Raw genomic sequence first — 142,259 nt, forward strand, 5'->3', positions numbered from 1 at the left:
TATTTATTATGATTAAATCTCATGATTTTTGGGCGCTGGCCTGATTTAAGGTTTTTAAATGCCTGGGGTTGGCAGTGCTGTGCCAGTGAGAATTCACACCATAAATCTCTCTCAGTTACCCAAGGGAATCCGCTAAATGAGTGTCATCGTTGATCTAACACAGCACAGTGAACAGAAAGGGGAAACGGACACAGAGCTGGGCTGTGGGTCCCAAGCAGGACATGAGCACAGTCCCCCCAGGCCCAATAACAGCAATTCTGGGCCCCAGGGCAGAACAGTGAATGGGCCCCCACTGGTGCCCGCATGCACAAGCTGCGCCCACGTGGACTCCGTCTGCCTGACATTTGGGTGGTGCTGCGCCTGCGCTAGACTGCACTCAGGGCTCCCACTCAACTGCGCTGCTGGGGGCTCTTCCGGCATGGCCAGGGCTTCCACATGCCCACCCGCCTGCCTTCGCTCCTGCCACTAGTACCACCCCACTCGCCATAGGTGCTGACTTTTGGTTGTGCCGGTGGGTGCCCCATCCCGGCTCCTCCTCCTTCCCTGAGGCCAAACCCCCACTTCACCCCACTCCACCGCTTCCTGCCACTGCTCTGCCCCTCCCCCAACTCCCTTCCCCTGACAGCCTCCTCCTACCCACTGCTCACTCCTTTCTGCCCCCTCCTGCCTTAAGGGTGAGAGGTGTGTGTCTGGGGGGGCTCAGTCTGTCCCCAGAACTGACAGTTTTCAGCATATTTATACACTTCTTTCATACTCTGGTTATTGAATGTGTGTCTATCACTGGTATCACTGCAATGTCATTATTAAAATAGCAGTGAACTACAGCATTACATTACCATGAATTACAATGTATTAAAATCATTGCACTCAGCTACAAGCTGTCTTCAGTAACACCCCAGTCTCTGTGCTTCACTCCTGCTTAGGGCCTGTTTGGGAGCTGAGGGCCACTGATGGCTGTGGGAAGAAGGTGGATGGGAGACGCAAGCAGGGGGGAGTTTTCCTCTCTCCCTTCCTATCACTCTCCCTGCCCCTTTCCCTCGCTCTTGTTTCTTCTCTAAGGCCTGGTCCACACTAGGACTTTAATTCGGATTTAGCAGCGTTAATTCGAATTAACCGTGCACCCGTCCACACCAGGAAGCCATTTAATTCGACATAGAGGGCTCTTTAGTTCGACTTCTGTACTCCTCCCCGACGAGGGGAGTAGCGCTAAATTCGACATGGCCATGTCGAATTAGGCTAGGTGTGGATGCAAATCGACCTTAGTAGCTCTGGGAGCTATCCCACAGTGCACCACTCTGTTGACGCTCTGGACAGCAGTCCGAGCTTGGATGCTCTGACCAGCCACGCAGGAAAAGCCCCGGAAAAATCTGAATTCCTTTTCCTGTCTGGCCAGTTTGAATCTCATTTCCTGGTTGGACATCGGGGCGAGCTCAGCAGCACCGGCAACGATGCAGAGCTCTCCAGCAGAGGAGTTCATGTAATCTCTGAATAGAAAGAGGGCCCTAGCATAGACTGACCGGGAAGTCTTGGATCTGATCGGTGTGTGGGGCGATGAGTCTGTGCTTTGGGAGCTGCGCTCCAAAAAACGGAATGCAAAGACCTACGAGAAGGTCTCCTGAGCCATGACAGACAGAGGATACAGGCGGGATGCAACGCAGCGCCGCGTGAAAATCAAGGACCTGAGACAAGGCTACCAGAAGACCAAAGCGGCAAACGGACGCTCCGGAGCCTGCCACCACTGCCCCACCAGTGACCGTGGACTCTGACGATGGGATAGTGTCAATGGCCAGTTCCTCGGCGATGTTCGCGGACGGGGAAGATGACGAAGGGTTTGTGGAGGACGAGGCAGGCGACAGCGCTTACAACGCTGGTTTCCCCGATAGCCAGGATCTCTTCATCACCCTCACGGAGATCCCCTGCCAACCCTCCCTGGCCGTTAACCCGGACCCTGAGTCAGGGGAAGGATCAGTCGGTAAGTGCTTTAAACATGTAAACTTTTATTATTAATGGAACAGGAATCTGAACTATGTGAAAAGGAGGTCTATATATATGGGGATAGAACAGAAATCCTCCTGGGAGATCTCCACGAAGCTCTCCTGGAGGTAATCGAAAAGCCTCCGCAGGAGGTTCCTGGGGAGAGCTGCCTTATTGGGTGCTCCGTGGTAGCACACTTTTCCGCGCCAGGCTTTTATGAGTTACTCAGGGTGTATTGCCTCCCCAAGCATGGCTGCATAGGCCTCTGGTTTGTGCTGGCTTTCACGCAGCATGCGCTCTCTATCTCCTTCAGTGACCGTCCTCAGGGTGATCTCACTTGGAGACTCCTGCATCTAATTAGGGGAATTACTGTAATGTTATGCCTGGTCCAAAGTATTTTTAAAAAATTTCCAGACAGACGGCGTAGCAGAGACTCAGCACGCTGCTCCGTAACAAGCGTAATGGAAAGCCAAAGAATCAAATGGACGCTCATGGAGGGAGAGGGGACTGAGGACGCAAGGTATCCCACAGTTCCTGCAGTCTCTGAAAAGCATTTGCATGCTTGGCTGAGCTCCCAATACCTGTACGGTCAAACACATTGTCCGCGGTGGTTCAGGGCATAGCTCGTCAATGTACCCCCCACCCCCAGAAGGACAAGGAAAAAAAATCGTCTCTCGACTCTTTTAAATGTCACCCTATGTGTACTGAATGCTGCTGGTAGACGCGATGCTGTGGCCCTGTGCTGTAGCATCCTCCCCCTCCCCCGCCTCATGGGTGGCTGATGATGCAATAAGACTGGTACCCGTCCTCATCATCAGCCTTGCAGTAGGACTGCTATCCGTCGTCGTCATCAGCCCATAAGTAGATGGCCTGCTAACCGTCTGCATCATAGCAACAGGGGGCTGAGCTCCATCATGAGCTCCCTTCATGTGTAAAGAAAAGATTCTGTATTGCCTGGACTACTATAGTAACAGGATGCTGCCTTCCCCTCATATCATTTCACTAACAAGTCACTGTTTCTTATTCCTGCATTTTTTATTACTTCAGCATACAAATGGGGGGACAACTAAAACGGTAGCCCAGGAAGGCTGGGGGAGGAGGGAAGCAACAGGTGGGGTTGTTGCAGGGGCACCCCCTATGAATGGCATGCAGCTTGTCATTCCTGCGGGATCTGACACTGAGCGGCTGTGCTCTCTAGTTCTCTGATACACTGCAACCCTAGTACAGTTGCCCCATATTCTAGGCAGGAGTGATTCTATTTTTAGATACCATAGAGAAAGGATTGACTCGGGGAGTCATTCCCAGTTTTGTCTTTTGCACCCCCGGCTGATCTCGGCCAGTGGCACCTATGACAGCAGTAGAAGGTATAGTGCAGTAGGACTGTTAACCGTCCTCACCTTGCCAATTTACAACGGCATGGTAGATAGTACAATATGGCTGATAACCATCTCTGCTGTCATGCAAAAACAAATGAATGCTGTTGTGTAGCGCCGCTTAACCGCCTCTGTCTGCGGCATCTAGTACAGATACGGTGACAGTGACAAAAGGCAAAACAGGCTCCATGGTTGCCATGCTATGGCGTCTGCCAGGGCAATCCAGGGAAAACGGGCTCGAAATGATTGTCTGCCATTGCTTTCCCGGAGGAAGGAATGACTGACGACATTTACCCAGAACCACCCGCGAAAATGATTTTTGCACCATCAGGCACTGGGATCTCAACCCAGAATTCCCAGAGACAGGCTAGACTGTGTTCATTGTTCGCAAAAATGTATCTTTGCAAGGAATTCACTCCCTGTTTCCCATCTCACAGCTTCGACTGTCTCCAGACCTGCCACAGCATCCCCCTCACAGAGGCTGGCAAAGATTAGGCGGCGAAAGAAAAAGACAAGGGACAAGATGTTCGCTGAACGTATGGGCTGCTCCCGAGCCGAGGCGGACCAGGAGAGCCAGTGGAGGGAGACCCTCTCTCTGTACCAGCGCTCACACAGCGAACGGGAGGAGAGGTGGCGTGCGGAAGACAAGCAGGCGACTCAAACAATGCTTGGACTAATGAGGGAGCAAACAGACATGCTCAGGCGCCTTGTGGATGTTCTGCAGGAGCGCAGGAGGACAGAGCCCCCCCTGCAGTGTATCTGCAACCGCCCTCCCCCGCCACAAAGTCCCATACCTCCCTCACCCAAAATAACCAGAAGGAGGGGCGCCAGGGGCCGTGAAAACTGTCACTGCACCCCAGCAGAGTGCTCAAGTACCCAAAAGCTCTCATACCCTAAATTTGGAGAAGTCCTTCCCTTCCGGACTCACACAAGTCCCAATCCCAGTTTCATCCCCTAACTGTCTAGTTAATTATTAAAAATACTTTGCTGTTAATTACTGTTTCCATCATGTTTTTTCACAGAAGACTGTGTTTGAAGGGGGGGTGGGGGAAGGGGGTTGTTAATTGCATAGGACAGTCACCTTTACCAGAGTACAGACACGGGGGCAGGATCAGCAGCAGGTCACACACACAGTGCAGTCAGTAGGCACCCTGGTCGGTATGGGAGGTGGTTTCCAGGTTCTGTGTGGGTGGGGGGGACGTGACTTTGTAGCGGGGGAGGGCGGTTACAGATCTTATGCAGCGGTCCTTATCCTGGACTGCTGAGTCACGCAGCAGAGGAATCTGTATCCGTCCTTCTCCGCCACAAGGTCACATAGCCCCCGCACACAGAATCCCAAAAAGGAGGGATGGCAGGCTCTGTTGAAACAAGCAGTCCAGCACTGCAGACCACTCTAGGAGCAGGAGCCTGTCATTCCTCGAGTTTAGAGGCGGTCTTTACATCACTGCACACCCTACCCAGCACAGTCTGCGTCCCAGTTTCAACCCTTTAACGCAAAGTCATTAATAAAGAAACCTTTGTTAAGTAACAATGAAACCTTTGTTAAGTAACAGCTGACTGTGCAATTGGGCCGCGGGCCAGGAGTCCCGCGGCGGCTCCAGCAGCGGCGGCGGGAGCATGCCGCAGGGCTCCCCGGGCCACTCAGGCGACGGCAGCCGGGGCGCGGGGTTGGGATCTCCCGGCGGCTCAGGCGGCGGCCACCGGGGCGCGGGGCAGGAGTCCCCCGGAAGAGGTGGACGATAAGGTGCAAGGAGGTGAAAACAGCCATAACTGCAGCGGGCTCCATGCTCGCAGTGCTGTGGCGTCCACGCTGTAACTGACCAGAAAAGTGCACGAACAGATTGCCCGCAGGCGATTTCAGGGAGGGAGGGAGGGCGTGATTGATGGTTCAATGATGACAGTTACCCAAAACCACCCTCGACACATTTTTTCCCCCAGCAGGCATTTGGGGCTCTACCCAGCATTCCAATGGGCAGCGGGGACTGCGGGAACTGTGGGATAGCTTCCCACAGTGCACCGCTTCCAAAGTCGACGCTGGCCCCATTACTGTGGACTCACACAGTCGAATTAGTGTATTTAGTGTGGATACACAAATTCGACTTCAAAAGGTCGATTCCACAACTTCGACTTAAGTTGATTCGAAATAGTCTTGTAGTGTAGACATACCCTAAGTCCTTGCTCCCCTTTCTGATGTTTCCCCCTTCTTGCTTCCCACCCATGTCCATTTTCTCATGTCTCTCTGCTCCCCATCTCCTGGTGGCTCTGTCTAGTGCCCGCTCCCACCCACCCACTCAAAGCAGCAGAGGAGGTTCCCCCTTCTCAAGTAGGAAGGGTAGCCCAGTGGTTAAGACACAGGCCTGAGGCTCAGGTGTGCTGGGTTTGGTTCTCTGTTCTGCCACTGACTCCCTGCTTAGCCTTGGGAAAGTCACTTCATCTCTGGGTGCCCTAGATCCCACCTGCCAAATGCGGCAAATGCTGATTCTGCCTCCTAGGCTGAATCCCTTCATGGCTGTGTGGTGATGGGGAAATGGAGTTACCAAGGTGAGTAGATTTGGCTGAATTTCTCCACAGCCGGAGAGTGAGAGCCAGCTCTGCACAGGGAGCACAGGAGATAGAGGGTCTCAGCTGTCAGGGCTTCAACCCCACATCTTCTTGCCCCCCACCCCACCCTACGTGGTTCTCCTACCCACCCTGCCCAATCCCCCACGAAGCTACCATGGTCCGGGGCTTCTTCTCCCCACCCCTGGCCAGTGCGGTTCCTGCCAAGGTCCAGTGCTTTTCCTTCCCGTAATGTGCCACTGCACCCAGGGGCGGCTCTAGCTTTTTGGCTGCCCCAAGCAGTCATGAGCGGGAGGCGCCCCGGAGCCGCGGGAGCAGCTCCGCTTGAACTGCCGCAGTCATGCCTGCGGGAGGTCCAGCTGCGGGACAAGCGCCCCCTCCGCAGTCATGCCTGCGGCAAGTCCAGTCGTCCTGGGGCTCCGGTGGACCTCCCGCAGGCATGACTGCGGCAGGTCCGCCAGCCCAGCCTGCCGCCCCGGCAGTAGGGGACGCCCCCTACATTTTGCCGCCCTAGGCACCACCTTGTTTTGCTGGTGCCTAGAGCCGCCCCTGACTGCATCCATCCAGCATGTGCGCCTAGGAGCACTGCTGGCTGCTGGGGCGATTTCAAAGAGCCTGGGGCTCCCAGCCACTGCCACCACTACCAGGCACAGGCTGCTGCTGTGACTGGAGGCCCCGGAGGTCAGACGGTGGGTTCCTGTTTGTGGGTTGCTAAGCAGAGACAAACACCCCAGTGCAGCCCAGATTTAGGCACCTATCCGTGAGAGGGGTGTGACTTAGAACACCCCTTCCCCCCTTGTCGGCATCTCCCATTGGCTAACTTACATGGCTCCCCACCTACTGAGGTGGCTTTTGTGAATCACATTGTAAGGTGCCTGTGTCGCCCTGGCATTGTCTAGGGAGTTTAGGCCCCTGACTCAGTTCTGAGGGTCACAGTGCTGCTGTCCCTGGGATTTTCTCATTGCCTAAAAATTACTCACTGTGATTCTCAGCATTGCAACACCTGAGTCCCTGCATGGATTGCACCCTGTGCAAACAGTCACCTCTCTGCAGAGCACAGCTGAGCAATTCCTGATTGACATTGGTGTGCACAGGACAGAGGCAGAGCACAGGCTGGAGAGTGACACATCACACAGTAAAATCCAAACTCTCTTCCCAGAGGCACAATATTCCTTGCAGCTGGAACATTAAAGTGGAACAAACAAGAATTATTGTTTGTAATGTTTTATTTACAGTAAGTTGCTGGAAAGTAGCAAAGTAAAAGGAGCTAAGAAGGAGCTTTAATAACCGCAGCAGGGAAAGGAGATCCCCAGCTACTGAGAACAGTTTTCTTTATGGCACTAAAATTGCACCAATGGCCAGGAATTAATATAGGGAATTAATGAGTTACAGTCTCACTTTCAGTAACATGTAATAAATCTCCCCGTCCCGCTCACGTTCCCTTTCCTTCCATACTGTCCTTTTCTATTCATTATTGTTCTAGCCTCACTTTCCATCACTCTTTATTTCCCTGTCTCTCGCCTCCCTGTCACAGATCATCCCCCTCGGCTGCTCTCTTCTTTCCCTGATCTTATCCCTTCCCCTCGTGCTGATCCCAGGCTGGGAGCCCCCAGTGAGATCTAAGGACACAGATCTGTACAAAACGCTCCTGGCTGCTGCTGCTTCTCCCCAACCCCCAAACCCTGATTGATTCATGCTCATAGGCGCCGACTTATATGGGGCTCTGGGGCTTTAGCCCCATGAATAAATCCCAAGCAGGGGCTCTGCCCCACCAATGTTTTTTCTCCCCTGCTTGGAGCGCCCCCCGCCGCTGCCGCCGCCGCCGCCAGGGCTGCCCAGAGCCCTTTAAATCCCAGCCGCAGCCGGGAATCAGAGGGCTCTGGGCTGCCTGCTGCAGCGGGAAGCCCAGAGCCCTCTGAGTCCCGGCGGCGGCTGGGATATAACAGGCTCCGGGCTCCCCGCGGGTGCAGGCAGCCCAGAGCCCTTTAAATCCCAGCAGCGGCTGAGATTTAAAAGGCTCTGGGCTCCCCGCGGTTGCAGGCAGCCCAGAGCCCTCTGATTCCCGGCGGCGGCTGGGATTTAAAAGGCTCTGGGCTGCCTGCTGCAGCTGGAAGCCCAGAGCCCTCTGATTCCCGGCTGCGGCTGGGATTTAAAGGCTCTGGGCTCCCGCGGTTGCAGGCAGCCCAGAGCCCTTTAAATCCCAGCCGCGACGGAATCAGAGGGCTCTGGGTTGCCTGCTGCAGCGGTTGCAGGCAGCCCAGAGCCCTCTGATTCCCGGCCGCGGCTGGGATTTAAAAGGCTCTGGGCTGCCCGCCGCAGCAGGCAGCCCAGAGCCCTCTGATTCCCGGCGGCGGCTGGGATTTAAAAGTCTCTGGGCTGCCCGCCGCAGCAGACAGCCCAGAGCCCTCTGATTCCCGGCCCGGCTGGGATTTAAAGGCTCTGGGCTCGCCGCAGCGGGAAGCCCAGAGCCCTCTGATTCCCGGCTGCGGCTGGGATTTAAAAGGCTCTGGGCTCCCCGCGGTTGCAGGCAGCCCAGAGCCCTTTAAATCCCAGCCGCGGCCGGGAATCAGAGGGCTCTGGGCTGCCGGCTGCGGCGGGGAGCCCAGAGCCCTCGGATTCCCGGCCCGGCTGGGATTTTAAAAGCTCTGTGCTCCCCGCGGGTGCAGGCAGCCCAGAGCCCTTTAAATCCCAGCCGCGGCTGAGATTTAAAGGGTTGTGGGCTCCCCGCCGCAGCGGGCAGCCCAGAGTCCTCTGACTCCCAGCCGGGGCTGGGATTTAAAGGGCTCTGGGATCCCCGCGGCTGCCAGCAGCCCAGAGCCCTTTGAATCCCAGCCTCTGTCCGCTGATTGCCCCCTCCCCAGACCCCTGCCCCAACTGCCCCCCAGAACCTCCACCCCCTATCTAAGCCCCACTGGGCCTTGTTCCCCCCTTACCCCCTCCCGAGACCCCGGCCCCTCACTGCCCCTTGGGACCTCAGCCCCTATCTAAGCCGCCCGTCTCCTTGTCCCCAACTGCCCCCTCCGGAGACCCCACCCAACTCCCCAGGACCGCACCCCTACCTGTCCCCTGATAAACCTCTTAGACTCCCATGCCTATCCAATTGCTGCCTGTCCCCTGACTGCCCCTTCGAACCTCTGCCCCATCCAACTCCCCCTGCTCCTTGTCCCTTGACTGCCCCCCGGAACTCCCGACCTCTTCGCCAACCCCCACACTGCTTACTGTGCCACTCAGACCAGCGTATCTGGCTCCATGCAGCTCCAGACAGTTGCTGCCATGCTCCCCCATGGAGCCCACAGCCCTCTCCCACCCCCAGCACCTGCCTTCCAGATTTGAACACCTCAAAATTCAGGAGTGCTCAAGCTTGGTTTGGGCAGCTTTTACTTCATTTCTCCCAAATCAGTTTCCCCTGCAAGGTGCCAACTGAAGGTGTTGGAGAACAGAGAGATCAGGTGGCCTCCTAATGCCTGGAAAAGAGACAAAGGCCAGAGGAGGGAGTGCCAGTGCCTGTGCGGACTTCTGGGAAGTGCACGGTGTGGAAGGGGATGCTGTGATGCTTTGGAACATCTCCATACAAAGCCAGTCAGGACTCTGGGGGAGCCTCCTCTCTCGGAGCATACTGTCTCCAGGGCAAGAAGCTTACACCTTCCTGGGTCTGACCTCGGAGCATTCAGCATGCCCTTCCACGTCATGCACTTTCCAAAGTGAGTCTGCCCAGGCTGGTCCTGGGGCAACCAGAGGTCGCTGCACCCCAACTCTGCAGTCAGATGTGACTCTCAGCCAGACAGTAAAACAGAAGGTTTATTAGATGACGGGAACACAGTTTAAACAGAGCTTGTTGGTACAGAAAACAGAACCCCTCTGTCAGGTCCATCTTGGGGGGTGGGGAGCCCAGAACCAAGTTCTGGGTCTCTCCCAATTTCCCCAGCCAGCTCCAAACTGACACTCCCTCCTCTGGCCTCTGTGTCTCTTCTGGACAAGGAGGCCACCTGATCTCTTTGTCCCCAACACCTTCAGTTGGCATCTTGCAGGGGAAACTGAGGCACCCACACAGCATTCAGAGAAAATATTAAGAACATTCCCACTTCATCACAACAGATGCAACAAAATATAATACTCTATATTGAAGTAGGCAAGTGCTGCTTCTGACTTTCCACTTTTAATTGACCCTTGTAATCTTGTGGCACTGACGCGTTGTAGCTTCATTTTATATCGGCTTACAGGGCGGGAGCGGGGGGGCACCACCATTTTGGGCCCCACCAAAAATTATACAAACCTGCCGCCTATGTTCATGCTGTGTCCCTGCCACCCCCACCTCCGTATGTGCCCAGCCCGGCTGTTAGTGCTGCCCCCTGCCCAGCCCCCACCTCTGCCCCTCAGGGCCCCTCCTGTAGCCCCAGGGGTTCTGCCCCCTCCTCCCCCCATCCCTGAGGCTGCAGAGAGGGAGGGGGAGGTGCATCCAGGGGCCATAGAGATGATGGGGCCAGGGGCTGGGTAGATGGGAGTTCCCCAAGATCATAGAGACTTGGGTCCATAAGGCTAGAGAGGCTGATTTCCAGTTACCCCCTATGCTGCCTGTCTCAGAGACACAGTCGGAGCCAGGGGTCTGTGTCACAAACCCAGAACCAGGGTCGGATTCTCTCCCCAGGGACGGAGCCCGGTGGGAAAGTGAAGATCGGGGCCTCGTCAGCAGCATCGATAAATGTCACCTGCGCCCGGTCACAGTCCAGACAAACCCGGATCCTGCTGGGGGCCCGGCTCAGGGGCAGGGGGGTCACAGGGGAGGTGAGAGCCCGGAACTGACCCCACCACTGCTCCACAGCCCAGATCCCCCCTTCAGGGCCAGGGCTGATCCCTCCCTTCCTCCTCACAGACTCTCTGGCCACCCCCACAGCCCAGCATTGCCCATCCCCCACCTCCACCTCCCAGCAATGTCTCCCCGAGGTGAATCCCTCACAGCCCAGCACACAGGGCCAATAGTCAAATCTCTCAGGGTTGTTGGGCAGTCGCTGCCGTGTGTCTCCCCGTCTCACACTTTTCCGATCCTCAGACAGGATGAGTTTGGGATGAGCCGTGTCTGGATCCAGAGTCACATTCACTGGAGAGAGAATCAGAGCGTTAGGGGCAGAGCTCAGTCCTGGGGGAGGCTGGGACAATTTCTCACACTCCCCAGCAGCCCCGTCCTGGCTGGGACAGTCCCAGATCCTAGGGAACTGCCTCTGTCCTGGACAGCTGAGGGTACATCTAGACTACCCGCTGTATCGGCGCGTAGTGATTGATTGAGACACGATATATCGATCCCCGAATGCGCTCCTATTGACTCCGGAACTCCACCAGCACGAACGGCGGTAGCGCAGTCGACAGGGGGAACCACGGACGTCAATCCTGCACCATGAGGACGAGAGGTAAAGATACTTCGACTTCAGCTACGCTATTCACGTAGCTGAAGTTGCGTATCTCAGATCGACGCACCCCTCCACAGTGTAGACCAGCCCTGAGACTGAGCAGAGATGTCACTGCAGCTCCTCAGTCTTTGTAACAAGTCCCACTTCATTAGTTTCTCATTTATCACAGAGGCTTCAGCTCCCACATCCCGCTGCTGGTGTTGCCCCATTCCCAGCAGCACAGACACAGCCAGGAAGGCATCAGAAGTTTTTATTGAGAGACCAGAAGTGGCAGAAGCTCCCTGCCCTAATGCAGCCTCCACTCCCAGGCCAGGGAACAGAGAGGAAGGTGCAGCAATGGGGAACAGCCACTTAAGAGCAGAGAGTAGGAGGTGGCACTGGGTGTGGTAGCACCATCTCCAGCCTAGAGAGAAAGGAGGAGCTGACAGTCTCACAGGAAGAGCATCTCCCAAATCCAGGAAGAAGTGAGCAGCTCCAATGAGAGAGCCCAGCCCTGCCTAGAGGAAAGGCAGGATGTTGGAGAAGAGCGATGGGGGACCCCCTGCACCGGGGTGAAGCTGAGGGATGTGGCAGGGAGCTCTGTTCGCGTGTGACTCAGTTAAGAGTGTTTCTGTTCATCAGAATGGGCATGAACTCAGCACTAAGGGTGGTGTCAGGACTGTTTTTGTGTCCCCGCCCCCTCCGTGGCCCTGACTGAGGCCCTGCCCCCTGGCCAGGCTGGGAGATTTGCCCGCTATGGAGAGCCCCTGACACTCCACCTGCCCTGGACATGGGTCCATGGGCCTTTGGCAGCAGTCCCCAGCCCATGTCCCCATTCCCCGGGGTGCACCACCCTGGGCAGGTGGAGGATCCAGGGCTCCCCAGTGCAGTCCCTGGATGGCGGCTTAGTTCTGGCTTCTGGCCTGGCCAGGGCCTCAGGGAAAGAGGAGCAGGGGTGGGGCCATTGAGAGGCCAGCACCAGGGCGAGATTGATGCTGCGGGCAGGGGCTGCACTACACAGAGAGGAGCTGATCAGTTGCCCTTCCCAAAGCATAGATACTGCCTGCAATGCTCCATGCCTGCCCAAGGCTTGCAGTGTGGGGGGCAACGTGGCCCTCTTCCTGCAAACTATGCCCATGCTGAAAAGTGTCCTGGTCATCCCACCTTTAAAAGTGTGTGGGGGGGGGGGAGGGGAAAGGGGGCGCTGGATCTCCTTACTGTTTAATGTGTTATTTTTAGGGCTGTGTGGTCGCTGTCAGTTTGGTTGGTAACTTTAGCTACAATCTCATGAAGACGTTTTCTCTGGAATTTTCTCATAATTTAAAGGCAATCTTCACCTGCAGACTCACCCTGTCTGTGTGCGCCAAATGATCCTCCCCTTTTTCTCTCCAGTTCAGACGGCAGAGTGTCTTGGGGGAGAAAGGAGAAGAGAGGTGAGATTTCAGACTTTCTTATTCATAAGTGCATCCCCACTCTGAAACTGTTTTATAATTATGACAGAGAAACAGACAGAGAGGCCCAGAGACACACTCAGGTATTTAATATAAAAAGGTCTGAAATCTATTTTCCCCTCTCAATCAGGCATCTCTCAGCCATGGAGCCAGCAGCCCTACAGCCTCACAACTATCCCAGGACACACAATCTGTAAGAGATTTACTTTTCCCTCCTCATCCCCTCCCCCCCTTCAGAATCCAGTTGGTTTGTCTCATTCACTTACTGCCTTTTGTCCTAACCTAGACCCAGATCAAACAAAGACTTTGGCATAAAGGTAACTTTACCCACTTGGGTCCCTTTGATACTAATGGGATGTTCAGAGTTTATGAAATTCTGGCTCTAACTGTGAGCTGTTGGGTCTGTTTACTCAGCACCTCTACAGAGAGCAGCACGACGGGGCCTCATCCTCCATAGGCAGAAATGGAAATAATAGTAAAATTATTTTATCAAGACGGAAATTGAGGTGAGGGAGGATTGGCTCAAAGGGTCCAATTCCCCCCTATACTGGCAAAAGGAGAGGGGAGGGGCCATTTGTGACTCTGCTGTTCAGTGGCTGCAGGGGCCGGTGCAGACCTTGGCACAGGCTGAGGAAGTTCTGAAGCCAGCCAGAGCTACATCCCTGTGACAATGGCCCCCGTGTCTCTTGCCCAGCATGCAGAGTGTCAGAGGCCCAGCTTTACACTGCCCACGTCCCTCTATCCCTCGTCCACCCCCTCCCTCTTCCACCCGCCCTCACCACCCCCACCATTCCCAGCCCTCTCAGGAACACGCCTTGTGCCTGCAGCTGCTGGGGAGGAGGCAGCAGACGCCCCTGGGCTGGAGGGATCCCTCACCATAGGGGAGGGGCTTTCTCCTTCTGTACAGCCCATTTGGCCCAAACAAGCTGCAAATGGGACCAGAGCTCAGTGATGGGCTGGATCCGCCTTTGAGAAATGTGCCCCATGGCTGGTGATGGGGCAGTAGACGGGGAGGGCTCTGAGCTATAGAGAGTTCTTTGCCACGTGTCTGGCTGTTGGGTCTTGCCAAAATGCTCGGTATTCAACTGACCATCATATCTGGGGTGGGGAAGGGATTTCCCCCCAAGTCAGATTGACAGAGAGCCGGGGGATTTTTTTCCTTCCTTCCTCTGCAGCCTGGGGCACAGGTCAGTTGCAGTTTTAAACTAGGGTCAGTGGTGGATTCTCTGTAACTTGTGTATCTATTGGGCCCAATGCTAAAGGATCCCCCCCCCAGCCTAAGGGGAGGATCTACAGCAGCTCAGAAACCCACTAATTGCGGGGAACAACTAATAAAAGAACAGGGACAGGAATGTGGTCAAAGGGTCATAAGAAGGGAGCCTGACGGGGACACCGAGCAGAGAACCCTGGACAGCGCCCACTGCTCCTCGAAGGCATCAAAGGAGCCAGTGGATGCCGCCCAGAGGAACTCCCTCCAGAGATGTGAACGGACTTAGGATCGGAAACAAGCCCCACAGTCGCAGGGGTCTCCATTGGCCAACCGCCTCTCCCTGGTCACGTAGATGGCCATTTTTGCCAGGGCGAGGAGGAGGTTGACCAGGAGGTCCCGTGACTTCGTGGGGCCACGGATAGGGAGTGCATGGAGAAGGAGGTGGGGGGAAAAGTGCAGCCAGAAACGAAGCAGGATATTGGTGAGGAGCCGATATAGGGGCTGCAGCCTGGCGCACTCTACGTAAACGTGCGCCAGGGTCTCCCTCACGCCACAGAAGGGGCAGGTGTCTGGGGCAGGGGTAAACCGCACCAAGTACACGCCTGTGCTCATGGCCCCATGGAGGAGCTGCCAACTGATGTCCCCGACGGGCCTCGGGACCAGGGTGGAGTAGAGGCTGGCCCACCGGGGCTCCTCACCCTCCAGAGGTGGCAGGAGGTCCCGCCACTTGGTGTCGGGGCGGGACATGAGGGTGAGGAAGTGAACGGTATGGAGCACGAGCACGTAGAGTTGTTTCCTTGGTGCGGTTTGAAAACGGACCGGCTGCAGATCGTGCAGCCGGCTTGTGGAGAAGGGGCGGGGGGGCCAGTCGGGTCTACGGGGCAGGAGCCCGATGAAAAGGTCCGGAGGGCCCGGGGAGGGGGGTGGGCGGGGCGTGCCCTCACGCAGGACCCGATCGAGGTAGGCCCGAGCAGCGGGCGGCAAAGCGGCCCTCACCTCCTGAAGTACGCGCCGGGGAGTACACGGTCTGGAGAGCCCCATCCGCCGAGCGAGCGTCAGGGGATCCAGCCAGTCTCCCCGGTCGTAGTCCAGGAGGTCTCCGACCCTGGTAGCTTCCGCCAGGACCAACTTCTGGCGCACCGCGGGGGACTCCGCCACCTGCACACGGAGCTGGGGGTTGTGTAGCGGGGGCTCCGCGAGGAGATCCGCCCCCTCGGTGGCCGCCACGGACCTGGTCGCAGAGAACAGCTTCCAGGTCCGGAGGAGGTCCTGGTAGAAGACCGGTAGCCCAGAGAGGTCTCGCGGAAGGCCCCTCGGGTCGAGATAAAGGAGCTGCCGGTCGTATCGGAGCCCTCGGAAGCGGCGCAGGAAGGTGTGCGCTAGGGCTCTCCATGCCAGACTACCCGCACCATAAAGGAGCCTCTGGAGTGCCTGGAGGCGGAAGACGTGGACCTGAGTGCGGAGGCACTTCAGGCCCTGCCCTCCCTCCTCCAGCGGCAGGTGGACTGTAACTTGTGTAGCGGGGCAGTTACTCTGTTCCTGGGATAAAAGGAGGTAAAAGGTGAATAGCAGCTGAGGTCAGCTGACTGGGGAGGCAGCCACAGCTGGGGCCACACCCAATTAGGTCACAGCTGGTCCTGGGAGCACAGGGTACCTCAGACAGAGCAGTGCTGGGGAGCTCTGGCCTGGCAAGTTCCCAGGCTGAGGCCTTGCTAAGGGCCAGGGATGGTACTATGGCTAGAAAGGCAGTAGGTCCAACCCCTTTGCTAATGATGAGTGGACATTGTGGACTGCAGGCTGCCCCAGAGAAAGGGGGCTAGATCACTGGCAGTAACCACTGAGGCAAGGTGGGTATAGAGGGTTGGGATGCCCCTGGGAGAGGAGACCCAGAGTGTGGGGGTACTGCTGTGGGCAGAACCCCACGGTAAGGGGCACTGGGGTCCAGGAGGGACATGGGGGGGCCTGAGGCAGGAGAGACACTGGCCAGCAGTGGGCGCTCTGGATCTGGAAAGTTAATTCCCGCACTGACTAACAGGAGGTGCTGCACTGCTGAGTGCTCAACCTGTTACACCTGAAGTTTTAAAAGCATGTTTTGAGGACTTCAGTAACTTGGCCAGAAGTTAGGGGTCAATTGCAGGAGTGGGTGGGTGAGGTTCTGTGGCCTGCAGTGTGCAGTTGGTCAGACTGGATGATCATGATGGTCCCTTCTGGCCTTAAAGTCTTTGAGTCATTTCTTAATTTAACAGCATCATCTAAGTGTGAACCAATTGATCAGCACCATTCTCTTCTCAGAGGCTTATCCCAATTTCCATTCCTAAATCCCTTCTAGGTACCTTTGAACTTCCCCAGAATCTCCATTAGCACAATTGTTTTCTGGGAGAAACCACTGACTCGCTCTTCCAGTTCAGGAGAAATCTCCTCTGGCTGCTGGAACTTCCCCTTCTCACACCTGGAGGGAAACAATTTCACGTGATTATATTTTACTGTGTGACTCATTATAAGTTCTGGCTAGTGAGTCGCTGCTCTAACGGGCCTGGAGTTAGAATTCCTCGAGCTCCCCCAGCCTCAGAGCAGGTGCAACACAACCCAGGCCCAAGCAACCCTCTCTTCAAAGGTCATTAATATTCTTCAACTCTGGTCTGGAGAGATCAGCTCTGGGGACAAAAGGGGAATTGAGTCTCCATGGCCAATTCGCTCCTTGGCCTCCATGCTCTGAGGGACAGGAGGTTCCCAGGTGAAGTGCTGTAGAAATCTGCCTCTAGGAACTAGACTCAGACACCAACTACCCCTTCCCCAGCTCATTTCTCACAGGTCTCCAAACAGCCCTCAGATGGGGAAAGGCTCTTGAAAACTACTGCCCTGGGCTGAATAGTGACAAGGACCCAGCAGTGACAGGCCCATATTCCATCTCTACAATCCTGAGGCAGCCAGTCCCCCAGGAACGTGACATCTCTACGGAATATTTGAGGTCAGTCTTTCCCACTGACTGGAGAATTCCAGAGTCTTCTGTACAAGAGTGAGCACCCCAGGATGGAGCTGATCAGCGAGATTTGTATCCAACATGTGATCTGCCCACACATTTTGCTATAGAGCCCTGGGGAGATGTGGTGCTACCCTCATCATCAAGCTCTTTCCCAGCATTGTGGAGTACGAGGGAGCCACATACCTTCTCAACGTGGTTCTGACATCCTAGAGGAGAGAGAGACAAAAGAATTTCAGTCCTCTCTGACACACACACACACACAGGGGATTCCAGGGAAGGGATTTAGGAAGTATGGGGGAAGAGACCCTGCCCTGGGCCCAGGGCCATTGATTCCCTGAGCTAATGGGGCTTTTCCATCTTTCATATCTTTGTGACTCTGCTAAGAATAATACTCACTCAGATGTCAGTAGTGCACATGCCGAGTTACACTGAGATCTCCGACTTCTGGACTCCAGTGTTTATGATTCAGCAGCCCGCTCCTCCCTCTGTGGGGGTCTGGCATGTTTCTAATGATGAGTGCTGGTTTCCAATTGTCCCTGGGGGTGCTCAACCCCATGCCCCACCTCCACTCCAAACCTTTTCCCAATGCCACACCCCAACCCAACTCTTCCTCCTCCCACTCAACCTCCACCCTGTCTCTTCCTCGCCTCCTCTTGTGAGCTGCCATAAATATAAAGGAAAGAGTAACATAAAATACCTCCCTGCAGCTGTACTGAATCGCTTTACCTCTAAGGAGTTAAGAAGCTCAGACAACCTGGTTGGCTCCTGACCAGAAGGACTGATAAGGAAAGAAGATACTTTCAAATCTGGTGGGTTGGGGGAGGTTTTGTTTGGGCTCTGTTTGTTTGTTCCCTCTCCTGATAGAGAGATAGACCAAGCAGGGACAACATCTCCTGAAAAGCTACCTGAAATGATCCATCTAAGATTACAAAAATTCTAACTAAGGCAAGGACATGCGTTAGGTTATTTTTTTGTTTTAGCTTGTGAATTTTCCCTATGCGAAGAGGTAGTTTTATTCCTGTTTTTGGAACTGTGAAGCTGAGTCCAGAGGGGATTCCTCTGTATATTAAATCTTTTTATTACCCTGTAAAGTTACCTTCCATCCTGATTTTGCAGGTGTGAATCTTGTACTTTTTTCTTTATAATGAAGTTCTTCTTTAAAGAACCTGATTGATTTTAGTGTCCTAAAGATAAGGGTCTGGTATGTACTTACATTAAAGGCAATTGGTTGGTATATTATTCTCAAGCCTTCCCAGGAAAGGGGGTGAACGGGCCTGGGGGGATATTTTGGGGGAAAAGGGATTCCAAGTGACCCATCTCTGAATTTTTGTTTAAATCACTTGGTGGTGGTAGCAATACCATCCAAGGACAAGGAAAGGAATTTGTGCCTTGGGGAAGTTTTTAACCTAAGCTAATGGAATATAAGATTAGGGGGTCTTTCATGTGGGTCCCCACATCTGTCCCCCAGAGTTCAAAGTGGGGAGGGAATCCTAACATGAGCACAATCCCTCCCCGCTCCACCCCCTCCCTCCCAGCATCTCCTGCACACAGTGGAACAGCTGATTGCAGCAGGCAGATGGTGCTGGAAGAAGGGGGAGGAATTGATCGACAGGGCTGACGGTGTGTAGCACTGAGGGGGAGAGCTGGCTGTCCTGGAGCACCCACCTATGTTTCTCATTCAGGGTACGTCTACACTACGGGACTATTCCGAATTTGCATAAACCGGTTTTGTAAAACAGATTTTATAAAATCGAGTGTGCGTGGCCACACTAAACACATTAAATCGGTGGTGTGCGTCCACGGTCCGAGGCTAGCGTCGATTTCTGGAGCATTGCACTGTGGGTAGCTACTCCGTAGCTATCCCATAGTTCCCGCAGCCTCCCCCGCCCCTTGGCATTTCCGGGTTGAGATCCCAGTGCCTGATGGGGCAAAAATCATTTTCGCGGGTGGTTCTGGGTACAGCCTCACCCCTCCCTCCCTCCCTGACAGCGGCAGACAACCGTTTCGCGCCCTTTTTGCTTGGTGAACCGTGCAGACGCCATAGCACAGCAAGCATGGACCCTGCTCAGCTCCATACCGCAATCGTGGATGTTTTAAACACCTCGCGCACTCTCGTGCAGTATATGCTGAACCAGGACCTTGAACCGAGGCGAGTAAGAGGCGGATACGGCAGCGGCGATGACAGTGATGAGGACGTGGACACAGAATTATCTCAAACCGCGGGCCCGGCGCTTTGGAGATCCTGATGGTAATGGGGCAGATTCTATCCATTGAACGCCGAATTTGGGAACGGGAAACAAGCACTGACTGGTGGGACCGCATTGTGTTGCAGGTGTGGGACGATTCCCAGTGGCTGCGAAACTTTCGCATGCGTAAGGGCACTTTCATGGAACTTTGTGACTTGCTTGCCCCTGCCCTGAAACGCCATAATACCAAGATGAGAGCAGCCCTCACAGTAGAGAAGCGAGTGGCGATAGCCCTGTGGAAGCTTGCAACACCAGACAGCTACCGGTCAGTCGGGAATCAATTTGGAGTTGGAAAATCTACTGTGGGGGCTGCTGTGATGCAAGTAGCCAAAGCAATCACTAAGCTGCTGCTACGAAAGGTTGTGACTCTGGGAAACGTGCAGGCCATAGTGGATGGCTTTGCTGCAATGGGATTCCCTAACTGTGGGGGGGCGATAGATGGAACCCATATCCCTATCTTGGCACCGCAGCACCAGGGCACCCAGTACGTAAACCGGAAGGGGTACTTTTCAATGGTGCTGCAAGCACTGGTGGATCACAAGGGCCGTTTCACAAACATCCACGTGGGATGGCCAGGGAGGGTTCATGATGCTCGCGTATTCAGAAGCACTACTCTGTTTAAACGGCTGCAGCAAGGGACTTACTTCCCAGACCAGAAAATAACAGTTGGGGATGTTGAAATGCCTGTCGTTATCCTGGGGGACCCAGCCTACCCCTTGATGCCATGGCTCATGAAGCCATACACAGGCAGCCTGGACAGTGGTCAGGATCTGTTCAATTACAGGCTGAGCAAGTGCAGAATGGTGGTGGAATGTGCATTTGGCCGTTTAAAGGCTCGCTGGCGCACATTACTGACTCGCTCAGACCTCAGCCAAACCAATGTCCCCTATGTTATTGCTGCTTGCTGTATTCTCCACAATCTCTGTGAGAGTAAGGGGGAGACCTTTATGGCGGGGTGGGAGGCTGAGGCAAATCACCTGGCCGCTGATTACGCGCAGCCAGACACCAGGGAGATTAGAAGAGCACACCAGGAAGCGGTGCGCATCAGAGAAGCTTTGAAAACGAGCTTCATCAATGGCCAGGGTACAGTGTGACTGCTGTGTTTGTTGATGAACACCCAACCCCCTTGATTGACTCAGTCCCTGTAAGCAACTCCCCCTCCCCCTTCGAGTACAGCTTACTTATGCAAATAAAGTCACTCTCATTTAAAAAGCATTAATTCTTTATTTTTTCATTATAACAAGAGGAGAGAAGTAAGGGTGTGCTTTGGGAGGAGGAAAGGAGGGATGGAGAAGGCCATTAAAAAAATTCAGAGTAACGGCATCCTTCGGGTTGGGCTGTCCACGGGGGTGGAGTGGGCGGGTGCACGGAGCCTCCCCCCACGCGTTCTTACACGTCTGGGTGAGGAGGCTAAGGAACATGGTGAGGGGGGAGGGTGGTTATACAGGGGCTGCAGCGGCACTCTGTGATCCTGCTGCCGTTCCTGAAGCTCCACAAGACGCTGGAGCATGTCAGTTTGATCACGCAGCAGCCCCAGAGTTGCATCCCGCCACCGCTGATCTTCCTGCCGCCACCGCTGATTTTCCTGCCGGTCTTCCTGCCGCCACCTCTCATCTCGGTTGTCCCTCCTGTCCTCACGTTCATCCCTCCTGTCCTCACGTTCACTGGCCTCTTTCCTGTAATTTGAAACCACGTCCTTCCACTCATTCAGATGAGCTCTTTCATTGCGTGTAACTTCCATAATATCTGAGAACATCTCATCTCGCGTCTTCTTTTTCCTCCGCCTTATCTGTGCTAGCCTTTGGGATGGAGGAGGGACGCTTGAAAAATTTGCAGCTGCATGAGGGAGATAAATATTTAGAAAGATACATTTTACAGAACAATGGTTATACTCTTTCACAGTGAAAAGCACTATTCACCTTACATAGCACATGTGATTTCCCTACAAGGTCGCATTTTTCATCTTAATAGTGACTGCTTGCATCTCTGGGGTTACAGATCTCACAGACACAGGTCCAGGCATCAGGATTCAGCTTGCATGCGGCCATGGTAAGCCACTGTCTCAGTGATTTACCCTCCCCAACGCATGGCTAATACCACGCTAGCTCCTGCTAATCAACAACCTTCCCCCTCCCCACCCACTGCTTGTCCGGTAGCTTGGGAAGCTCGCCTCGCCGGTGACCAAACAGAAAAGATCATCGGCATTTCACCCTCCCCTCCCCCGCCGCTACGTGCAGGAAAGTGTTTTTAAGCTGCTGCATTCCACGAACCCAGTAGAAAAATGGCCACCCCCCTTACTTAAATTCCTGATTTTTAACCAGGTTATCCTGAACGATATCACTTTGCTGAGGATAACAGAACAAGATAAAGAGCGGATGCTTCTTGAATGCCAGCAGTCCCGGGACCATACGCTGCGATGCTTTGCCACGCAATGATACCTGATTACTTGCTACATGCATGGCATGGTAAAGTGTCCTACCACGGTGGGCAGAACAAGGATGCCTTGCCCAGAAACCTTCTGCAAAGGCTTCTGGAGTACCTACAGGAGCGCTTCATCGAGATGTCCCTGGAGGATTTCCTCTCAATCCCGGACATGTTAACAAACTTTTCTAAGTAACTATACTGTCTGCGAATGCATCCCAAGTCCTCAGGGCAAATCAATCATTAAAAAAGGCTTGCTTAAAAAACACTGTTTGCTATTTGCAAAGGTACACTCACCAGAGCTCCCTTCCAGGGCGTCATTCTCTGCAATAGTTGCTTGCGAGGGCTGGGAGCAGGGTAATTCCGTCAGGGTGATAAAAAGCTCCTGGCTGCTGGGGGTCACGGAGTGCTGTGTGCTCTCTGCGAGGTCTTCCTCTTCTTCTTCCTCTTCATCTTCCCCGTCTGCATAATCCTCAGACATGGCAGAGATTACAACCCCCACCTCGGAATCCACAGTCAGGGGTGGGGTACTTGTGGCGCAGCCCCCTAAAATTGCATGCAGCTCAGCATAGAAGCGGCATGTTTTTCGACCTGCACCGGACCTTCCGTTTGCTTCTTTGGTTTTCTGGTAGGCTTGTCTGAGCTCCTTAACTTTCACTCTGCACTGCACGGAGTCCCTGCTGTGGCCTTTAGCAGTCATAGCCTTAGAAATTCTTTCAAATACTTTTTCATTTCGTCTTTTGGAACGCAGTTCTGTTAGCACTGAATCATCTCCCCATATAGCGATCAGATCCATTACCTCCCGAGCGGTCCATGCTGGGGCTCTTTTTCGATTCTCAGGAGACTGCATTGTTAACTGTGCTGATGAGCTGTGCGTGGTCACCTGTGATGATGAGCTCTCCACGCTGTCGAAGCAGGAAATGAATTTCAAAAGTTCCCGGGGCTTTTCCTGTCTACCTGGCCAGTGCATCCGAGTTGAGAATGCTGTCCAGAGCGGTCAGTGGTGCACTGTGGGATAGCTCCCGGAGGCCAATACCGTCGATTGCGGCCACACTAACCCTATTCCGATATGTTAATACCGATATTAGCGCTACTCCTCTCGTCGGGCAGGAGTACAGAAACCGATTTAAAGAGCCATTAAAATCGATATAAGGTGCCTCCTAGTGTGGACGGTTGTGGCGTTAAATCGGTTTTACACTCGTAAAACCGATTTAAACGCCTAGTGTAGACCAGGCCTCAGTCTCACCTGTAGGAATTCACTCGCTGGCTTCTGACACTTCCCCTCCAGCTCACGGATCAGCTCACTGAGATGGGAAATCTGCTCAGAGAGTTTACTGACATTTTCATTCTGGATCCTCACAATCTCCTCATCCAGCTTCTCCAGCTGGGCCAGCAGGAGTCGCTCTTGTTCCTCCAGGAACTGCTGCAATTGCTGAAATTCAGACACAATCTTCTGCCTCTCGGTTTGTGTTTGTTTCTGTATGAAAATAGGGCAAGGGATGGTCAGGGACATGGATGGAGCCCAGGGTCTTTTTATGGAGAGCTGAGTGTGCAGGAGGGCGATTTTCTTTGAAAATCCTAAGATTTCTGACATTTGACTCTACCCTGTGGGTACTAGGCAGGGGATTCTCTCACACCTTCCCCTTTGGCCCCTGTATCCCTGTGAAAGGGATGTTTCTCTATCAGTCATGGTCAGCATCTTCTGTTATTTATGGTCTGTGGAAATTCAGACCCAGAGCAGCAGGAGGCAGGACTCAGCACTACACTAACAGAGACGTCAGGGCAGTTAAAAGAAACAAATGTTTTTAAAATGCACAAAATGTCTAGGCCCAGTGGACAAGCACTTCACAGGGACATTCAGTTCACTTGGGGAGATTTCTGAGTAAGCCACAAAGGCTAGACATTAACTCATTAACTGAAATGAAAGCTTAGGGCTTGTCTATGCATGAATCAAACCAGAAATCCATGATCATGGAGAAACACACACATAAGCCCCTGTTCACCAAGGCCACACAGGAGCCTGCCTCCAAACAGACCTCCCACTATCAGTCTCTGCTGTTCATAACAACAGGCACCTACCAGATATTCCCGGCAATTCCTCTCTCCAGTCGCTTTCAATCCCAGCAGCTTTTCTCTCTCTTCCCTCAGAGTCTTCAAATGGGCCTGGATTCTTTCCTGAAGAAACAGAAATGATTTGGGAGGTTTCATCTGGATAGTTGAGAGGTGCTTGGAAGTAAGTGTTTTTCCACCGAAAACCCAAGATGACTGTGGTTCTAATCACATTGTGACATCAGGACCACCAAGGAGATGAAACCTCTTTAATGGAAACTAGGAGCGTGTCACATTCAGACTCGTTACCAATTCTGGTTCAGTGTTTAGTAATTAGCAAGAGATCTCAGTTATACCCAAGCTTTACTGGTATTTGTGAATTGATTAGTGGTACAGAGCATAACAGGGCACTGCAGTCACATGGGGGTGAATCAATAAACCTGTTTTTTGAAGGTTTAACAAAGTGATACAAATCTCAGAAGCCACCAGGGTTTAAATATGGGCTGGGATTTCAGCCCTGAAGCCCTGGGGCTGCACTGGTTGGGCAGAGCTGGTCTAAGCACCAGGGCAAAACTCGTGAGATGTCGGGAGGCCATTCGTCTGGTTTGAAGCTGCACAGTCCAGTTTTGTGGAGCACTGTCCCTGTCCGGTTGGGACCCAGCACTGGATTTGGCTTTGTCTGGTGCAAAAGGGAGAGGAGGAGACTCAGGCTGCAGGAGGACACCCGTGAGGGTGGGGGCAGGGCTGGGGTGGCACCTTCATGCAGAATGATGCAGGCGGGTGGCACGCTGGAAAAAACTGGTGGTGGGGTCCACGCAGGGTGACTGATACTGGTGAGGACGGGCCCATGAAGGCAGGCGTGGGTATAGCCGATGTTCTGGGGATGCCTCAGTGACCACCCTAATTAGACATGATGCAGATTTGTATAAAGAACGGGTTGGGGGTTGCCCCAGTGCTGTCCTAACCCCTCTCCATGGCAATGCCCCCTGGGCAGGTACCCCACGGTCCCATTCCCTGGTAAAGATCCCGAAAGCAGTGCATTCTGGGAGATTTATAAAGGCTGCCTGGTGGGACTAATGGAACGGCTCTGGCTGGTCCTTGCCCACGTACACAACAGAGCAGGTCAGACTGGCACCGGTCAGCTCCAGCCTGGGGTTGGTTTTGCTACATTCCAGTGAAATCCCAGTGGTACTTGGCATGGACCAGCGCTGTCTGGAGCCCTTTTGTGTGCGGACTGAAGGTGCTCGGAGTCCCACACAGCATTTAACCCAGTGATCTCCTCTAGTGCAGGCCGGCAGCATCTGAGTTAAATCCCTCGTGGAGCAGCACAGGAGTTCAGAATCCCAGTGAGAAACCTCCTCTCCCTGGTGGGCCTGGGACCTTTATCAAGGCGTCTCTCCCTCCTAATGGAGACTCTTCATCACTGGGTGGGGCTGATGCTAAGATGGCAGCATGGCAAAGTGGTTTGGGTCTTGGACTGGGTCTGGGGAGATCTGGGTTCTATGCTAAGCTCTGTTACTGACATGCTCGGTGACAATGTGCAACTCGCTGTCCTGCTTTGTGCCTCAGTTTCCCTTCCCACCTTTTGTCTAGCTAGACCAGTGGTAACCTACCAGTCGATTGTGATCAACTAGTTGATCCTGGAGATTCTCCCAGTCGATCGCAATCTCTGGCAGCTGTGCAGCACTCCCAGAACGGGCCAGCCTGCCCCTGCAGCCTGGGGTGAGGGCAGGGTTCTCTTCACATAGTTCCTGCCTGCAAGCAGCACCCCCCACAGCTCCCATTGGCCGGAAATGGGGAACTGTGGCAAATGGGAGCTGCGGGAGTGGTTCCTGCAGAGAGGGGCAGCGTGCGTAGCCACATGCTCCCCTCCAGGGGCCACAGGGGCACATTGGCCCCTTCCAGGAGTGGCGCAGGGTTGGGAACTCTGCAAAGAACAGAGGGCCGCCCTTAGCCCCGCTCCTCTACTGACCAGGAGCTGCTTGAGGTAAGTCAGTGCTGCCCAGCTGGAGCCAGCTTCCCATACTCCCTCCTGCACCCTAACACCCTGCCCTAGCCCTGACCCTCCTCCCAGAGCCAGCACTCTGTGCCCACACCTGCACCCCTACCCCCTGCCCCAGCCTGGAGCCCCCTCCTGCACCCCAACCGCCTGCCCCAGGCTCAGCCCAGAGCCCCCTCCCCGACTGTAAACCCCTCAGCCCCAGCCCAGAGCCCGCACCCCCACCTGAATCCCAACCTCCTGCCACAGACCGGTGAACGTGAGTGAGGGTGGGGGAGAGCAAGTAATGGAGAGATGGGGGGTATGGAGTTAGCGGTGCTTCGGGCTGGGGGTGTAGATCCTGCTTTCAAGATTTGATATTTTGCCTCTCTTGCCACATTGCCAGGCCATTAATTTTGTTATAGCATCTCCTCACACAATGAAGACTTTACAGGCTGAATGATGAGTAACATATGTGCCAGGTAACTTTCAGTGAAATTAGCCTGTAATTAAAACCCCAAAGTTAACCCATTAAATCTGACAGCAATTCCCTACCTTGTACTCCTGGGCAGCCTCCTGGATGGGGACCACTGTGTGAGCAGGGTGAGCCCGGGACTCTCTGCAGATCACACAGATGGGGGTTTGATCTTCCTCACAGAACAGTTTCAGAGCCTCCTGGTGTTCCCCACACACCCCATCCCCTCCTGCTCTCTTTGCTGCCTGTAAGCTCAGTCGCTTGGCGATTTCTACGACATTTGCCAGCTGCCTGTTGGGCCTGAGGTTTCCCTGTTGCACAGTTTCTCTGCACTGAGGGCAGGAGGCGGCTGTATCGGATCCCTCCCAGCACTGGCTGATGCAGGCTCGGCAGAAATTGTGCCCACAATCCAGACTGACAGGTTCTGTGAAATACTCCAGACAGACGGGACATGTCGCTTCCTCCTGGAGACTTTCCACGGGGTTCTCTGCAGCCATGGCTCCCTCTGGGCAGTTTGTAACAGTCTTTGTTTCAATTTCCTGAATTCACACTCTGCCCCGCCTGCAGCAGCAAGGGGGTGTTTCCTCGCCTGAAAATGACTCAGGCTGTTTGCAGAGCAGGAAGGACCCAGCCAATTTCACCCCTGGAGGCTTTACTGAAAAAAGGTATCACTAGGGCTTCGGTCCTGCAATCAGCCCCTGTGCGGGTGTAGAAGGTCACTGAGGCATCCCCCTGTGAGGATGAGCCTGCAGGAGCAGGAGCTGTGTGTCAGGAGTGATAGTCAGGCTGGGCAGAATTTTTTTCTATACTATATAATTTTGACAGATGATGTTTATTTTAAGCAATTTTTTTATTTATTGATTTAAACTTTCACAGCTGCACAACAATCTGGGTTTTAAGCATTTCATTCCAATTAAAATTTTCACAGTTGTGGGAAATTATGGGGGGATCAGACAATACTTTGGTCAAACCAGAACTATTTAATGACACTGGACACTGAGATTCAAAAAGTTGAAGCTTTAGAACTGTTAAAATTGTCTGTGAGCAGGTAAATCTCCTCCCTCCCCCAGCAGCTCCCCCAGGGCAGTAACCCAGAGCCTCCCCCACCACCACAGGGACGGAGGCTGAAAGTCCATCTGATGGCGGCTCAGGGGCCTGTGGAATGTGCTGGGAGCTCAGCCTAGGCCCTAGTGGGGCAGGTGACCCTGTAACACAACCACTCCCAGCAAGGCCCTGCCCCCATTTTCTCCCTGTTTGTCAGTCCCGGCAGAGAGACCAGGGACTGCAGGGAGACCAAGCTCCTGTCCCCCAGGTGAGGGCTGGGGCTCAAAGGCCGAGGGCAGCGGGTGTGCGGGGAGCTCGCACTAGGGGCTGCAGGGTACCTGGTGTGGGATAAACAGAGACCTCTCAGGCCACTTGCCCGTTGCGGCTGCAGGAGGGAATGTGGGGACAGACTGAGGAGGCCTGGGGCAGTCTGGGAAGCCGCCATCAGGGACAAGGAGAGGGAATTCAGCTGTGGTGGGGGAGCCGTGCTGGGCAGAGATGCTGCTGCGGATGCAGCTAGTTACCCGGGTCCAGCATTGCAGCAGTTTAACAACGTGGTTAATAGACGTTGCAGCTCAGCGGAGGGAAGTGCTGATCTTTTGCTGGTCTCCTTAGGGCTTGAAATTTGCAGGCATCATTCAAACACCTTTCCCCTGCTGCTTCCTCAGGTACCTGGGTCTTCACTCAGCATTGCAGAGCAGAGCAGATTCAGTGCTTTGGTACAGGGTTACAGGAAGGAAAAAGACTGGAATGGTGCATATCGTACCTGTCATTTCTCTCCCCTGGCTGTCAGATGTACTGTGTGCAGCTGGTTACTGAGAGACATTCAGTCAGACAGCTGGGGTGGCATTTTTGTGCTTTGCCCCTTTCTCACTAAATTGAGACTTTTCAGGATCAGGACACTGACTCATTCGCTTTCTGGGTCTACTTGCTCAGTGTCTGCTCAGAGCTCAGCACCATGAGGCCCTCGTCCTCCATAGACTGTAATGCGAAGAGACACACAGGCATTTTATAGATGGGGAAACTGAGGCAGAGAGAGGGGTGGTTCAGTAGGCCCCTATTCAGTGGCTGCAAGGGCCAGTGCAGACCTTAGCAGCAGCCAGGCAAGTCCTGAGCTCCAACCAGAGCCACATTGCTGCTTTAATGGTCCTAAGGGGCTTTGCCAAGGTGCAGAATATAAGAGATGCAGCTTCATCCTGGCCACACCCCTCTAGTCCTTTCCACCCCTCCCTCCTCCAGCCTGTCCCTGCCCCAACCCCACTCCCTCCCGCCCCTCCCAGGGGCGCTCCCTGTGCCTGCAGCTGCTGGGGAGGAGGCACAAACAGCCGTGCTGGCCGGCATAGGAGCCAGAGCACACTGAGGAGCTGGATCCAAATGTCAAGAATCTCTTTTGATTTAGGGTCCTAATTTGGGTACTGACCTAAGTGCTGAGGGGCTGGTTCTCCAAGGGGCTGGGCACCCGCAGCGCCCACTGACTCCAGTTCCTGCTGTGGATGCAGCTGGAACACGTGCCCTGGAGTCCTGTATTTTGAAGAGGTATTTCAAGACATACAGAATTAGGCCATTGTTTAAAATTTAGGCCTTACCGATTTGCCTATTGTGATGTTATTGAAATGAACTGTGACCGTATAGATCATTGTTGCAACCAAGGTCCTAGAGCTGCACCAAATATTATACAAAGAAGGTCAAGTAAGGTGTCTATGAAAAGGCTGTAATTTGCTGGTTATGGTTATGCTGTCTGTATGTGTGTATCGTTTTTGTATTTGAAGTTATGAATAGTGGCTATCTGCTTGTTTCTCAATGTGTTTGATTTTAAGTAGCATCAGTGAAACATTTGGTCAGCTTCTTGAGAAAGGACTATTCTGAGTAAGTCCCAGATCAAGAAACACTTAACTGACAGTGGACCTTGGGAGACTCCAATCCACTTCTGAGGAGCCTTTCTGGGAACGTTCAAGATAGCATGTGAGCAATGGCTGCTCTACCAGCAACCTGAGTCATGCATGGACCTGTGACTCCCCCATGTGACTCCAAACTCCATTTTGCTGCTGTGATTTTCCACAGTAAGAACAAAGGGGTTTCTGTCCACATGGCAGAGGATATGAAAGGCCCTGGAAACCCCTATATTTTGATCTTCAGTCCTGCTTCTGACATCTGGAGGAACTTTGCTAGAAACTGAAGCTCTGAAGAAAGGACTGAACGACCCATCCAAAAGCTGTTTTGATTGTACTCCAGAGACTTGATTTGAGCTTGCAGTTTATTCCACCACTGCTATAAGCCTGAACCAAGAGCTTTGCAATTGTTGTATGTATTTGATTCCAGTTAACCAATTTTAACTCTCATCTATATTTCTTTCTTTTTATGAATAAATCTTTAGGTTTTAGATTCTAAAGGATTGGCAACAGTGTGATTTGTGGGTAAGATTTGACTTGTATATTGACCTGGGTATGGAGCTTGTAATCTTTTTTTTTTTTTTTTTTTACTGGGGTATTGGTTTTCATAGCTGTTCATCCCCATATAGAGTGTGGCTGGTGGTGATACTAGGAATCTGGAGGGAATTGCTTCTTTTACTTCTGGTTAGCCACTGGCAGGGCCGGCTCTAACATTTCTGCCGCCCCAAGCAAAAAAAAATAGCGCCGCCCGACCCCTCCCCAAGCGTTGCAGCGCCCAAGTCCCCGCCCCCCCCAACCGGCGCGTCCCACTGCCCAAGTCTCCGCCTCCTGGAGCGTCGCATCGTGCCGCCCAAGTCCCCGCCCCCGCCCGCAGCGCCACCAGGCCAAACCAAAAACAACAATACCAAACCCCGATCACCGCCCCCTCACAAGGTGCCGCCCCAAGCACGTGCTTGGTAGGCTGGTCCCTGGAGCCGGCCCTGGGCCACTGGGATAAAAGTGAAGTCCTCTCTGTTGGCTGGTTGGGTGTAGCCTTGGGCTGTGAATGCCCTGCTCTTTCCTGAATTGATCCTCTCAGTAGTGTCCCCCAAGAGCATGCCTTGTTATACCCATTAACAGCAGTACGTGGGCTAAGACACATTGTATATCCCTGTTTATACTTGGTCTGTGCTCAATCCCGTTATTCTAAGCAGAAGAGGAACCAACTCCAGGGGAGCTCTGGAGCTCAACCCCCCACAGAAAAAAATAGCAGGTGCTCAGAACCCACCTGCTACAGCTGTTCGATGGAGCTGTTGATCAGCTGTTTGGCAGCTGGGGAAAGTGCTTGGGTGAGGGCAGAGAGCAGCAAGCCGCAGGTGGGGTGGGGGGAGGGGGCTTCTGGGGAAGGGTTGGATCAGGGGTAAGAAGCGGTGGAGAGAGGGCGGGGCTCAGGACTGGAGCACTCGGAGGAAAAATAAAAGTCTGCACCTATGGTAAGCAGAGAGCTGGCAGTGAAAGGCCCATGTTACATCCCCAGTGTCTACAGGCAGCCAGTCCCCCCCCCTGGATGAAATAAGTTCATAATTGACGATGACCTGTTCTGTTCATTTGATCGTTGCCTGTTGTGTTCGTTGCCTCTGGGGCACCTGGCACTGGCCACTGTCAGCAGACAGGACACTGGGCTACATGGACCTTTGGTCTGACCCAGTGTGGCCATTCTTATGTTCTCATAATCTTTCCCACGGGATGGGTGAATTCACTGTTTTGTTCATGGGCTGAGAACCTCAAGGTTAATTTGAACAAAGTGAAAGTAGCGGAAATGGGACCCCTGCGCCGCACACTGTGCTGAGGTGCCCTGGGGAGACGTGGCTTTCACCTGGTGTCCAAGCCCCTGCCCAGGCTCAAGAAGTGTGAGGGGGGCTGAGAAGGAGCCACGTGCCTGTTTGAGGTGCCTCTGATGTCCTAGAGGGGGAAAGGACAGAAAAGAGCTCTCAGTCTAATACCTCACACAGTGGGGCAGGGCCGGCTCCAGACCCCAGTGCGCCAAGCGTGCGCGTGGGGCGGCATTTTCCCTGGAGGGCGGCAGGCGGGTCCGGCGGACCGTCCGCAGTCATGCCTGCGGGAGGTCCCCCGGAGCCCGTGGGACAGTGGACCTCCCGCAGGGATGACTGCAGAGGGTGCGCTCGTCCCGCGGCTCGGGTGGACCTCCCGCAGGCATGACTGCGGATACTCCACCGGAGCTGCCGGACCAGCGAACCCTCCGCAGCTGTGGGAGGTTCACTGGAGCCGCAGAACCAGCAGACCCTTCGCAGTCATGCCTGCGGGAGATCTACCCAAGCCGCGGGACCAGCACCTGCTTGGGGCGGCCAAATTCCTAGAGCCGCCCCTGCAGTGGGGAGCCTTCCATTATGCCGGGGGGGGGGCGGGTGCTTGACTTCCATCTCTGCCCTTGGCCCCACTCCCACTCCACCCCTTCCATCAGGGCTACAATCCATCCCATTTCTGTCCCCTCCCCTGAGTGTGCCGTGTCCTCACTCCTCCCTTCTCCCCTCAGCCTCCTTCCTGCATGCCACAAAACAGCTGGTTGCGGCAGGTGGGAGGCACAGGAAGGGGAGGGGGAAGCACTAATTGGACCCGTCTGTGGGTAGGAGGCACTGGGAGGATGGGAGGTGCTGATAGGGGGCTGCCGGTGGGTGCTCAGCATCCACCAGTTTTTCCCTGTGGGGGCTCCAGCCCCAGAGCACCCAGGGAGGGAGTCGCTGCCTGTGGGTGGGGCTGTCACACTCTGGGATCCAGGGTGATTGCCCTGTGCATGGTAAGTTTAGACCCTCTTTACAGAAGGAGGGAAGGGATCAGAGTTTGCAGCAGCACCAGGGGATGAGATTTCAGCAAACCACGTGCTGGCAGCTGCAGAATCCAATCTGTGAAAGGCCCCAGCCCAGCAGAGCCCCTGGATACAGGTGTTATCAATGCAGCTCTCAGCACACTGGGGAGTTCTGCATAAAAATGGCTGGCTGGGTCCCACCTATTGAACTCCAGCCCAGCACCAGCCTGTGACTGCCCTGACAACGCTGAGCTGAGAGCAGGACTGAGAATCAGGCAGTGGCTCCCTACGGGGCTGCCCCGAGGTCTGAGGATAAACCAGCCTGTCCTGGGAATGGAAAGGGGGAGGCAGCCTAAGAAACAAGACTATTCAGGGACAGTAAAGGCTGCAGGGAAAGAATTAGGGGAAACAAGCAAAGCAGTGACACGGTAACCGCCAGGCGTCAATGAGGATCAGAAGGGATTTTACAAACACCGAAAATAGAGACCCTGCCCTGGCCCCAAAGCCATGGATTGTCTGACCGAATGGGGCTTTTCATCTCTATCATCTGCACGTCTGTAACTCCGCAAAGAACAGAGGGCCGCCCCTAGCTATTCTGGGGCCCTATGCAGCCCCCCTTCTGGTGGGGGACCCCAGGCCTTTGTGGGGGGGCTGGTCTGAAGTCTCTGCAGCCTGGCTTGGGGGGAACCACCCTCACAGGCAGGCACCAAAAATTTGGTCGTGAGAACCACTGGGCTAGATGCTCATGATGGGCTCTTCTGACCTTAGAGCCTGTGAGTGGAACCGGAGCCGGACCCAGAGATGAGGGCCCCGCTCAGAGGGAAGGTGGGAGAGACCCGCCCACCCCCTGGCACCCCCGGGCTGCAGGGGGAGGTTTGGCCCCAGGCTGCTCCCAGCGGAGCTGGCTGCGATTCCCGCCCAGGGCCCGGGAAAGCTGCCGCCAGCTCCCGGTGGGGGCGGGAAAGGGGCGGGATCATGTTCCCCCCCCATCCGCTGCTTTGTTTCTCTGCCCCTGGCCACGCTGGTGCGGACGGAGGCTGCAGCTCAGGGAGATCTGGGGGAGGGGGTCAGAAGGTGGGCAGGGACCAAACTGAATACGGGGGGGGGCAGCTGGGGGCCGGGGAAGGAGCGGGGCCCAGGGGCACAGTCGAGGCTGGGAGCAGGCTGCACAGGCGCTGGCTCTAGGCCGGTGGGGCCCTGCCGCCCCCCTGGCTTGAAGGGGTTTCCATCCTATTCAGGGTTCAGAGTTTGGTTCAGTGGCTCTCAGCGCCCCCCACTGTACAGATTGTTTCAGCCCCCCTGCCTGGGACTAGGAGCCAGGGATCAGAATGGGGAACAGCCGTGGGGGGGGGTGAACCTAGAGCTGGGTGGGGGCAAGCTGGGAACAGCCTAGAACCGAGCTTGTTAGCACAGAAATCAGGAACATTCAGCAAAGTCCATCTGGGGGAGGATCCAGAGACCAGATCTGGCCCTGGGCTCTCCCAGCTGAGAGGTAGATAAAATCAGGACCATGTGCTGTGGCTGGGAGTTGGAAGCTGTGAGCTTCAAAGAAAGGTTTGAAACCTAGTAGCCTCTGTTAATTGGCTGAGCCTCAGTCAGTGGGCGGGGCTATCAAGCAGGACAGGGCTTTATAAAGCAATGAACAAGTGACCAGGGGCTGCTAACAGAGAGTAGGGAGTTTTGGAAGGGGAGTGGGATGGGGGCAAGGCCCCCCTGCTGTTTTACTGAAAACTAAAATCTAAACTACAGTCAAAACGTCTTGATTTAAACAAAACCCCTTCATTAACTAGGAGACCATGCAGGCAGAAAACCAGCAGCAGAGTGGGGGCTGGCCAGTTTATTGCGCTGAGTGCAGCATGATTACCTGCGGGCAGGTGGCGTTCATGTGCATTCGGTGCAAGTAGCTCCTGGCCCTCAGAGACTGCGTATGGGCTTTGGAGGCCAGGGTGGTGGAACTGGAGGAGCTAAGGGAGGCAGAGAGGTATGTTGAGGAGGCTTTCCGGGACCCTGTAGAATTGTCCCACCTCTGGTCAGACAGCCCCTGCGCTGTTGAGGAGAATGAAAGGCCCAGGGAAGCAGAGCAGTCAATGGGAGCAGAGGGAAACCTTTCTGTAGTTGGAACCCTCCTTCCAGATGATGTTAGGGTACCCTCTCGCACTGAGGTTACCTCTCTGGGGGAGGGAACACCAGTCACTAGGAAGAGGCAGTAATGGGAGATTCGATCATTAGAAACATAGATAGCTGGGTTTGTGATGACCAGGAGAACTGTATGGTGACTTGCCTGCCTGGTGCGAAGGTTGCGGATCTCTCGAGGCATCTGGATAGACTTATGTGTAGTGTTGGGGAGGAGCCAGTGGTCATGGTACATATAGGTACTAATGACATAGGGTAGGAGAGATGTCCTGGAGGGCAAATTTAGGCTACTAGGGAATAGACTGAAATCCAGGACCTCTATGGTGGCATTCTCAGAAATGCTCCCAGTTCCACGCGCAGGGCCATGTAGGCAGGCAGAGTTTCAGAGTCTCAATGCGAGGATGAGACGATGGTGTAGAGAGGAGGGGTTTAGATTCATTAAGAACTGGGGAAACTTTTGGGATAGGGGGAGCCTATACAGGAAGGATGGGCTCCAGCTAAACCAAAGTGGAAAAAAATAACCCCAACACTGGGAAAAAAATAACCCCAACTATACATACAATATGATGGATTAATTTAGCTACAACGAATCAGGAAAAAGATCTTGGAGTCATTGTGGATAGATCTCTGAAGATGTCCCCGCAGTGTGCAGAGGCGCTCAAAAAACCGAACAGGATGTTAGGAATCATTAAAAATGGGCTAGAGAATAAGAAGGAGAATATATTGTTGCCCTTTTATACATTGATTGTATGCCCACATCTTGAATACTGTGTACAGATGTGGTCTCCTCATCTCAAAAAAGATATACTGGCACTAGAAAAGGTTCAGAGAAGGGCAACTAAAATGATTAGGGGTTGGGAATGGGTCCCATATTAGGCGAGATTAAAGAGGCTAGGACTTTTCAGCCTGGAAAAGAGGAGACTAAGGGAGGATATAATAGAGGTATATAAAATCATGAGTGATGTGGAGAAAGTAGATAAGGAAAAGTTGCTTACTTATTCCTATAATTCAAGAACTAGGTGTCACCAAATGAAATTAATAGGCAGCAGGTTTAAAACAAATAAAAGGAAGTTCTTCACACAGTGCACAGTAAACCTGTGGAACTCCTTCCCTGAGGAGGTTGTGAAGGCTAGGACTATAACAACGTTTAAAAGAGAACTGGATAAATTCATGGAGGTTAAGTCCATTAAGGGCTATTAGCCAGGATGGGTAAGGAATGGTGTCCCTAGCCTCTGTTTGTCAGAGGATGGAGATGGATGGCAGGAGAGAGATCACTTGAGCATTGCCTGTTAGGTTCACTCCCTCCGGGGCACCTGGCATTGGCCACTGTCAGTAGACAGATACTGGGCTAGATGGACCTTTGGTCTGACCCAGTACGGCCGTTCTTATGTTCTTAGTCCCAAAACAAGAGACTTATCCATTTCCAGCTCCCATCCTCAGTGACGCCCAGCTGCTCCTTTCTCTCTTTCTCAGGAAAACAGGTCACCTGGCCTCCCCCTCTCTCACTGTTCTCCAACACTTTCAGCTGGCTCCTTGCAGAGGACCTGCTTCTGTCATCGCTTGCCAGGATACAGAATTTTGGCCGTTCTCTATGCCCAGCCAACCAGTCTGCAGTCACACCTGCCCTCTAGAGGGCTCTGCAGTGATCACACACCTGTATCCCACCAGCTTGATACTTGAGTAACACATGGGGAAACCGAGGCGCACACACAGTATTCAGAGAAAACATTTAAGAACATTCCCATTTCATCACACCCCTCTGAGACCAGCCCAGGGACATTTTTTCCAGTGGCTGGAGCCACTCTAACCATACCAGCCCCTTAGCCTGAGCCTGAGCCTGAGCCTGCAGGTGATGGAGGGACCTGGGGAAAGCGCTGGAGCTGCGCAAGGAAATGACTCTGACAAAGGGCCCCTTTTAGGGACCTATTGGTGTCTTAGGGCATTCAGTGCTGGGGGAGGGACCGAATCCGTGTTGTGGTAAACTGACTGAGGGTTTTCCCAGTGCAGTAGAGCGCAGAGCATCTGTCTGCAGGGAGGGAGCCGAGGCAGGGGGGAATCGGGGTATGACATGGATTCAAGCCCCTTCTGTAACCTCCCCTCTCGCCCCGACAGGCTGAGGAATCACGTCCACATTTTGCTCCAGATCGTCCCGTCTTCCAGGGGACAGGGAAGGGAAATGGCTGTGATGGAGACAGCTCAGGTAGGGGATTTGCAGGGAGCTGCAAGGGGAGGGTCTATTGGGGGTGGGGGGTGGGCAGGAAACACCCAGGGTGAGGCAGGGAGGGAACAGGGTGTGATAAACCTGCTGGAACATGATCAACCTGGGTCTGATTTTGTGAACAGGCCCATGGAGGTGGGGAAATTCCCCCATATCTCTCTCAGGGAACATCCCACTGGCCAGAGGCTGCTGTGAAATATGCAGGGAAGCTGTTGGGATTCCTGTCCCTGTCCCCGGCTCAGAGCTCTGCTTCCTGTATCAGCCTGTGGCTGGCAGGCGTGTGGGAAATGAGAAGACCCTGCCCTGCTCCGTGTGCTGGGGGACAAGGAGCTCTCACCTTCTCCCACCCCCTGAAGCCTCCTGGCTGCTCTGAGCAGGGTGGGGGTGGGATTCTGCTTTTCTGGGCCTCTTCCCCCGTGACTAGTGGGATAGGGGCTGGGGCTGCAGGTGCTGAGTGGGGGACTCTTGTTGTTTCAGATGCCGGTGACCTTCGATGAGGTGGCTGTGTATTTCACCCAGGGGCAGGGGGCTCTGCTGGACCCCGCTCAGAGAGCCCTCTACAGGGACGTCATGCAGGAGAACTACGAGACGGTGACCTCACTGGGTAAGGGATTCCCGTCCCCTCAGTTATTAGAAGCCGTGGCGTCTGCGTGTCTGTCACTAGTCAGGTTCTTCCCTGCTCAGTTAGATTGGAGGGGACTGGGCTCTGTAATGCACAGCTGCCGTGTGAGAGAGACTTGCATCTCTGTACCCTCTCCAGTGAGACTAGGGTGTCAAGACCTAAGGCACATACTAAATCATCCCCACCTGACCCCCCTAGCTTGCAAGGTGGAGAAGCAGTGTATTGTCCTGTCTGTGTTGTTTCTCATTTACACACAGAATCCCTTTTCACTTCCCTCCTTAGTAACAGCTCCAGTCATTTGGAAGTCTCTGGGCTCCGCAAGCTTAGAAATAGGTAGGAGTTTAACTCTGGAGCGGGGTGTGTGTCAGCAAGGCCCCCAGAGAGCACAGATCCTAGCAACTCCTAGTTAGGGCGTCACGATTCCACCCATCTCCCCAGACGTCTGCCTCCCCCAAAGGGGCTCAGTGACCATGTTCCTGTCCTCTTGGATTCCATGTTCCCCCAGCACAGCACAGAGACAGGTGCCACCCACGGAATGTCCTTTATGACAGAGGCTCTCTCAATCCTCCACACACCCTGATCTGCTCTGATTTCACTCTCTGAACAGGATTCCTGCTTCCCAAACCTGATCTGATCACCCAGCTGGAATGAGGGGAAGAGCCGTGGGTGCCCGATCTACAGGCCTGCGAGGAAAAAGAGATCTCAAGAGGTGCCCGCACAGGTGAGGACTGACACACAAACCATGTGGGGAATGAAGGAAAAAATTGAGAATCCCAGAAATGTAAAATCAGTAAGTGCCCTCGGTTCTTCCTCATCTCACCCAGGGCAGGGCTGCAGGCAGCAGATATCACTGATGTTGCTTCCCATGTGTCCTGTTCCCTGAAGGAGTTTCCTTTCCAACATTCCTTTTGTGTGAATTTTTAGGTGGGATGTGGAGGCAGAATCCAATTGCTCCGTCTGTGCAGGTTTAGTATGTTGGGTTTTCCCTCGGTGCTATTCCTCTTTCTTTCTCCCAGGCATAATGACTCCTGTCTGGATTGTCTCTCTCTCAGCAGGGGAAGTGGAACTAGAGTGGTCCTTTATGAGAAGAGCTGAAGGGAATTTTTCCCATTGCTGTGAACAGGGAGAAGCCTGGGGAAATTGGCAGAGTTCAGAGAAGCTTCTGGGAAACCATGCAAGGGAGCAAATGGATGAATCTGTTATATATGGAGAAGGACACAGGAATCCTACAGCCCAGCAGACAGCTCCCAAGGAAGACAAACGCTATCAATGCCTTGGTTTTGGGAAAGGATTCGTTCTGAGACCACAACTTGTTATGCTTCAGGCAATAAATACTGGAGAGAAATCACTATGATGCTTGGCCTGTGGGGAAAGCTTCAATGACCACTCAGATCTTTATAACAATGAGAGACGTCACACGGGAAAGAAACCCTATCAATGCCTTGAGGGCAGGAGCTGGTTGAATTGGAAGTCAGCACTGACTACACATCAGGCTACCCACACAGGAGAGAGACCCCATAAGTGCTTAGACTGTGGGAAAAGTTTCATACGGAGGTCACACCTCCTTATACACCAGAGAATACACACTGGAGAGAGACTGCATAAGAGTTTAGAATGTGGGAAAAATTTCATACACAACTCAAATCTTATAAAACATCAGAGGATTCATACAGGAGAGAGACCCCATGAGTGCTCAGATTGTGGAAAAAGTTTCATACAGAGGTCAGACCTTGTTAGACATCAGGCAATCCACACAGGAGAGAGATCCCATAAGTGCTTAATCTGTGGAAAAAAATTCCTGAGGAGGTCAAATCTTGTTAAACATCAGGCAGTCCACAAAGGAGTGAGACAGCATATGTGCTTGATCTGTGGGAAAAGTTTCATACAGAGGTCAGCCCTTGTTTCACATCAGAGAATCCACACAGGAGAGAGACCCCATAAGTGCTTAGACTGTGGGAAAAGTTTCATATGGAGATCAGCCCTTGTTACACATCAGAAAATACACACAGGAGAGAGACCCCATAAGTGCTTAGAGTGTGGGGAAAGCTTCAGTAACTGCTCAGATCTAAAAAACCATGGGAGAAGCCACCCAGAAAAGAAATCTTATCAACACTTCCGAGGGCAGGAACTGTTTGAATTGGAAGTCAGCACTGACTACACATCAGATAAGCCACACAGGAGAGAGACCCCATAAGTGTTTGGACTGTGGGAAAAGTTTTACATACAACTCAAATCTTATAACACATCAGAGGATCTGTACAGGAGAGAGATGCCATGAGTGCCCAGATTGTGGAAAAAGTTTCATACAGAGGTCAGACCTTGTTAGACATCAGGCAATCCACAAGGGAGAGAGATCCCGTAAGTGCTTGGACTGTGGGAAAAGTTTCACATGGAGATCAAGCTTGGTTACACATCAGAGAATCCACACAGGGAGAAACCCCATAATGGCTTAGCCTGTGGAAAGAGTTTTATACGGAGGTCAAACATTGTTAAATATCCGGGAGTCCACACTGGAGAATAACCCCATAAGTGCTTAGACTGTGGGAAACATTTAACAAACTGATCAGGCCTTGTTTTACATGAGAAAATCTACACAAGAGCAAAAGTACTTGGACTGTGGCAAAAGTTGCACACTGAGATCACACCGCATTAAATACTAGAGAATTCACACACAATCTCAACTTCTGTGACACATTTGTGCACCTCTAGAAAAAGAACTAGCAGAGTCTTGTTTGAGGGAGAAGAGAATATGCCACGTTTACTGTGAACATAGAGAATTCTTAATAGGAATAAAAGATAAGTAATTCAGTTTCTATTCCTAGCTAAGATTGTTCACCCCCCCCCCCACACACAGTTCTACAGATGGAATATAATTACCAGCCTCAGTCCTAGTCCACTGGCCAGGTGGTCCAGTCATGAGGAGGGGAGGCGGGTCCTGTCTGTGCGCACCGCTGCTCCTGAAGGATGATCGTAGAACTGGAAGAAGAACCCAACCCTATGATTTTGTACCAATCTTTTTATATGTTTCTATCCATAGATCCTGTCCTGTCTCACTGCCCCTGGACACTGTATGACCATGAGTCATCAGTTAATGGCAGATGTGACTTTGATCTTTTTCTTCCTGGGGCTTTTGTTTTGTTTTTCTCTTGGGTGGGTTCTTTTGCAAGTTTCACCTATCTTGCTCTTCAGCCATCAGGGTGGTGCTGGCTGCTGGTCTTTGAGATGAGCTGGCATCAGGGACTGATCCCATCCCACACCCTCACATACATTCACACTTTTAAGGTAAACACACACTCCTAACATTAAACAGAGTTTCGGTTACAATATGGGGTTGCTTTAGTTAGAATGTTAGACATCAGGCAATCCACACAAGAGAGAGACCCCATAAGTGCTTCTGTGGGAGAAGTTTCATACGGCGGTCAGACCTTGCTAAACATCAGATAATCCACACAGGAGAGAAATCTCATAAATGTTTGGACTGTGCGGAAAGTTTTGCTCAAAGATCAAATTTTATGGCACATCAGGCAATTGACTGTTCATACCGTTAGACTGTTCATACAGAGGTCTCACCTTGTTAAACATCAAGCAATCCATACCATAGGGAGACCATAAGACTCTTGGAAAGGTTTCAGAAACAGATCAGCCCTACTAAAGATCAGGTAATCCGCACAAGAGAGAGACCCCCGCTAAGTGCTTAGATTATGGTTACTTTCAAATCTGGGGGGAGGTGGGGAAGGCTTTGTTTGTGCTCTTTGTTTGCGTTTCCTCTTGGAGCCAGAAAGCGACCAGACAGAACGCCCCCCCCCCCCCAACATCTCTTAAAACCCTGCCTATGGAAATAATCATCTAGAATTACAAAAATAGTAAGTAAAGCCAGGCAAGGCTTTACACTGCCTACGTCCCTCTGTCCCTCATCCACCTCCCTCCCTCTTCCACCCGCCCTCACCACCCCCACCCCATTCCTAGCCCTCTCAGGAACACGCCTTGTGCCTGCAGCTGCTGGGGAGGAGGCACAAGAGGCCCCTGTGCTGGAGGGATCCCTCACCGTGGGGAGGGGCTTTCTCCTTCCCTGCAGCCCATGTGCCCAGACAAGCTGCCGTTCGGGACCAGAGCCCAGTGGTGGACTGAATCCAGCTTTAACAAATGCCCTTTAATTTAGGGTCTAGATGTTGCGTACCAACCTTTAGGCACCTGGGGCCTGGTTCTCAGAGGGTTTGGGCACCTGCAGCTCCACTGACTCCACCTGCAGCTGTGGAGGCTACATGGCTCTGGTGCATGTGCCCTGCAGTTCTCTAGCTGGGAGATTTCAAAGGCTGCCTGGTGGGACTAACGGAACCGCTCTGGCTGGTCCTTGCCCATGTACACAACAGAACAGGTCAGACTGGCACCAGTCAGCTCCAGCCTGGGGTTAGTTTGGCTACAATCCAGTCTTGGCATGGACCTGAGCTGCCTAGAGCCCTGTTGTGTGCGGACTCAAGGTGCTTGGGGTCCCACACAGCGTTTAGTCCCGTGATCTCCTCTAGTGCAGGGCGGCGGCAGCTGAGTTTAACCCTTCATGGAGCAGAACAGGAGTTCAGAATCCCAGTGAGAAACCTCCTCTCCCTGCTGGGCCTGGGACCTTTACCAAGGCGTCTCTCCCTCCTAACGGACACACTTCTTCAGGGAGGCTGATGTTGAGGTGGCAGCATGGCGTAATGCTTGGCACAGTGGAGTGGGTCTGGGGAGTTTGGGGTTCAAGTCACATCTGTCCTGGGCAAGTAACTGTGCCTCAGTTTCCCGCCCCCATCCCCAGTTAGACTGTAACCTGCTCAGGGCAGGGATTGCCCCTGGCTGGGTTTTGTGCAGTGCTCAGATCTCATGTGTGGTCTGTAAAGGGTGTTGTGAGGCAAATAGAAGTGAGGTTTCTCTGTTGCATAGTTTCTCTGCACTGAGGGCAGGAGGCGGCTGTATCGGATCCCTCCCAGCACTGGCTGATGCAGGCTCAGCAGAAATTGTGCCCACACTCCAGACTGACAGGTTCTGTGAAATACTCCAGACAGACGGGACATGTCGCTTCCTCCTGGAGACTTTCCACGGGGTTCTCTGCAGCCATGACTCCCTCTGGGCAGGAATATGTCCCACCACCTGCAGCAGCAGTTGGGGGTTTCCCTCCCTGGAAGTGACTCAGGCTGTTTGCAGAGCAGGAACCAGCCCACTGGTAACATTACAGGCCTGGAGCTTTGGTGAAGAATGGCTCTACTCCGGCAACCAGCCCCCTGTGCTGGTGTGAGGGGTCAGTGGGGCTTCACTTGGGCACCACTCACATTGGGCATCCCCTGGCATGATGAGTTTGCAGGGTGAGGGTCTGTGTGATTAAGGAGTGACATTCAGACTTGGCAGAATTCTTCTTTTATATCAGTTTTGTTGGAAAATGTTGATGTTCCTTTTTAAGCACTTTTTCCATATGTCTTGAGATAAAGTTTCAGTTGCACTACATTCTGGGTTTCAGCATTTCTTTCCAATTTTTATCAACTTAAATGTTTACAGTTGTGGGAAATTATGGGGGGATACGACAATAGTGGGTCATACCACAGTTATTTAACGACAGTACACACTGAGATTCAAAATGTTAAAGCTTTATAACCAAAATCAATGTTTGCCAATGTCATAGGTTTCTCCCCCACTTAGAGCTGTTGGGTTCCAATATGGGGACCTGCATGGACTAAAATCCTAGTTTAGATCTGGTAAAAGCTGCCACCACCCAATAATGTACGTTTATTGGGACACAGTCCTTCCCCAAAATCCTTGGGGATCCCAAGAGCCCCAAATCCATGGAGTTCTTACACCTAGGAGAAATAAACCATTCCCCCCTGCTTCCTCCCCCCTCCCTTTTCCTAGGAGAGATACCGGGATCCAACTACAGAGGGATGCCTTCATCCTCCCTCCTCCCCTTTCCCTGAGAATTCACCCAAGGAAAGATCAACCAAGTCCTTAACGGAAAAGATTTATTAAAGAATAAAAAGAAAGTAACTGTCTCTGTAATACCAAGATGGAACAATACACAGGGTCTAAACTTATCAATCTCTGGCGAGAATCCCCCCTCTTTTCTTTCTCAGTAAAAGCAATAACAGTACAGAATTAAAGAAATTCTATAGCAAAACACAGAATTGCAAACACAGAAATAAAAGTATAAGAATACTAGTTCCTTGCTAATACTCACTAGCTTGAATAGAAGAATTTATTGCAGAAACCTGGGAGGACTTGATTAAGATGTCTGGACTCCCTTAACTCCCAAGAGAGACTCTCTAACACAAAGAACAGAAAAAAAAAACTTCCCTCCACAGAGATTTGAAAATCTCTTGTCCCTGATTGGTCCTCTGGTCAGGTGTTCACAGGTACTGCTTGTTAACCCTTTACAGGTAGAAAAAAACCTTGTTGGAAAATGTTGATGTTCCTTTATAAGCACATTTTCCATATGTCTTGAGATAAAGTTTCAGTTGCACAATGATCTGGGTTTCAGCATTTCTTTCCAATTTTTATCAACTTAAATGTTTACAGTTGTGGGAAATTATGGGGGGATACGACAATAGTGGGTCAGACCACAGTTATTTAACGACAGTACACACTGAGATTCAAAATGTTAAAGCTTTATAACCATTAGAACACAGGTGGCTAAGATCACCTCTCAAAATAGACAAAGTCTCTCTCCTTAAATCAAACTTGAGTAAGTTGTAAAGCAGCCTTGTTCTTACTTTGCAGATCTGTAATTTTCACGTATCCGTTGAAATATTTTTTCATTGGTTCGTGTGTTCGCAGCAAAATCAATGTTTGCCAACATTTATGAATAAAAGCGAATCCTTTCAAGCCTCGTGATGATAAACTCACAGGCTAAAATGTGGTTAAGCTGGAATCAATGTTTTCAAGACCTGATTCTCGTTTACACTAAGGCTGCTCTGACTCAGTGTAAAGGGGCTGCAGCCTCACCAACTTTCATGATTTTATCACGATTCTTGCAATATTTGTTCTGTCTGTTGAAGCCCCAGCTCCTAGAATCATGTGATGAGGTGAGGCTCTCAGCTTCCGTTTTCTAAAGAAAGGATGTTTCTAGCGCTCTTCATTGCAGAGAAAAAATGTTACCCCAGTGCAGCCTAAAGCTCTGAGAAACCAAAAGGGAAATAAAAAAAACCCTTAACATTGACAATTTATTATTAAGTCTCATGATTTCGAGGAGCCTGACTTGTGATTTTTAAATGCCTGGGGTTGGCAGTGCTACGCCTGTGAGAATTCAGGCCTTAGCTCTCTATCTGTTACCCAGGGCAAGTCCCCTAAAGGAACGTCAGTATTGATCTAACACAGCACCGGCCATACAAAAGGGGACAGATGGCGAGGGCAAGCAATGGGACTGCACCTGGAGCCGGGACGTGGGCCCCAAGCAGGACATGAGTACAGCTCCCCCAACAGGGGATGAACTAAAAAGATAAAGGAGAATGTTAATTTTTATATTTAGATCTTTAGGACCAGATCCTCCAAGGTTTGTAGGCTCCTAACTCTCATTGACAGCAGTCTACATCCTTTGAGGATCTGAGGCTTAGAGTCTTACCTGAAGATACCAGGCCTGTAAACATAAACTGATCAATGGCCATGCAGTACTGACAGCACCAAGTATTCAGCATTCCTGAGACTGGCAGAAGGAATCATGAGATCTTTTCTAAAACTTTTTTGTTTCTGAGTGACGAGGTTTCACTCTCATCATATTCTCAAGTTTTTCTACTCAACCAAGAGAAAGTAACTCTTCAAAGTGTCAAGCTTTTCTGGCAAGAAACTTATTTTTAAATGAGATTCTCATGTATTCATATGATTTCAAGAGCTGGGGCCAGGGGCACCATTTCAGATTTGGCGGGTGGGGGGAGTGGAAGGGGCAGGTTTAACTATGATTCCCGGGGCTATTTTTTACTGCATCAATATCCACAGTCACTTCAAACATAGTGCAAAAGTAGCCCAATCTATTTATTTAAACTTTGTTTTTATTAACACTACAGTCTACATCTGTAAAAGGAATCATTATATATCTAGAGTATAAATGATGGATGGTAGCGAAAACAAATTTTGGCAGCCAAATCATACCAATTGTTCAGATTGGCTTAGGTTTATGTTCCCTGAAGGGTTTATACAAATAGTTCTAATGAATACAAAGGATTAAGTTAGAAGGTTTCTGGTGTGTTGCTGTAAGGATTTGAGAGAGTAAACATCACCTCCATGAAATTCACTGATTGCACTCAACTTTAGCCTGGTCTACACTACGCGTTTAAACCGGTTCTAGGAGCGTAAAACCGATTTAACGCCACAACCGTCCACACTAGGAGGCACCTTATATCAATTTTAATGGCTCTTTAAACCGGTTTCTGTACTCCTCCCTAACGAGAGGAGTAACGCTAGTATCGGTATTACCATATCGGATTAGGGTTAGTGTGGCCGCTGATCGACGGTATTGGCCTCCGGGCGGTATCCCACAGTGCACCAGTGACTGCTCTGGACAGCATTCTGAACTCGGATGCAGTGGCCAGGTAGACAGGAAAAGCCCCGCGAACTTTTGAATATTTCCTGTTTACCCAGCGTGGAGCTCTGATCAGCACGGGTGGTGATGCAGTTCATCAGTGATCGCTGTAAGGGCAGGCAAATCTGTTCTATCAGCGCTCCGTTACAGAAGATGACATTCAAAATCATTTTTTAAATATCTCCAGACAGATGCCATAGCAGGGACTCAGCGCACTGCTGCGTGACAAGCGTAACGGAAAGCCAAAGAATCAAATGGACGCTCATGGACTGGAGGATTCAAGCTATCCCACAGTTCCTGCAGTCTCTGAAAAGCATTTGCATTCTTGGCTGAGCTCCAAATGCTTCTAGGGTCAAAAACAGTGTCCGCAGTGGGTCAGGGCATAGCTCGGCAATTTACGCACCCCCCCACCCACCCCCAGAAGTGAAAGGGAAAACAATCCTCTCTTGACTCTTTTACATGTCACCCTATCTTTACTGAATGCTGCAGATAGACGCGATGGTGCAGCACTCAACACCAACATCCTTGCTCCCCCTACGCTATGGTTGACTGATGGTACAATACGACTGGTATCCGTCCTCGTCATCAGCCTATTGGCACATGGGGCAGTGCAAAAGGACTGGTAACCATGATGACCAGCATCTGTTAGGTCGATCAAGGGCGCCTGGTCCTAATTTTTCCTGGTAGATGGTGCAATATGGCTGATAACCATCGTCATCATAGAAACAGGGGGCTGAGCTCCATCAGCCCCCACCCTTCATGTGTAAAGAAAAGATTCAAGTGCCCCTGAACTAGCAGAGGGATGCTGGGCTCTTCTCCTACACACTCCTTACTGTCCTGTCTGGACTATCATAGCAGCTGGAGGCTGCCTTCCACTCATATCTCACTAACAAATCACTGTGTCTTATTCCTGCATTCTTTATTACTTCATCACACAAGTGGGGGGACAATGCTACGGTAGCCCAGGAAGGCTGAGGGAAGAACGGAATCAACAGGTGGGGTTGTTGCAGGAGCACCCCCTGTGAATAGAATACAGCTCATAATTTCTGCAGGATCTGACACAGAGCAGCTGTGCTCTTTGGTTCTATGATACAGTGGTTCTCTACTACACTTGCCCATATTCTAGGCAGGACTGATTCTATTTTTAGATACCAAAAAGGAGGGATTGACTCAGGGAGTCATTCCCAATTTTGGCTTTTGCGCCCCTGGCTAAGAGCAGCCAGGGGCACTTATGACAGCAGCAAATGGAACAGTGCAAAAGGACTGGTAGCCACGATCATCTTATTACCAATTTATGGTATGGTAGATGGTACAATATGGCTGATAACTATCTCTGCTATCATGCAAAAGCAAAAGCATGCTGCTGTGTAGCGCTGCTGAATCGCCTCTGTGAGCGGCATCTAGTACACATACGGTGACAGTCACAAAAGGCTAAACAGGCTCCATGATTGCCATGCTATGGCATCTTCCAGGGCAATCCAGGGAAAAAAGGCATGAAATGCTTGTCTGCCGTTGCTTTCCCAGCGGAAGGAGTGACTGACGACATTTACCCAGAACCACCCACGACAATGACTTTTGCCGCATCAGGAACTGGGATCTCAACCCGGAAATTCAAAGGGGCGGGGGAGGCTACGGGAACTATGGGATAGCTACGGAGTAGCTACCCACAGTGCAATGCTCCAGAAATCGACGCTAGCCTCGGACCGTGGACGCACACCACCGATTTAATGTGTTTAGTGTGGCCGCGCACACTCGATTTTATAAAATCTGTTTTACAAAACTGGTTTATGCAAATTCGGAATAGTCCCGTAGTGTAGACGTACCCTTTGTGAGACTCTGCCACCCTCACAACTGTTAGACAGTGAGTACAACAGGAGATATGAATATTTACCAGCTGGAAGAGAAGATACAGCAGAAAGCTGCAAAATGGCTACGTGGGGGCAGCTCCCCAAAAGGTATCTGGGGAAAAGGTCCTAGAATAGAAAAGTGCAGCCCCACTGTGGGGAGATTTGGTAACATACAGACATTCCCAGGGGAATTGGTGTTTCTGTGTCACAGCCGATGGACCAGACCCAAAGCCCATTGTTGGCAAAGGACAGGCTCCCACAGACAAGGGGGACTAAATGGTGGAATAACGGCAGTGCCCAGTGTGGCCATTTCACTACAGAATTAGAGAGTTGGAAAAAATTGGAAAGTTTTAGTGTAATTGAAGCAATATCTGTAGCAGTGGCAGCTCATGCTTGTTTCTTCCTAGCAGGGAACGATTCCAGGTTTTCTGTTCTGCAGCACGGCTCTTGCAGGCTGGCTGTGCTTTACTTTCTCCATTTACTTAAGTGTAGACACTGAAAAAAAAATCAGTTCTACAGTTTTAATTCATTTCACTTTCAATATCCTGATGCTCCAATATTTGGGTTTCAAACACTGCCCAGGACTCTTGGTCTAAGAACTATTTTCAGTCAGACACAGAGCCTATAAAAATAAGTTTTAAGTGCTGGAACGAGGGGTACTGGGGATGCAGCACCCCCTGGCTTGAAGAGGTTTCGTGGCTGCATGATCTCTAGATTATTCTTGGACATGATATTTTTGGAGATCTTTCTACTTCATCATGAAATATATTTTCATATTATGTGTTGTAGCTTGATCTTTCACCCTTAACATAAATGAGCTGCTGCTGAGCTCCAGGGGTTAAGCCATTTCCCGAAATGAAATATTCTGTAATGTTTCCCTGCAGAAATATAGAAACAGAAAAAGTGGATGGACATTTTAGATTGAAATTTAAATGATTCAGCCGTTTGCAATTACACGTTGATTCTTCTGATCAGAATCTAGCGTACTGTCGTAGAAAGCAACATTTCTAGGGAAACCCTGATTTTGCTGAAGCCACACTTTCAGGTGAGAGACATTTCTGTGTGAAAAATGTCAACACGCGGTTGTGTATTTGGTTGTCATGGTTTTTGTTCCTATGGCAACTGAGTTAGATTATTAGGGGATAGCCCAGCCAGTTTCGGCTGGTTGGGTGAGCTCTGTGTCTGTAAATAAAATGGTAGTTTTGTTAGCTGTCTGCTGTCTGGCCTCAAGTGATTTCTTCTAAACCGGCTGCCCCCAAGGATATAACAAGTGGCGACAAGGGTGGGATTCCGGTGCTGCTCCAGTAACAGAAGGAGGGAGAAGTCAAGGTAAAGAACAAACAAACAAAAAACCTGCTTGTTTGCACTGACTGTGAAAGGGAAACTAAAAATCATGGCTACTCTGACCAGGTCACTGGAATCTTTTGATGAGAATATAGAGCAGTGGCATGTGTATACTGAGCGTTTTGAGCTTTTTGTTATTGCAAATGACATTACAGAAGCGAAGAAGGTGCCAATATTCTTAAGTGTTGTAGGGGCTAAAACCTACTCCCTGCTACGCAGCTTACTACACCCTGTTAAGCCTGAGACTAAATCTTACAATGACATTGTGGAAATCCCGGGGTCCCATTTTTCCCCCAAACCACTGGTAATTGCTGAAAGATATAGGTTCCACAAAAGAGATGAAAAGGAAGATGAAACAGTTGTACAATTTGTAGCAATTTTAAAAAAGCTAGCAGAACACTGTGAATTTAAAGAGATGTTAATTGATGCCCTGCATGACAGGTTAGTGTGTGGCCTCTACAGTGAAGCTATACGGAAGTGCCTACTGATAGAGGCTCAGCTTACATTACAGAAGGCTGTTGATATTGCTGTCTCCATGGAACTGGCTACAAGGGAGGCGCAATACATCAGTGCATCCCCTAGGGTGCAAAAAGTGTCACAAGAACTGACCCACAAAACTGTGCAGAGACAAGAAGGTTACCACTGTGGTAAGCCGGGTCACCAGGCATCAGAATGCTGGTGTAAGGACCTGGTGTGTCGACACTGTGGCAAAAAGGGACACATTGAGTGTGCCTGTAAACAAAAGAAAAAGAGGCCTGTGGTCTGACCAACAAAAAGAGGAACCCTGCATACCCTAGAGCAGACCCAGAATGATCAAGGTGACACCTCATCGCAAGAGGAAGTGCCACTGCATGTTTTGTCTTTGGCAGTGGGCTCACATGAATACTGGGTAACCCCGTTGTTGGATGGCAAACCTATACGCATGGAACTGGACACCGGTGCAGCTGTCTCGCTGGTCTCCGAGACTGTGTATAAAGAAAAGCTACAGCATCTTCTGCTTAAGGCAACAAAAACTGTTCTGAAGACGTATACGGGAGAAGCTGTGCCCATGTTGGGCACTATTGATGTTAAGGTGGAGCTCAATGGACAGGCTGCTAAATTGCCACTGTTTGTGGTGAGAGGTAACTACCCAGCCTTAATGGGTAGGTCTTGGCTTGGGAAGATTCAACTGAACTGGGCAGAAGTGCACCGGATTACTAAAGAAGAAACCAGTCTAACCCCTATACTAAGGAAACATGCTGCTGTTTTTGGAGATGATTTGGGAAGTATGAAAGGAATCACTGTGACATTAAACATTAAACCTGACAGTCCACCAAAATATCTGAAAGCCCGAACTATGCCATATGCCATCAGGCCAAAAGTTGAAGCAGACCTGGAGCGCCTGGTCACCAATGGAGTCGTAATACCAGTTACCCATAGCTCATGGGCCACTCCAATCATTCCAACAGTGAAGAAAGAAAGCTGTCTCCGGATTTGCGGTGATTTTAAAGTCACTGTCAACCCAGTGTTGTGTGCAGAGCAATACCCGCTTCCCCGCATCGATGACCGCTTCGCAGGCCTGGCTGGGGGACAAAAGTTCAGTAAGATTGATCTGAGTCAAGCATATTTACAGATGCATGTCAATGAAAAGTCCCAAGAGCTGTTGACTATTGTGACTCATAAGGGGCTTTATCGATACTGTCACCTACCCTTCGGAATAACGTCTGCTCCCGCCCTGTTCTAGAGGGCTATGGACCAGATCTTGTGTGGCTTGTCAGGAGTTCAGTGCTATCTGGATGATATCCTGGTCACTGGAAGAAATGAAGAGGATCACTTAAAGAATTTAGAGGCTACCCTACAAAGACTGGAAGAGTATGGCCTACGAGTTCGCAAAGACAAGTGTGAATTCTTCAAGCCCTCTGTTCAATATTTGGGACACATCATTGATTCTGCAGGTCTTCATAAGGCCCCTGCAAAAGTTAAAGCTATTGTGGAGGCTCCCCCACCTCAAAATGTAAGCCAGCTGCGCTCGTTTCTAGGACTACTGAACTATTATGGAAAGTTCATCTCACAGTTAGCCACACTGCTAAAACCAGAGTCTTGACAACTCTTGGGATCCTAGGGCTCAGATACCTGGATTCCCCTGACAACAGTCCAGTGGTATCTAACCAGATCTGGGATACACACACACACTAGTAAACAGAAACCTTCTCATGGCCCAGTATTGAACCACCCTTAACTCTGACCATGTGGGTTCTGGTGAATATTTCTACAGGTCTGAAATATTGAACATGAATGGAGAGATCTCCCCCTCAGGGCTGTCACATCCCTTTGCCTTAGACTGAGGAGGGCTCTTTCCTAAATGCTTCTCCTTGTTTCTGTATTTAGGAGAGGCTCTCCCTACAGGGCTGCCCTTTGCCTTGGGGTGGGAAGGTTTCTATTAATGGTTCTTCCTTGGCTGGGGAGAGACTGCCTGCTGTTCCATGAAGTGGGTATTCACCAATGAAAGCTCATGCTCCAACCAGCCATAATTACAGCGTGTTGACATTTTTCACACGGAAATGTCTCTCACCTGAAAGTGTGGCTTCAGCAAAATAAGAGTTTTTCTAGAAATGTTGCTTTTTACGACAGCACACTAGATTCTGATCAGGAGAATCAACATGTAATTGCAAACAGCTGAATCATTTCAATTTCTGCCTAAAATGTCCGTCCACATCTGTTAGTCTATAAGGTGCCACAGGATTCTTTGCTGCTTTTACAGATACAGACTAACACAGCTACCCCTCTGATGCTGTTCCACTGCTTCCATCATTCTCTGTGGTCCGGATAGGGCAGCTGGTGGCTTTAACCAGATTCCAGCCTGTGCAGCTCCTGGCCACAGGTAAGTGACACATCCCAGTAAACACCAAACTCTTCTCCTAGGGGCACAATACTCTCTATGGGTGTGTGGGTGGACAGATTTCCTGCTTCCATATTTATAATGCACCCCCACTCTGAACTGACCTAACACACACAGAGCCATTACACAACTGGACCAGACCCCCAGTAGACCCCATCCCCAGCTGGTGCACCCCAGTGCCCAAAGACTGACCAATAATTAGCACCGGACAGTAGGTGCCACTCCCCTCCCCCCATCAGCCCAGTGGAGCCACCCCCGCTGTCCCAAGACCAACTGTGCCAACCCATCCAACTCCCCCCAACCCTGCTGTAGCCTCCACCTGCCCCTCCCCCCACAGCCTGTGTCCCCCCCCCCCCACAGGGAATGCAACTGCCCGACGAGCCGGGCAGGGGCAGGTAAATCGATGTTGCCCCGCTGCAGCTACAGCTATTTGTCCCCCGCCAACCGCAACCCCCCGCAGGGAGCCAGGTGCAGCCACGTGGGGGTGTTGGGTGCAGGAGGGGGGCGGGGGGCAGTTGGTAGTTCCCCCCCCAACGAACAAGTCAAGGCCCCTGCACTCGAGCCAGGCGCCCGCAGCAGCCACGTGGGGCTGCAGGAGGAACGGGGCCAGCAGCAGCCAGAGGATGGCAAAAGCGAAACCAAAAATCGCGCAGGCGCAGTAATGAGCTTTTAGAGTTTTTTTAAAGCCGATTGGGTAACCGGGAGCCAATCACGCTCTCGGAGGGAAATTAAAAACCAACCAACAGAAGAGGCAGAAGCCCCGCCCCCAGGAGCAGCCCCAGAACCGGCAACATTCGCTGCAGGAGAGAAGCCGCGCGAGGCCGGCCGGGCTCTGCCTTGGCAGCTCCTGCAGCAGCCGCCAGGTGTTTCCCTTCCTGGGACTGACTCGGCTGCTGCTGGGCGGGGAGGAGCCCCGGGAACATTGCAGCCTGCGGGCGTTTTGAGTGACATGTGCCCCAGGGCCAGGGCCGGCTCTAACATTTTTGCCACCCAAGCAAAAAAAAAAAGAGCACCGCCCTGCCCCCACGAGCGCTGCCCGACCCCTCCCAGAGCGTCACGTTGCGCTGCCCAAGTCTCCGACCCCCTGCGCCACATCCCCCAAGTTCCCACCCACCTGAGCGTCATGTGGGGCCGCCCAAGACCCCATCCCCCCAGCGCCGCGTCACACCACCCAAGTCCCCGCCCCCCCGCGTGCAGTGCTGTAGTGCCCAAGTCCTCGCCCACCCAGCGCTCCCTCGAGTCTCCTAAGTCCCCCCCCCAGCGCCGCGTCGCGCCGCCCAAGTCCTTGCTCCCCCCAGGGCCGCCTGGCCAAACCAAAAACAACAAAAACAAACCCCGATCGCCACCCCCTCCCAAGGTGCAGCCCCAAGCACGTGCTTGGTAGGCTGGTGCCTGGAGCCGGCCCTGCCCAGGCCTGTGGCTGGTGGGCATCCACCTATGGTGGTGCCCCTGAAGGAGCAGAGTGTGTGTGTCTAAGGAAAAATAGTCAGGCTTGGCAGAATTCATTATATATATATATATATACACACAGCTAGTACTGCAGCTAGTTTTAAGCATTTTTTCAATATTCAATTAGTTAAATTTTCACACTTGCACAAAACTCTGGGTTTAGCATTTCCTTCCAATTGTTCTCAATTTCAGTTTTCACGGTTGTGGGAAATTAGGGGGGGATACGTCAATAGCAAGTCAGACCCCAACGATTTAATGGCCGCAGACACCGAGATTCAAAAAGTTGAAGCTTTATAACCATGAAAACACAGATGGTCGCATCACCTGTCAAGAGATGCAGAGTCGCTGTCCTTTAGTCAAACTTGAATAAGTTCTCAAGCAGCCTTGTCCTTACTTTGCGTATCTGTAATTTTCATTTATTATCAATTGAAATATTTGTCATTGGTTTGTGTGTAGACAGCAAAAACAACGTTTGCCAACATTTATGAATAAAAGCTCATTCTTCCAAGCCTGGTGATAATAAACTCTCAGGCTAAAAGCTGGGTTAAGCTGGAATCAGTGATTTCAAGACCTGATTCTCGTTTACACTAACGCTGCTTGTTCCAGTGGAAAGGGGCTGCAGCATCTCCAACTTTCATGATTTTATCATGAGTCTTGTGATATTTGGTGTGTTTGATGAAGCCTCAGCTCCTGGATGTTGGGAATGGAATGTGAAATGCTGAGATTGTTTAGGCTTCTGGGACAAGCCGATTACGCTGGGAACTGTGTGTAAGGGCTGGCCTTCAGCCCATTCTCATCGGCCAGCTAATTGTAAATAGGATGATAAGTCAAACAGGTGTTAGGATGATAATTACCCTATGGGGTTACAGCTGCGGCTGTGTTAATTTTGTTAACCAATTAGCAACTGCTTGCTTGCCTGCTTTAAGAGTATAAAGATGTATGCTGGAGAGAAATAAAGGACTTTGCTGCCAATCAAACTGACTGAAGAGCTTTGTTCATATACGCCTGCGATGCAACAAATGGTGACCCCGACGTGATTCGTATCGAATGAGGATAGTGTTGGTGGCCTGAACTGAAAAGAAGAAAAGGAGGCGCACCTGAGCTCAGTGTCGAGCGGCTAGGAGCCGCAGGGCGTCCGAAAAGAGGGGCGCACCTGAGCTCAGTGTCGAGCGGCGGCCGCAGGGCGTCTGAAGAGAAGGGCGCACCTGAGCTCAGTGTCGAGCGGCGGCCGCAGGGCGTCCGAAAAGAAGGGCGCACCTGAGTTCAGTGTCGAGCGGCTAGGAGCCGCAGGGCGTCCGAAAAGAGGGGCGCACCTGAGCTCAGTGTCGAGTGGCAAGCCGCAGGGCGTCTGAAAAGGGAGGCACACCCCAGCCCAGAGGTGAGCAGCTAACATGGGAACCGCTGCATCAGCGGAAGAAAGGACGGTGCATGAATATTTGATGCGCATCGCGGAGCGGCAGGGAGAGAAGCTCCCCTCTGATACGTTATCCCGTCTGCTGCGGTGGGGACGGAGAAGGGGACTTTCTGTTCAACCAAGTACAATTTTTGATAAAACTGTTTGGGAGCGGCTAGGCTCCGAGCTTTGGAAGTCGGTGGCTCAGGGCGATAAGGAGGCCTTCTCCCTGAGTCCAGTATGGAATAAGGCGAAGGAGATAGTAGAAACTCTCGCGGCCGAGGCAGGAGTGCAGGCGGCCCTTTCTGAGCTTTGCCGCCCAACGCCCGGAATGCCTTCTGTGTTGCCGGTTGGAGCCAGAGAGTTTTTCGGTGGTGAGGACACGGTGATACCTTTGGCTTCCGACCCCTTCCCCATGGATGATGTTGCCCCTGCTACGGCCCCACTACCCTCCAATGTGGCTATCGGCCCCGACATGATTGATCCTGCTACGGTCCCGTTACCCCCCGATACGCCCGAGCCTATGGAGACAGCCTTGCCATATGCACCCCCTCCAAAGCCATGCCGTGTCCACGGGGCCTGGGGGTACCACGATTGCGGGGGGGACAGAGGAGGCTCGGGTGGAACATGTGCCATCGAACCCATATCCCGATTTGACTACGTTTACTCAGTTTACTCAGTCTGATGCCTTCTATAAAGAGATGGAGCGCCAGGGTCGACAGCTGCAGCATATATGTGACAAGTTGGACCAATTGGAAGGTTTTCCACCTGGATCATCGCGATCGCATCTTCACAAGTGCTTTCATTCGACTCGCCCCCCCGGCCCGCCTGGCCCCGGGGACCCTCCAACTGGGGACCCTCCGGATCCGGTACAGCGCTGGCATGGGGTTTTAAGAGAAGCCATCCTTGAAGGTCTAACACCTGAGGCCTTTCCGGTGATTACGCCAGACCCTCAACACCCTAATCATAGACGGTGGGCCCCTTTGGACTGGAAGTTGATCCGTGAGGCACAGAAATCGATCATGGCTTATGGACTAGATAATCCGTATGTACAGTCTATCATTGAACAGGTATTTGCTGGCCAAGCAATGTGTCCGTACGATGCGATTAAGCTAGCTGACATGCTTCTTACACCTACACAGAAATTGTTGTGGAAAGATGATTGGGCTAAGAGAGTTGACTTGGCTCTTGTCCGCAATTTGGATTTACCGGATGATGATCCTCGGCGTGGCCACTGCTGATATGTTTTTGGGAGCCGTCGCTTTGTTGACCCGCATTTGCAAGCTCGCCTTGAACCCCGGATCCTGCAGCAATCACAGGAACTAGCATTGGCTGCCTTTAAAGCGGTGCCCCAGATGGGGAAGCCGACCCCTCCCTATGCTAAAATTACACAAGGCCCATCGGAACCGTATTCCACCTTTTTGGATCGCCTTCGAGAGGCTATTGATAGATCTCCTAATCTGACGCCAGAGGCCAGAACTGCAGTTGGACTTGATCTTGCAACCCAGAATGCAAATCCCACTTGCCGCCGTATATTAGCCACCTTGCCCAAGACTGCGACCCTGATGGAAATGATTGAGGCATGTGGTAGGGCCGCTATGCTTGAGGAGACGGATAAGGCAGCAATTCATGCTAAGGCACAGGCCTCTGCACTGGCCGTGGCGTTACAACCCCTGCTCGGGCGACAGCGGGGGGCTAGAAGACCGACCCGGCCAGCCGGCCCCTGTTTTGGTTGCGGAAAACCCGGGCATTTCCGGCGGGACTGCCCTATGCAAAATGGGCAGCGGGCCTCTGATGTGTTACCTGAAGCTGCAACTGGCGCTTGCACACGATGTGATAAGTTTGGACATCGCGCCACCGACTGTTGGGCGTTACAAGAAGGATGGAACACCGCTGCCGGGAAACGGATCACGGAGCGCCCCTCGGAGGAGCGCGACGACACAAGTGCCTCCACCCGCCAACCCGGCTGCCTGGAACACCTCACCGGAGCAACCCGTGGCAGTGCCGGAGTGGATTTGGCCACAGCGACAGATGTAGTTTTACAGACTGACGAGGTTCAAGTTCTTCCTTCCAACACCGATGGCCCATTAGGATTTGGATTGAGTGCCCTTTTGATTGGCCGTTTGTCAACATCGAAACAAGGTATTTTTGTCTTGCCTGGCCTTATTGATGCCGACCATACGGGGAATATTGGGATAATGGTACGCGCCCTTTGTCCCCCTGTGACTATAACTGCTGGTACACGTCTTGCTCAGTTAATACCTTTCGAGGGATGTGTGCCCCGATCGACCCCGATTGACCGCGGGTCTCGAGGGTTTGGATCCACTGGCCCTCCCCAACCTGCCTTTGCTATGGACATCACTTTGCGCAAGCCCACCCGAACCGCTCGGCTTCAGGGATCCGATGGGCGGCAGATCACTCAGGAAGCTTTTATTGGGGATGCAATGCAGAGTGGGGTAACTGAGGCACCTGGGACGACAGAGGTAGAAGATACTGTGTTTACCTTGGAATCAGCGCCCACTGGAGCGGTTGCAGCTGAGGCCCCCATGCAGAATGATGTAGGAGATGCGCCATCTAACCTAGTATCAGAATGCCCAGGGGCAGTTGTAAATGGGGCCCCTCTACAGAGTGACATGTGTCCTCAAGAACTGCCTGTGTGTGGAAAGGGAGACGAAGAGGAACAAGTGAATTTAGCTGTGCAGCTGGCAGATACTGGCTCACCCATTTTTAGTATTGAAAGCTCTGGGGCTCAAAAAACATTTGTGCCTGTTACAGCTGCAGCAATTGAAGAACAAATCATTGCAGAAACTGTAACATCTATGGAAACCTCAGCTGAAACTTTAAAGCCTTTAGAAGCAGTGCCTGGAAAACTATTTCCTGAACTAGTCCAAGATATTACCACTGCTCATTCGGGATTTGAGGCTGCAAACAGTAGGACTGAAGAAACTGCAACAGTGTCAGTATTAGAGATGACTGCTGCAATGGTGGATGGAATGACTGAGAAAGCAACAAGATGTACACACCCTGAGCCCCTGGAGGACAACTGCTTGTTAGCTGTGCCAGGATCCTTTTTGTTTGATCCTCCCTGAATGATTTAATTGATTGAAATAATTTTTGCTTTGCCTGAATGTATAGGATGATATCCTGATAATTTCCCCCGTAGAACTTGAACCACGATGGTGGTGGAACAGAAGAAAAAACACTCACATCATTGATATTGCCAATGTCTAGAAATTCCTGACTAAAAGGGCATTGAGAACTGACCCTGGTAAAGAAGCAAAGAATTGCACACTGGCAGGAAAAAATTTGGGACTCCTGCTAAAAATGTGGTATTGATTGGATTTTGGGGTTTATTTTACAGGCTGCGCCCTGTGTTGTGGAATTTTTTTTTTAGCATGTATTGCCCTCCCTAATTGGATTGTAAATGGTATTACCCCCCCCCCCATTACTACCCCTGTTTTTTAGAGCCTAATTGTTTTTTGTTTTTAAAGTTTGAGAAAACTCAGCCAAAAGGTTTGTTGAGTATTCTCAAAGGGGGGGGGGAGTTTATGGTGTTATTTAGGCATAAATTTAGGTAATTTGGGAGAATGGCTTTGAATTTATGTGACCCAAAATACCTTTATGTAAAGTGCTTTGGATCGGGCCCAGGCAGGCACGCAATAGATAGAGAACTTGAAGAGGAAAAAAGGATCGGGCCAGGCGGGGCAACAGACAACAAGCTTGGAAAACTGGTTGATAACCTTGAGGGAGTAGTTGATAGAAAAGGTAATTAACTACTAGCGAGTAATGTTAGGCAGAGTACAAAGTTAACTCTGTGGTTGCTGGAGGGAATAGCAGTTGAATTTTGTAAAGATGCTAAAGAGAAAAGTTTTTGGTGTTTTTGAAATGTTTGTAAATAAATTTAAGCAAAGAAATTAGTTTGCAATTGTTTGGTCATAAATAATTTTGTTGCATTAGTTGAAGATTGTATATTGTGTTATGTTATTGTAATTGTATTAGGCTAAGGGTATATAAGTGGTGATTTTTTTTTTGTGTTTAAAGGTAGAAGTTAATAGTAAGAACCCTTAAGCTGTGAATAGCTTTGAATTCAGAAGTAAGTTAGGATGCAATTGTATTACTGTAAATGATTTAATTGATGATGTAATTTTTCTTTTTTTGCCTGATGGTATTAAGGGTATTTGTATATTGTATGTAATGATTGCTTGCCCAGTAGGGGTAGTTTTGTTTTGTTTTTTTAGATATTAAGAAAATTGGTGTTAGCTGCATAGCATTTTATGTACCATGCATTTATTTATAGAGTTAAATTTATGTTATGTGTCTTATGTTTTGTTTTGTGGTGTTTATTTGTTTGTTTTTCTGGCCAGAATTGTCTTTTGCGTTTTATGTGTTTTATGTTGTGTTTTTTCTAGGACCCCCCCTCCCTCAGTGTCAGTTTGATCGCCTGACATCTGAGGGATGATTTGGTAATAGAAGTTTGCCACAAGTTGGTGTGCTATAGAGAAGGGGGGAATCCTGTAGAATTTACACCATTTATTTGTTGTGCTTTGTTTTTGTTTGGTGTTGTTGGGGTTATGTTAAGAATTGCATGGTTATATAGGTTGGCTTTATAAAGTTTTAATTTTGGCTTGTGATAGATTGTGGTGTTATGCTGTAATAAGTTGGAAATGTTTTGCTTATGTTTTTATTCCTTTTTTCTTTCCCTCCTTTTTGATTTTGCGTAGAGGGGGGAGGTGTTGGGAATATTTTGCTAGCTTGGCAATTGGTAGTGTGGGAAGCTAAGATGTTTAGGTTTTTAGGATGGGTTAATTAGGCTTTGAGCTTTGTTTTGAGAAGTTGGCCTTGGCTAGTTCTATGAAGTTACAGCTGCGGGTGTGTTAATTTTGTTAACCAATTAGCAACTGCTTGCTTGCCTGCTTCAAGAGTATAAAGATGTATGCTGGAGAGAAATAAATGACTTTTGTTGCCAATCAAACTGACTGAAGAGCTTTGTTCATATACGCCTGCGATGCAACACTGGGATCTCAACCCGGAAATGCCAAGGGGCGGGGGAGGCTGCGGGAACTATGGGATAGCTACGGGATAGCTACCCACAGTGCAACGCTCCAGAAATCGACGCTAGCTTCGGACCATGGACGCACACCACCGATTTAATGTGTTTAGTGTGGCCGCGCGCACTTGATTTTATAAAATCTGTTTTACACAACCGGTTTATGCAAATTCGGAATAGTCCCATAGTGTAGACGTACCTTGAGGTAAGTCAGTGCTGCCCAGCTGGAGCCAGCTTCCCAGACCCCCTCCTGCACCCTAACACCCTGCCCTAGCCCTGACCCTCCTCCCAGAGCCAGCACTCTGTGCCCACACCTGCACCCCAACACTCTGCCCCAGCCTGGAGCCCCCGCCTGCTCCCCAACCCTTGCCCCAGGCTCAACCCAGAGCCCCCTCCCCGACTGTAAACCCCTTGGCCCCAGCCCAGAGCCTGCACCCCCACCTGAATCCCAACCTCCTGCCACAGACCGGTGAACGTGAGTGAGGGTGGGGGAGAGCAAGCAATGGAGAGAGGGGGGGTATGGAGTGAGCGGTGTTTCTGGGGCAGGGGGTAGATCCTGCTTTCACGATTTGATATTTTGCCTCTGTTGCCACACTGCCAGATCATTAATTTTGTTACAGCATCTCCCCACACAATGAAGACTTTACAGAGCTGAATGATGAGTAACATATATGCCAGGTAACTCTCAGTGAAATTAGCCTGTAATTAAAACCCCAAAGTTAACCCATTAAATCTAACAGCAATTCCCAACCTTGTACTCCTGGGCAGCCTCCTGGATGGGGACCACCGTGTGAGCGCGGTGAGCCCGGGACTCTCTGCAGATCACACAGATGGGGGTTTGATCTTCCTCACAGAACAGTTTCAGAGCCTCCTGGTGTTCCCCACACACCCCGTCCCCTCCTGCTCCCTTTGCTGCCTGTAAGCTCAACCGCTTGGCGATTTCTACGACATTTGCCAGCTGCCTGTTGGGCCTGAGGTTTCCCTGTTGCACAGTTTCTCTGCACTGAGGGCAGGAGGCGGTTGTAGCGGATCCCTCCCAGCACTGGCTGATGCAGGCTCAGCAGAAATTGTGCCCACACTCCAGACTGACAGGTTCTGTGAAATATTCCAGACAGACGGGACATGTCGCTTCCTCCTGGAGACTTTCCACGGGGTTCTCTGCAGCCATGGCTCCCTCTGGGCAGTTTGTAACAGGCTTTGTTTCAAATTCCTGAATTCAAACTATGCCCCGCCTGCAGCAGCAAGGGGGTGTTTCCTTGCCTGAAAATGACTCAGGCTTTTTGCAGAGCAGGGAGGACCCAGCCAATTTCACCCGTGGAGGCTTTACTGAAAAAAGGTACCACTAGGGCTCCGGTCCTGCAATCAGCCCCTGTGCGTGTGTGGAAAGTCACTGAGGCATCCCTCTCTGAGGATGAGTCTGCAGGAGCAGGAGCTGTGTGTTAGGAGTGATAGTCAGGCTGGGCAGAATTTTGTTATAATATATAATTTTGACAGATGATGTTTATTTTAAGCAATTTTTATATTTATTGATTTAAATTTTCACAGCGGCACAACAATCTGGGTTTTAAGCTTTTCATTCCAATTAAAATGTTCACGGTTGTGGGAAATTATGGGGGGATCAGATAATATTTTGGTCAGACCAGAACTATTTAATGACACTGGACACTGAGATTCAAAAAGTTGAAGCTTTAGAACTGTTAAAATTGTCTGTGAGCAGGTAAATCTCCTCCCTCCGCCAGCAGCTCCCCCAGGGCAGTAACCCAGTGCCTCCCCCACCACCACACGGACCGAGGCTGAAAGTCCATCTGATGGCGGCTCAGGGGCCTGTGGAATGTGCTGGGATCTCAGCCTGGGCCCCAGTGGGACAGGTGCCCCTGTAACACCACCACTCCCAGCAAGGCCCTGCCCCCATTTTCTCCCTGTTTGTCAGTCCAGGCAGAGAGACCAGGGACTGCAGGGAGACCAAGCGCCTGTCCCCCAGGTAAGGGCTGGGGCCCAATGGCCGAGGGCAGCGGGTGTGCGGGGAGCTCGCACTAGGGGCTGCACGGTACCTGGTATGGGATAAACAGAGACCTCTCAGGCCACTTGCCCATTGCGGCTGCAGGAGGGGATGTGGGAACAGACTGAGGAGGCCTGGGGCAGTCTGGGAAGCCGCCATTGGGGTCAAGGAGAGGGAATTCAGCTGTGGCAGGGGAGCCGTGCTGGGCAGAGATGCTGCTGCGGATGCAGCTAGTTACCCGGGTCCAGCGTTGCAGCAGTTTAACAACGTGGTTAATAGACGTTACAGCTCAGCAGAGGGAAGTGCTGATCATTTGCTGGTCTCCGCGGGGCTTGAGATTTGCAGGCATTGTTCAAACACCTTTCTCCTGCGGCTGTCTCAGGTACCTGGGTCTTCACTCAGCATTGCAGAGCAGAGCAGATTCAGTGCTTTGGTTCAGGATTACAGGAAGGAAAAAGACGGGAATGGTTCATATCGTACCTGCCATTTCTCTCCCCGGCCCTGGGGATGTACCGTGTGCAGCTGGTTACGGAGAGACATTCAGTCAGACAGCTGGGGGGGCATTTTTGTGCTCTGCCCCTTTCTCAGTAAATTGAGACTTTTCAGGATCAGGACACTGACTCATTCGCTTTCTGGGGCTACTTGCTCAGCGTCTGCTCAGAGCTCAGCACCGTGAGGTCCTCGTCCTCCATAGACTGTAATGCCAAGAGACACCCAGGCATTGTAGAGATGGGGAAACTGAGGCAGAGAGAGGGGTGGTTCAGTAGGCCCCCTATTCAGTGACTGCAAGGGCCAGTGCAGACCTTAGCAGCAGCCAGGCAAGTCCTGAGCTCCAGCCAGAGCCGCATCGCAGCTTTAATGGTCCTAAGGGGCTTTGCCAGGGTGCAGGATATAAGAGAAGCAGCTTCTTCCTGGCCACACCCCTCTAGTCCTTTCCACCCCTCCCTCCTCCAGCCTGTCCCTGCCCCAACCCCACTCCCTCCCGCCCCTCCCAGGGGCGCTCCCTGTGCCTGCAGCTGCTGGGGAGGAGGCACAAACAGCCGTTCTGGCTGGCACAGGAGCCAGAGCACACTGAGGGGCTGGATCCAAATGTCAAGAATCTCTTTTGATTTAGGGTCCTAATTTGGGTGCTGACCTAAGTGCTGAGGGGCTGGGCACCCGCAGCGCCCACTGACTCCAGTTCCTGCTGTGGATGCAGCTGGAACACGTGCCCTGGAGTCCCGTATTTTGAAGAGGTATTTCAAGACATACAGAATTAGGCCATTGTTTAAAATTTAGGCGTTACCGATTTGCCCATTGTGATGTTACTGAAATGAACTGTGACCGTATAGATCATTGTTGCAACCAAGGTCCTAGAGCTGTACCAAATATTATACAAAGCAGGTCAAGTAAGGTGTCCATGAAAAGGTTGTAATTTGCCGGTTACGGTTATGCTGTCTGTATGTGTGTATCGTTTTTGTATTTGAAGTTATGAATAGCAGCTATCTGCTTGTTTCTCAATGCGTTTGATTTTAAGTAGCATCAGTGAAGCATTTGGTCAGCTTCTTGAGAAAGGACTCTTCTGAGTAAGTGCCAAATCAAGAAACACTTAACTGACAGTGGACCTTGGGAGACTCCAATCCACTTCTGAGGAGCCTTCCTGGGAACGTTCAAGATAGCATGTGAGCAATGGCTGCTCTACCAGCAAACTGAGTCATGCATGGACCTGTGACTCACCCATGTGACTCCAAACTCCATTTTGCTGCTGTGATTTTCCACAGTAAGAACAAAGGGGTTTCCGTCCACATGGCAGAGGATATAAAAGGCCCTGGAAACCCCGATATTTTGATCTTCAGTCCTGCTTCTAACATCTGGAGGAACTTTGCTAGAAACTGAAGCTCTGAAGAAAGGACTGAACGACCCATCCAAAGCTGTTTTGATTGTACTCCAGAGACTTGATTTGAGCTTGCAGTTTATTCCACCACTGCTATAAGCCTGAACCAAGAACTTTGCAATTGTTGTATGTATTTGATTCGAGTTAACCAATTTTAACTCTCATCTATATTTCTTTCTTTTTATGAATAAATCTTTAGGTTTTAGATTCTAAAGGATTGGCAACAGCGTGATTTGTGGGTAAGATTTGACTTGTATATTGACCTGGGTATGGGGCTTGTAACCTTTTTTTTTTCTTTTACTGGGGTATTGGTTTTCATAACTGTCCATCCCCATATAGAGTGGGGCTGGTGGTGATACTGGGAATCTGGAGGGAATTGCTTGTTTGACTTCTGGTTAGCCACTGGGATGAAAGTGAAGTCCTCTCTGTTTGGCTGGTTGGGTGTAGCCTTGGGCTGTGAATGCCCTGCTCTTTCCTGAATTGATCCTCTCAGTAGTGTCCCCCAAGAGCATGCCTTGTTATACCCATTAACAGCAGTACGTGGGCTAAGACACATTGTATATCCCTGTTTATACTTGGTCTCAGCTCAATCCCGTTATTCTAAGCAGAAGAGGAACCAACTCCAGGGGTGCTCTGGAGCTCAACCCCCCACAGAAAAAAATAGCAGGTGCTCAGAACCCACCTGCTACAGCTGTTCGATGGGGCCGTTGATCAGCTGTTTGGCAGCTAGGGAAAGTGCTTGGGTGAGGGCAGAGAGCAGCAAGCCACAGGTGGGAGGGGGCAGGGCCGGCTCCAGGCACCAGCATTCCAAGCTGGTGCTTGGGGCGGCATTCTGCAAGGGGTGGCAGCCCCCCTTGTTTTGCGCCAAAGTAGCGTGCCGAATTGCTGCCACGGGCGGCGGGCGCAGTCCATATGCCCTTAGGGCGGCAGGCGCGTTTCCGCGGCAGCGGCAGCGGCAATTCGGCGGCAGCTTCTATGTTTAGCTGTTCGGGGCGGCTTCAGCTAAACATAGAAGCTGCCGCCGAATTGCTGCTGCCGCGGAAACCGCCTGCCGCCCTAAGGGCACATGGACTGCCACCCGCCCCAGGGCGGCAATTCGGCAGCGCTGCTTGGGGCAGCGAAAACTGTAGAGCCGGCCCTGGGAGGGGGCTTCTGGGAAAGGGTTGGATCAGGGGTAGGAAGTGGTGGAGGGCGGGGCTCGGGGCTGGAGCACTTTGAGGCAAAAATAAAAGTCTGCACCTATGGTAAGCAGAGAGCTGGCAGTGAAAGGCCCATGTTACATCCCCAGTGTCTACAGGCAGCCAGTCCCCCCGGATGTAATAAGTTCATAATTGACGATGACCTGTTCTGTTCGTTGCCTCTGGGGCACCTGGCACTGGCCATTGTCAGCAGACAGGACACTGGGCTACATGGACCTTTGGTCTGACCCAGTGTGGCCATTCTTATGTTCTTATAATCTTTCCCACGGGATGGGTGAATTCACTGTTTGGTTCATGGGCTGAGAACCTCAAGGTTAATTTGAACAAAGTGAAAGTAGCGTAAATGGGACCCCTGCGCCGCACACTGTGCTGAGGTGCCCTGGGGAGACGCGGCTTTCACCCGTTGTCCAACCCCTGCCCAGGCTCAAGAAGTGTGAGGGGGGGTGAGAAGGAGCCACGTGCCTGTTCGTGGTGCCTCTGATGTCCTAAAGGGGGAAAGGAGAGAAAAGAGCGCTCAGTCTAATACCTCACGCAGTGGGGAGCCTTCCATTATGCAGAATGGGGCTCGACTCCTGTCTCTGCCCCCAGCTCCACCCCCCTCCACCCCTTCCATCAAGGCTACAATCCTGCCCATTTCTGCCCTGTCCCCTGTGTGCCGTTTGAGGGAGAAGGTAATATGCCACGTTTACAGAGAATTCTTAATAGGAGTAAAAGATAAGTAATTCAGCTTCTATTCCTAGCTAAAGGCTTGGCTACATTCGAAACTCCAAAGCGCTCCCGCGGCTCTCCCAACACTGCAGGTACTGCACCTCCCTGTGGGGATTATCTTACAGCGCTGGGGCACTGTTTACACTGGTGCTTTACAGCGCTGTAAACTGCTGCGCTCAGGGGGGTGTTTTTTCACACCCTTGAGTGAGAAAGTTGCAGCGCTGAAAAGTGCCAGTGTAGCCAAGGCCTAACACACAGACACACAGAGTTCTACAGATGGAATATAATTACCAGCCTCAGTTGCTCGTCCTAGTCCACTGGCCAGGTGGTCCAGTCACGAGGAGGGGAGCCGGGTCCTGTCACACTTTTAAGGTAAACACACACCCCTAACATTAAACAGAGTTTCAGTTACAATAGGGAGTTGCTTTACTTAGAATGTTAGACATCAGGCAATCCACACGAGAGAGACCCCATAAGTGCTTAATCTGTGGGAGAAGTTTTATACAGAGGTCAGACCTTGCTAAACATCAGATAATTCACACAGGAGAGAAATCCCATAAATGTTTGGACTGTGGGAAAAGTTTTACACAAAGATCAAATCTTATGGCACATCAGGCAATCGACTGTTCATACCGTTAGACTGTTCATACAGAGGTCTCACCTTGTTAAACATCAAGCAATCCATACCATAGGGAGACCATAAGACTCTCCCTCGTCCACCCCCCTCCCTCTTCCACCCACTCTCACCACACCCACCCCACTCCCAGCCCTCTCAGGAACCCGCCTTGTGCCTGCAGCTGCTGGGGAGGAGGCACAAGAGGCTCCTGTGCTGGAGGGATCCCTGATCGTGGGGGAGGGGCTTTCTCCTTCCCTCCAGCCCATTTGGCCCAGACTAGCTGCCATATGGGACCAGAGCTCAGTGATGGGCTGGATCCAGCTTTAACAAATGCCCTTTAATTTAGGGTCTAGATTTTGGGTGCCAACTTTTAGGCACCTGGGGCCTGGTTCTCAGAGAGGTTGGGCACCTGCAGCTCCACTGACTCCGCCTGCAGCTGTGGAGGCTACATGGCTCTGGCGCACCTGCCCTGCAGTTCTCTAGCTGGGAGATTTCAAAAGGCTGCCTGGTGGGACTAACAGAACCGCTCTGGCTGGTCCTTGCCCACGTACACAGCAGAACAGGTCAGACTGGCACCGGTTAGCTCCAGCCTGGGGTTAGTTTGGCTACAATCCAGTCTTGGCATGGACCTGAGCTGTCTAGAGCCCTGTTGTGTGTGGACTCAAGGTGCTCGGGGTCCCACACAGTGTTCAGCCCCATGATCTCCTCTAGTGCAGGCCGGCGGCAGCTGAGTTTAACCCCTCGTGGAGCAGCACAGGAGTTCAGAATCCCAGTGAGAAACCTCCTCTCCTTGCTGGGCCTGGACCTTTACCAAAGCATCTCTCCCTCCTCATGGACACACTTCTTCAAAGAGGTTGATGTTGAGGTGGCAGCATGGCGCAATGCTTGGCACAGTGGAGTGGGTCTGGGGAGTTTGGGGTTCCAGTCCCATCTGTCCTGGGCAAGTAACTGTGCCTCAGTTTCCCTCCCACCCTAGTTAGACTGTAACCTGCTCAGGGCAGGGATTGCCCCTGGCTGGGTTTTGTGCAGTGCTCAGATCTCATGTGTGGTCTGTAAAGGGTGTTGTGATGCAAATAGAAGTAATAATAAATTCTATAAAACAAACCAGTACGAACCTCAGCTCGTAGCTTCCTCTCCTGCAATCTGAAGGCAGCACTCTCACAGACTGGTCCTCGGTTCATGTGATTTAAATGTCACTGGTGTTAACAGCTTCCATTCAGAAAAATGTTCCCTTATTTCACCAGTGGAAGCTGGGTTTGAAAAGCATTCAGCGTCTCCGGTAAGTTTCCCACATCAGATATCTTTGAAGACTTCATTTTTTGCCTTCATTGCCACACTGCCAGAATATTTATTTTGTTATCTCCCAAACAGTGAAGGCTTTAGAGAGCTGAATGCTGCAGTTACATCTATGAGAGGGAACCTTCAGTGAAATCAGCCTGTAATTAAAATCCAAAGCTAAGTTATTACCCATTAAACTTGACAGCAATTCCCTACCTTGCACTCCTGGGCAGCTTCCTCTATGGGAACCACATGTGAGCGCGGTGAGCCTGGGATCTGTCACACACCACACAGATGGGGGTTTGATCCTCTTCACAGACAGTTCCAGAGTCTCCTGGTGTTCCCCACACACCCTGCCTGCTCCCAATCCCTTTGCTGCCTGTAAACTCAGTCTCTTGGTGATTTCTACCATGTTTGCCAGCTGCCTGTTGGGCCTGAGGTTTCTCTCTTCACAGTTTCTCTGCACTGAGGGCAGGAGGCGGCTGTAGCGGATCCCTCCCAGCACTGGCTGATGCAGGCTCGGCAGAAATTGTGCCCACACTCCAGAGTGACAGGTTCTGTGAAATACTCCAGACAGACGGGACATGTCGCTTCCTCCTGGAGACTTTCCATGGGGTTCTGTGCAGCCATGGCTCCCTCTGGGCAGTGGAACAGGGTAAGTTTCACTTTCTGGAGATCAGGAATATGCCCCACCACCTGCAGCAGCAACTGGGGGTTTCCCTCCCTGGAAGTGACTCAGGCTATTTGCAGAGCAGGAACCAGCCCACTGGTAACATTAGAGGCCTGGAGGCTTTGGTGAAGAATGGCTCTGCTCCTGCAACAAGCCCCCTGTGCTGGTGTGAGGGGTCAGTGGGGCTTCACTTGGGCACCACTCACGTTGGACATCCCCTGGCATGATGAGTTTGCAGGGTGAGGGTCTGTGTGATTAAGGAGGGATATTCAGACTTGGCAGAATTCTTTATATCAATTTTGTTGGAAAATGTTGATGTTCCTTTTTAAGCACTTTTTCCATATGTCTTGAGATAAAGTTTCAGTTGCACAACAATCTGGGTTTCAGCATTTCTTTCCAATTTTTATCAACTTACATTTTCACAGTTGTGGGAAATTATGGGGGGATACGACAATAGTGGGTCAGACCACAGTTATTTAATGACAGTACACATTGAGATTCAAAATGTTAAAGCTTTATAACCATTAAAACACAGATGGCTAAGATCACCTCTCAAAATAGACAAAGTCTCTCTCCTTAAATCAAACTTGAATAAGTTCTGATGCAGCCTTGTTCTTACTTTTCATATCTGTAATTTTCACTTATCCGTTGAAATATTTTTTCATTGGTTTGTGTGTTCCCAGCTCCCTCAGTGGGGGATGAGCTAAAAAGATAAAGGAGAATGTTCATTTTTATATTTAGATCATTAGGCCCAGATCCTCCAAGGTCTGTAGGCTCCTAACTCCCATTGACAGCAGTCTACATCCTTTGAGGATCTGAGGCTTAGAGTCTTACCTGAAGATACCAGGCCTGGAAACATAAACTGATCAATGGCCATGCAGTACTGACAGCACCAAGTGTTCAACATTCATGAGACTGGCGGAAGGAATCATGAGATCTTTTCTAAAACTTTTTTGTTTCTGAGTGACGAGGTTTCACTCTCATATTCTCAAGTTTTTCTACTCAACCAAGAGAAAATAACTCTTCAAAGTGTCAAGCTTTTCTGGCAAGAAACTTATTTTTAAATGAGATTCTCATGTATTCATATGATTTCAAGAGCTGGGGCCAGGGGCGCCATTTCAGATTTGGCGGGTGGGGGGAGTGGAAGGGGCAGCTTTAACTATGATTCCCAGGGCTATTTTTTACTGCATCAATTATCCACAGTCACTTCAAACATAGCCCAAAAGTAGCCCAATCTATTTATTTAAACTTTGTTTTTATTAACACTACAGTCTATATCCGTAAAAAGAATCATTATCTATCTAGAGTATAAATGATGGATGGTAGCAGCATATAGATCAATAACAAATTTTGGCAGCCAAATCATACAAATTGTTCAGATTGTCTTAGGTTTATGTTCCCTGAAGGGTTTATACAAATAGTTCTAATGAATACAAAGGATTAAGTTAGAAGGAGGTTTCTGGTGTGTTGCTGTAAGGATATGAGAGAGTAAACATCACCTCCGTGAAATTCACTGATTGCACTCAACTTTGTGAGCCTCTGCCACCCTCACAACTGTTAGACAGTGAGTGCAACAGGAGATATGAATATTTACCAGCTGGAAGAGAAGATACAGCAGAAAACTGCAAAAGGCTAAGTGGGGGTAGTAGATCCCCAAAAGGTATCTGGGGAAAAGGTCCTAGACAAGAAAAATGTAGCCCCACTGTGGGGAGATTTGGTAACATACAGACATTCCCAGGGGGATTGGTATTTCTGAGTCATAGCCGATGGACCTGACCCAAAGCCCATTGCTGTCAAAGGAAAGGCTCCCACAGACAAGGGGGACTAAATGGTAGAATAATGGCAGTGCCCAGTGTGGCCATTTCACTACAGAATTAGAGAGTTGGAAAAATTTGGAAAGGTTAGTGTAATTTAAGCAATATCTGTAGCGATGGCAGCTCATGTTTGTTTCTTCCTAGCAGGGAACAATTCCAGGTTTTCTGTTCTGCAGCACGGCTCTTGCAGGCTGGCTGTGCTTTACTCTCTCCATTTATCTAAGTGTACACACTGAAAAAATAATCAGTTCTACAGTTTTAATTCATTTCACTTTCAATGTCCTCATGCTCCAATATTTGGGTTTCAAACACTGCACAGGACTCTTGGTCTAAGAACTATTTTCAGTCAGATACAGAGCCTGTAAAAATAAGTTTTAAGTGCTGGAACGAGGGGTACTGGGGATGCAGCACCCCCTGGATTGAAGTGGTTTTGTGGTTGCATGATCTCTAGATTATTCTTGGACATGATATTTTTGGAGATCTTTCTATTTCATCATGAAATACATTTTCATATTATGTGTTGTAGCTTGATCTTTCACCCTTAACATAAATGAGCTGCTGCTGAGCTCCAGGGGTTAAGACATTTCCCGGAATGAAATATTCTGTAATGTTTCCCTGCAGAAATGTAGAAACAGAAAATGTGGATGGACATATTAGACGGAAATTGAAATGATTCAACTGTTTGCAATTACATGTTGAGTCTCCTGATCTGAATCTAGCTTACTGTCGTAGAAAGCAACATTTCTAGGGAAACCTGATTTTGCTGAAGCCACACTTTCAGGTGAGATATTTCTGTGTGAAAAATGTCAACACGCTGTAATTATGGAGGGCCTTAGCTGCAGAGAAATTGAGATTTCTAATAGAGATTGTTCAAATTCTTCATGTTTTAAAGAAAACGATTTGGATTATTCAATAAGTAAATAGAATTTCCGCCATTCTCCTTTTGCCTGTTTAGTTTCCATTAAGCCAGAACAGAAATTGCTTTGCACAGAGGCAACAATAAATAGTCTGTCACGGGGAGCATGTTACTCACTGTTACTCTCCTGTTACTCACAGAGATCTGAGCATTGATAACATCCCTGTGCGGATTTACTGGTGAGTAACAATGGCACCTACCAGCAGTTCCTGGGATTTTCCTGTTCCCCATTGTAGTTAAATGCCAATTTCTCATCTCCCTCTTTTCTCAAACTCCACAAACAGCTCCAAATTTGATCCTGAGAGAGAGAGGGCTTCTGAATTTTCTGTATTTTAGGGCATTTACCTCACAAACAAAATTTATCAAGAGACAGGGGGCTCTAGAGAGTCACAGGAACAGCCCTGCAATCCACAAAGCTGAGTGAAGGGCCTAGACTCCCTATACAATTCCCCTCTGCTCAGCATCTCCCACTGACTGATTTAGGCAGCTCCCTGTCCAGCACGCTGGCTTCTGTGTAACCCATTCTAAGGCACTTACATCTCCCCATAACTCGGGCTTTGTGGCTCACGGTGTGGTTCCAGTGACTTTCTAGGCAGCTGCAATTTAGACCCGGTGACATTCAGCTTTGTAATACCTGAGTCCCTTCATGGATCTCGCTCTTTGTCTCCAACTCAGAAGGAGAGAGCAAAGTCCCCCAGCATGCAGCAGGTTCATGAGGCTGGAGGCCCCGCCTGCTTTCCTAGGCCCAGATGGCCCCAGGACTCCCAAGGGAAGGGTGAGCCAGTGAGGGGCACTGCAGTTAGGTTGGTCATTTTGTGCTACGTAATCTGAACTCTCTTGTACTTTATCTGGTTAAGTGAAAGAGCAGTGGTGTGTTGGACTTGTGTGAGATGCTTCACAACTACTGCATGCCTCCAGAGAGAGTTCAGCTGAAACAGGAAGGCTCTCACCTTGGCCTGGAGTTCTGGGAGATGGTGTGTTTAAGCAAGTGGGAGTCTGGAGGGTCAGCTCTGCACTGGGGGTTAGGCAGTGGGTTCACACCTCAGATAGAGGGAGAGTCCCCAAAGAATGTGCCTAGGAACTCCAAGATTGGAGCAGTGGATGGGCTCTGTTCTAGTGCCAGAGTCTTGACTACTCTGGGGATCCTGGGGCTCAGATACCTGGATTCCCCTGACAACAGTCCAGTGGCACCTAACCAGATCTGGGATACACACACACACACACTCGTAAACAGAAACTTTCTCATGGCCCAGTATTGAAACACCCTTAACTCTGACGATGTGGGTTCTGGTGAATATTTCTACAGGTCTGAAATATTAAATTCAGAGACAGGAATGGAGAGGTCTCTCCCTCAGGGTTGTCACATCCCTTTGCCTTAGACTGAGGGGGGCTCTTTCCTAAATGCTTCTTGTTTCTGTATTTAGGAGAGGCTCTCCCTCCAGGGCTGCCCTTTGCCTTGGGGTGGGAAGGTTTCTATTATTGGTTCTCCCTTGGCTGGGGAGAGGCTGCCTGCTGTTCCACAGCTTCCATCGTTCTCTGTGGTCCAGATAGGGCAGCTGGTGGCTTTAACCAGATACCTGTGGCCAGGACCTACACAGGCTGGAAAGTGACACATCCCAGTAAACACCAACCTCTTCTCCCAGGGGCACAATACTCTCTATGGGTGTGTGGGTGGACAGATTTCCTGTTTCCATATTTATAATGCATCCCCACTCCGAACTGACCTAACACACACACAGCCATTACACAACTGGACCAGAACCCCAGTAGACCCCATCCCAAGCTGGTGCACCCCAGTGCCCAAAGACTGACCAATAATTAGCACCGGACAGTAGGTGCCAGTCCCCTCCCCCCATCAGCCCAGTGGAGCCACCCCCGCTGTTCCAAGACCAACTGTGCCAACCCATCCAACTCCCCCAAACCCTGCTGTAGCCTCCACCTACCTCTCTCCCACACAGCGTGTGCCCCACCCCAGGGAGTGCAACTGCCAGGCGAGCCGGGCAGGGGCAGGTAAATCAATGCTGCCCCACTGCAACTACAGCTATTTGTCCCCCACTAACTGCAACCCCCCGCAGTGACCCAGGTGCAGCCACGTGGGGGTGTTGGGTGCAGGAGGGGGGCGGGGGGCAGTTGGTAGTTCCTCCCCCCAAACGAGCAAGTCAAGGCCCCTGCACTTGAGCCAGGTGCCCGCACCAGCAACGTGGGGCTGCAAGAGGAACGGGGCCAGCAGCAACCGGAAGATGGCGAAAGCGAAACCAAAAATCGCGCAGGCGCAGTAATGAGCTTTTAGAGTTTTTTTAAAGCCGATTGGGTAACCGGGAGCCAATCACGCTCTCGGAGAGAAATTAAAAACCAACCAACAGAAGAGGCAGAAGCCCCGCCCCCAGGGGCAGCCCCAGAACAAGTGACATTCGTTGCAGGAGAGAAGCCGCGCGAGGCCGGCCGGGCTCTGCCTTGGCAGCTCCTGCAGCAGCCGCCGGGTGTTTCCCTTCCTGGGACTGACTCGGCTGCTGTTGAGCGGGGAGGAGCCCCCGGGAACATTGCAGCCTGCAGGCGTTTGAGTGACATGTGCCCCAGGGCCAGGGCCGGCTCTAACATTTTTGCCACCCAAGCAAAAAAAAAAAAGAGCGCCGCCCCGCCCCCACGAGCGCGGCCCGACCCCTCCCAGAGCGTCACGTTGCGCTGCCCAAGTCCCCGGCCCCCCAGCGCTGCGTCGCGTCCCCCAAGTCCCCGCCCCCCAGCGCCGCCTGGCCAAACCAAAAACAACAAAAACAAACCCCGATCGCTGCCCCCTCCCAAGGTGCCGCCCCAAGCACGTGCTTGGTAGGCTGGTGCCTGGAGCCGGCCCTGCCCAGGGCCTGTGGCTGGTGGGCATCAGCCTATGGTGGTGCCCCTGAAGGAGCAGAGTGTGTGTGTCTAAGGAAAAATAGTCAGGCTTGGCAGAATTCATTATATATATATATACACACAGCTAGTACTGCAGCTAGTTTTAAGCATTTTTTCAATATTCAATGAGTTAAATTTTCACACTTGCACAAAACTCTGGGATTAGCATTTCCTTCCAATTGTTCTCAATTTCAGTTTTCACAGTTGTGGGAAATTAGGGGGGGATACGTCAATAGCAAGTCAGACCCCAATGATTTAATGGCCGCAGACACCGAGATTCAAAAAGTTGAAGCTTTATAACCATGAAAACACAGATGGTCGCATCACCTGTCAAGAGATGCAGAGTCGCTGTCCTTTAGTCAAACTCGAATAAGTTCTCAAGCAGTCTTGTCCTTACTTTACGTATGTGTAATTTTCATTTATTATCAATTGAAATATTTGTCATTGGTCTGTGTGTAGACAGCAAAAGGAACATTTGCCAACATTTATGAATAAAAGCTCATTCTTCCAAGCCTGCTGATGACAAACTCTCAGGCTAAAAACTTGGTTAAGCTGGAATCAGTGTTTTCAAGACCTGATTCTCGTTTACACTAACGCTGCTTGTTCCAGTGGAAAGGGACTGCAGCATCTCCAACTTTCATGATTTTATCATGAATCTTGTGATATTTGGGGTGTTTGATGAAGCCCCAGCTCCTGGAAGCATGTGAGGAGGTGAGACTCTCGGTTTTTGTTTTCTAAAAAAGAAAGTATCTAGTTCTTTTTGTTGCAGAGAAACACTTAAAAATTTCACCGCAGTGCAGTCTAAAGCTCTGAGAAACCAAAAGGCAAATAAAACAATACTAATAGTTACTATATTGTTCTTATTAATCCTCATGATTGTGGGGGGCTGGCCTGCTTAAGATTTTTAAAGCACTGTGCCAGTGAGAATTCAGAGCGTAAATCTCTCTTTTACCCAAGGGAAGCCCCCTAAATGAGTGTCATCATTGATCTAACACAGCACAGTGAACAGAAAGGGGAACGGACACTGAGGACAAGCTATGGGAACGCACAGAGCTGGGCTGTGGGCCCCAAGCAGGACATGAGCACAGTCCCCCTGGGCCCAACAGCAATTCCAGGCCCCAGGGCAGAACAGTTAATGGGCCCCCACTGGTGCCTGCATGCACAAGCCGCGCCCACGTGGACCCCTCCACCTGACATTTGAGCAGAGCCTGTGCTGGCTGGTGCCCAGCGAGCTGTCGGCTGTGCTGCTGGGCGCGCTCTTCCGGCATGGCCAGGCCTTCCATATGCCCCCCGGCTGCCTTCGCCGCCACTGCTGATATCGCCCCACACGCCATAGGTGCTGAATTTTGGTTTTGCCAGTGGGTGCCCCTTCTCGACTCTGCCCCCTTCCCAAAGGCCAAGCCCCCACTTCGCCCCACTCCATCTCTTCCTCTCCCGCTCTCAGGGCCGCCCAGAGGATTCCGGGGGCCCGGGGTCTTTGGCGGCGGGGGGGCCCTTCCGTTCCGGGACCCGCCGCCAAAGTGCCCTGAAGACCCGCGGCGGGAGCCCTCTGCCGCCGATTTACCGCCGAAGCGGGACCCGCCGCCGAAGCGCAGCCGGGTCTTCGGCGGTAATTCGGCGGGGGGTCCCGGCACAGAAGGGGCCCCCCGCCGCCGCAGACCGGGCTGCGCTTCAGCGGCAGCGGCGGCGGAAGCGGCAGCGGGTCCCGCTTCCCCCGCCCCGGCCCCAGCCTCAGCCTCAGCCTCTTACCCGAGCGCGTCTCCGGCGGGGCCTGAGCTCCGTCCCGCTCAGAGCCGCGTGGTGAGGGGGCGGGGCTGTGAGCTCCACGCCGAGCGGAGGCAGCTGCCCCGCCCCCTCCCCACGCCGCTCTGAGCGGGGCGGGGCTCAGGCCCCGTTGGAGCTCCCAGCCCCGCCCCCTCACCACGCGGCTCGGAGCGGGGCGGGGCTCAGGGGCTCGGCCGGAGACTCGGCGCTTGATGCGCTGAGGCTCCAGGAGAGGGGCGGAGGCGGGAGCCTCCGCTCTTCTCTTGGGGGCCCCTGCGGAGCCCGGGGCAAATTGCCCCCTTTGCCCCCCCCTCTGGGCGGCCCTGCCCGCTCTGACCCCTAGATCCCCTCCCCTGAGCACCTCCTGCCCACTGCCAACTCCTTTCTGCTTCCTCCTGCTTTAAAGGTGAGGTGTGTGTGTTTGGCTCAGTCTCCCCGTCCAAAATGGCAATTTCCAGCATATTTATACACAAACTTCCTCCATATTCTAGTTATTGAATGTGTGTCTATCACTGGTATCACAGCAATGTCAATATTAAAATAGTAATGAACTACAGCATTACATTACCATGAATTACAGTGTATTAAAATTATTACACTCAGCTACAAGCTGCGTTCACTGACACCCCTGTGTAAAGTTCACTCTGTGCCTCACCCCAGCTTAGCGCCTGCTTGGGAGCTGAGGGCCACTGTTGGCTGTGGGAAGAAGGTGCATGGGACTCACAAGCTGTGGGGAGTCTTTCCCCGCTCCCTTCCTTTCTCCGCTCCCTGCCCCTTTCCCTCCCTCTTGTTTCTTATCTAAGTCCTTGCTCCTCACCTTCCTGATGTTTCCCCTTCTTGCTTCCCACCCGTGTCCTTTTTCTCATCTCTCTCTGCTCCCCACCCCCTGGGGGCTCTGTCCAGTGCCCACAGAGGAGGTTGCCCCTGCTCAGGTAGGAAGGGTGGCCTAGTGGTTCAGGCACAGGCCTGGGGCTCAGGTGTCCTGAGTTTGGTTCTCTGCTCTGCCACTGACTCACTGCTTAGTCTTGGGAAAGTCACTTCACCTCTGTGTACCCTAGATCCCACCTGCGAAATGGGGCTAATGCTGACCCTGCCTCCTAGGCTGAATCTCTGCATGGCTGTGTGGTGATCGGGGAAATGGAGATACCAAGGTGAGTAGTTTGGGCTCCACGCAGGGGGCACGGGAGATGGAGGGGCTCAGGCCAGCTCCATGGGGGTGGGGCATCAGCCCATCTTCTGCCAGGGTCATGGGCTGCTTTTTCCCCGCACCCAGTGTGGCTCCTGCTGTGGTCCAGGGCTTCTCCTATCCACCCTGCATGGCTTTTGTCGTGGTCTGGGACTTCCCCTGCCTCCTACCCAGCAGCCAGTGTCCAGGGCTACTTCTCCCCATCCCTGCTCAGTGCGGCTCCTGCCGGGGTTGGGGGCTTTTCCTTCCCCTAATGTGTCACTGCACCCATCCACCGCCTGCGCCTAGGAGCCCTGCAGCCTGCTGGGGCGATTACAAAGGGCCTGGGGCTCCCAGCTGCTGCCACCACTACCAGGCACTAGGAGCTGCCACGACTGGAGGCCCTGGACGTCAGACATAGGTTCCTGTTTGTGGGTTGCTAAGCAGAGACACACACCCTCTGCAGCCCAGATTTAGGCACCTATCCATGAGAGGGGTGTGGCTTAGGGCACCACTTGTCAGCATCTCCCATTGGCTAACTTACATGGCTCCCCGCCTACTGAGGTGGCTTTTGTAAATCGCATTGTAAGGTGCCTGTGTTGCCCATGCATTGTCTAGGGAGTTTAGGCACCTGACTCAGCTCTGAGGGTCACAGTGCTGCTCTCTCTGTGATTTTCTCGCTGCCTGAAAGTTACTCACTGTGATTCTCAGCATTGCAACACTGGAGTCCCTGCATGGATTGCCCCCTGTGCAAGCAGTCACCTCTCCGCAGAGCACAGCTGATTGACATGGATTTGCACAGGACAGAGACAGAGCACAGGCTGGTTAGTGACACATCACAGTAAACCCAAACTCTCTTCCTAGAGGTGCAATCACTGCCGGCTCCAGATTTTTTGTCACCCCAATTGGTGAAAAAAGAAAAAGAAAAAAGGAAGAACATGATTGAGCTGCCGTCGAAGAGGAAGACAGCAAGTGAAGGACCCGCTGTCGAATTGCCGCCGAACACTGATGTGGGCAGATTGAGCAGCTGCTGCCGATCAGGACGTGCTGGCCCGACAACTGATGCACTGCCGCCGCTTTCTATTGGCTGCCCCAGGCACCTGCTTCCTTTGCTGGTTCTTGGAGCTGGCCCTGAGTGCAATATTCCCTGTGGGTGCTGGGGGGACACAACCAAGTTGAGAAGCAAATCCCATGATGCTCCCCCAGCACCTGCAGCTGGGACATTAAAGTGGAACAAACAAGAATTATTGTTTGTAATGTTTTATTTACAGTAAGTAGCTGTAAAGTAGCAAAGTAAAACGAGCTAAGAAGGAGCTTTAATAACCACAGCATGGCCAGGAGATCCCCAGCTACTGAGAACAGTTTTCTCTATGCACTAAAATAGCACCAATGGCCAGGGATTAATATAGGGAATTAATGAGTTACAGTCTCACTTTCAGTAACATGTAATAAATCTCCCCATCCCGCTCATGTTCCCTTTTCTTCCATACTCTCCTTTTCTATTCATTATTGTTCTAGCCTCACTTTCCATCCCTCTTTATTTCTCTGTGTCTCGCCTCCCTGTCACAGATCATCCCCCTCGGCTGCTCTCTTCTTTCCCTGATCTTATCCCTTCCCCTTTTGCTGATCCCCGGCTGGGAGCCCCCACTGAGATCTAAGGACACAGATCTGTACAAAACCCTCCCTGCAGTTGCTGCTTCTCCCCAACCCCTGATTGATTCATGCTGTGTCCCTGCCACCCCCACCTCCACCTGTCCCCAGCCCGGCTGTTAGTGCCACCCCCTGCCCAGCCCCCACCTCTGCCCCTCAGGCCCCTCCTGCAGCTTCAGAGGTTCTTCCCCCTCCTCCCCCATCCCTGAGGCTGCAGAGAGGGCGGGGGAGGTGCTTCCAGGGGCCATAGAGATGAGGAGCCAGAGGCTGGGTAGATGGGAATCTTCCAAGGTCATAGAGACTGGGCTGTGTGTGGCTAGAGAGGCTGATTTCCAGTTCCACTCTCTGTTGTGTCTCAGGGACACAGTCGGAGCCGGGTGTCTGTGCCCCACACCTGGAACCAGGGTCGGATTCTCTCCCCAGGGACGGAGCCCGGTGGGAAAGTGAAGATCGGGGCCTCGTCACCAGCATTGATAAATGTCACCTGCCCCTGGTCACAGTCCAGACAAACCCGGATCCTGCTGGGGAAACGGCGCCGGGGTAGGGGGGTCACAGGGGAGGTGAGAGCCTGGAACTGACCCAGCCACAACCCCACAGCCCAGATCCCCCCCTCAGGGCTACGGCTGATCTGTCCCTTCCTCTCCACAGACTCTCTGGTCACCCCCACAGCCCAGCCTCCCCCATCCCCCACCTCCACCTCCCAGCAATGTCTCCCCGTGGTGAATCCCTCACAGCCCAGCACACACAGCGCATTGTGAAATCTCTCAGGGTTGTTGGGCAGTTGCTGCCGTGTGTCTCCCCGTCTCACACTTTTCTGACCCTCAGACAGGACGAGTTGGGGATGAGCCGTGTCTGGATCCAGAGTCACATTCACTGGGGAGAGAGAATCAGAGTGTTAGGGGCAGAGCTCAGCCCTGGGGGAGTCTGGGGCCATTTCTCACACTCCCCAGCAGCCCCATTCAGGCTGGGACAGTCCCAGATCCCAGGGAACTGCCTCAGTCCTGGACACCTGAGGGTATGTGTAGACTACCCGCCGTATCGGCGGGTAGTGGTCGATTGAGACGCGATATATCAATCCCCAAACGCGCTCCTGTTGACTCTGGAACTCCACCAGCACGAACGGCGGTAGCGCAGTCGACGGGGAGCCGCGGACGTCAATCCAGCACCGTGAGGACGAGAGGTAAATCGATCTAAGATACTTCGACTTCAGCTACATGAATTTGCGTATCTCAGATCGACCCCCCCCCCAGTGTAGACCAGCCCTGAGACTGAGCAGAGATGTCACTGCAGCTCCTCAGTCTTTGTAATGGGTCCCACTTCATTAGTTTCTCATTTATCACAGAGGCTTCAGCTCCCACATCCTGCTGCTGGTGTTGCCCCATTCCCAGCAGTACAGACACAGCCAGGAAGGCGTCAGAAGTTTTTATTGAGGGAGCAGAAGTGGCAGGTACCAGCTTTATACCCCAGAGGGAAGCTCCCTCCCCTAATGCAGCCTCCAGTCCCAGGCCAGGGAACAGAGAGGAAGGTGCAGCAATGGGGAACAGCCACTTAAGACGAGAGAGTAGGAGGTGGCACTGGGTGCGGTAGCACCATCTCCAGCCTAGAGCGAAAGGAGGAGCTGACAGTCTCACAGGAAGAGCATCTCTCCAATCCAGGAAGCAGGGAGCGGCTCCCATGGGAGAGCCCAGCCCTGCCCAGAGGAAAGGCAGTATGTTGGAGAAAAGCGATGGGAGACCCTCTGCACCAAGGTGAAGCAGAGGGATGTGGCAGGGAGCTCTGTTCGCGTGTGACTCAGTTAAGAGTGTTTCTGTTCATCAGAACGGGCATGAACTCAGCACTAAGGGTGGTGTCAGGACTCTTTTTGTGTCTCGGCCCGCTCCGTGGCCCTGAGTGAGGCCCTGCCCCCTGGCCAGGCTGGGAGACTTGCCCGCTATGGAGAGCCCCTGACACTCCACCTGCCCTGGACATGGATCCATGGGCCTTTGGCAGCAGTCCCCAGCCCATGTCCCCACTCCCTGGGGTGCACCACCCTGGGCAGGTGGAGGATCCAGGGCTTCCCAGTGCAGTCCCTGGATGGCAGCCTGGTTCTGGCTTCTGGCCTGGCCAGGGCCTCAGGGAAAGAGGAGCAGGGGTGGGGCCATTGACAGAGGCCAGCACCAGGGAGAAATTGGTGCTGTGGGCAGGGGCTGCACTACACAGAGAGGAGCTGCTCAGCTGCCCTGCCCTAAGCATAGATACTGCCTGCAATGTTCCATGCCTGCCAAGGCTTGCAGTGTGTGTGTGTGTGGGGGGGGGGGGGGAAACGTGGCCCTTTTCCCCCAAACTATGCCCATGCTGAAAAGTGTCCTGGTCATCCCACCTTTAAAAGTGTGTGTGTGTTGTGGGGGGAGATATGGGCCCCTGGATCTCCTTACCATTTAATGTGTTATTTTTAGGGCTGTGTGTGTCATGGTTGCTGTCAGTTTGGTTAGTAACTTTAGCTACAATCTCATGAAGATATTTTCTCTGGAATTTTCTCATAATTTAAAGGCAATCTTCACCCGCAGACTCACCCTGTCTGTGTGCTCCAAATGATTCTCCCCTTTTTCTCTCCAATTCAGACGGCAGAGTGTCTTGGGGGAGAAAGGGGAAGAGAGGTGAGATTTCAGACTTTCATATTCATAAGAGCATCCCCACTCGGAAACTGTTTTATAATTATGACAGAGAAACAGACAGAGAGGCCCAGAGACACACTCAGGTATTTAATATAAAAAGGTCTGAAATCTATTTTCCCCTCTCAATCAGGCATCTCTCAGCAATGGAGCCAGCAGCCTTGCAGCCTCACAACTATCCCAGGACACACAATCTGTAAGAGATTTACTTTTCCCTCCTCATCCCCTCCCTCCCTTCAGACTCCAGTTGGTTTGTCTCATTCATTTACTGCCTTTTTGTCGTAACCTAGACCCAGGTCATGCAAAGACTTTAGAATAAAAGTAACTTTACCCATTTGGGTCCCTTTGACACTAATGGGATGTGGAGAGTTTCCTAAATCCTGGCTCTAACTGTGAGCTGTTGGGTCTGTTTACTCAGCGCCTCTACAGAGAGCAGCACGACGGGACTTGTCCTCCATAGGCAGAAATAGAAATAGTAGTAAAATTATTTTATCAAGGTGGAAATTGAGGTGCGGGAGGATTGGCTCAAAGGGTCCGATTCCCCCCTGTACCGGGAAAAGGAGAGGGGAGGGGCCATTTGTGACTCTGCTGTTCAGTGGCTGCAGGGGCCGGTGCAGACCTTGGCACAGGCTGAGGAAGTTCTGAAGCCAGAGCTACATTCCTGTGACAATGGCCCCCGTGGGTCTTGGCCAGCGTTCAGAGTGTCAGAGGCCCAGCTTTACACTGCCCACCTCCCTCTGTCCCTCGTCTACCCCCCCCCCTCTTCCACCCACCCTCACCACCCCCACCCCATTCCCAGCCCTCTCAGGAACCCGCTTTGTGCCTGCAGCTGCTGGGGAGGAGGCACAAGAGGCTCCTGTGCTGGAGGGATCCCTGACCGTGGGGGAGGGGTTTTCACCTTCCCTACAGCCCATTTGCCCAGACTAGCTGCTGTACGGGACCAGAGCTCAGTGATGGGCTGGGTCCAGTTTTGAGAAATGTGCCCCATGGCTGGTGATGGGGCAGTAGACGGGGAGGGCTCTGAGCTATAGAGAGTTCTTTGCCATGTGTCTGGCTGTTGGGTCTTGCCAAAATGCTCAGTATTCAACTGAAAACCATATCTGGGGTGGGGAAGGAATTTCCCCCCCAAGTCAGATTGATGAGAGCCTGGGGCTTTTTTTCCTTCCTTCCTCTGCAGCCTGGGACACGGGTCAGTTGCAGATTTAAACTAGAGTCAATGGTGGATTCTCTGTAACTTCTGTCGTGGGGGCAGTTACCCTGTTCCTGGGATAAAAGGAAGTAAAAGGTGAAAAGCAGCTGAGGTTGGCTGACTGGGGAGGCAGCCACAACTGGGGCCACACCCAATTAGGTCACAACTGGCCCTGACCAAAGGGCTGGGAGCTAGGCAGGCGAGAGTCTCACTGCAGGGCTGCCTGGAATCACAGGGTACCTTATACAGAGCAGGGCTGGGGCGGGGCAGGCAGAGCTGGGGAGCTCTGGCCTGGCAAGTCCCCAGGCTGAGGCCTTGCTAAGGGCCAGGGATGGTACAAGGGCTGCAGGGAGGCAGCTGGAGCTAGAAACGCAGCAGGTCCAACCCCCTTGCTAATGATGAGTGGCCACTGCGCACTGCAGTCTGCCCCAGAGAAAGGGGGGTAGATGATGACTGGCAGTAACCCACTGAGGCAAGGTGGGTATACAGGGTTGGGGCTCCACTGGGAGAGGAGACCCAGAGTGTGGGGGTACTGCTGTGGGCAGAACCCCAAGGTAAGGGGCACTGGAGTCCAGGAGGGACATAGGGGGGCCTGAGGCAGGAGAGACACTGGCCAGCAGTGGGCACTCTGGAGCGGGAAAGCTAATTCCCTGACTGACCAACAGGAGGCGCCGCACCGCTGAGTGCTCAACCTGTTACACTTGAAGTTTTAAAATCATGATTTAAGAACTTCAGTAACTTGGCCTGAGGTTAAGGGTCAATTGCAGGAGTGGGTGGGTGAGGTTCTGCGGCTTGCAATGTGCAGGTGGTCACACTGGATGATCGTGATGGTCCCTTCTGGCCTTAAGTTAAGAAATGACTCAAAGACTTTAACAGCATCATCTAAGTATGAACCAATTGATCAGCACCATTCTCTTCTCAGAGCATCATCCCAATTTCCATTCCTAGATTCCTTCTACGTACCTTTGAACTTCCCCAGAATCTCCATTAGCACAATCGTTTTCTGGGAGAAACCACTGACTCGCTCTTCCAGTTCAGGAGAAATCTCTGGCTGCTGGAACTTCCCCATCTCACACCTGGAGAGAAACAATTTCATGTGATTATATTTTACTGTATGACTCATAAGTTCTGGCTAGTGAGTTGCTGCTATAATGGTCCTGGAGTTAGAATTCCTCAACTTCTCCCAGCCTCAGAGCAGGTGCAACACAGCCCAGGGCCAAGCAACCTTCCCTTCAAAGATCATTAATATTCTTCAACTCTGGTCTGGAGAGATCAGCTCTGGGGACAAAAGACGAATTCAATCTCCGTGGCCAATTCGCTCCTCGGCCTCCATTCTCTGAGGGTCAGGAGTTTTCCAGATAAAGTGCTGTAGAAATCTGCCTCTAGGAACAAGACACACCAACTCCTCACTCTCCAGCTCATTTCTCACAGGTCTCCAAACAGCCCTCGGATGGGGAAAGGCTCTTGAAAACTATTGCCCTAGGCTGAATAGTGACCAGGACCCAGCAGTGACAGGCCCATAGTCCATCCCCACAATCCTGAGGCAGCCAGTCCCCCAGGGATGTGACATCTCTACAAAATACTTGAGGTCAGTCTTTCCCACTGACTGGAGAATTCCAGAGTCTTCTGTACAAGAGTGAGCACCCCAGGATGGAGTTGATCAGAGAGATTTGTATCCAACATGTGATCTCCCCACACATTTTGCAGTAGAGCCCCAGGGAGATGCGGTGCTACCCTCATCATCAAGCTCTTTCCCAGCATTGTGGAGTGCGAGGGAGCCACATACCTGCTCAAGGTGGTTCTGACATCCTAGAGGAGAGAGAGACAAAAGAATTTCAGTCCTTTCTGACACACACACACACAGGGGATTCCAGGGAAGGGATTTAGGAAGTATGGGGGAAGAGACCCTGCCCTGGCCCAAGGGCCATTGATTCCCTGAGCGAATGGGGCTTTTCCATCTTTCATATCTCTGTGACTCTGCTAAGAATAATACTCACTCAGATGTCAGCAATGCACATGCCGAGTTACACTGGGATCTCCGACTGCTGGACTCCAGTGGTTATGATTCAGTAGCCCGCTCCTCCCTCTGTGGGGGTCTGGCATGTTTCTAATGATGAGTGCCGGTTTCCAATTGTCCCTGGGGGTGCTCAACCCCATGCCTCACCTCCACTCCAAACCTTTCCCCAGTGCCACACCCCAACCCAACTCTTCCCCCTCCCACTCAACCTCCACCCTGTCTCTTCCTCACCTCCTCTTGTGAGCTGCCATAAATATAAAGGAAAGAGTAACATAAAATACCTCCTTGCAGCTGTACTGAATCGCTTTACCTCTAAGGGGTTAAGAAGCTCAGATAACCTGGTTGGCTCCTGACCAGAAGGACAAATAAGGAAAGAAGCTACTTTCAAATCTGGTGGGTTGGGGGAGGTTTTGTTTGGGCTCTGTTTGTTTGTTCCCTCTCCTGATGGCGAAATAGACCAAGCAGGTACAACATCTCCTGAAAACCTACCTGAAATGATCCATCTAAGTTTAAAAGAATTCTAACTAAGGCAAGGAAATGTGTTAGGTTATTTTTTGTTTTAGCTTGTGAATTGTCCCTATGCGAAGAGGTAGTTTTATTCCTGTTTTTGTAACTGTGAAGCTGAGTCCAGAGTGGAGTCGTCTGTGTTTGAAATCTTTTTATTACCCTGTAAAGATACCTTCTATCAATGATTTTGCAGGTGTGATTCTTGTACTTTTTTCTTTATAATAAAGTACTTTTTTAGTGTCCTGAAGATAAGGGTCTGGTCTGTACTTACATTAAAGGCAATTGGTTGGTATATTATTCTCAAGCCTCCCCAGGAAAGGGGTGAAGGGGTTGGGGGAATATTTTGGGGGAATAGGATTCCAAGTGGGTTAGATTCATGTGTATCTCTGAATTTTTGTATAAAATCAATTGGTGATGGCAGCAAGGACAAGGAAAGGAATTTGTGCCTTCGGGAAGTTTTTAACCTAAGATGATGGAATATAAGATTAGGGGGTCTTTCATGTGGGTACCCACATCTGTCCACCAGAGTTCAAAGTGGGGAGGGAATCGTAACATGAGCACACGCCCTCCACACTCCTCCCCCTCCCTCCCAGCATCTCCTGCACACAGTGGAACAGCTGATTGCAGCAGGCAGATGGTGCTGGAAGAAGGGGGAGGAGTTGATCAGCAGGGCTGACGGTGGGTAGCACTGAGGGGGAGAGCTGGCTGTCCTGGAGCAGCCACCTATGTTTCTCAATCAGTCTCACCTGTAGGAATTCACTTGCTGGCTTCTGACACTTCCCCTCCAGCTCACTGATCAGCTCACCGAGATGGGAAATCTGCTCAGAGAGTTTACTGACATTTTCATTCTGGATCCTCACAATCTCCTCATCCAGTTTCCCCAGCTGGGCCAGCAGGAGTCGCTCTTGTTCCTCCAGGAACTGCTGGAGTTGCTGAAATTCAGACACAATCTTCTGCCTCTCGGCTTGTGTTTGTTTCTGTATGAAATAGGGCAAGGGCTGGTCAGGGACATGGATGGAGCCCGGGGTCCTTTCATGGAGAGCTGAGTGTGCAGGAGGGTGATTTTCTTTGAAAATCCTAAGATTTCTGACATTTGACTCTACCCTTTGGGTACTAGGCAGGGGATTCTCTCACACCTTCCCTTTTGGCCCCTGTATCCCTCTGAGAGGGATGTTTCTCTGTCAGTCATGGTCAGCATCTTCTGTTATTTATGGTCTGTGGAAATTAAGACCCAGAGCAGCAGGAGGCAGGACTCAGCACTACACGGACAGAGACGTCAGGGGAGTTAAAAGAAACAAATGTTTTAAAAATGCACAAAATGTCTAGACACAGTGGACAAGCACTTCACAGGGACATTTGTGTGAATTCAGGCAAGCCACAAGGGCAACTCATCAACTGAAATGGAAGCTTAGGGCTTGTCTACACATGAATCAAACCCAGCAATCCATGATCATGGAGAAACACACACAAGCCCATGTTCACCAAGGCCACACAGGAGTCTGCCTCCAAACAGACCTCCCGCTGCCAGTCCCACAGCTGGTTCATAACAACAGGCACCTACCAGATATTCCCGGCAATTCCTCTCTCCAGTCGTTTTCAATCCCAGCAGCTTTTCTCTCTCTTCCCTCAGAGTTTTCAAATGGGCCTGGATTCTTTCCTGAAGAAACAGAAATTATTTGGGAGGTTTCCTCTGGATAGTTCAGAGGTGCTTGGAAGTGGGTGTTTTTCCACCTGAAACCCAAGATGACTGTGGTTCTAATCGCTTTGCAACATCAGGGCCACCAAGGTGATGAAACCTCATTAATGGAAACTAGGAGCGTGTTACATTGAGACTCGTTACCAATTCTGGTTCACTGTTTTTAGTAATTAGCAAGAGATCTCAATTATACCCAAGCTTTACTGGTATTTGTGAATTGATTAATGGTACAGAGCATAACAGGGCACTGGAGTCACATGGGGGTGAATCAATAAACCTGTTTTTGAAGGTTTAACAAACAAAGGGATACAAATCCCAGAAGCCATCAGGGTTTCAATATGGGCTGGGATTACAGCCCTGAAGCCCTCGGGCTGCACTGGTTGGGCAGAGCTGGTCTAAGCACCAGGGCAAAACTCGTGAGATGTCGGGAGGCCATTTGTCTGGTTTGAAGCTGCACAGACCAGTTTTGTGGAGCACTGTCCCTGTCCGGTAGGGACCCAGCACTGGACGTGGCTTTGTCTGGTGCAAAAGGGAGAGCAGGAGACTGAGGCTGCAGGAGGACACCCGTGAGGGTGGGGGCGGGGCTGGGGTGGCACCTTCATGCACAATGATGCAGGCGGGTGGCACGCTGGAAAAATGGTGGTGGGGTCCACACAGGGTGACTGATACTGGTGAGGATGGGCCCATGCAGGCAGACATGGGTATATCCGATGTTCTGGGGATGCCTCAGTGACCTCCCTAATTAGACATGATGCAGATTTGTACAAAGAACGGGTTGGGGGTTGCCCCAGTGCTGCCCTAACCCCTCTCCATGGCACTGCCCCCTGGGCAAGTACCCCACGGTCCCATTCCCTGGTAAAGATCCCGGAAGCAGTGCATTCTGGGAGATTACAACAGGCTGCCTGGTGGGACTAATGGAACCACTCTGGCTGGTCCTTGCCCACGTACACAACAGAGCAGGTCAGACTGGCACTGGTCAGCTCCAGCCTGGGGTTGGTTTTGCTACAACCCAGTGTAATCCCAGTGGTACTTGGCATGGACCTGAGCTGTCTGGAGCCCTTTTGTGTGCGGACTGAAGGTGCTCGGGGTCCCACACAGCGTTCAGCCCAGTGATCTCCTCTAGTGCAGGCTGGCAGCATCTGAGTTTAACCCCTCGTGGAGCAGCACAGGAGTTCAGAATCCCCGTGGGAAACCTCCTCTCCCTGGTGGGCCTGGGACCTTTATCAAGGCGTCTCTCCCTCCTAATGGAGACACTTCATCACTGGGTGGGGCTGATGCTAAGATGTCAACATGACAAAGTGGTTTGGGTCTTCGACTGGATCTGGGGAGATCTGGGTTCTATGCTAAGCTCTGTCACTGACATGCTCGGTGACTGTGTGCAACTCGCTGCCCTGCTTTGTGCCTCAGTTTCCCTTCCCACCTTTTGTCTAGCTAGACCAGTGGTCACCTACCAGTCGATTGCGATCAACTAGTTGATCCTGGAGATTCTCCCAGTCGATCGCAATTTCTGGCAGCCGTGCGGCACTCCCAGAAGGGGCCAGCCTGCCCCTGCAGCCTGGGGTGAGGGCAGAGTTCTCTTCACATGGCTCCTGCCTGCAAGCGCCACCCCCACAGCTCCCATTGGCTGGAAATGGGGAACTGTGGCCAATGGGAGCTGCTGGAGTGGTTCCTGCAGAGAGGGGCAGCGTGTGTAGCCACATGCTCCCCTCCAGGGGCCACAGAGGCACATTGGCCCCTTCCAGGAGTGGCGCAGGGTTGGGAACTCCGCAAATAACAGAGGGCCGCCCTTAGCCCCGCTGTACTACTGACCAGGAGCTGCCTGAGGTAAGTCAGTGCTGCCCAGCTGGAGCCAGCTTCCCTCACCCCCTCCTGCACCCCCACCCCCTACTCCAGTCCTGACCCTCCTCCCAGAGCCAGCACCCTGTGCCCTCACCTGCACCCCAACACTCTGCCCCAGCCTGGAGCCCCCTCCTGCACCCCAACCCCCAGCCCCAGGCTCAGCTTAGAGCCCCCTCCCAGACTGCAAACTCCTCGGCCCCAGCCCAGAGCCCGCACCCCCACCTGAATCCCAACCTCCTGCCAGGGACCGGTGAACGTGAGTGAGGGTGGGGGAGAGCAAGCAATGGAGAGAGGGTGGGTATGGAGTGAGCGGTGTTTCTGAGGGGGGGGGGTGTAGATCCTGCTTTCAAGTTTTGATAGTTTGCCTCTGTTGCCACACTGACAGACCATTAATTTTGTTATAGCATCTCCCCACACAATGAAGACCTTACAGAGCTGAATGATGAGTCACACCAGTGACAGGGAACTCTCAGTGAACTTAGCCTCTCATTAAACCCCAAAAGTTAACCCATTAAATTTCACAGCAGTTCCCTACCTTGTACTCCTGGGCAGCCTCCTCGATGGGAACCACTTTGTGAGCGCGGTGAGCCCGGGATCTGTCGCACACCACACAGATGGGGGTTTGATCCTCTTCGCAGAACAGTTTCAGAGCCTCCTGGTGTCTCTCACACACCCCATCCCCTCCTGCTCCTTTTGCTGCCTGTAAACTCAACTGCTTGACGAGTTCTAGGATATTTGCCAGCTGCCTGTTGGGCCTGAGGTTTCTCTGTTGCACAGTTTCTCTGCACTGAGGGCAGGAGGCGGCTGTATCGGATCCCTCCCAGCACTGGCTGATGCAGGCTCGACAGAAATTGTGCCCACACTCCAGACTGACAGGTTCTGTGAAATACTCCAGACAGACGGGACATGTCGCTTCCTCCTGGAGCCTTTCCACGGGGCTCTCTGCAGCCATGGCTTCCTCTGGGCAGTTTGTAACATTCTTTGTTTCAAATTCCGGATTTCACACTGTGCCCCGCCTGCAGCAGCAAGGGGGTGTGTCCTTGCCTGAAAATGACTCATGCTGTTTGCTGAGCAGGAAGGACCCAGCCAATTTTATGCTTGGAGGCTTTAATGTAAAAATGTACAATCACACCAGTGACAGGTAACTTTCAGTGAAATCAGCCTGTAATTAAAACCCCAAAGGGCTCTCGGCCTGCAATCAGCCCCTGAGCTGGTGGGGAGGGTCACTGAGGCATCGCCCTGTGAGGCTGAACCTGGAGGAGCAGGAGCTGGGTATCTAAGGAGTGATAGTCAGGCCTGGCAGAATTTTGTTTATAATAACTAATTTTGACAGATGATGTTTATTTTAAGCAATTTTTATATTTATCGATTTAAACTTTCACAGCTGCACAACAAACTGGGTTTTAATCATTTCATTCCCATTAAAATGTTCACGGTTGTGGGAAATTATGGGGGGATCAGACAATATTTTGGTCAGACCAGAACTATTTAATGACACTGGACACTGAGAGTCAAAATGTTGAAGCTTTAGAACTGTTAAAATGGTCTGTGAGCAGCTAAATCTCCTCCCTCCCGCAGCAGCTCCCCCAGGGCAGCAGGGCCGGCTCTAGGTTTTTTGCTGCCCCAAGCAAAACAAAATTTGGCTGCCCCCAGTCCCAGCCCTAGGCTCCCCCCTGTACCCTCCTGCTGCCCCAGTCCTGGGCTCTACCCCACCCACACCCCCTGCCGCCCCAGCGCTGGGCTTCCCCCTGTCCGCCCCACCAGGGCCCGCCCCCCCCCCCGCTGCTGCCCCAGCCCTGGACTCCCCCCACCCGTGCCCCCCCCCTCCTGCCGCCCCAGCCCTGGGTCACTGGTAACTCGCTCCCAGGGTGGGTCATTCAGCAGGAATTTTGGATGTGCACAAAACACAGACAGGATTGGTTCCCATATGGTTACAGAGCTGCAGTAAAGTGGAATAATTTTCAGCTTGTGTGATTGGAGGATATCTGGATGCATATTATAAGATTGTCCTCCATAAATGAGCAAAAGTTGAGGTGCCTTTATTATTCTTTTGTTCCACTCTTTCTTTCTCTGGGGAATTTGCCAATGCAATATCACTGTCTTCCTTTGAAAGAAACAAAAAGGCAATGGCTGTTGAAAATAGCAATTCCAGTCCTAATAAGCATTTCTTGCTCAATTTTATCCTACTCTTTCTACAGCAAGTTACAGTGGATCAGTATATTTGATTTGGGAGAAATGAAGTAACAGCTGCTCAACTGAGCTTGAGCACTCCTGAATTTTGAGGTGTTCAAATCTGGAAAGCAGGTACTGGGGTGGCGGGGAGGGGGGCTGTGGGCTCCATGGGGGAGCATGGCAGCAATGTGTCTGGAGCTGCATGGAGCCAGACACGCTGGTCAGAGTGGCACGGTAAGGGGGCTGGGGTTGGAGAAGGGTAGGGGTTCCGGGGGCAGTCAAGGGACAGGGAGCAGGGGTTGGATGGGGCGCAGGTTCGGGGGCAGTCAGGGGACAGGCAGCAGTTGGATAGGCATGGGAGTCTCCGGGGTTCATCAGGGGACAGGTAGGGGATGAGGTCCTGAGGGGAAGTTGGGGGATCTCAGGAGGGGGCAGTTGGGGACAAGAAGAAGGGAGGCTTAGATAGGGGCTGGGGTCCCAAGGGGCAGTTAGGGGCAGGGGTCTCGGGAGGGGGCAATAGGGGACAAGGACCAGCGACATTTAGATAGGGGTGGGGGTCCTGAGGGGCAGTTAGGGGCAGGGGTCTCGGGAGGGGGCAATAGGGGACAAGAGCAGCGGCATTTAGATAGGGGGTGGGGTCCTGGGAGAAGGGTATCAGGGGACAAAGACCAGCGGTGTTAGATAGGGGGTGGGGGTCCTGAGGGGCAGTTAGGGCAGGGGTCTGTGGAGGGGGCAATCAGTGGCCGCGGGCCGAGATTCAAAGGGCTCTGGGCTGCCCTCCGCTGCGGGCAGCGCAGAGCCCTTTGATTCCCTGCTGCGGCTGGAATTTAAAGGGCTCTGACTCCCGGCCGCGGCTGGGATTCAAAGGGCTCTGGGCTGCCCGCAGAGCGCCGTGTGCGGGGGATTCAGAATCCCCCCGCAGGCCGCACAATGAAGCTCCACCAGCCGCATATGTTGTGCAGGCCTGAGTTACAGTCTCACTTTCAGTAATATGTAATAAATCTCCCTGTCCCGCTCACATTCCCTTTCCTTTCATACTGTCCTTTTCTATTCATTATTGTTCTAGCCTCACTTTCCATCCCTGTTTATTTCCCCGTGTCTCTCCTCCCTGTCACAGATCATTCCCCTCGGCTGCTCTCTTCCTTCACTGATCTTATCCCTTCCCCTCGTGCTGATCCTGGGCTGGGAGCCCCCAGTGAGATCTAAGGACACAGATCTGTACAAAACGCTCCTGGCTGCTGCTGCTTCTCCCTAACCCCCCAAACCCTGATTGATTCATGTTCTGTCCCTGCCACCCCCACCTCCGCCTGTCCCCTGCCCGGCTGTTAGTGCCACCCCCTGCCCAGCCCCCACCTCTGCCCCTCAGGGCCCCTCCTGTAGCTCCAGGGACCATAGCGATGAGGAGCCAGAGGCTGGGTAGATGGGAGTCCTGCAGGGTCATAGAGACTGGGGTCCATGAGGCTAGATAGACTGATTTCCAGTTCCACTCTCTGTTGTGTCTCAGGGACACAGTCTGAGCCGGGATCCTGGACCCACCCAGAACCAGAGTTGGATTCTCCCCCCAGGGACGGAGCCCGGCGGGAAAGTGAAGATCGGGGCCTCGTCACCAGCATCGATAAATGTCACCTGCCCCCGGTCACAGTCCAGACAAACCCGGATCCTGCTGGGGGCCCGGCTCAGGGGCAGGGGGGTCACAGGGGAGGTGAGAGCCTGGAACTGACCCAGCCACTGCTGCACAGCCCAGATCCCCCCCTCAGGGCTACGGCTGATCCGTCCCGTCCTCCCCACAGACTCTCTGGCCACCCCCACAGACCAGAATCGCCCAGCCCCCACCTCCACCTCCCAGCAATGTCTCCCCGAGGTGAATCCCTCACAGCCCAGCACACAGAACATAGTGTCAAATCTCTCAGGGTTGTCAGGCAGATCCTGCCGTGTGTCTCCCCGTCTCACACTTTTCCGATCCTCAGACAGGACGAGGTTGGGATGAGCCGTGTCTGGATCCAGAGTCACATTCACTGGTGTTAGCCAAAAGGGCTCGTTTCCCCCTGGAGCTTACCTAATTACACCAAGGAGGCACGGAGACAGGAAGACGAGTACCACACCCTTTATTGATCGGTCAGCTGAGCGGGTGTTCCTCTCGGCTAGTGCCAGAGAAAGAGACACACTTTCATGGCCAAACGGCCTACCTTTATAGCCGGTAACAAACAACTTAGCCTACGTTTGTCTACGTCATTTGGTTGACCTATAAACCCTGTGGATAATTGGGTACGCAGGATACATATATCATTTTGTGGGGGCTACAAGAGACATACAGCTGTTGAGGATACATTTGTCATTCTGAAGGGGACACAAGATACATCCGTTGACCCTTTGTACTAGATACTTTGGATGCATACATGTGAACGCAGCTGCATACACTTGGGGAGCCAACATATACTTGGGGAGCCAAACAAAACTGATAAGCGAAATAGCTGACTTAGGTAGATACACGGCCTTCAGTCTAATGAGTTCTGTAAGCTTTCCAACACAGTTTGGACAAGCATAACATAACTTTGGTTTACTCAGGCCTAATACGGAAAGGCTTCATTAGCACTATGATTTTTCCAACAACTCCCCCCTTTGAGAATACTCACCAAACCTTTTGGCTGAGTTTTCTCACACTTTGAGGCCAAAAGCAATGAAGCTCTGCAGAAATATTTACAACTGCTCTTTTAAGCTTAGTCACCCCAACCCAGGAATGAATGCATGGACAAAAGAGTGGAACCTTGTTCATTGAACAACTAAGGGATCGGGCACTGACTATAACTCAGGTAGGTATACCTAATGGTTTAATTTCCCAGATGTCTCAGTGAATAATTTAGTCCCATATGCATCCTCCCCATGGACCCGGCAGGATTCGGTATGTGGGAGCCACACCCACCCTAACCGGTCCATATGCTTGGAAGGAGCACTGTAAATGTACACACTTTCATCCAGAAAGTGTCGAATATGTTTCCATGACCACAGATCAGATGGTACTTCAGATGTGTCTGTAAGGGCAGTGGGCCAAGTCTGGTACTCAAGATTACTCCAAATGGCCATCAGCTGGTCATTCAGGAAATCCTGAAATTTTAAACATACTAGATCCCACTGCAATGCCTTCCCAGCCTCAGTGATATTCAATACCATCTCTGTCAGTAACTTCTGGGTTATAGAACTAAGGGTGGAAATGACATGTAACTCAACTGCTCCAGCCTGTACTTAAGATAGCTGAGCTTAAAAAAATAAGGCTAGTGGCCCTTTCTAGTCGGCCCAATTTCTTATTATGTTCTTGGCCTTTAAGAATATTCCAAATGGCTGTTACAGTGTTAACCCCAGCCCACAGGGATCTGCCCAATTTCTTCTTTTTCCAGAGGAAATAACCCAGGCTCTTTGTTGTGCTAATCTAATGGCAGCCCCTTGTGAGCAATCTGGGTATGTAAAAGTGATCTGAAAACTGGATAAAGGCAATGTCATTTAAAATCCAATTAGGGAGGGCAATACATACTAAAGGATTTATCCAAAACACAGGGCGCAGCCTGTAGAATAAACCCCAAAATTCAATTAATACCACATTTCCAAACAGGATCCCACAAGTTTCTTCCTGCCAGTGTAGAATTTTTGTTTCTTTACCAGGGTCAGTTCTCAATGTCCTTTTTAGTCAGGAATTCCTGGACTTTGGCAATGTCAGTGGAGTGAGTGTTTTTTTTTTCTTCTTTCCCAAAACAATTGTAGTTTAGCATTCTACAGGGGAGAGATTATCAGCACATCACCCTGTAATGGTTTTTGATTCTTCTAGAAAAGTTCAAAGGCACAGTAGGTCTGTCAGAGGACAAGGGAGAGGTTAGCTAGCACGTCACCTTGTCCTTTTTCCCTGCTGTCCAGAAGGCACAGTGGAGCTAGAAGAAGGAATAGGCAATGGGGCTGAAAGCAGTTGTTGTTTTTTTTTTTTTTGTACTTAACATAGTCTGTACTGATTTTTGACCTTGAGCATAAAACAACTTTCTCTTTTTATCTCTGGGCGAAGCTGAGTTTTAAATTAACCCGTTTCTAGACAAATTGCTCACACTGTGTCAGAGGCTTTTCTTTGGTGATTAAAAGCTCCTCTGAGATATATGATCTCATCTAGATTAAAGGTACCTTTTAATGGGCATTGTTTAGATGGATCTTCACGCGTATAAAGATTCCAATTCTCTAAATACCTGCAGGTTTTAGAACCATAATGTACGTACATATAATATGCTGGGGTACCCTTAGGGGGTGAGGTGGAATGTTTAGACTGTCCCTTACCCACACGGAAAAGAAGGGGGGGGGAGAGAAGATAGGTTCACACGCTCCTAGACCCGGTTACAGTTTTGGCTTCCAGCATACCAATAGAACAAGAAACAAAAGTACCCCTACCAAAAAGAAAAGCCAGCCCTGGGGCTGCTCTAAGTCCCAGTAATTGTTCAGCACGGCCCACGGACTCGTGGAGTTAATGGAATTATTCATTAGCCATGTCTGAACCTAGGTACCTTAACCAGAAAGCTTTTACCCACACACACCTTCCTATTTGTGGGTTCCTTTACCATTAGGGGCCCAAGGTCCCAACCCTCACTCTTCGGGGGCGTTAATCCTCAAACCCAGGAGGTAACGCACTTACCACGCCCGGAGTGGCCACGTCTGGCAGGTGGACTCCCCTCTTCTGGTACTGTCTTGCCTCCGTGTCGTTTGGAGTTCTCTATGGAGGGGGCGTAGCCGTCCCGGCCGATTGCGGCGACCCGGAGCTCGAGCAAACCAATAGCTCAAGGTGGCCACTCTCCTGAGCCGTCCTCGGCCGCCGGTCAGCGCCCCCAACAGGGAGAGAAGTCCCGGCGTGGAGTCGCCATTTGTTAGCCAAAAGGGCTCGTTCTCCCCGGAGCTTACCTAATTACACCAAGGAGGCACGGAGACAGGAAGACGAGTACCACACCCTTTATTGATCGGTCAGCTGAGCGGGTGTTCCTCTCGGCTAGTGCCAGAGAAAGAGACACACCTTTCATGGCCAAACGGCCTACCTTTATAGCCGGTAACAAACAACTTAGCCTACGTTTGTCTACGTCATTTGGTTGACCTATAAACCCTGTGGATAATTGGGTACGCAGGATACATATATCATTTTGTGGGGGCTACAAGAGACATACAGCTGTTGAGGATACATTTGTCATTCTGAAGGGGACACAAGATACATCCGTTGACCCTTTGTACTAGATACTTTGGATGCATACATGTGAACGCAGCTGCATACACTTGGGGAGCCAACATATACTTGGGGAGCCAAACAAAACTGATAAGCGAAATAGCTGACTTAGGTAGATACACGGCCTTCAGTCTAATGAGTTCTGTAAGCTTTCCAACACAGTTTGGACAAGCATAACATAACTTTGGTTTACTCAGGCCTAATACGGAAAGGCTTCATTAGCACTATGATTTTTCCAACACTGGGGAGAGAGAATCAGAGCGTTAGGGGCAGAGCTCAGCCCTGGGGGAGTCTGGGACCATTTCTCACGCTCCCCAGCAGCCCCATTCAGGCTGGGACAGTCCCGGATCCCAGGGAACTGCCTCTGTCCTGGACACCTGAGGGTACGTCTAGACTACCTGCCGTATGAGCGGGTAGCGATCGATTGAGACGCGATACATCGATCTCCAAATGCGCTCCTGTTGATTCCAGAACACCACCAGCACAAATGGCAGGAGCGGAGTTGACAGGGGGAGCCGCGGACGTCGCATCCCACGCCGTGAGGACGAGAGGTAAATTGATCTAAGATACTTGGACTTCAGCTACGTTGCGTATCTCAGATGGACCCCCATACCCCCAGTGTAGACCAGCCCTGAGACTGAGCAGAGATGTCACTGCAGCTCCTCAGTCTTTGTAACGGGTCCCACTTCATTAGTTTCTCATTTAGCACAGAGGCTTCAGCTCCCACATCCCGCTGCTGGTGTTGTCCCATTCCCAGCAGCACAGACACAGCCAGGAAGGCGTCAGAAGTTTTTATTGAGGGAGCAGAAGTGGCAGGTGCCAGCTTTAAACCCCAGAGGAAAGCTCCCTCCCCTAATGCAGCCTCCAGTCCCAGGCCAGGGAACAGAGAGGAAGGTGCAGCAATGGGGAACAGCCACTTAAGACCAGAGAGTAGGAGGTGGCATTGGGTGGGGGAGCCCCATCTCCAGCCTAGAGAGAAAGGAGGAGCTGCCAGTCTCACAGGAAGAGCATCTCCCCAATCCAGGAAGCAGGGAGCAGCTCCAATGGGAGAGCCCAACCCTTCCCAGAGGAAAGGCAGGATGCACCGAGGTGAAGCAGAGGGATGTGGCAGGGAGCTCCGTTCACGTGTGACTCAGTTAAGAGTGTTTCTGTTCATCAGAATGGGCATGAACTCAGCACTAAGGTTGGTGTCAGGACCCTTGTTGTGTCTCCGCCTGCTCCATGGCCCTGACCGAGGCCCTGCCCCCTGGCCAGGCTGGGAGACTTGCCCACTATGGAGAGCCCCTGACACTCCACCTGCCCTGGACATGGGTCCATGGGCCTTTGACAGCAGTCCCCAGCCCATGTCCCCACTCCCCGGGGTGCACCACCCTGGGCAGGTGGAAGATCCAGGGCTCCCCAGTGCAGTCCCTGGATGGCAGCCTGGTTCTGGCTTCTGGCCTGGCCAGGGCCTCAGGGAAAGTGGAGCAGGAGTGGGGCCATTGAGACAAGCCAGCACCAGGGAGAGATTGGTGCTATGGGCAGGGGCTGCACTACACAGAGAGGAGCTGCTCAGCTGCCCGGCCCTAAGCATAGACACTGCCTGCCATGCTCCACCCCTGCATGAGGCTTGCAGTGTGGGGGGGCAACGTGGCCCTCTTCCCCCAAACTATGCCCATGCTGTGTTGTGGGGGGAGTGTCCTGGTCATCCCACCTTTAAAAGTGTGTGTGTGTTGTGGGGGAGACATGGGCCCCTGGATCTCCTTACCATTTAATGTGTTATTTTTAGGGCTGTGTGTGTCATGGTCGCTGTCAGTTTGGTTGGTAACTTTAGCTACAATCTCATGAAGACATTTTCTCTGGAATTTTCTCGTAATTTAAAAGCAATCTGTTTATTTAAAGGCATAATTTAAAGGGGGCAGTTTGGCAGTTTGACTGTGTGCTTGATTGTTTGATTGCTTGTTTGACCAGTTTGATTTGGGAGTGCTTTGTTCCAGCTGGGCCTGACTGTTATAAAAAGGCAGTCAGCTGCGAACCAGCTGAGCAGCGAACAGCAGAGAGGCAAACAGAAGGAGTTTGCCTGGAGAGAGCTCTTAGAAGGAAGAGACCATGGATGCTGAGCGATCTGCCGTTGTGACCTGCACAGGATGCGCCATGTTTGTCTTCCTTCCACAGGATAGAAGCGACTTTGTCTGTACAAAGTGCAAGCTGATCTCCATCTTGGAAGAGAAGATTCAACGTCTGGAGAAACGAATAACAACCCTGCGTTCTATAAAAGAAAATGAGGATTTCCTGGATAGACGTCAGGATCAGTTTCAGCGGGCACCATGTTCTGAAGATACAGAGCAGGCTACACAGCGGGGACAGAAGGCCAGCGAGGATAATTGGTGGCATGTGACTTCCAGAAGGGGAAAGAGTACCAGAAACATCCATGTACCAGAAACACAGATGCAGGTGAGCAACCGTTTTCATGTTCTCTCCGCAGGTACTAGTGCAGAGAGTGGAGTGGATGATACACCTGAGGGAACAGAGCAGAAGGAGACTCCACTGATTGGAAGGCATGAGATGCACCGTCCTAGGGATGGGGGTTCCACGACCACCACTCCCAAGAGGAGGAGGAGGAGGGTGGTGGTGGTCAGGGACTCTCTCCTCAGGGGGACTGAGTCATCTATCTGCCGCCCTGGCCGGGAAAACCGAGAGGTGTGCTGCTTGCCAGGGGCTAGGATTCACGATGTGATGGAGAGACTGCCGAGACTCATCAAGCCCTCGGATCGCTACCCCTTCCTGCTTCTCCACATGGGCACCAATGATACTGCCAAGAATGACCTTGAGCGTATCACTGCAGACTTCGTGGCTCTGGGAAGAAGGATAAAGGAGTTTGAGGCGCAAGTGGTGTTCTCGTCTATCCTCCCTGTGGCAGAAAAAGGCCAGGGTAGAGACCGTCGAATTGTGGAAATCAACGAATGGCTACGCAGATGGTGTTGGAGAGAAGGGTTTGGATTCTTTGACCATGGGATGGTCTTCCAAGAAGAAGGATTGCTAGGCAGAGATGGGCTCCACCTCACGAAGAGAGGGAAGAGCATCTTTGCAAGCAGGCTGGCTAACCTAGTGAGGAGGGCTTTAAACTAGGTTCACCGGGGGAAGGAGACCAAAGCCCCGAGGTAAGTGGGGAAGTGGGATTCCAGGAGGAAGCACAAGCAGGAGACTGCAAGAGTGGAGGACTCCTGTCTCAGACCGAGAAAGCGGGACAATCAGCGAGTTATCTTAAGTGCCTATACACAAATGCAAGAAGCCTGGGGAACAAGCAGGGAGAACTAGAAGTCCTGGCACAGTCAAGGAATTATGATGTAATTGGAATAACAGACTTGGTGGGATAACTCACATGATTGGAGTACTGTCATGGATGGATATAAACTGTTCAGGAAGGATAGTCAGGGCAGAAAAGGTGGGGGAGTTGCGTTGTATGTAAGAGAGCAGTGTGACTGCTCAGAGCTCCAGTATGAAACTGCAGAAAAACCTGAGTCTCTGGATTAAATTTAGAAGTATGAACAACAAGGGTGATGTCGTGGTGGGAGTCTGCTACAGACCACCGGACCAGGGGGATGAGGTGGACGAGACTTTCTTCCAGCAACTAACAGAAGTTGCTAGATCACAGACCCTGGTTCTCATGGGTGACTTTAATCACCCCGATATCTGCTGGGAGAGCAATACAGCGGTGCACAGACAATACAGGAAGTTTCTGGAAAGTGTAGGGGACAATTTCCTGGTGCAAGTGCTGGAGGAACCAACTAGGGGAAAAGCTCTTCTTGACCTGCTACTCACAAACAGGGAAGAAATAGTAGAGGAAGCAATAGTGGATGGGAACCTGGGAGGCAGTGACCATGAGATGGTTGAGTTCAGGATCCTGATACAAGGAAGAAAGGAGAGCAGTAGAACAGAGACCCTGGACTTCAGAAAAGCAGACTTCGACTCCCTCAGGGAACTGATGGGCAAGGTCCCCTGGGAGATTAACATGACGGGGAAAGGAGTCGAGGAAAGCTGGCTGTATTTTAAAGAAACCTTATTGAGGCTGCAGGAACCAACCATCCCGATGTGTAGGAAGAAAAGTAAATATGGCAGGCGACCAGCTTGGCTCAACAGTGAAATCCTTGCTCGTCTTAAACACAAAAAAACCACTTATAAGAAGTGGAAGATTGGACAAATAACCAGGGAGGAGTATAGAAGTATTGCTCAGGCATGCAGGAGTGAAATTAGGAAGGCCAAATAACACTTGGAGTTGCAGCTAGCCGGAGATGTTAGGAGTAACAAGAAGGGTTTCTTCAGGTATGTTAGCAACAAGAAGAAAGTCAAGGAAAGTGTGGGCCCCTTGCTGAATGAGGGAGGGAACCTAGTGACAGAGGATGTGGAGAAAGCTAGTGTACTCAATGCTTTTTTTGCCTCTGTCTTCACAGACAAGGTCAGCTCCCAGACAGCTGCACTCTGCAGCATGGTATAGGGAGGAGGTGACCAGCTCTCTATGGGGAAAGAAGTAGTTTGGGACTATTTAGAAAAGCTGGACGAGCACAAGTCCATGGGGTCGGATGCGCTGCATCCGAGGGTGCTAAAGGAGTTGGCCGATGAGATTGCAGAGCCATTGGCCATTATCTTTGAAAAATCATGGCGATCGGGGGAGGTCCCGGATGACTGGAAAAAGGCTAATGTAGTGCCCATCTTTAAAAAAGGGAAGAAGGAAGATCCAGGGAACTACAGGCCAGTCAGTCTCACCTCAGTCCCTGGAAAAATCATGGAACAGGTCCTCAAGGAATCAATTCTGAACCACTTAAAGGAGGGGAAAGTGATCAGGAACAGTCAGCATGGATTCACCAAGGGCAAGTCATGCCTGACTAACCTAATTGCCTTCTATGATGAGATAACCAGCTCTGTGGATGAGGGGAAAGCAGTGGATGTGCTATTTCTGGACTTTAGCAAAGCTTTTGATACAGTTTCCCACAGTATTCTTGCCAGCAAGTTAAATAAGTATGGGCTGGATGAATGGACCGTAAGGTGGATAGAAAACTGGCTAGACGGTCGGGCTCAACGGGTAGTGATCAATGGTTCCATGTCTAGTTGGCAGCCTGTATCAAGTGGAGTGCCCCAAGGGTCGGTGCTGGGGCCGGTTTTATTCAATATCTTCATTAACGATCTGGAGGATGGTGTGGACTGCACCCTTAGCAAGTTTGCAGATGACACTAGACTGGGAGGAGTGGTTGATACGCTGGAGGGTAGGGATAGGATACAGAGGGACCTAGACAAATTAGAGGATTGGGCCAAAAGAAATATGATGAGGTTCAACAAGGACAAGTGCAGAGTCCTGCACTTAGGACGGAAGAATCCCATGCACTGCTACAGACTAGGGACCGAATGGCTGGGCAGCAGTTCTGCAGAAAAGGACCTAGGAGTTACGGTGGACGAAAAGCTGAATATGAGTCAATCAGCCCCTGAGCTGTTGGGGAGGGTCACTGGGGCATCGCCCTGTGAGGCTGAACCTGGAGGAGCAGGAGCTGGGTGTCTAAGGAGTGATATAATATCTCATTGAAAGATGACACAGGGCCAGAAGAGTTAATTAACTCACAGACTGACCTGACCCATGGCCAGAATTTAAAGACTGGTTAGGAAGATATGTAAATGAATAGAGCTTTGCAATGCAAGCCTGCATTGTTAGAGATAGAAGAGTAGATGTTTGTTCAGGTCTTGTGACGTAAGCAAACATGTCTATAGCTATAGCTTTGATTCAAAGATCAAAAAGGGAGTATTTAGGAGAAGGAAAATTAAGCCTATTGTTTTCTCAGGCCAAAAGGCTGCTGGAAATGTATAAAAACCTTGGGACATGATCCTTCTTCATTTCAGATCTGCTTTGGGTTTCATGTGGGGGAAACCTTAAGCTACAAGGATTGAGATCCCCAGTCATTGACTGGAGCCACCCTGAACATGGACATTGGACTATAACCTAAGGACTATTTCTAAAAGGACTTTTGGCAACTACAAACTCATCTCTGCCACAGGTGCCAACTCCATGGGCGCTCTGGGGATGGAGCACCCACAGGGAAAAATTGGTGGGTGCCGAGGCGGTGATTTGGGGTGGGGTCCAATTGGAACAAGGAGGCGGCTGGAGTCAGGGCGGGACTGGGGGCAGGGATCGGAATGGGGGGGGGGGGCGAGTACCCACTGGTGCCAAGGAAAGTTGGTGCCTGTGATCTCTGCTATGTATTTGAACCTCATGAATTGAATTCAAGTCTGTATGTATATTGATCTTTTAACCAACACTTTCTCTTTTTTAATAAAATTTAGTTTAGTTAACAACAATTGACTATAATCGTTTATTTTGGGTAAAATCTAAGTTATAATTGTACTTCTGTGTGTGGCTGGTCCTTTGGGATCAGAAGAGCTTTTCCTTTTATATGATGAGATAAGATTTTCAGTAATCATCATCATATCTGACGTGTGTCTGGATGGAAGCCTGAGGCTGGGCACTTTAAGGGAACTGCATTGTTTGGACTTCTGGGTAAGCAGCGAGGTAATACAGAAGCTGTTTTGTGCTGGCTTGGTAAAGCTAAGTATTGGAATATCCACCAGTTCTGTTTGCAGTTCACCTTAATAGAGTAACCTCAGCTGGCTCCCACAGGCAGCATCATCACAAACTTTAACTCTGGATTTCTGAGTTTTCTCATATTTGGTTAGTAGTTACCTTTGACTGTTTGTTTCAATAACTGAGGGCTCAGTGAAACTGCCCACTGCAGCTGTAAAGTTAACTGTGAAGGAGACAGCTTAATTAAGAGTTAGTCCAAGGCTGTTGGTTGAACTTCTGCCATTCTGAGAACCAAGAAAGTAATAATTATTAATAACAAAAAAATATTGTTTTGTCTTTCAAGTGCAAGCTGCATGGCTTGGACCTGTCTCTGCTAATAACCATACAATGCAGAGGAATAATTAATTTAAAAAGAAATATCCCTGAGTAATTTTTCCTCTGGTAAGTGGGGAATAAAGTAGAAATATACCACACATACAGATAGTAGCCGTGCCACTGAACGCGGGGCGTTTCTTCTATGTAGCAGTCTGTATTACGATAGAGAGCCTGCACTAAAATAAATTTTGAGAGATCATTTCATGACAAACACTACATTTTGTTTATTAGAACATTTTTAATATCAACTTTTGGTGTTCAGTTCCTGGGGTTTAGTCCTGTACGCAACTTTTTTTAAAAGTTAATTGAAAACTCAAAACAAGAACAAAACAAAACCAAACCTCTCCTTTAATAGGCTCCAATTCATACAAAAGTTTTCTATTCAGAAATGGGATAATGAAACTGACCAATATCCATATCTCACTCGCCTAAAACATAAATAAATAAATAAATACATAAATAAACAATAGTATTAGATGCTTCCCATTCTCAGATACTATTTTGCTGTATTATGAATACAAATATTAAGACTGAGAGATTATTTTTATCCACACCTCTTTTAACTATTGCTTATCAGCTGGGTGAAATGTATCCAAATTAGTCTTATCCCACGTATTTTAAAGTTAGAGTAACCTCCCCTTGCTGCTAAAAAAGGAGGGAAAACTACAATTGTGTCAGCGTATTTGTGGAAGTGGGGGAAAGTGAAATTTACCCAGGTCAGCAGTAAGTTTCTCAAAAACATTTACACAGATAAATATTAATGATTATTCACAGCTGCTTTCTCCATCAGTTCCCAGTTGAAATATTGTATTCTTTTCGGCCAGGGAAAATGCGGATTTATTTTAAAATGCTTTTGAAGTGAGTTGTGAATTCAACAGAGTGGGACATGAGGCCATATTACAGTGTCTCCATTGCTGACAGCGAAGACCTTGGATCCATTCACCCATATGGCCAGTGAGGACAATAGAAATTATGTGCTCCAGTGTCTTTCCAAGTATCAAAGTTTAGGCTGACTGGTCTATAATTCCCTGAGTCCCCCTTTTAAGAATGGTTCTACAAGAGACCAAAATGCATAAGCTGAACCCTCCCAAAAATCATGAGATTGGCCCAATAAATCATTACATTTAAAAAAATTTTTAGGTCAGTCTCTTGATGTTTGATGGACTCCCCCCGCCCCAGCCCATCTTCAGAGTGTGACAATTGTTAATTTTTTTGGAATTGGATAGGATTGCATTTGGGCAAGTTGAGAAACTTTTCTTCAAATTCGTCATTTTGAAATTCCAAGTAACATTCCACAAGATGCTGATCATCATGCCTTCCCTTCTCGTCTGCTGACAAAATCTTTTTATTATGGCGAGGGACCTCAAAAGCTGGAAGTGGCCTGGGCCTCTCTGGACCTCCTCTCCCTCCGTCACATGCACATACATAATTGAAAAAAATATCACAATTGGGTCAAAAAAGAAGTGATTGACTTAAAATCAATATTTTAAAAAATACATTTTGAGTTCCTATTTTTTTGCCATTTGGTTTCTGACCCCTGAGTGTGCACTCGGGTCAGAATCTTAAACTTTCCCCTGCAACCATAAAAGCTAGAAATTTATTTTTGCTTTAAATGAAATCTGAGATTCTCACAAACTCATAACTAGAGCATTAGGGCTTACAGAAAATTACGGAATGCTGTGAGACTTAAAATAAAACCCACAATAATTTATGAGAGTTGACAACAATGCAGCTGGTCAAAAATGTTTAAACAAAAATGATTTTTTCAATAGAAAATGGTTTTTAGACATTTTTTGGAAAAAATGATGTTTTCCTATTTTAATGTTTCTAATTTTTTAATGAAATGATGCTAAATGAAAAAAAAATTCAAATTGATTCAAAATGAGAAACCTTAATCAAATGGAATAAAAACATTTTATTCGCCCATCTCTTATCCTATCTCAAAGGAGAAAAGGGAGCAAAAATGAAAACTGAAAGAAAGATAAACTAAAATCTAATTTTTTGTTCAATAATGTAATTAAAATGTGAAAAATAAGCAAATTGTTGTATACAAAACAAAAAAACAATTTCACAATACTGCCATTTTTAAATAGCTGCACTCTGATTGGTTTCCTCATGATATTGCCCCTTAAATGGCTTTTCACACAGGAGGAGATAATCTGTTACACAATGTATAAATTTCCTTTTTTAGTATGGCCTGAAGTCGCTACTCAATGACACTCTTGAACACAGGATCAACTTCAGGCACATGCTTAATTCCCACTGAGGTCAGAAGGAGAAAAGGAGGCAGGTTTCTGTTTCAATTGATTCTGAGCATAATTTTATTTTTTTTACAAGAAAAAAAGGATTCCAACCCCCCCTCCCCCCGCACACACACACACAGATAAAAAAACTGCAATAACAGCACAGGCAGAAAATTAGACTGGTTGCTGGGTTTGGTGCAGTAACTGTCCTGTATTGACAATATAGGAAGTTATTTGCTACAAATCTCCCCCAAGAGGAGTATTGGGCCCACTGTTCTTGAATAAAATTCAGCAAAACAAAGAAATGACTAATTCCACAAGCTGTAAAAGTCTCATGTTACATTGCTATGAAAACAATCTGCGATGTATTTGACAGCAAATCACTTTGAATGTAGATATACTGTAAAGTTTCCATAAAGACAGAAACAAATATCACAGGATTATTTACTCCTTGTGTTTTTAATAATCTGTCCAAGCAATAAGTATAGTGTATTAGATGTAATAAACAGTCCTTTCAAAACATCAGGTTCATCAGAAGTGATTTGCTGTGTTGTTGCAGCCATGTTGGCCCCGGTATATTACAGAGACAAGGTGGATGATGTGAGATCTTTTATTGGATCAACTTCTGTTGGGGACAACGATGAGCTTTCCAGTAACACACAGCCCTAAAGAAGAGCTTGGTGCAGCTCCAAAGCTCGTCTCTGCAACAACAGGAGTTAGAATCTTTTATGTGACCATCTCTCCCACCTGGTTTAAGTTCATCAAAACTCAAACTTCTGAAAACCAAGAAATACAGAGTTAAGGTACCGGCCAGTGCAACGTTAACCCTGCCCTCATGGGGCTGTCACTAGTCACTGGGAAATTATCTGTATGCACCTCAGCTGTATTCCTGGTGTGAGGTGTAGCTAGACCAGGGGTCGGCAACCTACGGCACATGTGCCGCCTTTGGCACGCGAGCCTATTTTTCCTGGCACACGGCTGCCAGCTGGGGATCTGGCCGCCGGCCCCACTCAGCTCACAGCTGGCTGAGATAACGGAACCCCAGGCCAGCAGAGGCTGAGCGGGGCCAGCGGACGGGACCCCAGACTGGCGGCAGGCACACCCCCCAGCTCCCCCCTCACCGCACACGGGTTCTGCGGCTCCCAGGAGCGTGAGTTGCCAGGGTGCAGGGCACTGAGCCTGCTGCGGGAGGGGCGGTGGCGGCGGTTCACATTCCCGGGAGCTTCAGAGCCCGAACACGGCGAGGAGGGATCCGGGGGACGCATAGGGCCCACCGCCCGCATACATCTGCTGCAGGAGCCCCCCCGGGGGGGGAACTGGGCCGCAGCCCAGGCAGACACGCCCCCCGGCCAGTGGTGAGCTGGAGCTGGTTCCCACCGGTTCGTAAGAATCAGTTGTTAAATTTAGAAGCCGGTGTAGAACCAGCTGTTAAAGGGGCGGGCAAACAACTCCAGTCCGTAGGCCACATCCGGCCCGCAGGAACGTCCTGTCTCTGGCCCACCAGAGCTCCCGGCTGGGGAGGCTCCCCTGGCCCCTCCCCTGCTCCCTGCCCCCCTGCAGAACTGCAGCATGTCGACCCGCCGGTGCCAGCGCTCTGGGAAGCTCTGCAGCTCTTGCCACTTTGAGTGGCATGGTAAGGGAAGGGGTGGGGCTGCGAGCTCTAGCGGGCCACACGGCATCGTTACACGCTGCTCTGAGCAGCATGGTGAGGGAGTCAGCCGGGGCTGGGAGGAGGGTTGGATAAGGCAGGGGCCAGGCAGGGAGCGGTTGGAGGTGGCGGTCAAGGGACGGGGAACAGGGGGTTCGGGTAGACATGAGTTCTGGGGATCTGTTGGGGTGGTGGTTCTCGGGATCTGTCAGGGGATCTGATGGGGTTGGGGGAGTCAGGGGACAGGGCGTGGGGCGAGTTGGGTAGGGAGTGGGGAGGGGTTCTGGGGGGCAGTTAGGGTGGGGGGTCTCAGAGGGGGTAGTCAGGGGACAAGGAGCAGGGGCGGTTGATGGGTTGCTTGTGCCCCTTGTTGGTTCTGAGAGGGGCAGTCAGGCTGTTTTGGGAGGCACAGCCTTCCCTACCTGGCCCCCAATACAATTTTGCAACCCTGATGTGCAGGGCTGGCTTTAGGAAGTGCAAGGCCCAATTTGAACAGTTTGGACGGGGTCCTGGCAGGGATAAGTTAAAAAAAAACACATGGGGCTTATTCTCAGCGGGCAGTGCTCAAAGTCTTTGGCGGCGGGTTCTTCACTCACTCCGAGTCTTCACTGGCACTGAAGGATCCGCCGCCGAAGTGCCACCAAAGACCCAGTAGGGAACCGGTTGTTAAGATTTTGGCAGCTCATCACTGCCCCCGGCTCCCCGCACTCAGGTTCTGCGGCTCCTGGAAGTGTGAGCTGCCACCACCGCTGCCCCTCCCACAGCTCCTGCCTCCTGCTGCCTCAGCACTCCACATGCAGCCAGTGTCTGACCGGCAGGGCCTGGTAAGGGGAGTCCCAGGGGGCAGTTAGGGACCAGGGGGAGGGTTGGATGGGTCGTGAGTTCTGGGGGTCCTGTCAGGGGTGGGGAGTAGTTGGATGGGATGTGGGAGTCCCCGGGGGGTCTGTCTGGGAGCAGGGGTGTGGATAAGGGTTGGGGCAGTCAGAGGACAAGGAGCGGGAGGGGTGGTATTGGGGGTTCTGACCAGGGCAATCGGGCTGGGAAGTGGGAGGGAGTGGATGGGGGTGGGGCTAGGGCAGGGCTCTCCCCTCTTTTTTTTGAAATATGGTAACTCTAGGTGAGGGGGGAGCCGAGGGCTTGGTGCCCACATACATCAACTGCAGCCTGCAGGAGGCCCCAGGGGGGCACCAGGCCGCAGCCTGGGCAGGAGGGGTGTAGGGGGGCACAGCTGCTCCCCGCTAGCGGCACCGCCACCTTTGCAGGGCTGCTGCCCCCCCTGCACCGCACCGGCTCCTCCATGGCTGGGGCTCGGTGCTGCCGCAAAGCTCTGGCTCTCCGGTGCCTCTGGAAGGTGGCTCCTCCCTGCCAAGCTGCTGCAGTGGCCCAAATCTGGCAAAGCCAGTGAGTGGACTTGGGGCGGGGGCCACCGGGGTGGGGTGGGGAGGGATTGCATGGGGGCTGTGCACCCTCTAGGGGAGTTCAAGGGGTGGGGAGGGGGGAACCTGGTTTGGGGAGCAGCCCCTAGGCAGGCTGGCCCCTGGGGTCTTTAAAGGCTCACTGGGATTTGCCCCTCAATGAACCGATGTGCGGGGGAGGGGGGCGCAAGGTGGAAGTTTCACCTAGGGTGCAAAATATTCTTGCACCGGCCCTGCCCCAGGGTGTGTGCGCACCCCAGGTTAAGAACCACTGCACTAAACTGATAAGATCTGCATTTTAATTTAATTTTAAATTAAGTTTTTCAAACATTTTAAAAAACTTGTTTACTTTACATACAACAATAGTTTAGAGATTTATAGAGCGAGACCTTCTAAAAATGTTAAAATGTATCACCGGCACGCGAAACCTTTAATTAGAGTGAATAAATGAAGACTCGGCACACCTCTTCTGAAAGGTTGCTGACCCCTGAGCTAGACCAAACGGTGGAGGAATTAGTTGGAGCAGCTTGGGAGAGCTGTGACTCCAAAATGAGGAAATAGGAGATTAATTTGAGGGTTTCATGCTGTCACATGGGGACTGCATCTTGCCAGAGCCCATGGCCCTCCCACAGCCCCCCCGGCCACTCCTGGCTCACCAAGGCACCATTTCAGATTTTTTTTGAGGGGGAGGGGGGACAACTTTAATCGTGATTCCAGGCAGGGGTGAAAGTAAGTAGAGGGACTTACCAGTATGCTGGGTCCCTTCTGGGTAAGGTGGAGGGTGGCTCTGGCCCCCCGAAGGGGCAGGGCCTTGGGTGGAAGGGGTGGGGCTGGGGACCAGACTCCCACAGCCAGCCCTTCATGGCCACCACTGCCTCAGCGACTGAGAGCCCCGAGCCCTTTTAAATTGCTGGGGCCTCCCCAGGGCAGCTGCCCTTTTGCTTCCCGCCGTCGGTGACCCTGCCTGTAGCATCCGGAAGTTGCTGGACTCTGCCGGCAGCACCGCCAATGGGGGCGAGCACAACGGACAGTGATGTTAAAAGCCCCGGAATTAAATAATTAAATAAAGCTCAAAGAATTAAATTTAAGCATAAGAGAGAAATAAAATTATGAAATGCACAGACCAGTCAAAAAAACCCCCTAAAATAACAGCACTGAAATCCTTAACCAACTTCGAAAGAATAAAATGACAGAGAACGTAGGTGCCTTGCTCATTTCAACAGGAAGTAACAATAGTAATACAAGTGTGTGTTAGGGGGAGAGTGTGTGTATTCGAGGAGCGAGAGACAATGCGTGTGTGCAGCTGGAACATTAAAGTGGAACAAACAAGAATTGTTTGTAATGTTTTATTTACACTAAGTAACTAGAGGTGGTAAGTAAATGGAGCTGAGAAGGAGCTTTAATAACCACAGCACGGCCAGGAGATCCCCAGCTACTGAGAACAGTTTTCTTAATGGCACTAAAATAGCACCAAAGGCCAGGGATTAATATAGGGACTTAATGAGTTACAGTCTCACTTTCAGTAACATGTAATAAATCTCCCCGTCCCGCTCACATTCCCTTTCCTTTCGTACTGTCCTTTTCTATTTTCTAACCCTCACTTCTGATCCCTGTTTATTTTCCTGTCTCTCCCCCACTCTCCTCCCCTCCATGTCACAAATCATCCCCCATGGCTGCTCCTTTCCTCCCCCCTCACTCCCCCGTAATTTTATCCCTTCCCCTCTTGCTGCCCCCAGGCTGGTTGCCCTGGCAGGGATATTTTCCTGTCACTCTTCTCATTTCTGTTCTCCACCATTTCTCCTGGACTCTCCCTTTCTTCTTGTTTTATTTTCATTCACATTTTCCTTCTTGCTTCTTCTAATTCCCTCTGGTTAAACCCACGCTGTCCCTGCCTCCCCCCGTGCTGCCAACCTCAGGAGTTGAAAAAAAATAAAAATCATGGGACTGACCCAATGATGATTTTTTAAAGGTTGTATAACAGTTTTTCCATCAACTGCTCCCCTTACCCATCTCCCCCCACCGCCCGTTGTGTGTGTGACCATTACAATGTTACCAGTTGTCCTGAAGTGACTGTGGCCTCTGTGGCAGGAGCTCTGGCTGGGAACCCCAGTGAGATCTAATCCCACAGAACTGTACAAACCCCTCCCTGCTGCTGCTTCTCCCCAACCCCTGATAGATTCACGCTGTGTCCCTGCCACCCCCACCTCCGCCTGCCCCCTGCCCGGCTGTTAGTTCTGCCCCCTGCCCAGCCCCCACCTCTGCCCCTCAAGGCCCCTCCTGCAGCTTCCAGGGACCATAGAGATGAGGAGCCAGGGGCTGGGTAGTTGGGAGTCCTCCAAGGTTATAGAGACTGGGGTAGGTGAGGCTAGAGAGGCTGATTTCCGGCTCCTCCCCCCCCCCCTGTGTGTCTCAGGGACACAGTCTGAGCTGGGCTCCCAGCCGCACCCCGAGCCAGAGTTGGATTCTCCCCCCAGGGACGGAGCCTGGCGGGAAAGTGAAGATCGGGGCCTCGTCACCAGCATCAATAAATGTCACCTGCCCCCGGTCACAGTCCAGACAAACCCACATCCTGCTGGGGGCCTGGCTCAGGGGCAGGGTGGTCGCAGGGGAGGTAAGAGCCTGGAACTGACCCCCCAACCGCCCCACAGCCCAGATCCCTCCCTCAGAGCTACGGATGATCCCTCCCTTCCTCTCAACAGATGCTTTTGCCACCCCCACAGCCCAGCATCCCCCACCCCCACCTCCCAGCAATGTCTCCCTGATGTGACTCCCTCACAGCCCAGCACAGGGGGCTTAGTGACAAATCTCTCAGGGGTCCAGGGAGTAGGCAGGCAGAGCCCACCCACTGCTAAAGGACCTCCCCTCAGCCTAAGGGGAGGATCCACTGGCCCTGGAAACAAAATGATTATGGGGGACAACTAATGAAATAACAGGGACAGGAGTGTGGACAAAGGGTCAAAGGAAGGGAACCTGACTGGGACACCGAGCAGAGAACCCCGGACAGCGCCCACAGCTCCTCAAAGACAAGGGAGCCAGTGGACGCCACCCAAAGGAATTCTGCCCAGATGTGTGAATGGACAGCAGATAGGAAATAGCCTCCACAGTCACAGAAGATCCCCATCGGCCAACCTCCTCTCCCTGGTTTTATAGATGGCCATTTTAGCCAGGGCCAGGAGAAGGTTGACTAGGAGGTCTGTGACTTTGTGGGGCCATGGATAGGGAGTGCATAAATAAGGTGAGGGGGAAAAGTGCAACCAAAAGGGTTAACAAGATGTCTAAGAGGAGCTGGAATAGGGCTGCAACCTGGCACACTACAGGTAAATATGTGCCAGGGTCTCCCTCACACCACAGAAAGGGCAGGTGTCTGGGATGAGGGTAAACCGTGCAAAGTACACGCCCGTGTTCATAGCCCTGTAGAGGAGCCGCCAACTGATAACCCCGGCAGGTCTCGGGACCAGGGTAGAGGACAGGCTGGCCCACCGGGGTGCCTCACCCTCAAAAGGTGGCAGGGGGGTCCTGCCACTTCGTGACAGGGTGGGAGCCGAGGGTGAGGAACTGAAGGGTATGGAGCACAAGTGTGTATAGATGTTCTCTTGGTGCGGTCTGGAAACAAACCATCTGCAAGTCGTGCAGCCTGCTCATGGCGAAGAGGTTTCAGGGGGCTGATCGGTCCCTTTCTCTCAACAGACTCTCTGGCCACCCCCACAGCCCAGCGTCCCCCACACTCCATCTCCCAGCAACGTCTCCCCAAGGTGAATCCCTCACAGCCCAGCACACAGGGCTCAGTGTCAAATCTCTCAGGGTTGTCGGGCAGATCCTGCTGTGTCTCTCCCCAGCTCACACTTTTCCCATCCTCAGACAGGACGAGGTGGGGATGAGCCGTGTCTGGATCCAGAGTCACATTCGCTGGGGAGAGAGAATCAGAGCATTAGGGGCAGAGCTCAGCCCTGGGGGAGGGTTTGATGGTGTCAGTGACAGAATCTGCCCCAGCTGGAGAGTAAATCAGGTAAATCTTGGAGGAAGGAGATTCCCTGTCAGCTCTGAGATCTCAGCACAGTGCTGGGGAGAGCCCCAGGCCCTTTAAACTGCCACCAGTGCCCCACTTCTGGAGCCCTGGGGTAGGGCTGCAGGGCTCTGGGGGCTATTTAAAAAGTCCGAGGCTCCCATTGCTTCTACTGCCCCAGCCCTTTAATTAAATAGCTGCTGGAGCCCTGCCACTTCCTCAGGGATCCTGGGGCTACTTAAAGGGCCAGGGTGGTAGAAGCAACGGGAGCCCTGGACTTTTTAAATAGCCCCCAGAACCCTGGGGTAGCAGGGGGCTCCAGGGGCTATTTAAAGGGTCGGGGCTCCAGCTGCCTCTGCCACCCCAGCCCTTTAAATAGCCATGAGAGCCCCGCTGCTTCCCCAGGGCTCTGGCAGCTATTTAAAGGGCCAGGATGGTAGAAACAGGGGAGTCTCTGCCCTGACTGCAGCCAACCCCTGCTGCACCCCCTGCCCGCAGCCAGCCCCACACCCACTGCCCTGCCTGCAGCCAGCCCCTACCCACAGCCAACCCCTGTCTCCAGCCAGCCCTGCACCCCCTGCATGCAGCCAGCCCCTGCTGCACCCCCTGCCCTGCCCCCAGCCCCACACCCCTGCCCTGCCCGCAGCCAGCCCCATACCCCTTGCCCTGCCTCCAGCCAGACCCTACCTCCAGTCATCCCCTGCCCTGCTTCCAGCCAGCAATGTACATATTATATACTGTTGTTATTATTTATATAGTTATGGAAAGTAAATTATACATGGAAGAAATGAAAAGGTTTTTTTACTTTTTTTTTTAAAGTCACCCCTGCCAGGGTCCCTCCGAAAATGTTGGAATTAGGCCCCGCCCTTCCTAAAGCCGGTCCTGACTATAACTGCCAGGCGAGCAGGGCAAAGGCAGGTAAATCAACGCTGCAGCTACTGCTATTCCCCCTCCCCCCAAACCAGAACCCCCCGCAACCAACAACCGCCCGCAGTGACCCAGCCACGTGGGGGTGTTGGGTGCAGGAGGGGAACGGGGGGCAGTTGATAGTCCCCCCCCCAACTCGAGCCAGGCGCCCGCAGCAGCCACGGCGAAAGCGAAACCGAAACCAAAAATCGCGCACGCGCAGTAACGAGCCTTTAAAGCTATTTTTAAAGCCGATTGGGTAACCGGGAGCCAATCACGCTCTCGGGAGGGAAATTAAAAACCAACCAACAGAAAAGGCAGAAGCCCCGCCCCCAGGGGCGGCCCCAGAACAGGCAACAGTGGCTGCAGGAGAGAAGCCGCGCGAGGCCGGCCGGGCTCTGCCTTGGCAGCTCCTGCAGCAGCCGCCGGGTGTTTCCCTTCCTGGGGGCTTGGCTACACTTACAATTTGCAGCGCTGGGAGTTACAGCGCTGGTCATGCAGCTGTGTAGGGCCAGCGCTGGAGTGTGGCCACACTGACAGCTACCAGCGCTGCAGTGTGGCCACACTTGCAGCACTTTCCAGCGCTGTATTGAGAGGTGCATTGTGGGCAGCTATCCCACAGAGCACCTCGTCCCATTTTGGCGTTGAGTATTGTGGGAAGGGGAAGGAAGTGTGCGGGTCATTCCGCTTCCTGTTTGCCAGCGCCCCATGGTGCATCGCTTCACATCCCAGCATTCACTCTTTCCGGCAGCGTTTGGCGCCATTGTGAGTGTCTTTCTGTTACTCTCTGTGTGAATCACGATTTCTGTGGCAAATGGAGCCCGATCTGCTGAGGACTCTGCTGATGAGTGTCACCAGCACAACACGTTTGGCAGTCGAGCTATTCCTTCAGCTCCAAAGTGACAGTGAGGAGTCCGACGATGATATCAATATGGATTTGCCTGCCGCGTGTGACACTACAGTGCTTGTGGCATTCACGGAAATGCTCAGCACCGTTGAACGCCGCTTTTGGGCTCGGGAAACAAGCACTGAGTGGTGGGATCACATCGTCATGGAAGTCTGGGATGACGAGCAGTGGCTGCAGAACTTTCGTATGAGAAAAGCCACTTTCATGGGACTGTGTGCTGAGCTCGCCCCCACTCTGCGGCGCAAGGACACAAGATTGAGAGCTGCCCTGACGGTGGAAAAGCGGGTGGCTATTGCAATCTGGAAGATGGCAAATCCAGACAGCTACCGGTCGGTCGGGAACCAGTTTGGTGTGGGAAAGTCGACCGTGGGAATCGTTTTGATGCAAGTTTGCAAGGCAATTAATCGCATCCTGCTAAGAAAGACCGTGACTCTGGGGAGCGTGCAGGACATTGTGGATGGCTTTGCACAAATGGGTTTCCCTAACTGTGGAGGCGATAGATGGGACGCATATTCCTATTCTGCCCCACCTGGCATCAGAGCACGTTAATCGTAAGGGTATTTCTCTATGGTTCTCCAGGCGCTTGTGGATCACCGCGGGCGTTTCATTGACATTTACACAGGCTGGCCTGGAAAGGTGCATGATGCACGCATCTTCGGAACAGTGGCCTGTTCAGGAAGATGCAGGCAGGGACTTTTTCCCAGACAGGAAGATCACAGTAGGGGATGTCGAAATGCCCACTGTGATCCTTGGAGACCCCACAGACTGTTACTGCCTTGGCTCATGAAACCCTATACAGGGAAGCTTGACAGGAGCAAGGACCGGTTCAACTACAGGCTGAGCCGGTGCAGAATGACTGTGGAGTGTGCTTTTGGGCGTTTAAAAGCTCGCTGGAGATGTTTGTATGGGAAGCTAGACTTGGGGGAAAGCAGCATCCCGCGGTTATAAGCGCTTGCTGTACCCTCCATAATATTTGTGAAGGGAAGGGTGAAACATTCAGTGAGGCATGGACCACCGAGGTTCAAGTCCTGGAGGCTGAATATGCACAGCCAGAGAGCAGGGCTAATAGAGAGGCCCAGCACAGGGCTACAAGGATTAGGGATGCCTTGAGGGAAGAATTTGAGGCTGAAAGCCAACAGTAATGTTTGCTGCCTTGCATGGGAGTGAATTGCACTGCTTACACTGTTATTCTATTATCCATAATAATAATATGATTTGCAGTGCCTCTTTCTTTACTGGGCTAAGGTATCTTTCACTATCTGCTATAATAAAGACTGTTTTCAAAGCCAAGAATTGTTTTATTGAAAAGAAAAAAACTTCCTTGACAGACAGACAGACACACAACATTTCATTAACACAAGAGGGCAGGGGTGTGGGTTGGTGAACTGTACAGTCACAAGTTTGCATATGCCCTGTCTGGATTGCTGTTTAATGAATCCTGCACTTCAGGGTTCATATACTGCATGGTGATGGGGTTGAATGCAGAGGGTAAGGGTGGTGGTAGGTATCAGGGCTGGTTGGGGAACGTACAGGTGTTGGAGGCAGCTGGTGGTGGTAAGAACCTGGATGCTGGGGAAAGGTGGTTTGAGCTGACATTGGGGCACAAGGCAGAAAGGACGGGGCGGGTGGGGGAGTAGCACGGTAGTGCTCTGCTTGCATGGAAACGAGTGACTCTATAGACTCCGCTTGGCGCTCCAGGATGCTTAGCAGCCGCTCCGTGCTTTTCCTCTTGGCCACTGCATTTCTCTTGCGGGTCCTGCTTTCTTTCTCTCGCCACTCCTTCAATTCTTTTCTCTCTGTAGCAGAGTGATGAAGAACAGTTTTCAGCATGTCCTCTTTGCTCTTTCGGGGATTTTTTCTCAAATTTTGAAGCCTCTGTGATGTTGAACATCTGGGCAGTCCAGTAGTCAAGGTCACTGTAGAAACAGAAATGACAACATTTAACACGGGCAGCATTGTATCCACTATCTCCAGACATGAATTGTTACACTGAGGGAGTTCTCACTTGCATTCTTTATCCCAAAAGGAAAACACAACAGAAGCCACGAAATGGTGAGTGAGGAGTGCTTACTTATATAGGGAGAAGAGGGGCTTGAGTGATAGAGGGGAGCTGGTTGCTTCGGGTAATCTGGAGTGCTAGAGGGGTTGAGTGAAGATGCAGATGCAGGGGTGATCTTATCTCCCTATCTCTTCACTAAAGAGTCTCCCAACATTTTTCACAGGACTTAATCCTGGAAGATGTTTCCCTACTGCGAGTCACTAGGGAACAGCGGGGGGCTCTTTTAGAGCAATGTGGATTCCGCCCGGGACCCTATGCGGCGTGCCTGTGTTCAGAAATGGTCCCCCCACCACTGGCAGAAGAGTGGCGCGGACGCGTCACCGTCACTGGGACAAGGGACACAGTGGCTCTGCCTATAAACCTGCGCAGGCATATTGCCCACGCTCTGGATGAAGCTTTTGCTGAGATAACTGAAGCAGATTACCGCAACGTGATAGACCACATCAACGGGCTATTCCACATCTAGAGGCTGGCATGCATGCATCCATAACCCCCCTTCCTCTCCAGAAACATTTCACCCAGAAAATAAAAGCCGCTTACCGGTAAACCGCTCCTCTGCTTGTCCTTCTGCAACTGCTGGCTGCTGCGATTGGGTACTTTCCTCCTGGCTTGAGAAGAGCTCCTGGCTGCATGCCTCCAGGGAATCTGCGGTTTCTTCCCCCATCCCAGGAGCTTCACTCGCGGTTTCCTCTCCCCCCCCGCCGCCTCCTCCGCCTCCTCCTCCTGTCCCCCAGCCTGCTCAGAAGTGTCCATCGTTATCCTGGGATTGGCAGTGGGGTCACCCCCAAGTATATCATCCATCTCCCTGTAAAAACGGCAGGTCGTGGGAGCAGCTCCGGATCGTCGATTGCCCTCTCGGGCTTTGTAATAGGCACTCCGCAGCTCTTTAACTTTCACCCTGCATTGTAGTGCGTCCCGATCATGGCCCCAATCCAGCATGGCCCTTGATATCTGCTCAAAGATATCGTAATTCCTACGGCCGGAGCGCAGCTGTGCCTGAACAGATGCCTCACCCCAAACACTGATGAGGTCCTGCAATTCACCAGTGCTCCATGCTGGGGCTCGTTTGCCGCGTGGAGGCATGGTTACCTGTAACCTGTAACTGATTAACTGATTGCACGCCACACCTGGCTGCAGCAAACAGGAAGGAGATTTTTAAATTTCCCGGGGCATTTAAAGGGCGGGTCACCTGAGGCAAGAGCAGTAGAGTGCAAACTGATGTGCAGAGTGGCTGAACAGGAATTCTGGGATAGCTCCTTATTCCCTGGAGGACAGGTAAAGCGCTGGTGAGTGTCCACACCTGCTGAGCAGCGCTGGATCACCAGCGCTGCACTCCTTATACCCCTGCCGGGATGGGTTTTCAGCCAGCGCTGCAACCAGGGAGTTGCAGCGCTGGTTGTGCCCTGCAAGTGTGGACGGGGTGTTGTTGCAGCGCTGGAAAGCCTCCACCAGCGCTGCAACTTGTAAGTGTAGCCAAGCCCTGGGACTGACTCGGCTGCTGCTGGGCGGGGAGGAGCCCCCGGGAACATTGCAGCCTGCAGGCGTTTGTGTGACATGTGCCTCAGGGCCCTGTGGCTGGGGGGCATCCGCCTCTGGTGGTGCCCTTGAAGGAGCAGCGTCTGTGTGTGTCTAAGGAGGAATTGTCAGAATTCACTGATCTCAGTGTCTATCACTGCCAGTTTTAAGCATTTTTTCCAAAATTTATTGAGTTAATTTTTCACAATTTCACTGGTACCACCCCACATACCATAGGAGCTGAGTTTTGGTTTTCCTGGTGGGTGCCCCATCCCAGCTCTGCCCAAAGGCAGCAGGTTTGTATAATTTTTGGTGGGTCCCAAAATGGTGGTGCCCCCCCGCTCCCGCCCTGTAACATGATATAAAATGAAGCTACAACGTGTCAGTGCCACAAGATTACAAGGGTCAATTAAAAGTGGAAAGTCAGAAGCAGCACTTGCCTACTTCAATATACAGTATTATATTTTGTTGCACTTGTTGTGATGAAGTGGGAATGTTCTTAATATTTTCTCTGAATACTGTATGGGTGCCTCAGTTTCCCCTGCAAGATGCCAACTGAAGGCGTTGGGGACAAAGATCAGGTGGCCTCCTTGTCTGGAAGAGACACAGAGGCCAGGGGAGGGAGTGTCAGTTTGGAGCTGGCTGGGAAAATGGGGAGAGACCCAGAACTTGGTTCTGGGCTCCCCATCCCCCAAAATGGACTGGACAGAGGGGTTCTGTTTTCTGTACCAACAAGCTCTGTTTAAACTGTGTTCCCGTCATCTAATAAACCTTCTGTTTTACTGTCTGGCTGAGAGTCACATCTGACTGCGGAGTTGGGGTGCAGGGACCTCTGGTTGCCCCAGGACCCACCTGGGCAGACTCGCTGTGGAAAGTGCATGATGTGGAAGGGCATGCTGAATGCTCTGAGGTCAGACCCAGGAAGGTGTAAGCTTCTTGCCCTGGAGACAGTACGCTCAGAGAGAGGAGGCTCCCCCAGAGTCCTGACTGGCTTTGTATGGAGTTGTTCCAAAGCATCCCAGCATCCCCTTCCACACCATGCACTTCCCAGAAGTCCGCACAGGCACTGACACTCCCTCCTCTGGCCTTTGTCTCTTTTCCAGGCATTAGGAGGCCACGATCTATCTGTTCTCCAACACCTTCAGTTGGCACCTTGCAGGAGAGTGGCCTAGTCCATCAGTTACCAGGAGACAGGGTTTCAGCCATTCTCTGTGCAGACAGCTCACACTGTCCCTCAAGGGCTCTACAACAATCACACACCCTTATCCCACTGTCATAGGTCTCACCCCCACTTAGAGCTGTTGGGTTCCAATATGGGGACCTGCATGGACTCCCCTAAACTAAAATCCTAGTTTAGATCTGGTAAAAGCTGCCACCACCCAATAATGTACGTGTATTGGGACACAGTCCTTCCCCAAAATCCTTGGGGATCCCAAGAGCCCCAAATCCATGGAGTTCTTACACCCAGGAGAAATAAACCATTCCCCCCCTGCTTCCTCCCCCCTCCCTTTTCCTAGGAGAGATACCGGGATCCAACTACAGAGGGATGCCGTCCTCCTCCCTCCTCCCCTTTCCCTGAGAAGTCACCCAAGGAAAGATCAACCAAGTCCTTAACAGAAAAGATTTATTAAAGAATAAAAAGAAAGTAACCGTCTCTGTAATACCAAGATGGAACAATACACAGGGTCTGAACTCATCAATCTCTGGAGAGAATCCCCCCTCCTTTCTTTCTCAGTAAAAGCAATAACAGTACAGAATTAAAGAAATTCTATAGCAAAACACAGAATTGCAAATGTAGAAATCAAATTATAAGACTAATTCGCCTTTCTAATACTCACTATACTGGATAGTAGGAAATACTCCAGGAGAACTTGGAGACATGTCTGGCCTCTCTTAGATCCAAAGAGAGAACAGAGCAAACAAGGAACACAGACAAAGGCTTCCCTCCACAGAGATTTGAAATTATCCTGTCCCTTGATTGGTCCTCTGGTCAGGTGTTTCTCAGGTTACTGAGCTTGTTAACCCGTATTGAAGGGTGATCTGTCGGGTTGGAGGGGGGTTACCAGTGGAGTTCCTCAAGGTTTGGTTTGGGGTCCGATTTTATTTAATCTATTTATCACTGACCTCGGAACCAAAAGTAGGAGTGGGCTGATAAAGTTTGCGGATGACACCAAGTTGGGAGGTATTGCCAATTCGGAAAAGGATCGGGATATCCTCCAGGGAGATTTGGATGACCTTGTAAACTGGAGTATTAGTAACAGGATGAAATTCAATAATGAGAAGTGTAAGGTTATGCATTTAGGGATGACTAACAAGAATTTTAGTTATAAGCTGGGGACGCACCAGTTGGAAGTAAAGGAGGAGGAGAAGGACCTAGGAGTCCTGGTTGATCGCAGGATGACTATGAGTAGGCAATGTGATGTGGCCATTAAAAAAGCTAATGCGGTCTTGGGATGCGCTTAGGCGAGGTATTTCTAGTAGAGATAAGGAGGTGCTAGTCCCGTTATATAAGGCGTTAGTGAGACCTCATTTGGAATATTGTGTGCAGTTTTGGTCTCCCATGTTTAAGAAGGATGAATTCAAACTGGAACGGGTACAGAGAAGGGCCACTAGAATGATCCAAGGAATGGAAAGCCTGTCGTATGAAAGGAGACTTGAGGAGCTTGGTTTGTTTTCCTTAACCAAAAGAAGGATAAGAGGAGATATGATTGCACTCTTTAAATATATCAGAGGGATAAATACCAGGGAAGGAGAGGAATTATTTCAGCTCAGTGCTAATGTGGACACGAGGACAAACGGATATAAATTGTCAGTCAGGAAATTTAGGCTTGAAATTAGACGAAGGTTTCTAACCATCAGAGGAGTGCAATTCTGGAACAGCCTACCAAGAGAAACAGTGGGGGCGAAGGACCTCCATGACTTTAAGATTAAGCTGGATAAGTTTATGGAGGGGATGGTATGATAGGATAACGGGTTTAGTCAATAGGTCAATAACGTGCCACACTGGTAATTAGTACAAAGGGTCAATGTTGGGATATTTTTAGCCTTTTCCAGAGGGTCTGGCTGGAGAGTCTTGCCCACATGCTCGGGGTTCAGCTGATTGCCATATTTGGGGTCGGGAAGGAATTTTCCTCCAGGGTAGATTGGCAGTGGCCCTGGAGGTTTTTCGCCTTCCTCCGAAGCATGGGGCAAGGGTCGCTTGCTGGTGGATTATCTGCTATTTGAAGTCTTTAAATCATGATTTGGAGCATTCAACAGCAGAGTCAAGGGAGTGAATTAGTTTAGGAGTGGGTGGATCAGCTTATGTGGCCTGCATCTTGCAGGAGGTCAGACTAGATGATCATAATGATTCCTTCTGATCTTGAATTCTATGATTCTATGATTCTATGAACCCTTTCCAGGTAAAAGAGACCTTAACCCTGATCTGTTTATTTATGATACCCACCATCTAGATCCTTGAGAAATGCAGAGAGGAAACTCACAGTATTCAGAGAAAACATTAAGAACATTCCCATTTTGTAACACCTGTATACGACTAGTTATATACTTTAAAGGGGTGTAAAATAGTCAAGTATCGTGCTAAATAAAATGATACTCCAAACTGACCACCAAATTTAAGTTGCACGTTTTTCCCTTCAGGTGAGGGTTCTGGGGTGGGGCTAGGGATGAGGGGTTCACAGTGCAGGAGCGTGCTCGGTGCTGGGGGTACAGGCTTTGGGGTGGGGCAGGGCTGAGGATGAGGAACTTGGGGTGCAGACAGGCTGCCCCAGGGCTAGGGCGAGAGAGGACTCCCCATCACCACCACTTGCAGCAGCAAGCTCCAGGGGAGGGACCCCTCCTCTCCCCCCTGCCCCCCAGAGCACACTCACTCTGCACCACAGCCACTGCACATGTTCCTAGGGCCCCTCTCAGGTCCAGAAAGCCCACTTGCCTCCCCTATGATGGGTACTGGGTGGGTGGAGGGGGGGTTGCATTCACAGGTGGCCTTCCATGTTGCTGCCCCTCACCATAACTTCACTGTGGATGGGGGATGGGGCTGCCCCTTGCCCAGCATGGGGCAGAAGTGGGGTCTGCAGGGTGGTGGCTATGGGGCGGGGGAGCAGAGTGTCATAAAATTCACCCAAGCCCCAGCTGCTCAGGTCTAGGAAGCCTCCCTCTCCCATCCCTCCAGTGGCAGGTGGGTTGGTGGGTGCTGGGGGAGAGGGCATTGCCTTCACGTGTGGCATCCTGCCTCCCCTGTGCAGCCTGCTGCCCCTCACCATAGCTTCACTGGCGGACGGTGGGAGGGGATGGCATGGGGCTGCCCCTTCCCCAGCGTTGGGCAGGAGTGGGGGCTGGGGCTGGGGCTGGGGGGGACTCATAGGGTCAAACACTCACGGAAGCCCCAGCAGCTGCTAAGGTGAGTGATGTCCGTCTCCTGGCCGGAAGTCTCCTTCGTGTCTCCTCCAGGTAGGGGCAGGGGAGGGGAGGGCTGCCAAGCACAGTCCTCTGATTCCCACCGCGGCTGAGATTTAAAGGGCTGCGGGCAGCCCAGAGCCTTTTAATTCCCAGCGAAAGGGGCAAAACCTAGCTCCAAATATTGGTGGAGCAGAACCCCTGACTGTGAATATTCCTGGGGCTTTAGCCCCAGGAGCCCATATAAGTTGGCGCCCATGGCTCTGCCCCCTTCCAAGGCCAAGCCCCCACTTTGCCCCACTCCACCTCTTCCTGCCCCTGCTCTGCCCCCTCCCCCTAGGTCCCTGCCCCCCCAAGTGCCTCCCACCTACTGCTCACTCCTTTATGCCCCCTCCTGCCTCAAGGGTGAGATGTGTGGGTCAGGAGGGGGGGGGGCTCAGCATCCCCCCAAAACTGACAATTTTCAGCATATTTATACACTTCCTTCATATTCTAGGTATTGAATGTGTATCACTGGTATCCTAACAATGTCGTCATTAAAATAGTAGAACTACATCATTACATTACCATGAATTACAGAGTATTAGAATAATTACACTCAGATACAAGCTGCCTTCACTAACACCCAGTGGTGAGCTGGAGCCAGTTCACACTGGTTTGCTGGAACCGGTTGTTAAATTTAGAAGCCCTTTTAGAACTGGTTGTCCTGCGTGGGATAACCGGTTCTAAAAGGACTTTTAAATTTAACAACCAGTAAAGCTCCGGCAGCTCCCCGCCCTGCCCCCAGCCCCAGCTCACCTCTGCCCTGCCTCCTCCCCTGAACACTCTGCCCCAATTCTCCCTCCTCTCAGTCCACTTTCTGCAAATCAGCTGTTCGCATGGGAAGCCTGGGAGGGCTGAGAAGCAAGCGGTGGCTTCGCGCTCAGGTCCAGGGAGATGGAGCAGAGGTGAGCTGTGGTGGCAGGTGCGAGGAGGGCCACGTGCCTTGGCAGGTAACCTCCTGCTCCCCCCCCCAGCTACACTAAGCCACCCCTAGGATCTAGAGGGACCTGCCAGATTCTTCCCGGGAGCCGCTCCAGGTAAGCACTGCCAGGACTCCCCACCTCGCCCCCGGGCAGGTCCCTCTGGCTTTTTGGGGCAGGGTGGGGTGGGCACCCACTACGGTGGCCCATGAGACCCTCCTGCCCGGCCCCTGAACTCCCAGCCAGGGAGGCTAGTCCCAGGCTGTTCCCTATCCCCTGCAACTTCAGCTCGCCCCACCACTGGCGCAAGCTCTGGGTGACGGGTTGTGAACTCAGCCTGACTCAGTGCTCCAGTTGCTGCAAGGTGGCAGCGTGGCCCGACTGGAGCCAGGTGCTGCATGGCCCGGATCCAGCCAAGCGACGTGACCCAGCTCCAAGCGCTGCGAGGCAGCGGCCCGGCCCAGCTTCAGGTGCGCGTCCTGGCCCAGCCTGGCTCCAGCTGTGTGGTGCAGCCCAGCCTGGCCCGGCCCAGCTCCCGCGGTGTGGCCCGGCTCTGCCCAGCTCCAGCCATGCAGCCTGGCCCGGCTCCAGCCGAGCGGTGTGGCTGTAGCTCCACCAGCCAGCTCCAGGCAGCGCAGTCAGGGGGCGGGGATCAGGGAGGGGGGGGTGGATAGAGGGCAGGGGAGTTCGGGGTGGTGGGGGGTGTGGCTAGGGGTCGGGGCGGTCAGGGGGTGGGGAACCGGGGGATTGAATGAGGAGAAGAGTCCCAGGGGACAGTCAGGCAGGAGCAGGGGTTGGATGGGGCAGTGGGAGGCAGTCAGGGGCAGAGGTTCCAGGGGCAGTCAGGGGTGGTTGGATGGGGCAGGGGTCCCGGGGGTCCATCAGGAATGAGAGAAGGGGGTGGATGGGGTGGCGGGAGCAGTCAGGGGACAGGGAAGGGGGTTGGATGGAGCAGGAGTCCCGGGGGGGTGGGCCCGACCCCCTCGTGGGGTGAGGAGGGAACCGGTTGTTAAGATTTTGGCAGCTCATCACCACTTACACCCCTGTGTAAAGACACTGTGTTCACTCTGTGCTTTACTCCTACTTAGTGCCTGTTTGGGAGCTGAGGGCCACTGATGGCTGTGGGAAGAAGGTGGATGGGAGGCACAAGCAGGGGGGAGTCTTTCCCCCGCTCCTTCCTCTTTTCTCCTCTCCTTTCCTATCGCTCTCCCTGCCCCTTTCCCTCCCTCTTGTTTCTTCTCTAAGTCCTTGCTCCCCTTCCTGATGTTTCCCCCTTCTTGCTTCCCACCCATGTCCTTTTACCCATCTCTCTCTGCTCCCCACCTCCTGGGGGCTCTTTCTAGTGCCTGCTCCCACCAACACACTCAAAGCGGCAGAGGAGATTCCCTTTCCTTGGGGAGGAAGGGTGGCCCAGTGATTCAGGAAGAGGCCTGGGGCTCAGGTGTGCTGGGTTTGGTTCTCTGCTCTGCCACTGACTCCCTGCTTAACCTTGGGAAAGTCACTTCACCTCTGGGTGCCCAAGATCCCACCTGCCACATGGGGCTAATGCTGACTCTGCCTCCTAGGCTAAATCTGTTCATTGCTGTGTGGTGATGAGGGAAATAATGATACCAAGGTAAGTAGATTTGGGCTGAATTACTCCACAGCCTGACAGTGACAGCCAGCTCCGTGCAGGGGTCACGGGAAAGGAAGGGGCTCAAGGCAGCTCTGCACAGAGAGGGGGGTCAGGGCTTCAGCCCCACATCTGCTGGGGTCATGGGCTTCTTCTTGTCCCCCACCTCACCCAGTGTGGCTCCTGCTGGGGTCCGGGGCTTCTCCTTCCCCTAATCTGCCACTGCACCCATCCAGTGCGTGCACCTAGGAGCCCTGCGGCCTGCTGGGGCGATTTCAAAGAGCCTGAGGTTCCCAGCCGCTGCCACCACTACCAGGCACTGGCAGCAGCCACGACTGGAGGCCCTGGACATCAGGTGGTGGGTTCCTGTTTGTGGATTGCAAAGCAGAGACACACACCACTGTGCAGCCCAGATTTAGGCACCTAACCATGAAAGGGATGTGGCTTAGGACATCTCTTCCCCCCTTGTCGGCATCTCCCATTGGCCAGCTGACAGGGCTCCCCGCCTACTGAAGGGGGCTTTCATGTAACGCCTTGTAAGGTACCTGTGTTGCCCACGGATTTTCTAGGGAGTTTACACACCTGACTGAGCTCTGAGGGTCATAGCGCTGCTGTTCCTGTGATTTTCTAGCTGCCTAAATATTAGGCCCTGTAACACTCAACATTGCAATACCTGAGTCCCTGCATGGATCGCACCCTGTGTAACCAGTCACCGCTCTGCAGAGCACAGCTGAGCAATTCCTGATTGACATGGGTGTGCACAGGGCAGGGACAGAGCACTGTCTGGAGAGTGACACATCACCATAGGCACCAACTTTCTCGGTTGGTGGGTACCTGAACCCTCCCACAATTTTCCCCGCCCCGGCCCCCCTGACTCCACCCCATCCCTGGCCCTGCCCCCATTCCAAACCCATCCCCAAAGTCCCTGCCCTAACTCCGCCCCCTCCCTGCACCTATTGGATCCCTTCCCCAAATCCCCGCCCTGGCCTCGCCTCTTCCCCCAATGCACCACATTCCCACTCCCTCCCTGCCCCGTGATTCAGCTGTGTCACGGCACAAGCACTGGGAGGGAGTGGGGAGAAGCAGGACGTGGTGGCGCGCTCGCAGAGGAGAAGGAGGTAAGCTGGAGTAGGGGGGCGGGGTGGGGTGGGGCCACGGGGAGCTGCCGGTGGGTGCTGGGCACCCACCAGCCCCGGAGCACCCACGGAGTCAGTGCTTATGCACATCACAGTAAAACCCAAACTCTCCTTCTAGAGGTTCAATGTTCCCTGCAGGGCCGGCTTTAGGCTGAATCAGCCAATTCCCCTGAATCAGGCCCTGCGCCCTTGCCGCTGCTGGTACGCCATATCGGGGCGGCCTGGCTTCCCCAGGGGGCAATTTAATGGGCCTGGGACTCCTAGCAGAGGCTGGAGCCCCAGACTCTTTAAATTGCCTCCAGAGCCTCACTGCTGGAGCCCTGGGATAAGGCTGCTGGGCTTTGGGGGCTATTTAAAAAGTCCGGGGCTCCCGTTGCTTCTACTCCCCGAGCCCTTTAAATAGCCACTGGAGCCCCGCTGCTTCTCCAGGGCTCCCTCAGCTATTTAAAGGGCCTGGGCGATAGAAGGAGGGGAGCCCGGGACCCTTCAAATAGCCCCCAGAGCCCTGGAGTAGTGGGGGGCTCCGAGGGCTATTTAAAGGGCTGGGGCTCCAGCTGCCTCTGCCGTCCTGGTTCTTTAAATAGCTGCGAGAGCCCCGCTGCTTCCCCAGGGCTCCGGCAGCTATTTAAAGGGCTGGGATGGAAGAAGCAGGGGAGCCCCTGCCCTGCCCGCAGCCAACCCCTGCTGCACCGCCTGCCCGCACCAGCCCCGCACGCCCTGCCTACAGCCAGCCATCTCCAGCCAGCCCTGCACCCCCTGCCCGCACCAGTCCCTGCTGCACCCCCTGCCCTGCCTGCAACCAGCCCCACACCCCTTGCCCTTCCTCCAGCCAGACCCTACCTCCAGTCAGCCCCTGCCCTGCCTCCAGCCAGTAATGTACATGATATATAATTTTATTATTATTTATATAGTTACGGAAAGTAAATAATACATGAAGGAAATGAAAAGGTTTTTTAATTGTGATTTTTTTTTTAGTCACCCCTGCCGGGGCCCTGCCGAAAATGTTCGAATTGGGCCCCCGCACTTCCTAAAGCCGGCCCTGATTCCCTGTGGGTGCTGGGGGGACACAACCAAGTCGGGAAGCAAATCCCATGATGCTGCCCCCAGCACCTGCAGCTGGGACAGTAAAGTGGAACAAACATGAAGAATTGTTTGTAATGTTTTATTTACAGTAAGTAGCTGGAAAATAAAGTAAAAGGAGCTGAGAAGGAGCTTTTAATAACCGCAGCACGGCCAGGAGATCCCCAGCTACTGAGAACAGTTTTCTTTATGGCACTAAAATTGCACCAATGGCCAGGGATTAATACAGAGAATTAATGAGTTACAGTCTCACTTTCAGTAACATGTAATAAATCTCCCCGTCCTGCTCACGTTCCCTTTCCTTTTGTACTGTCCTTTTCTATTCATTATTGTTCTAGCCTCACTTCCCATCCCTCTTTATTTCCCGGTGTCTCTCCTCCCTGTCACAGATCATCCCTCTTGGCTGCTCTCTTCTTTCCCTGATCTTATCCCTTCCCCTCGTGCTGATCCCGAACTAGGAGCCCCCAGTGAGATCTAAGGACACAGATCTGTACAAAACGCTCCTGGCTGCTGCTGCTTCTCCCCAACCCTCCAAACCCTGATTGACTCATGCTGTGTCCCTGCCACCCCCACCTCCGCCTGCCTCCTGCCCGGCTGTTAGTGCCACCCCCTGCCCAGCCCCCACCTCTGCCCCTCAGGGCCCCTCTGCCCCTCCTGTAGCCCCAGGCGTTCTTCCCCCTCCTCCCCCATCCCTGGGGCTGCAGAGAGGGTGGGGGAGGTGCCTTCAGGGGCCATAGAGATGAGAAGCCAGGGGCTGGGTAGATGGGAGTCCTCCAAGATCATAGAGTCTTGAGTCCATGAGGCTAGAGAGGCTGATTTCCAGTTCCCGCCTCTGCTGTGTGTCTCAGTCTGAGCCGGGATCTCCACACCCGGAGCCAGGGTCGGATTCTCTCCCCAGGGACGGAGCCCGGCGGGAAAGTGAAGATCGGGGCCTCGTCACCAGCATCGATAAATGTCACCTGCCCCCGGTCACAGTCCAGACAAACCCGGATCCTGCTGGGGGCCCGGCTCAGGGGCAGGGCGGTCGCAGGGGAGGCGAGAGCCTGGAACTTTCCCCACCACTGCTGCACACCCCAGATCCCCCCCCCCGGGCTACAGCTGATCTGTCCCTTCCTCCCCACAGACTCTCTGGCCACCCCCACAGCCCAGTATTGCCCAACCGCCACCTCCACCTCCCAGCAATGTCTCCCCGAGGTGAATCCCTCACAGCCCAGCACACAGGGCCAAGAGTCAAATCTCTCAGGGTTGTTGGGCAGTCGCTGCCGTGTGTTTCCCCATCTCACACTTTTCCGATCCTCAGATAGGACGAGTTGGGGATGAGCCGTGTCTGGATCCAGAGTCACATTCACTGGGTAGAGAGAGAATCAGAAAGTTAGGGGCAGAGCTCAGCCCTGGGGGAGGCTGGGACCATTTCTCACACTCCCCAGCAGCCCCCTTCTGGCTGGGACAGGCCTGGATCCCAGGGAGCTGCCTCTGTCCTCCTGGGTACCTGAGACTGAGCAGAGCTGTTACTGCAGCTCCTCAGTCTATGTAATACGACCAACTTCATTAGTTTCTCTTTTTTGCTTGCAAAAGCGTCAGCTCCCTGCTCCCCTTCTTGGGACTGCTCCATTCCCAGCGGCAGAGGCACAGCCAGGAAGGTGTCGGAAGCTTTTATGGAGGAGGGGACGGGTACCAGTTAAAAAACTGAGTGAGAAACTCCCTCCCCTAATTCAACCTCCACTCCCAGGCCAGGAAACATAGAGGAAGGTGCAGTATTGCGTAAGTGCCACTTATCACCAGAGGAGGAGGAGGAAGGATTGGTTGGGGTAGCCCCATCCCCAGCCCAGAGAGAGGGGAGGAGCTGCCAACATCACAGGAAGAGCATCTCCCCAATCCAGGAAGCAGGGAGCAGCTCCAATGGGAGAGCCCAGCCCCGCCCAAAGGAAAGGCAGGATGTTGGAGAAGAGTGATGGGGAGATCCCTGCACCAGGTGAAGCAGAGAGATGCGGCAGAGAGCTCTGTTCGGGGGCGACTCAGTTAAGAGTGTTTCTGTTCATCAGAATGGGCATGAACTCAGCACTAAGGTTGGGGTCAGGACTGTTTGTGTGTCCCCGCCCGCTCCATGGCCCTGACCGAGGTCGTGTCCCCAGGCCAGGCTGGGAGACTTGCCCACTATGGAGAGCCCCTGACACGCCACCTGCCCTGGACATGGGTGCGGGGGACTGTGAGAGCAGCCTCCGGCCCATGTGCCCGCTCTCCAGGGTGTGGCATCCTGGGCAGGTGGAGGGTGCAGGGCTCCCCAATGCAGCCTGGGCTACCTGGGTGGTGGCCCTGGTTCTGGCTTGTGGCTTGGCCATGGGCAGGGACTGCGCTACACAGGGAGGAGCTGAACAGTTGCCCTGCCCAAAGCACAGACACTGTTCATGACACTCCATGCCTGCCCGGGGCTTGCAGTGCGGGGAGGGGGAAGGGGAACGTGGCACCCTGCCCTCAAACTATGCCCATGTCAAAAAGTGTCCTGAACATCCCACTTTTAAAAGTGTGTGTGTGGCAGGGAGTGGGGGTGGGGGGACATGGGCCCCTGGATCCACTGAATGTGTTATTTTTAGGGCTGTGTGTGTCATGGTCGCTGTCAGTTTGGTTGGTAACTTTAGCTACAATCTCATGAAGATGTTTTCTCTGGAATTTGCTCATAATTTAAAGAATCTCCACCTGCAAACTCACCCAGTCTGGGGACTCCTAGGGGTTCCCCCCTTTTTCTCTTTAGTGCAGATGGCAGAGTGTCTGCAGGGGAAAAGGAGAAGAGAGATGAGATTTCAGACTTCATACTTATAACAGCGTCCACACTCTGTAACTTTTATAATTATGACAGAGAAACAGACAGAGACACTCAGTTATTTAATATAAAAAGGTTTGCAATCTTCTATTTCCTCTCTCATTCAGGTATCTCCCAGTAATGGGAACAACATCCTTGCAGCCTCACAACCATCCCAGGACAGACAATCTGTCAGTGAGATTTACTTTTCCCCTCCTCATCCCCTCCCACCCTTCAGACTCCAGTTGGTTTGTCTCATTCACTTACGGCCTTTTGTCGTAACCTAGACCCAGATAATACAAAGACTTTGGCATAAAAGTAACTTTTCCCACTTGGGTCCCTTTGAGACTACAGAGAGCAACATGAAGGGGTCCCCATCCTCCACTGGGGATGATATAGGAATAATAATAAAATCAGATATAGGAATAATAATAAAATCATTTTATAAATGTGAAAACTGAGGCAGGGGAAGGTTGACTCTATGGGCCAGATTCACCCCTGTACCGGCAAAAGGAGAGAGGGGAGGGGCCATTTGTGACTCTGCTGTTCAGTGGCTGCAGGGGCCGGTGCAGATCTTGGCACAGGATAAGGAAGTTCTGAAGCCAGCCAGAGCTACATCCCTAAGACAATGGCCTCCATGTGTCTTGCCCAGCGTTCAGAATATCAGAGGCCCAGCTTTACACTGCCCATGTCGCTCTGTCCCTCATCCACCTGCTCCCTCTTCCACTCACCCTCACCACCCCCACCCCATTCCCAGCCCTCTCAGGAACATGTCTTGTGCCTGCAGCTGTTGGGGAGGAAGCACAAGAGGCTCCTGTGCTGGAGACATGGCAGGTGGGTGAATGGCTGGTTTGGGGAGGCCAGTCGTCCCCCCCGAAGTCCCAACCTTTGTGCTGAAGCTACTTCCATGCCCACTGGAGCCCACCAGACCCATTGTAGCCGCTAGCTCCTGCCCAGCACACCCAGCCCACGGAGTGTCGGCCAGCTCCAGCCTTCCCAGTCACAGAGCACCAGGGGGCCGGGAAGCAGGGGCCGCGCTGCCAGACCCGACCCCGGCCACTCCTCCCTCTGCAGCCGCCAGGCTCAGTGAAGGGCAAAGAGCAGCCTGCTGCACATAGCTAGGAGGCAGGGGCGGCTCTAGACACCAGCGCGCCAAGCAGGCGCTTGGGGCGGCCGTTTCCCGGGGGGGCGGCATTTGGCTCCGGTGGAGCTCCCGCCGGCATGCCTGCGGCAGGTCCACCGGAGCCCGGGACGAGCGGACCTGCCGCAGGCATGACTGCGGCGGGTCCCATCTTCCCGCGGCTCCGGTTGAGCTCCCGCAGGCATGACTGCGGCAGGTCCGCTCGTCCCGGGCTCCGGTGGACCTGCCGCAGGCATGCCGGCAGGAGCTCAACCGGAGCCGCGGGACCGGGGAAGGGCGGCGCAGCGCTCCGCGCTGCTTGGGGCAGCCCGATTTCTAGAGCCGCCCCTGCTAGGAGGGGGCCTGAGCTGGGCTGGAGCGTGTGCGGGGCCACCCATGTCTTTTTGGGGAAGCGATGCCTTCCCTTGCCTTCGATACCTGCCGCCCATGGCTGGAGGATTCCTCACTGTGTGGGAGGAGCTTTCTCCTTCCCCACAGCCCATTGGCTCAGCACAGCTGCCATCCAGTACCAGAGCAGAGTGATGGGCTGCGTCCAGCTTTAACAGACAGCCTCTCGTTTCTGGGCTATATCTTGGATGGCGACTTTTAGGCCCTAGGGCATTGACTCCACCTGCAGCTCTCTAGATGGGACAGAGAAACGTAGCTGCCCCAAATTAGTCCATTTTGCTAAATTGGGGCCAGAATGTTCTGACCTTCGGTAAATCATGAATTCATGTGAGCCATCCCGACTCCTGGGCCCCTGCTACATCTGCTCCATTTGTCTGCTTTCCACTGTTTGTTATGCTAAGTATTGAGAATTGGTACAAGGGTCATTTCTTATGCAGCAGTTTGGACAGACGGAGATTGTGTGTTTGCACTGACTGACTCGGCTTTGGCCTGGTGAGCAGTTTGCTGGACATAAGGGAAATGTTGCCTTAAGTGACCTTGTTATGAAGTGATGTGTTCATAAGTTGCTCTGTAGGACAAAGATGTTTTGATCACACAAAGAGGTTAAAGACAACACCCCCAAAATGTACTGTCCAGGAGCAGTTAGCAAAGTCCAAAAACTGCGATATGGAGACAAGCTTGAAAGTGACCTGTGCATAATCAGTGGTAAGAAATAAGGATTATTATGTCATGGAGATCCGCAGGGAGCCTTTCAGATCTCAGCTGCTGCTGGCAGCAAGCCCTCAGCAGTTCCTAGCTGCAGCAGATGCCTCGGAGCTCCCAACTGCTGTGGGGGGTGGGGAGGGGGAGGTGACCCCATTCCCTTGTCACTGTAGGTGCTGGACCCTCCTTCTTCCCTATTTTGTCAGGGATATTTTTAGTAAAAATCACGGACAGGTCACAGGCTTCCGTGAAGTTTTGTTTATTGCTTGGGACTTTTCTGTGATTTTTACTAAAAAAATCTGAGCTGAAATCTGAATCTTAATAATATTTCAATCATAAAAGAGAACAATTACATGAACATAGCTTGGACAGCCAAAGACCTGCCAATTAGAAAGTTCATGTATGTGTATTGTATGAGTTATGTATGCTATTTAATATTCATAACACTCAAAGATGATTGGGAAAGAACTAATACATATATCATTTGGACACGTATAATATGTCAGACATTGTAAGGGGTTCTTGGAGCTTCATAGGAGAAATTCACTGTGGCCTGCCTATGCCCCAGGAGAAGATAATTAGCTAGTTCTTCTTTCTTAATATCTGTCATTTCTTACTTTAACAGTAACTATAATGGCAAGCTAGGCTTCTGGTCCAAACAAAGGTTTGAATTAATCAATCTGAGTGACTGGGACCCCACGTGTGTGACATTCTCACCCAAGAATTAAAGAGAAGCATCATCTAACTATGAACCAATTGCCAAGAGCCATTCTCCTCCCATACTCTCACAGGCTTTTCCCAATTTCCACTCCTAGATCCCTTTTCAGTACCTTGGAACTTCCTCAGAGTATCCATGAGAGCAACAGTTTTCTGGGAAAAATCACTGAGTCTCTTTTCCAGTTCAGGAGAAATCTCCTCTGGCTGCTGGAACTTCCCCTTCTCACACCTGGAGAAAAACAATTTCACATGGTTACATTTCACTTAGTGACACTTTATAATTTCTTGTCAGTGAAAGTTGCTGCTCTAATGGGCCTGGAGTTAGAATTCCTCCGCTTCTCCCAGAGTCAGAGCAGGTGTAGTTCACGCTCTGCCAATCAAACCTTAACTCTGAAGATCCCATTTAACTCTGGCCTGGAGAGACCAGCTCTGGGGACAAAAGGGGAATTGAGTCTCCATGGCCAATTCACTCCTTGGCCCCCATGCTCTGAGGGACAGGAGGTTCCCCTGTTTACTGCTGTAGAAATCTGCCCGCTAAAAACTGAGACACCAACACCCACCTCCCCGGTTCATTCCACACAGGTCTCCTAACAGTCCTCAGGTGGGAAAGACTCTTGACCACTGCTGCCCTGGGCTGAATGGTGACCAGGGCCCCAGCAGTGACAGGCCCATATTCCATCCCTACAATCCTGAGGCAGCCAGTCCCCCAGGGAGGTGGCATCTCTAGGAAATACTGGAGGTCAGTCCTTCCCAATGACTGGATAATTCCAAAGTCTTCTATACAAGGGTGAGAACCTCAGGATAAAGTTTATCTGAGAATTTTGTATCCAACGTGTGACCTTCCCCACACATTTTGGCAGGGATGGTGTCCCTAGTCTCTGTTTGCCAGAAGCTGGGGATGAGCGACAGGGGATGGATCACTTAGTGATTCTCTTTCTGTTCATTCCCTCTGGGGCACCTGGCACTGGCCACTGTCAGAAGACAGGATGCTGGGCTAGATGGACCTTTGATCTGACCCAGTCTGGCCATTCTTATGCTGTGGAGCCCTGTGGAGATGCAGTGCTAATATTGTCTCCAAGTTCTTCCCCAGCATTGTGAAGTGTAAGGGGGAGTGAGAGAGCCATGTTAACTGGACAAGGTGCTTCTGATGTCCTGAAGAGAGAGAGAATTTCAGTCTCACCTGACACACACTTCAAATTCCAAAGAAGGGATTTTGCAAGTATGGGGAAGAGAGGCTCTGCCCTGGTTCCAGAGCCATGGATTCCCTAAGACAATGAGTCTTTTCTATCTCTAGCATCAGTGTGCCTGTGACTTTGCAATGCACAATAGACATTCACATTTCAACAATGCGCACACTGAGTCACACAGTGATCTCTGACTGCTGGACTCCCGTGCCCATGTTTTAGGAGCTGTCCTGTCCCTGTGAGGGGATCTGGAGTATTTCTAACTCAGTCTCACCTGCAGAAATTCACTCGCTGGCTTCTGACACTTCTCCTTCAGCTCACTGATCAGCTCACTGACATGGGAAATCTGCTCAGAGAGTTTACTGACATTTTGATTCTGGATCCTCTCAATCTCCTCGTCCAGCTTCTCCAGCTGGGCCAGCAGGAGTCGCTCTTGTTCCTCCAGGGACTGCCGCAGTCGCTGAAATTCAGCCACAATTTGCTGCCTCTTCTTTTCTATCTGTTTCTGTAAAGCAACACGGAAAGGACTGGTCAGGGACATGGAGGCAGCCTGTGGGGGGAGAGTGTCCTTTCATTGAGTGCTGAGTGTGCAGGAGGGAAAATTTCTTAGAAATCTTAAGGTTTATAGAAATTTGACTCTACCATGTGATTACCACAGGGCCGCCTGGGGGGGGGGAGGGGCCGGGAACAAGTGGGGCAATTTGCCCCAGGCCCTGGGCCCCACAGGGGCCCCCATGTGAGTTTTTCGGGGCCCCTCGAGCAGGGTCCTTCATTCACTCCAGGGGCCCCAGAAAACTGTCACAGGGCCCGGGTCCCCAGAGCTTCTTCCGCTCTGGGTCTTCGGTGGTGGGGGGGTCCTTCTGCCCTGGGGTGGAAGGACCCCCACCCCACCGCCAAATTACTGCCGAAACGGGACCCGCCGCCGAAGTGCCGGGTCCCGCTTTGGCAGTAATTCGGTGGCAAGGGCCCCCCCTCTGCGAATGTTCGGGGCACTTCGGCGGCGGGTCCTGGAGTGGAAGGACCCCCTGCCGCCAAATTACTGCTGAAGCGGGGGCCCCCCACCACCGAAGACCCCAGGCCCCGGAATCCTCTGGGCGGCCCTGGGTTACCAGGGAAAAGTTTCCCTCACACCTTTTTTCATTTATCCCCATGTCTCTGAAAAGGGATGTTTCCATGTCTGACATGGTTAAGACTTTGCATTATCAATGAACCCTGAGCATGGAGATCCTGAGCAGTAGAAGGCAGGACTCAGGATTACGCTGACAGAAGTTCCAGGGGAAAAAGGAATCAAATGATTCAATAATGCAAGAAATGATGCAGACACAGGGAAAGCCACAAGAGGTAGAAATTAACTCATTCATTGAAATGGAAGTCTAGATTCTGCACCTGAATCTAACAAAAAAGAAATCCATGATCATGGAGAAACAGACATGCCCACATTCACCAACACCACAGAGGAATCTGCCTGCAAACAAACCTCTCACCCCAAGTCTTTGCAGGTCAGTAACAAGAGGCACCTACCAAATACTGGCTTTTCCCCTTCCCAGTCATTTTAGATTCCAGGAGCTTTTCTCTCTCTTCCCTCAGAGTCTTCAAATGGGCCTGGATTTTTTCCTGTAGAAACAGAGATGATTTGGGAAGTTTCATTTCCAGTTTGAGGGGTGCGTGTAGGGGGATGTTTTCCCACCCAACCCCTATTTAACTGTTGGTCCTAATGGGTTCATGACATTAGGGCCACCAAGGAAAAAAAAACCTAAGAATGAAAACTGGGGATGTGTCATATTCTGGCTTGTTACCAATTCCGGTTCGGGCTTTTTAGTAACTGGAGAAAGACCTGAATTATCCAAGCTTGCCTGGTATTTATTAATTCATCAGTATTACAGAACAGAAGAGGAAAATGGGGTCACATGGTGGTGAATCACTACATTTACTTTTGCGGAGATTAAACTAACAATGAGATATAAATCCCAGAAGCACCCGGGCTTGAAATATGGGCTGGGATTCTCCAATGAGCCCAAGTCCCAATAGAATTTCAGCCCTGGGGATTGCACTGGTTGGACAGACCTGGTCTAAGCATTAGGGCAAACCCCATGAGACAGGCTGATTTGTGGTAAGAACAGTTTGGGTTTGCCCTAGTGCTGTCCTGAACACTTCCTGTAGCAATCCCTTCTAGGAGGGTAAATACAGTCCCAGTCCTAGTAGAGATCTCAGAAGCAGTGCATTCTGGGAGATTTCAGAAGTCTCGGCCCCATGGTGAAGGAGGGGCTAAGGCCCATCTCAGTCCCCCCCCCCCACCAGGAGGAGGCACTGCTGTCACAGCCCCTGCCACCACCCCTGCTGCTCCGTGCCTACCCAAGGCTAAAGAGGCGAGGTGTGGTGGAGGCATGCAGGGTCATGTGCCCCTAAATGTCTTGGGATGCCTGTGGCAGGAGCAAGGAGGCAGGCTTTCCACAGAGTTCTCTGCAGCCATGGCTCCCTCTGGGCAGTGTAACAGGGTTAGTGTTACTTTCCTGAGCTCAGAGATATGCCCCACCTGCAACACCACTGAGTGTTTCCCTTTGCTGTTTGCTAAGGGTCGAGCACCAAAGAACTACATGGAGAGAAGCTTAGTGGGTTGAAAGCTAGCTAGCAATGACAGAGACTTGAGAGGTTCAAGAGACAATTTTGCAGTCACTGAACCTGAGTAATACATGGACACTGAGTTCAACCATAGCCCTGGGTAGAAATCCGATTTTTTTTTAAAGGGTCTTAGTGCTACAATCTGCCTCTGTCAAAGGGCTGTTATTTATTTTGGGTAACCACCATCTGAGGACAGCAGAAAATGCAGAAGGTGCTGTAGTAAGTGCAGGCCCTGATAAAGGCCCAGTATGAGGCCTGAGGCCTGAACTAAAGTAATGGTCAAGACTTTGCTAACATAAAGCAAAGTTAAGCTGTGAGCCAGAGGCAGGCCCTGCTCACAGAAGCTGGCAAGGAAAGGGCTGATACCTACCTAAAAGGTACTGAACATTCACATACTTGCACATTCCACACAGATAATAAAGAACAGGCTGGCTCATCCCAATGACAGGGGCAAAAGGGTAAAATGATTGGGCAACAAAATGGCAAATGAAATTTAATGTGGATAAATGTAAAGTAATGCACATTGGAAAAAATAACCCCAACTATACATACAACATGATGGGGGCTAATTTAGCTACAACGAGTCAGGAAAAAGATCTTGGAGTTATCGTGGATAGTTCTCTGAAGATGTCCACGCAGTGTGCAGAGGCGGTCAAAAAAGCAAACAGGATGTTAGGAATCATTAAAAAGGGGATAGAGAATAAGACTGAGAATATATTATTGCCCTTATATAAATCCATGGTACGCCCACATCTCGAATACTGTGTACAGATGTGGTCTCCTCACCTCAAAAAAGATATTCCAGCACTAGAAAAGGTTCAGAAAAGAGCAACTAAAATGATTAGGGGTTTAGAGAAGGTCCCATATGAGGAAAGATTAAAGAGGCTAGGACTCTTCAGTTTGGAAAAGAGAAGACTAAGGGGGGACATGATAGAGGTATATAAAATCATGAGTGATGTTGAGAAAGTGGATAAGGAAAAGTTATTTACTTATTCACATAATACAAGAACTAGGGGTCACCAAATGAAATTAATAGGCAGCAGGTTTAAAACAAATAAAAGGAAGTTCTTCTTCATGCAGCGCACAGTCAACTTGTGGAACTCCTTACCTGAGGAGGTTGTGAAGGCTAGGACTATAACAATGTTTAAAAGAGGACTGGATAAATTCATGGTGGCTAAGTCCATAAATGGCTATTAGCCAGGATGGGTAAGAATGGTGTCCCTAGCCTCTGTTCGTCAGAGGATGGAGATGGATGGCAGGAGAGAGATCATTTGATCATTGCCTGTTAGGTTCACTCCCTCAGGGGCACCTGGCATTGGCCACTGTCGGTAGACAGATACTGGGCTAGATGGACCTTTGGTCTGACCCGGTACGGCCTTTCTTATGTTCTTATGTTCTTATGATGGATAGAGTTGTTTTGATCGAACCAACATGTACAAGATAGAAGGCGGCACCTAAATACGTAGAGAGGTTGAACCTTGCTGCGTAGAGGGGTGGCCCCTCAATACGTCAGGTGTGATGTGTAACTTGTTTGTATCTGTGTATAAGAATGCATCCCTGGGGCGATGTCTTTGTCCGGCCTAGGGGGCAGTGGAAAGTCCCGCCACTGACTGAGCCGGGTCCATTGCCAAGAGGCACCTATTAGTAGTATGCCCGGTAGACTAAGTAATCTACGGGGAACTGCCATTGTGTCTGAGGTCGCAATAAACATAGTCGACGTGACTTTGCATCTTACTGGACTCTGTGGTTATTGGGGGTTCCTGTCGGGTCTGCTGTGTCAGCTATCTGCGCAGAGCTGGGGCAACACACAGAGGGAACACACGCACGCAGCCGAGTGATATCAACATTGGAGAAAGCAGAGCACCACACCGGTACCACTCTGACAACAGGTGCTGAGACTCTTTGAAAAGAAAATAAATAATGCATAGAAATGCTTGTTTGGTGGGGTGGGGGAATGTCTCTCTCCTCATCTTTATAGACTGCAAGATGTTTGGGGCAGGGACCTCAGTACATGTAAGCTGCCAGCCCTGATTTGTGTATCATGTTTATTTTCTTGGGATGGTGAACTGGGCCCAGTGCCTTCTTCCCCACCTTCTGCACACATCACCCTGCTGCTCCAGGTCTACCCTAGGCTAAAAAGGCAACGTGTGGTGGAGGCAAGTGGGGTCACGTGACGTCCAGATTTCTCGAGATGAATGTGGTGGGGACACCCAGCAGTAAGGAGGCAGCACTCCCCCTGGCAGTAGCACTGCCCCAGTCGGTCATGGAGGGAGGAAGAAAACAGCAGAGTGGCTCACTGCCATCTGAGCCCTTTCCCCACCGCATGGGGCGAGGTGGCTGAGGACCCCAGAACAGTAGTTCTTGGAGTGAACACCCTATTGAGATCCGTGGGGCAGTTACCTCTTCCCAGAGCTATTGGCTCAGGCTCTCTGCAGACTCAGACACACGACACTATATCAGTGAGGCTTGAAAGTTATAACTCACTCAAACTTTTCTTTTCAATCCTATGGGCTAGAAAGTTACTTTTTGGTTGCGGATTTTTTTATTATGAAACTTGAAGTTCTGTTTTAATCATGTGACTCCAGAGGTGGGTCCCTAGGGAAGAACCCATAGTACCAGTGCTTAAACCCACTCCTGTAGACATGTTCCACCAGGGCTGAAATATTCTTCCTAAAATTGGAGGTGCCATGAGGCCCTGCCCCCTCTGTGGCCCTGCCCTGCCTGCCTCTTCCCCAAAGGCCCTGTACCCGGCCAACCCAGAAGCTGGAGCTGAGTTGTGGAGCCCAGGTCCCTCCATCTGCCCAGGGTAGGGGGGATATGGGAGCAGCCCCCAGCCCATGTCCCTGGCCCCCAGGCTCCCTGCCCTGGGCAGGTAGAGAGTCTGTGGCTCCCCACAGATGCCTGGGCTCCCTGGGCTTACTCAGGCCGGGCTCCAGCTTCCAACCTGGGTGGGGCCTTAGGGGGAAGAGGAGAGGCAGGGATCTGGGCTGTGGGGAAAAGTGGGAGAGCCATGACCCCTTGGCACTCTCTGTTCCAGAGCCCGTCTTTTCCATGCAGCAGAGTGGGGGCTGATTTGTTCATTATTCATGTGAATGCCCTGCTGGCAGTGCCTCCCTGCATCTTGCTTCAGTCCTGTGTGCGAGGAAAGTGCCTCACACAGAGCTCTAGTGCCCACCTCTCCCTAATGAACAATGTGGGGTTGATAGGCTGGGTGCCATCTGTGGCCAGGGCTCCCTGCACCTGCCCAGAGGAAGGAGCCTGCAGGGCAGAGATTTAGGTGGAGCCAGAGAACAGGGGAGAAAATCTGGGGAACTGGGAGATTCTGTGGCTCTGAGAGACTGAATCTGAAAAGGGAAGGATTGAATTAACCTGGATCCAGAGTGTGTCCTACCTTGTATTTCTGGGCAGCATCATCCATGAGAAGCACCGTGTGAGAGCTGTGCTCTGGGGATCTCTCACAAACCACACACACGGCTTCCCCGTCCTCTTCACAGAACAGATCCAGGGCTTTGCTGTGTCTCTCACACAGAGTCTCATTTCCTGGTTTGAAATGCAGTTTGATTTTTTCTACTATATTTGCTAGCTGATAGTTATTCCGGAGAGACCCTTTCGGGATTCGGGCTCTGCAGCTGGGGCAGCACAAAGGGCCAGAGCCCAGCACTGCCCATGTCTCACAGTGCTGAGTGATGCAGCCTCGGCAGAAGTTGTGCCCACAGTGTATTGTCACTGGGTCCATCAGATATTCCTGGCAGATGGGGCATTTGGTTTCCTCTTGGATTTCCCGTATTGGAGTCACTGAGGCCATGGCTGCTGGGATCTCTGGGCTTCTGTTCTCTCTGCACCAGAAATGGTTTTGCTGATTATGGGCAGTCCCTGACCCACCTCCTATCAGCTGCACCGGTGCAGAATGAGGTGAAGAGAAAGGAGAGGCCGGGAGGTGGAGCAGGAGAAAGATAAGGAAAGAAGGAAGCAGGAACTACACAGGCCAGGAGAAGGGTGTAAAGCAGCAGAAAGGGAAGGAAAGGAAAGATGGGACGGATACAAACAAGATCACAAAATCTTAAACTCAGGGTCTTTCTTTACAGCACGTGTCCAGGCGGGGGTCAGGCAGGGCTGTCCTCATGCAGCTAGTCCAAGCCACCCCCTTGGTGCTGTGGCCACATTGCTCTTGGTAGTGTGGTTGAACCAGCAGTCAGCATGTGTACGTGTAGCCAAGCTGGGACTCACACCTCCCAGGTGCTGTGTAGACGTGTCCTCAGTCGAACCAGGCCATTCTTAATTCACAGTGAGGGTGTCCCCAGTCACTCACAGACTGGCACTGGAACAACACGAGATGGGAACTAAACCCCCTTGAGTGATTTCAGTGACAATGTGTGTGCAGAGGAGCCTTGGCGTGGCTGTGTCTTGCTGAACATCTAACCACCTGCCTGGGACCAGCCGGGCTACAGGGGCTCCCTGGGTTAAGGGCAGAGGCAGCTGGTGTGTGCTGGTGACAAGGCAGGAAACTGTAAACAGCTCATTAATCTGATTCAGTGATGAGCTGCCAAAATATTAACAACAGGTTCCCTCCTCCTCACCCCACAAGGGGGTTGTGGCCGCCCCCCCCCCCCGGGCCTCCTACCCAATCCAACCCCTCGCGTTCTTCGATGCCCCCCTGGGACCCCTGCCCCATCCACCCCCCTCCCCTGACACCTGACTACCCCCTGCTGCCCCATCCAATCCCTCCTCTCATTCCTGATTGCCCCCCGAGACCCCTGCCCCATCCAGCCACCCCTTCTCCCTGTCCCTGACTGCCCCCACCACCTCATCCAACCCCTGCTCCTTCCTGACTGCCCCTCCGGGACCCTTGCCCCCGTTCAATCCCCTGTTCCTGCCCTCTGACCGCCCCACCCCTATCCACCCCACAACCCCTAAACTCCCCTTCCCTCTTCCAACACACCCTCTCTGCTCTCTTACAGCGCTGCCTGGAGCCGCTCCGCCGGGACCAGCACCAGCACCAGCACCGTGGGGCCCGAGCTGGGCTGGGCCGGAGCTACGGCGCCAGGACCAGCACTGGCACTGGCGCTGCGGGGCCCCAAGCTGGGCCCGAGCTGCAACCGCGGGGGCCAGGACCAGCACCGGCCGGGCCGGAGCCAGCACTTATGCCAGCGCTGTGGGGCCCGGGCTAGAGCTGTAACCGCGGGGGCCGGGCTGGAGCTGCGGGACACGGGCCCAGCACCAGGGACTGGCCGGGCCAGAGCCAGCACCGGCGCCCGGGACCAGCTGGGCCAGAGCCAGTGCCTGGGACCAGCTGGAGCCGCAACTGCAGGGCCGGGCCCAGCACCAGTGCCTGGGACTGGCTGGAGCTGCAGCGCCAGGACCAGCACCGGTGCCGCGGGGCCCAAGCCAGGCTGGAGCCGCAATCGCGGGGGCCAGAACCAGCACCGGCTCCGCGGGGGCCGGGCTGGAGCTGTGGAGCCGAAGCTGGGGGCGCTCGGCGGGGGCTGGGACCAGGCTGGAGGGAGCCGCGCTCCGGGCCCGGGAGCTGCTGAGCCAGCCGCACCTCCCCTCCCCCCGCACCCCAGCTTACCTGCCTGCTGCTTGTTCAGGCTTCCTGCGAACATCTGATTCACGGGAAGCAGGGGAGGGGGAGGGGGAGGAGAAGGGGGGCAGAGCAGGAGAGGAGGGGGAAGTGAGCTTGGGCCAGAGCTTTTGTTAAATAAAGCCCTTATAGAACTGGTTGTCCTGGAACAACCGGTTCTAAAAGGGCTGCTAAATTTAACAACCGGATCGCGCGAACCGGTGCGAACCGGCTCAAGCTCAGCAACCCTTGAGCTGTTGAGAAGGTCTGTGCTGATTTGATCAGAGGTGCCAAGGAAAAGAATCTAAAAGTGAAGGGGCCTGTTCGCATGCCTACTAAGACTCTGCGAATCACTACTAGGAAAACACCTTGTGGTGAAGGTTCTAAGACCAGATGCGTATCCACAAGCGTCTCATTGACTTACACAGTCCCTCTGAGATTGTTAAGCAGATCACTTCTATCAGTATTGAACCAGGTGTAGAAGTTGAAGTTACTATTGCTGATGCCTAAACATCTGTCATCTACTTTAATAAAAGTTGATTTGTAAAAAAAAAAAAAAAAAAAAAAAAAAAGAAGGGTGATTTTATGGTAAATATAAACACCAGCTAAGAGCTGGAAAGAAGATTTACAGGTTTAAAATTTGTAACAATCCTGCCCACTCCCCTCCCCCCAACTCCAGCTGCCCCAGGCTCTTCCTGTCTTTTTTTCTCCTTGGGCCAATACTGAGCCCATCATCACAAAACATTGCAGCCTGCAGGCATTTGTGTGACATGTGCCCCAGGGCCCTGTGTCTGGTGGGCATCTCCCTATGGAGATACCCTAAAAGGAGCAGAGTGTGTGTGTCTAAGGAAGACTAGTCAGGCTTGGCAGAATTCATTTTATATATAGAAATTTTATATATATTTAACAGCTAGTACTGCAGCTAGTTTTAAGCATTTTGTCAATATTTATTGAGTTAAATTTTCACAATTGCACAAAACTCTGGGTTTAGCATTTCCTTCCAATTGTTCTCAATTTCAGGTTTCACAGTTGCTGGAAATTATGCGGGATACATCAATACCAAGTCAGACCCCAATGATTTAATGTCAACAGACTCCAAGATTCAAAAAATTGAAGCTTTATAACCATGAAAACACAGATGGTCGCATCACCTGTCAAAAGATGCAGAGTCACTGTCCTTCAATCAAACTCAAATAAGTTCCCAAGC

At 51.9% G+C, this 142,259-nt stretch overlaps 2 protein-coding genes across 2 annotated transcripts; both read right to left on the minus strand.

The window, feature by feature from the left end:
- Positions 1-10,362: 10,362 nt before the first annotated feature.
- Positions 10,363-88,712, minus strand: LOC120383928 (zinc finger protein RFP-like). The gene is made up of 7 exons (XM_039502257.1): positions 88,273-88,712; positions 85,764-85,859; positions 84,949-85,179; positions 83,465-83,487; positions 82,642-82,754; positions 12,637-12,696; positions 10,363-11,001 (listed from the first exon to the last, which is right to left on the minus strand). Exons 1-7 carry the CDS (start codon positions 88,687-88,689, stop codon positions 10,484-10,486), a joined length of 1,458 nt encoding a protein of 485 aa, XP_039358191.1. The 5' UTR covers positions 88,690-88,712; the 3' UTR covers positions 10,363-10,483.
- Positions 88,713-126,748: 38,036 nt separating this feature from the next.
- LOC120383496 (tripartite motif-containing protein 10-like) lies at positions 126,749-139,623 on the minus strand. The gene is made up of 7 exons (XM_039501664.1): positions 138,884-139,623; positions 134,395-134,487; positions 133,148-133,378; positions 132,825-132,841; positions 131,803-131,918; positions 128,652-128,711; positions 126,749-127,293 (listed from the first exon to the last, which is right to left on the minus strand). The coding sequence occupies exons 1-7, from the start codon at positions 139,295-139,297 to the stop codon at positions 126,749-126,751; spliced, it is 1,476 nt and encodes a 491-aa protein (XP_039357598.1). The 5' UTR covers positions 139,298-139,623.
- Positions 139,624-142,259: the final 2,636 nt, after the last annotated feature.

This window comes from Mauremys reevesii, linkage group 15 (assembly GCF_016161935.1).
Source record: "Mauremys reevesii isolate NIE-2019 linkage group 15, ASM1616193v1, whole genome shotgun sequence".
NCBI classification, from domain to species: Eukaryota; Metazoa; Chordata; order Testudines; family Geoemydidae; genus Mauremys; species Mauremys reevesii.

Excerpts from the sequence above, each read along its gene's own strand:
- LOC120383928 (XM_039502257.1), bottom strand. The coding sequence starts at position 88,689 with ATGGCTGCAGAGAGCCCCGTGGAAAGGCTCCAGGAGGAAGCGACATGT. Across the intron at positions 85,180-85,763 it reads GGAATTGCCGGGAATATCTG|AAACAAACACAAGCCGAGAG; the intron begins GTAGGTGCCTGT and ends TATTTCATACAG. Across the intron at positions 12,697-82,641 it reads GATTCTGGGGAAGTTCAAAG|ACACTCTGCCGTCTGAACTG; the intron begins GTACGTAGAAGG and ends TTCTCCCCCAAG.
- LOC120383496 (XM_039501664.1), bottom strand. The coding sequence starts at position 139,297 with ATGGCCTCAGTGACTCCAATACGGGAAATCCAAGAGGAAACCAAATGC. Across the intron at positions 128,712-131,802 it reads TACTCTGAGGAAGTTCCAAG|ACACTCTGCCATCTGCACTA; the intron begins GTACTGAAAAGG and ends TTTCCCCTGCAG. Across the intron at positions 127,294-128,651 it reads CCTAGGAGTCCCCAGACTGG|TGAATGTGACTCTGGATCCA; the intron begins GTGAGTTTGCAG and ends CTCTCTACCCAG.